Genomic DNA, 144,179 nt, shown 5'->3' on the forward strand with positions numbered 1-144,179 from the left:
CAAGGTGCTTGAGCAGCTGGTGGCTTTCAGCTCCAGGGGCTTTTGGAGGGATCTGATTTTCTGGACCCATTTCAATCTGGCTTCAGGCTGATATTTGGAACAGATGCTTCCTTGGTCACCTTGGTTGATGACCTCTACTGAAGACTAGACATGGGGAATGTGATTCTGCTAGTTCTGCTGAATCCCTCAGTGATCTTTGATACTATCAGCCATATTATCCTACTGAGCCACCACCTCTCAGCACTTGAACTGGGAGCTCCAAGTTACAATGGTTTGAGTCTTATCAGGAGGGAGGGCAGTCTCAGAAGATGGTGCTGGTGGATTGCTGCTCTGCAACCAACAAAAGAAAGGGAGCTATACTGGTTGACACATGAACACATGCTGGAAGTCGTCCAACCAATAGTAGCATGTTTGCATCATGTTTATTTGCATCATTGGTGGGCGCTCCATGACAATTTCAGGCCTGATTTTGCTTTTGTCTATCTGGGGAGCCCCAATAACGAACTGTTTCACATGCAACCTGCATTGACTGTCACCTGTGAGGAGGGGCAATGGCTCAGTGGTAAAGCATCTGCTGGCATGCAGAAGGTTTCAGGTTCAATCCTTGGCATCTCCAATTAAATGGATCAGACAAGTAGGTGATGTGAAAGACCTCTGCCTGAGACCCTGGAAAGGCGTTGTCGTTTTGAGTAGACGATACTGAGTGATAGACTAAGGGTCTGATTTAGTGTAAGGTAGCTTCATGTGTTCAGGTGTGTGACTGCAACAAAAATTACTTGTTTGATTGTAGACGTGTGTACTCTTTGTGACCTTTGAAGATGGCCCTATGGGCTGAAATCAGTGGTGGGATTCAGCAGGTTCATACCACTTCAGCAGAACCGGTTGTTAAAATGATGCTTGTAAACAACCAGTGGTTAAAATATTTGAATCTCACCACCGGAACCGGTTGTTAAATTATTTGAATCCTACCACTGGCTGAAATGTTTATGGTCTTGGCGGTTTTTGTAGTGCAACCAATTGACTTGTATGTGATTTCTTATATGGATGCAATTTACCTTTTGAGGCTTAAATCTTTAACTCTTTTAAAGCACGATTGCACTTAATAGTAAATATATATTTATAATATTATGTTTAATTACTGTGGCTCAACCTACTGGATTCCTGTTCTGAACCAGTGGGGTTTTGTATGATTTGATCTCATTCCACCATGCTACATGAACCCTCTGGGAGAGGTCATCAGAAAGTTTGGGCTAAGATGTCACCAATATGCAAATGACACCCAGCTCTACCTTTTTTTTCCACAGTGGACTCTAATCTGGAGAACAGGGTTTGATTCCCCACTACTCTACATGAATGGTGGTCTCTTGTCTGGTGAACTGGATTTGTTTCCCCACTCCTACACATGAAACTTGCTGAGTGACCTTAGGCTAGTCACAGTTCTCCAGAACTCCCTCAGTCCCACCTACCTTACGAGATGTCTATTGAGGGGAGATGAAGGGAAGGAGTTTGTAAGTCACTTTGAGGCTTCTTACAGGAAAGAAAACTCCACTTCTAACTCCAAGGATGCTGCTGATGTTTTGAACTGGTCCTTGGAGTCAGTAATAGAAGTCAGATGAGAATGAACAAGCTGAAACTTAATCCTAACAAGGCAGAGATTTCCAGGTTAATAGAAAGACCAGGGACTTGAGATATCTTCAATTACAAAAGCAATATTTCCCATAAGAACACAAGAACTGAATTGTCAATCAGACCTCAGGTATTTCTATATTGCCTCCAACAATGGCCGGACCAATACCTTATAGCAACTTACAAACAGAGAATGATGGAAATAACCATCCACTAGTCTTACTGTTAGTCCTATTACCTTGTCACCAGAGATCAGCTGCATCAGAGCATGGTAATTTCCATTTTAGTTACCTTGGCTAATAACATTTTTACTACTCGGTATCAAGAAAAGTAAAATTTGATAATGAAAACCCTATGACTGTAGTGATTCTGGCCACATGGGGTATTGGTGAAACTATTGCAAATCGCACTATTACTCCATGAACCAAGACTATGAAGTGAACATGTAAGTCAGGAAGTAAGTATCCCTAATGTTTTAATAGAAGGAAAAAATGTATTCTTGTGAGAAAAGGACATAGGGTTACATTCTATGATTAACAATGCATCACCCATGTTAAGTATAACATAAGAAGGTACCCTAAGCAAGAAAATGTTCATTGTCTTCCACATCATCTGTCAGGAAAGAACTACAGGTGATGCTCCACACAGGGTTACCACTAAAACAGCAGCAGCCCATTGCTCAGTTCTCTTTTATTTCCCTGGCAGGTTGCATTGGTGTGGGCCTATTATTTATACTGCTCAAGGTCCATAAAACAAAAAGAACTGAAAGATTTTTCAGACAAGCTATGAATTTAATGTAAAAGGACATAAAATGCACGCCTTGCTTGTGGACACCCAGAATTGATGGGAAGTTTAGTTTCCAGTGGCAAAAGTTACAAGATAGCCATGTCTTCTACTGGGATTCCTTATATAATGTCTGATGTTTGTTCTTCAGATTGAAGTCCTGTTAACCACTGAGGTCTTATGTGGATTCAGGAGTTCGCGATATGAAAATCGTCCCTGCTATTAATAGGTTTCAGGATAGAATTTTGAAAAGTCATGAACAAACAAGGAATATTAATGTTCCCAGTAATCCCTGCTGGCCACCTGCCTGGCCATTAATTTTGTTTATTTTCCAACACCATCACATTGTGCTGATGCTCGAAGCAAACATCAGTAGCAAATGATCCTCTTAAGCAAGTGCAAGTGGCTGGAGGCAGTGCTTGGGGCTAAAAACACGAAGTGGACTCTGACAAAAACAACTTCTGCTCTTAATGCCAATACTTCACTCGGGCATCTCCAGAAAGCTGAAACAAAGGGGTCCATTTTAGCTGACAACATTTAAAAAAATCTTTTCCATCTGAGGGTAAGGACCCTATGCTTTAGCATCAAAGAAAGATGCCTGAGAGAAGACAAAACATGTAATTTTAAAGAGTTAACAATTGCCAAATGTATTTAGATCCTACAGAAATACACCTGGACACCATTCTCAAGTGAGTCTAAGTCAATCAGATGACACAGTTTTGATAGGCAGCATTTTAAAAAGTGAGACTCAAAATTGGATGGTATTATCATACCTATTAGTGATGTGAGGAGGCTTGGAGGTGACTGTAATGTCTAGAAGTTCCCTGTAATGGAATATGGACTGGCCCAACAGTTCGGCCTCTTCATAGGTTGACTTGCTCAGGCATTCAAGCCAGATTCTGATATGCCTAATTCTGTACTTCCATTCAGGGTTGATTAGCTGAAATCATCCTTACTTGTGATTACTTTATATCATTCAGACTGCAATCCTAAGAACACTTACTAGGGAGTCATAGAATCATAGGCCCTTTCCGCACGGACCAAAAACAGTGCCCTAGGGACGGCAAAAACGCTGTCCCTAGGGAGCTGTTAACATGGGGGGCGCTGCTGCATTGCAGCAGCGCCGCCCTCGCACCACTGTTTTTAGCTTGAGACAGAAGAAGAGTTTCGATTTATACCCCGCCTTTCTCACCTGTCAGGAGACTCAAGTTGGTTTACAAACTTCTTTGCCTTCCTCTCCCCACAACAGACACCTTGTGAGGCAGGTGGGGCTGAGAGAATTCTGAAGAACTGTGGCTAGCCCAAGGTCACCCAGAAGGCTTCATGTGTAGGAGTAGGAAAACAAATCCAGTTAACCAGATTAGTGTCCACTGCTCATGCAGAGTAGTGGGAAATCAAATCCGGTTCTCCATATCAGAGTCCACTGTTCTTAGCCACAGCACCATGTTGACAAAAAGAAAAAAAGAAAAGAAAAAAGGACATTTACAATTAATATCCCTCCCCACCAAGGCATAGCATTAGCTTCTGGCCATCAATGCTACGAAATTAAAAGAAGTTGAATATTTCAGTTTATTTACAGAACCAATGTTGTAAAGTCAGCTGCTAGTTAAATCAGCAGAGTGCTAATTTGAGGTGCATTTATAATATACTTTTCTTGAGAGAGCCCAATAAAAGCAGAACGCCCCACGAGTTATTTGACTTGCATAGGCAATGGGAACAACTCGATGTTAGAAAAAGCATTTGTGGGAATGGTTTAAAAATCAAAGCAGATTTTTTTTTTCTGGTGGTGGATTCAAAGGCTGTGGGCACGGGTGCCAAATTACTTGGAAGCACTCCTGCTGGGGAGATCAGAGCCAAGTTTTTGGAGCACCTATCATAACTCTGGCTTTCATAGCACAACACAACTTGTGCCCTGTCTCCTCTCACTGATAGACAGACACCACTCAGCTTCACAGTCCCTGCTGAGAAACACTGCCAAGCATCTGCCCCTATAGCGGAAGCCAATTGGAATCCTGGCAAGGTGTCAGAGATGCCCGGGGAGGGGGAACTGGTGGCACATGGTATTTTCCATGCCTGTGTCCCTCAGAGTTGCAGGAAAGGAGAGGTGAGAAGGCGAGTGTGCTTGAATCAGGTGTGTGTGGAGGATTTGTTTTGTTTAATTTTTACTGAAGGTAGATGTTGAATGTTCTTAAGCTCCAAGGAGATTAATCATTTCGTTACCAAAAAGTTCAGTGTTCTGAACAGAACATGAACCTCTCCCTGAAGTAACAATAAAAGACAGCAAGACCGCTGGTGGCATGAATGGAACAAAGCAGAACTAGGACATGGGATGGTGCCATTTTCCCTGGGTCATTGTTCAAGCCAACAGAGAAAAAATCCTCAGAGTTTGACAGCATAAACCCAGCTCCTCTGCTTCTCTGTATCTGGCTTGAGGGCAAAGGCAAAGTTAAGTACTTTTAAGCCCCGTTGAGTCCAATGGGAGAAAATGAAGCATGTGTTTCATTCTTTTACTGGAATCAATGCGACTTAAAAATGGTTAAATTCAGTTGAGTTATGTGGCCAATCTGTTTGAAAAATAAAGTATCAGTGTGTATCATTTTTATAAGCAATTTTCTTTCTTGTTTTCTCTGTAATTATTTTTTGCTTAATTTTTAAAATTGACTTGGTTTATAGGTGCTACAATTTCCTCGCATGGAATATGAATGAAGATATGGAGCTCATATTTTCCTTTTTTTCTCACTATCATTGTACTTTTACTATTGGCTTGCAAATTATCAAAGTTAACTGGAAAAAATGGGTGAGATTTGACCAAATTGATGATAGACAGAACCAAGAAATCTAATAATTCCCATCTTCTAACAATGCATTCCATTTATCTAGTAAAAAGGGCATAAAACAGAATACAAATTTTAAACAATGGTGAGTGGAAATTGGGGGAAAAGATGAGAGAATAGAATCTCCAAATAATATAGCCTGCTGTGGTAATTCTTGCTGATCCTTCAGGCATCTTTCGTGCAGTGGCCAAAAATATGCATTTAATGGGATCAGGGGAAAAGGTGAGAAAAGGGAAATTCAGGTGGAAGTAGAAGGCAATGTATTCAAGGTTTGGGAAGATAAATGAGCAGGAAAGGGGAAAAAACATTTCCTCAATAACCATATAAGAGAGGATATTTTTCCTGAAGGCAGAAAACAAACCTCTTGGCTTTAGGCAAAGATGTCCTCTAAATGTCTATTCAGTTTTGAAATCTGTTTTCTGTAACTTAACCCCCCCCCCCCACGCCCCAAGAACTGGTGCTACCTTCTCCAGGCATTTTGTAACTGAATATGCTATGGACAGTACAAACTGATACAGGCCTTTTACATGTCTTTTACACACCAATAAGTAACTAAGCCCCAGGAGACCCAGGACTGCGGTCCCATCTAGTCCAACATTTGTCTGTCGTAACAGTCAATAAACGTGATAGACAGTTAAGACAAAAGTCTCTGGAAAGCTGACAGGTAGGCCATCCCTAATTGTTTGTCATCAGTGTCTAGAGCTGATATTGCCCCTGACCATGAAGGTTCCATTTGCTAATATATCCTAAAGGTTGGTTGGCTGGAGAAAAAGTTTCCCTGGGCATGTGCAAACAGCAAGAAGATACCTTCCCCCAACCTCATACATGCCATTAGGTGACTTTGCCTCACCTGGCAGAGCAGCCGGGGCTTTGTGCGCTCACCAGCTGAGCAGCCAGGCGTGCAGCAGGGCTGCAGATGGGCAAGCAGTGCTTGGCTGGTGCTTGGCTCCTGCCCGGCTCCTCCCTTTCTGCAGGAGCAGCAGCTCTTCAGAGCCCGCTGCTCCCCCTTTCTCTTGCACTGCATAGATCGCCACAATCAAAGGCTGCTGCTTGCTTTTGAAAGAAGGCATGCATGTTTAGATGTGGGCATATTTTGCTGCATGAACTGTCCTCCCTCTGAATGCACATTTCACTGTTGGGGGGTGTATGCAATTTCAGTGCTTGCCGAAAGTACTATTTTCTGTAGATATGCCCCTGGGAGCATGATAGAGGAATGGAATAGGATCTTTTCCAGGATTGTTTTGGCCTTCAAGCCACCACTGCTCCTTCTTCTCTAGGATTTGCTTTACAGAAACCAAAGGCTTGGAAGGCTCAGCATTAGTGTTGTGGTTGCCTAGCTAGGTCCAGTGGGCATTCTTTTCTTAAAACTATTAATGTCGTTCCTTGCATTTTGGAAATGAGGCCACCATGAGCTAGACGTGGGAATGGGTGGGACAGAAATTGAATAAAATAAATAAATAAATTTTAGATGTCAGATTTTTCTGCAGTCAGATTTGTAGAGAAACTCCCATATCTGTCCTAAGCTCCATTTTGCACATTTATTTATCCACAGTCTATGACAAATAGTTATGTTGATGATATTAGAAGCAGTCTCTTTGTTACTATAGCCAAAGTTTGATTCTACTGAATTAAAAATGTGCCTGACCCAGAACTACACTGCATCATTCCATTTTATCCTGTCTCTCTTTGTAGAGAGGTACAATGAGGGGCAAGGGAAGGCAGTGAGGAATAAATAAGAACAATTTACTTTTAAGAGCAGAGGCATACCACCTAGCTTTGTCAGATAGAAAATATGATAGAGATATTGTTTCTCATGATGTTTCATAAAACGTTGAGAGGAATGCAGCAAGAAAATGTCATGCTCTTAGATTACATATGCAGACTACAAAATTTAATTTGTTTAAACATGTTTAAACACCAAAAATACATTCTAGAATTCCTTTGAAGGAACTCGTACTTTCATAACACTAAAGTTTTATAAGTTTTTTGACAAAAGAGTTTGCAAACTGTCTTCACATTTTTGTAGAGGGGGTATGAACACTTTCATTTTATTATGACATTAGTGATCTAAATGCTATGTTTATTTTTTTAATGCAGGTAGAGCTATCAGGGATCGTTGGGTTTTTATATTTTGCATACTAGATGAGATTTTCAAGGAAGACACTAGGTATATGAGATTTTCATTGAAACAGCAACAATTAATTATTTATTTGGTTTTTAATAAACAAACAATATGTCCTCAACTGCACTGGAAACATGGGACTCCCCTCGCCTTTGCAACTTCCCTCAAATTTTGAAATTTGCTAAACACTTCTATGGGATAGCTCTTTCTTTTCATTTTGCCACAAGGCAGACTTTGCTGCACCCTGACCTGGATCTTAGAAGCTAAGCAGAGTTGACCCTGGTAAGTATTTGGATGGGAGACCTCCAAGGAATACCAGGACTGTGATACAGAGGCCTGAAGTAGGAAATCACCTCTGAATATCTCTTGCCTTGAAAAAAAATATGAAGGGTCAACATAAGTTAGATGGCAGCAAAAAAAAAAAGCACATACAGGAAAGAAGGAAGAAAAGGTGGTGGTGGTGGGGGGGAACCCTGGGGAACCCTGGCTCTACCCAAGAGAGCTTCACATTGGACAGTGAAAATTAGAAGTCCAGGCTAAAACCGACAGAAATGTGAATGGATTTTTTTCCTGTCTGCAAGACTGGACCAATTAGTATCTACTCAACAATGAAGTAAATATCTGTTTATTATAAAGATTAAATATGTAGGATTTAACTATAAATGGTTTTGCTTCAAGACACATAGAATCTTGCTCTTCTTCCTTAAATCTGAAACTAATCAATCCATCTCTGATTCTGACTGGATTTAAGCCCAAGTTACTTTATATTTGTGTGGAGATATTAGTACAACAGGTGGCTCAGAGAGTAGGCCCACGTTCTTGGTGAAACAGATATCCTTCTGGATGCAGAAGTTCATGGCATCCCCAGTTGCCTTCAAAGTAATAGCATTGTCTTTCTGGGCATGATGGGCAGGTTCGCACGTGTATGTTCTATCAGTTACCTTGACAGTGGGCTAACTTTTCCCCACTTTTTTTGCCACTGTAGCTCCTGATTTTAATTTGTGAATTTCATATGGCCGAAACCAGAATCTTTATTCTGGATGAACTGTACCATCAGAGCTAGCTGCTACTATTGATATGTCTTGGGAAAAAGTACTGATGGGGGCATTAAGTGTTAAAAGCAGTCAAAACAATTTGGAGAAACACACTTTAAGCAGGTTAAAAATATCACTTCCCCTCTTGGTATATAATATATATAATATAATATATAGTATAGTACATATAATATAGTATTCCACAGTACTCTGAAGCAGCTCAACAGCTGAACAATACAAACTGAGGGAAGGGCAACACTGTTATATGTTGTGTGAATAAGATGACTGGAATGAACGTATAGACTTGAATTTTGCTAAAGAACTGCACTTTACGAAGGGCAACTGAGAAGAAAAAGAATCTAAACAGAGGGCAGGCTCACACATTCATATAGATCACTCAGTGACTGGACAATCAATTGAACATGTAAAGTACCATCAGTGGAAAGTTTTGGAGGTGACATCAGGTGGTGAGATGAACATACTAGCTGTTGAGTTAGATCTACAATGACCAATGGCTTATTTATATATGTCAATCAACAGCTGAGATTACAGCATAAAGTACATATGTGAGCCAGCCCTAAGACTCTGAGACAGAGAGAGAGAGAGAGAGACCACAACTCCATGCTGGAATATTCCTGGATATTTAGGAATGGAAGCTGGGGAAAGCAGGACCTGGGGAGGGGAAGACTAGCGGTTTATAATGCCAGAAGGTCCATCTTCCCAAGCAACAATGCCCTTTGGGGGGAACTGTAGTCTGGAGATCAGTTGCAATTCCAGCAGATCTCCGGGTGCTACCTGGAGATCAGCAACCACTTTCCAGAAAAGATTAATAGGATTTGTCTTCCTTTAAAAAAATATAATCTTGGCTTCCTTGACATATATTCAGTTTAATGCTTCTTGCATTAAATAAACAAGGAATCGATAGGATGTTGTAAAAATCCTATATTCTGTATTCATTGAGATGCAAACCTGATTTCCCAGGCCGAAATGTATTGGGTTGCTAGTAGGTTCTCTTGATTTCAGTGGCAAATCCTTGCATTGATGCAGGCTTCAGATCACAGCCTAAGCTCAATTCCACCTTTGGTTCATAGACTCTGATGTCTTAATGCACACAAAGTTTGGGGAAGTTCTTGCTTATCATTCAAACACAAATCCAAGCTTTCTGGAATGGCCCTTTTTGCAGCTTCAACTAAGAGAGTGCTGGCCTTTCTGAGCACAAACAGCTATTATTGCTTTTTGAGATAATATAGCAGAATAGTGTGCAATTGAAAAGACTGGCGATAAAAATCTAAATGCGAGGGCAGGAAGAGAACATGCCCTTTCTTCCAGCTCTGTCTATTCTGTTGTGTGTGTTGTCTAGCTCTGTAATTAGTATGGCATTCAGAAAATGCGAACAAAGTTGGTATTCTTTTCATAACCCCCCCTCCCAAATCTTTGCATTGCTGCATGAAACTTTTGGCTCCAGCTTTTCCCTGTTCATTAACCATGCCAAAATTTTTAATCTAACACCACTGTTAAAGAGTGGCAGGCTTCCAGGGAAATATATCAGCCAGGCTTATTAATTTCATGCCAAGTGCTGGAGGCGTGAATGTAGAGAACGCTGTTTGACTTTGGATAATAGGAATCAGGCAGCTTAAAGGCAGGGGATAAAGATCAGGAGCCCTGGGTCTCTGGAGGAGGAGCAGGTGCGGGCTTCAAGCAAGGCCTTTAGGCCCAAAGGGGCAGCCTATGCTTAAAACAATCTGCAATGCCTTTTTTTTTTTAATTTGGCATGTGCCTCTCACAGCTTAACAGACCGCTGCTCCACAAAGAGTGGTAAACAGAGAAAGGGAAATTAAAAAGGGAAGTCCCTTGACAGACAAAAACAAATTAGGGCAAACAAATTACACAGAGTCAACAAATAAACAAGGGAACATCTGTGAATATATTTCTTGGATTTTCAGATTCTGAAAGCAACCTGAGCAATAGAGTCGGGATGCATGAAAACCACATTGAGAAAGACAGTTTGGAAGGTGGGAGGCCTCTCACAAAGAGGCCAGCACAATCCAGCTCCCCCATACCTACAACTGAGGTTTTGTCTCTACAGGCAGCAGAATTGTGCGCTTAGGCGATAGGAATGGGATATACCATGTCAGACTGCATATGTGTGTGTGTGTGTGAGTGGGGTGCATGTGGTCAGAGTTTTAATGCTCTCCCATTAGGGCTCCCTGCAAATAAAACAAAAATCATACCTCAGGGAGACAGGTTCTGGCCTTTTCCTTTGCATACATTAATAGATTCCCAATTGCATTATTAAAGTAGAGGAATTATTAAAGTAGAGGAATTTGAATGTAACCTGTTCCCTGCAGCCTGAAGTGGTATAGTCCATTCTGCTACCTCGGCACTCTAGTTCTGTTCACATGTTACAGTGAATTCATTCACATCCAGCTTGTATGTGTGTGCATCTGTTTGTAAGAAAGAGCCGACATGTCCACTTTGCAAAAGATACAGAGAACTGGCACCTGGAGATATGTGGGGTTTAAATTATATGTTGAGTTGACAGGCATTGAACATAGCATGAGGATTACTCATACATACATACACAAACAATCTGTGTACAATGTATACTTCATAGTTGTTTGTATTTGTGTTGATTAATTCTTGTGTTAAAGTCACCACATGTGACACAAACCCCACATTTATCCAGGTACTGGTCCCCAGTTTCATTCATATAGTGAATGTTTTTTTTACAAACAGATGTTTACACATACAGACAGGATGTACATGCATTCAGTGTAACATGTGAACAGAGCTATGTATGTATGTGTATGCATCCATTGAAACTTGTGAACATGGTGCCTGCCTACTAATTACTACTTTATTCAGTTGCATGTGCAGACAAGACTGTGGTCATCTCTTGGTTCCACTGAAAACATGGAATGGTTGTTATTCACAGTAAAGTTAAGCTTTATTTGTCTCAGTGGAAAACTGTATGTCCAACTACTGTGATGTTCTGCAAGATAGTTACTAGGATCCCTCCCAGCTACCTAGACAAGTGAAAGATCATTCTGAAAAACTTAGCATCCCTCTCCCTTACAAGCAAAGTGATATTACTGTGCAATCCTAAACAGAATTAAACCCATCTATATACACTGAAGTCCTCCTAATGCAGAAGTCCTTAATCCTTCTGACAGTGTAAGCTCAACACAGATCCAGGTCTAGAGTATTACCGGTTATATGATTCAGATGCAAATAGCACAGATCAATGGTGGGATCCAAATATTTTAATAACAGGTTCTGATGGTGGTGGGATTCAAACAGTGGCGCCACCGCACACATGCACCTCCAGTCCCTATTGGGCAGGGAGGTTGCTTTAGTAACTCCTTCTCGGCACTCAGAAAAAATTAGTGGTGAGAACTGGTTGGATTCCACCTCTGGTACAGATGCAAATGCAAGGAAATGTGATATAAATGTATACAAAAATGAAAACAGTGACATACTTCATACAAATAGATTTAAAACTAAACAGACTGACTTGTTTCTCATTAACATTTCAATGTTTACATTCTAAAGCAATGAGGACTATAATCTTTTTTAAAAATCACATCTCAAGAGGCAGAGAAAAACATGTGCCTAAGCAGCAATGGCAACATCCTTTGCAAAGCAAGTAGAATGTGTCCATCAGATTTTGCACAAATTGCCTCTTTAAACATTATTTTATACCATTAGGAGCCTAATTTTTGTTCAAGACATCTCAAATGCTATGGTAAATGGCAGCTACTGCGGCCCTTACAATGAGATGATAAGAGGCCCTACTTAGCATCTATATCCCTTATCTGAACCGAATGAGCTCATTGAGGAGCCCTCATGCAGAAGTTCTCCAATTCCATGGTACTTATACCCAGACATCTGGTATGGCCTTTATATGTGAATCTTGCTGTTGCATACCATTGGTAGAATGGCCCCATACTTTTATAGACAGCTGCAAGAAAAATAAATCAGCAATTATCTGAACGTGGTATTGTTCTCTAACAGACTATTGATGGGGCATATATGTTTGAATGCTTCTACCAAGCCTTCCCTCTTCCCTGCACGCATAAGACAAGCATCTCAAGGTGAAAGCTAGCCCAGAAACATTTTTGTAATAAGCCTGCTTTGCACAGGTCTACAATGTTTATGACTGGGAAAAAATGGGTCATACAATTCATAATTTGCATTTTGAAACTGTATAGGTCCAGGGAGGTTGCACTACATGCAGCCTTTCTGAACAGGTGCATTTTCTTTCAGACCAGTCAGTGCCTAATTACTGGGAGGTGATACAGGGCCAAATCATGTCCATATATCCTTCAAAACAAGTCATCAAAAAGGTCATCCCATTGTGAGTCAGGTGAGAATCAGCACTCTTGGCCCTCTGTCTAAAATCCTTGCGTGTGCAAGGAAACTGCCGCCCTCCTGTTTGTGGTGCCTACATACACCACTTTTCTGTCTGAAAACCAAGGTTTCTCCCTCTGTGTTTTTTTTCCACTGCAAGAGGAGGGCGATTCTCAGCCGTTGTTCATTGGTGGGGTGGGCCAGAGCAGCGAGGCGGGAAAAATGTCCTCGGTTCTGCTGCTGAGGAGTTTTTCATGGCAGCGGAAGCCACCGGAGCAACAAAGGGCCATTTAAAAAGAACCTAAACTTTGGCGGTTTCTGAAATTCGCAGAGCAAAGCAAATGCTGCGGGGCGGCACTGCGGCAACAACGTGGCAGACACGCTGCAGTACCGGGAGCTGTGAAAAACTGCCAGCTGCTCTGGACTATTCTCCGTGGTAACAACAGGGCATTTTTTACCATGAAAAACCAGCCACTAAGTCCTTCCTCTTTGCCTCAGCTTTTATTAGCAACCAGGTTTTATTGGCTTTGACTGCTTCTTATATATATTTTTATTTCAGCATAGTATGCCTCCAGGTGGATATACATGACTCTTCCCTTCTGCCATTTCATCCTGACAAAGACACTGTGAGATAGGTTTGGCTTAGTACATGTGACTGGCTCAAGATCACTCAGCAAGCTTCATGGCAGATTGGGGACTTGGGTCTCCCAGATCTGCATCAGCCCAATCACTAGACTGCACTTGATTTCTTCTCCTTTAACTAGCTTTAGATAGTTATCGAGTGTTTTGTGATATTGTATTTGTCAAACTGTCTTTAGGGCTTTCATGGTGGAAAGACATTAATGTGGAATTTAATTTTAGCTTTCAGTGCTAAGACTCTGCAATGGAATATAAAGAGTATGAATATGGAGTAGTAGCGGCTATTGCGCTGGTCTTGGAATATCTGCAGTTAGATTCCTGTCCCATCATGAAGCCATGAGGTAGTGTGTGTATGTGTGTGTGTGCGCGCGCGTGCATTTCTGTACTCTTAGTCTTACTGGATAAAATAGGATAACTCAGCTACTCTCAAATTCCTCTGAGGGTGAAAGTGGGATTAGCAAAGGACACAAGTAGAGTCCTTGAGCATGTGCAGAGTATATAACCACAAGCAGTCTAACCTTTGAGAAGCACTACATGGCTTCACGACAGCTGCGAAATCTCTCAATTTAGAAGTGGTGCTGATTTTGCTTTCATTTTACTATGTCAGGATGGGTGGGATGTTGACAGATTCCAGTGCTACCAGATTTTTAAAAATATCGATTATGACAGTTTGCATAGTAAACGTGCTCCAGAAATGGCAAATTGTGTTACAGTCCTTATCGCATTCATTTTCTTGGAAGGCTTACTTGTCAGTGTGTTAAGAGAGCCAGTGCTGTACCAATCTTTTTATTGCTCTTATCTTTCGGCCGCTTGAGTGGAAGTGAATAATTTGCCCATACTTACAGACATGTCTCTTTCAGAGCAGTCATTATTGGAGGCTAAAGGGTGACTAAATGAAAAATGGGACAATGTTTGGAGGCCTTTCAAGTGCCTCATCAATGCGACTCATTATTATGATATCTTTAGATGCATCACTGCTCAAGAGTTTGGTGCTGAGCACAGAATCTTTCCCCTTGCTGAATGCTGGATTGTTACCCACTGCTGTGAGGAGTATGCAATATAAAAATGATTCCTTTTCCCCCTTCATTTTCCCCCAACTCTGATTGATTTGAGGGACCTAAACAGTTCAAAAATTAAACTCTGGCTTCCCCCCACCAATTATGCAAGCAGGTCTGTGAGTTCTTGGAAGGCATTTCTCAAATCATTTGTTTAACTACTCAGCTACTTAAAACAGCATTTTTAGGCCTCCATTGAATTCTTCTTGATTTTATGTATAATCGAGTAGCCTTCCCTTCCCTTATAGCAATAGTGTCTTTGTCCTCACAACAAGGCACCATAATCTTCCAGGTTATATCCAAGTCTCATAGCACCTTAGAGACCAGTAAGATTATTAGAGTATAAGCTTTTGAGAATCAAAGCTCCCTTTGGCTCTGGAAAGCTTATACCCTGAAAATTTTGTTGGTCTCTTATTGGTCTCTTAGGAGCAATGGTACTCAGATTTAGCTATTCTACTGCAGACCAACATGGCTACCTTCCTGAAACCAGGGGCGTTTCCCCACTCACCCTGATCCCCCCTATGCCGCACGCCCGGGTGTCCCCATGACCCTGCGCTCTGTGCGAGGTCATCAAAAGGCGTCGTTTTCTCCAGCACCAGGGATGCCGCGCGCTGAGGGGGCATGACAGCGGCAGCTTCGGGGCGATTGTGCTGTCGCCGCTCCTGTCAGGGGAGTGTCCCAGGACCCCACGCTACTTGAGGAGAGTAGTGCGGGGCTTAAGGTAAATGGGGAAAGGCCCCAGGTTATATCCAATCTTCCAAGTCTTTCCCAACTGCCTGTGTGGCTTCATTGGCACAACATGGATCCTCATCCAAGAAACAAAGGTTCAAGTGAAGCTATGGTGCCAATAGTGCATAGGAGTGCCCTTGAGTAACTCATGTTTAATTAAGAGGGATATCAAAGAGATGTTGTTCCCAATTGAGAACTATAGGAGTTCACAGCTTTGACAGTGTGAACCCACCTTGTGACACTTAACATTCACAAAACAGTAAACAACTTCACATTTGTTATTTCTTCCCTTTTTCATAAGAAGTAATATATAGAACAACAATCAAATTTGTAAAGCAATAATGAACATTTAACAATTCAGGCCTGTTGTGCTCAGGCAGACCAGTAGGGTCTCAGTCTTTCTGGCTTCTGTCTAGCCAGGTCCCTTAGAGATGAATTAACTTGTAGCTCTGCTCTGCCTTGCTGAATTGTCTGTTCTTTCTCTTCAGGAGTTCCAGTGTAGCCTTAGAATATTAATATGCAGTTTATAACAAGTTGGAGTCCTTTGGAGGTGAACAACCCGCAGCTTCAGCCCTTTAGTCAGTCTGGGAAGATGATGCCTTTTCTTCCTGATAAGGAATATCCTAACTCTGTAGTTGCCCTAGTTGATTTAGGGTTACACTTGCACTATCAAGCTTACAGTGTGCAACACCTATCACAACCAGCTACATCCACCATATTGAGCCACAGTTTTATTTGCTCCTGGGAACTCAGTCAGATCCAACAAGCAGATCAAGCAAACCATGCTAGGAACCAAAAGGCCCTATGGTTCTCTATACTTCCTCCCACACTGGGCTGTAAAATACCTGGAAATTCTGGTGATGGAACCTGAGGAGGGTGGGATTTGGAGAAAGGAGGGACTTCTGTGGGGTATAATGCCGTACAATTCACCTTCCAAAGTGGCCATTTCTCTAAGTGAATTGATCTCTGTCAGCTGGAGATCAGTTTAAATCCCAGGAGGATCTCCAGCTGCTACCTGGAGGTTGGCAACACTATCCCATACTCTACATCCAAATTCTGACCCAAACCTTGTCTCTCATTGCTGCTAGTCTCAGGACATTCTCTCAAGGATCTATCTGTGCAATCCTAAACAGAGTTATACCCGTTTAAATCTAATGGATTTAGAAGGGAATATATTTCTTTAGGATTGCACTGTTTTTCGACCCACAATGCAGGTGGAAGTCTTATGTTGCAGAGCCATCCTAAGCAACTGGCATGAGGAAAAAGGAGAACAGATTTTCTATAGGGTGAGCCTGTGCAGGTACAGCCTATGGAGCTTAAAGTGCCTACCCCTTTGCTGGACTATACATAACATGTTAATCTTCATACAAACACATCTAATTTGTAACTAACTGGTATGATTGATTTTCCCCCAACAGTACCTAAGTGCAAATATTTCTTGAACAGAAGCAGATGTGTCTTTGTGTGCATATATGTGAATGGGGGTGGGGGAAATGTTAGAAAAAGGTGTTAACATTGCCGAACAATGGAGCTATAGTCTTGTAAAACCCATGTTTTACACGTACATGGTGTCAGTTTCAAAAAGTCTTTAGAAACAGAAATTTACAACTGTAAACATATGTCGGAATAATTATTCTGACTTCTTTCAGGAAAGCTGGGTTTTGATTTCTCATCTCCCCATCCCCCCTCCAGCTACACCAGGCAAGCTGGATGATGACTCCAAGGGCAGAACTTCAAGGGCTATCTTTATTTGCATGAATGAGCAACTGGAAAGCACAAAAAATATCTTTAAGTATATTCCGTCTGTCACTGACAGCAATCTAAATAGAATTACAGTTGTGCGAACTTCTCTGATTACACACACAAACACTTCTTCAGTGCATTTGGAATATACACACTATTAAAACAGGGGAAAGTTAGCTTTTTTTTAAAGTAAAGGAATGATAAAGGGTGCCACTACATCTGGGTCTACAAATTCTACTGGAAGACCTATCATTGTCCTAAATTCCTGTGATGATTCAATGAAAATTCCAGCAGAAGGCTGATCATCTACTGGAGAGCAATAGTACTGTTGCATCCAGTGCAGGGGGAGCTGCGCCCGAGGCACATGAGTCCCCTGCGCTGTTCCATACTTTGCCTGCCCCCACCCTGGGGCGCCCCAGAATGCCTTCATCACGCCCCCCCGGCACACACCCATGCCAAGACACCCCACCCCGCCCATCCCATCCCCTGGTTGATACGCCACTGTTATATGGTATCATCTCCCATAGCTACGTGAGGTAGGTTAGGGTTCAAGATTGAGGACTAGCCTATGGCTGGTTGGAACCCTGGCTTCCCTAGTTCTGTATCTTAATCAGTAAACTCCACAAATGCTGTTATTATATCTTTCTCTTCTGGGCTTAACTAGAGGCACACTAACTAGAGATTAACTAGACAAGTAGATATTACTATTTTTGTTTTGGAAAAACGCTGTTTGTAGACAAATGCATCCCATGGTTAGGGTTATTTTTTCACATGTATGATAAAGCGTAACAACTGGTTTGTTATGTACATGCAAGAGATTTCGTGTTTAGCTGTGCCATCTTAAGTAGAGATATACATTCTAAGTGAATTGAAGTCAATTGATTTAGAAGAGTACAACTCTGCTTAGGATGGTACTGCAATTCATTTCATGTGTGGTAACATTTTGGCAATGGCATTTTGTCTATTACAGTACGTATCGATTCACTCAGACCTCTCTGACTTGGAAAGATTCTTTGTTCTGTGCACACCATATGCTCATCACTAGTATGTGCTTAGATGCTTTACATCCTTTGCTTGTCTGAACACACTTCCATCTGGGACATTAACCCACCTGATACATCCTGATAAAAAGGCATTTTTCTGCGCATAGTTTCTAGAAATCAGCAGCCTGAAGCTACTGTGTTATCAAACATTTCTGAGGAATTGACTGGGGAAGTGTAACAAAACCTGAGCCAAATGAAGAGGGGGCAAATAGGATTTCAGCCAGTTTCCAAATATTCCTGCCTGTAAATAAGAGATGGGCAGTGGAAGAGATTTCAAGTTGTAGCATTCAACCTGCCAACCCTGTGCAGCCTCTGGTCTGTATTAATGGCACAGAATCATGCCTAAGAGGAATCAGAATCAGAAAAACTCAGGTTCCTTTTGCCTGGTTCATCAGAACAGACCTTAAGGTGCCTTTGAATATTTTATCCTATAGCTTTTGCTTTTTTTTTTTTTAATACTGATACTGTATTTTAGAACTGGCAACTGTATGAAGAGGGTAACAAGTCTTGGTAAGCTAATTCTGCCAGATAATGAGCACAGGTGTATCTTCAACTCAACAACAGTAATTACCTTTTATTTCTGACCTGGGACAGACTGAGTAAAAGAAATGCACACATACATTCCTGCCAACTTCCAATTTTCCTGGTAAATCACAGGGCCTCTATGGAAAGTAGATGACACGTTCATTACATCTCAGGGATCCAATTTTAGGATAGGTGAATTTGGCACAGAAGGGAGATGGGACCAATGAAATTCATGTCAGCCTAACACTATGGCTATTTTCTGAAAGCAAAACAATTGTTTTTGTTGTTCCAGCATTAACTGCCTATTGAAATACAACAGAGGACCCACACACTGAAATAATTCATCTCATGAATTGTTCAGGTGATTCTGTGCTGATTATGACTCTGTCACCTCCCACCATTCACCTTTGTGATTTAAATATATATATATATGAATCAATTTGTACTTTTTCTTCAGGGCAGAACACCAGTGCCCATCCCTGTCCCCATACTTTTTCCTTTTTCTTTTTAGAGACATATTTACTATTTTAATGTCTTAACCTTTTATTTTTATTTACCTTATATTGGTCTATGACTGCAATAAAGATTTATTGATTGATTGTGGTACATTAAATACATTAAAAACCCTGAATTCAAATCACAACAAAAACTAATGAATAAAACTATCATTTTGAATCCCCAGTGTGGAGAAAAGCAGTATATAAATAAGCCAATGTATACACAAAGCAGCTGATCTGCTAACTGCATCTAATTCCAAGGGAGTAACTCATGTTTCAGCTAATACTAGCTAGAAATTCCAGGTTTTCTCTCTCAAGATTTGCAAACCAAATGCTGAATGGTGTTAATTCTTAATGATATTATAGTGCCAGTATTTTTTTTAAAAAATGTGACTTGGTCTGTAAGCAGTTCATACTACATGGTATTTACAGGCAACAAGTACCAAGAGCATCCACATTCTACAGAGTTTGGACTGCTACACAAACAACAACAAAACTGGAGTGTAACAGGGAAAGACTGGAAGAACAGTAGAATGTCACAGATGTTATGTGAAACCACAATTACAACTGCTAGTATGATTGGTAGTGATTGTACCATTTTTAGTCAGTTGCTGTAGAACCCCCTTTGTTGAAAGCAGTTATTGTTTCCCTTGAGCTAGTCCTGGTGGTTTACCTGGAAGGGTGGCAGAAGCACCAAAGAAGCACCCCTACATTCATATTGGAGAAGTCACAGGACTTGAGTTTGCTAGTTCTAAACAAGCAATAGCCACTGTTTTCTTCTTCAATATCGAATCCTGTAAACACCATCAACATTTAATGTAATATATTTTTCTGTACCTGAAATCGTTCTATCTTGAAATTGATCTGTTATCATTTTTATTGAAACCCAATGACTTTTCTATTTTTTTTTAAAAAATCACATATATATTGTACTAAAATCTGATGCTGCTTCCAATGCATAGGCATTTCTTTAAGCTAGTGAGCTGTCTGTTCTGTCTTCTTTGCTTCTCCAAAGCCTGTCAGAACAATTTCTTCCAGCTTTATAAGTTCTTTTGAGACACCCACAGGACACATCTATTGCTGTCTTTCAATCATTGGCTTAAAAACAACAGCCCTATCATAGTGCAGTGGATGAGCTGAACAGATTGTTCAAAACTGAATGGCTTCATGAGTGTCAGGTTCAGGGGAGAGACTGTAGGATCACTGAGCAGCTGTCTTCATTGACTGGGGCCAAAATATTTAATTAGCAGCTTCATAAATTGATATGAACATAGCATCTACCAATCACTGCTGTGATTAAGTCCGTCCACCCCTGATGCTACTAGTCCTTCCACCTAGCTCCAGCTTTTCCATCGGCAAGATCTATAAGAATCCAGCCGCATTTAGTAAGGCTAGTTTGACCAGATTCTTACAATTTATAATTCACATTATAGACCGTTTCTCTCTAATTTTACGAGATTTAACACTTCTATAATTAAAAGACTTGGGTAATCACTTCAGATATGGAAAACCTTCAATGAAATTGACTTCATCTGTATCAGCCAGAAGTGAAGATCAGCAATGTGTTATGCAAGGGTCTACAGAAAGGCAGATGTTGGACCAGACCATTATCTAGTTGGAGTAGAAATCAAACTCAAGCTCCGAAATGTAAGAAAGACCATATCAAAGAAACCATTCGCAATAGTGAAACTGCCACTGCCACCACCTTCTCCTTGGAACTGCATAATAACTTCAACCTTCTCAAGGAAAGGGCAGACATAGAAGACCTCTGGAGTAGCCTTAGGAACACCATCATAGAATGTGCCCGAAACACTATTGAGAGATGCTGAGGGTGATGGAAAGATCAGTGGATCCAAGACTGAACATGGGTGCTGATTGATGAAAGAAAAACCATAGACCCGCAGTGATACACCTCTGAAGATGCCAGCCACAGATGCAGGCGAAACGTTAGGAACAAGATCCACCAGACCATGGCCACACAACCTGGAAAACCCACCACAACCAGTTGAATCCGGCTGTGAAAGCCTTCGACAAAAACCATAAAACTGAAATGGAGCAGGCTAAAGGTGCAGATGAAATAGAAGAAAGAAGTCAAAGGTCACAGAGCTTGACTGACTTGTTAAGAAAAGCTGCAGAAAAGACAAAAAGGATTGGTTGGAACAGAAAGGTGCAGAAGCACAAAAAGCAATGACCGAAATGATCCCCAAATCCTCTTCTGCATCATCTATGAACTGATTGGAACCAGGAACAGCTCTAATGTCCTGATTGGGGACAAGAATGGAAAGCTCCTAACCCCCCAAGATTAGCAGAACAAAAGGTGGATTGAGCTTTTGAGAAACCCTCAACCAACCAGGCCCAACCACTGCACATGACTTAGATTCAGAGGATGCTTCCGGTGAGGAGCCCCCAAGTGGAACTCCTGTGATGGCCAGGCTGGGTAGGGTTAAAGACTCTGTGGATTTCAAGACTCTCAAGAAACAATAAGGTAGCCATGGGTTGGATGGAAGAGCCAGGATTCTGAGCCATGTGTGGGTAGACAATGATAGCACTTTCGATGGCCATTGATCAAATAACTGCTGGCAAAGTGTATAAAAAATCCTGTAAAGATTTGGGTGAAAAGGTGCCATAGTCCAGCTCTGAATCCACCAATTGGTGGGGCATCACCTGGCTCAGTCCCTGGGAAAATCCATTCTGCATGATCCTCCTACTCTGGCGCATTGCAGAGTGCCCTCTTGACAAAACACCTGAGTGGAGAAGCAAGTCTGGACTCTCTGAGCAGTGGAAGGTCCTGCAGTGAATAAATCTTCACCTTCTGAAACATCATGGGATAAATGCTTTGAAATATCGATTAATCCCATCAATAATCAACTTCATCAACTTCAAGAAAGCTTTTGACAGAATTCACCAAGAGTCCCTCTGGTAGATCCTGCATTTGTATGGAGTACCAGCTGCCTTCATCACCATCTTCAAAGACTTGTACCTACGATCCAGCTGTTGCATCAAAACAGATAATGCCTACACAGACTTCCTTGAAATCACTACTGGGGTCAGACAAGGCTTCATTCTGTATCCACTTCTATTCCTTGTTGCCCTTGACTACATCTTGTGGAGAACTGGAACATGCTCTGGCAATGGCACACATTGGCCTAACCAAGACCACCTTGGCAACTTGAATTTTGCTGATGACATTGCTCTGCTTGAGGAAGATGAGCCAAAACTGCAGAGTGTGATGTCTGCCTTGGATAGGGAAGCGGGCAAAATTGGCCTCAGGACAAGCACTGATAAATCAAAGATCATGTATGTTAGGTCCACAGCCTGAACACAGGGAATCATCATTGGATCACAGCAGCTAGAGAAAGTGGAGAGATTCACCTACTTGGGCAGTGTGATTTCCCGGAAAGGAGATGCAGGTGTCACACTGGGAAGGCTGCATCCATTTTTCAGAGAATGAACAAGATCTGGTGCTCACCAACCATTGCCTTAAAGACTAAGCTCCGCCTATTCACCTCCGCTGTGATCCTAACAGCCATTTATGCTCACAAGACCTGGAAGGCATCAAGTATTAATAACAGGCTCGATGTCTTCCAACAGAAGTGCCTATGCCGAATCCTGAAGATCTGATATTATGACCACATTACTAATGAAGAGGTGCTCCAAAAGAGTGGCATGTACAAACTCCATTGCACACAGAAGAGAATGGTTGGATTCCAAAGATGGCAATGAGGTGGATACCTCCTGATGCCAAATGACAGCGAGGATGCCCCTGAAACACCTGAAGGAGAACATTCAAGCAAGACCTGAAGGCACAGAATATTGCATGGGAAGAGGCTGAAACACTTACCCAAGACCAGAAATGCTGGAGAGCACTTGTTGCCTGATGTGCTGTGATGGATTTGATGATGATGGTGCCCTTTTTTCACTTTCTGGAGATCCCCTTTTCCCCCTGTTGCCCCGCAAGGTGTGCAGATGATGTCAGCTTGTTAATCCAGGGGTACCCACTGCATATTGCATTTAATATTCAATATGTCTCTACACCTCCTACACCAAAGCCCCAGGGCGGTTTACATGCATTAATGTCTTTTTGATTGACTCCTAAGTAGACTTCCTCTTTAAGTCTATTGAATCTATTGTTTTAGAAGGAGGTACCTCTGTTTAGAATTACATTGTTAGCACTGCAGTAAAAAAAGTTCTTTCTAGCACTGACTTACTCTTATTGTAGATAATAAATCTTAACTATTAAATAATTTTCTATCGGTACACCAGTTCTCAATGGATGCTAAGTGGAGTTTGTGCACCATCACACATAACTGGCCAAGTAATGGATCCAAGAGAAACCTACCTACCTCGCAATGTTGTATGTGTATAAAGTGCAGTCAAGTCACAGCTGACTTATGGTGATCCCAGTAAAGGGCTTTCAAGGCAAGTGAGAAGCTTAGGCAGTTTGTCAAGTTCCTTCCTCTGCAGAGACTTCCTTGGGACTCTACCTTCCAAGTTCTGGCCCTGCTTAGCTTCAGAGATATGCCACAATGTCTTAGGCCACAGTATGTTATATGGTACCTAGGTATATCATGTGATATCAGGTCCTGAACTAGATGACCCAGGCTAGTCTGCTGTCTTCAAATCTTGGAAGCTAAGCTGGGTTGACTGTGGTTTATACATAGATGAGAGACAACCAAGGGAGTCCAGAGTTACAGAAGCAGGCAATGGCAACTCAACTGTGGTCTTATCTTGAAAACCCTAAGGGGTCACCATGAGCCCACAAGGGGAAGGGCAGTCTACAAACGTAATAATGTCAGCAGCAACTTGACTACACTTTCCACTAAGTTATGGATGACAGAATCCAGGTTAGGGCATGTATGACTTTCCCGATTTAAGATTCTTTTTGAAAGGTAGGCCTTTAGTGTATGATCTTACAGTTTTTATTTAAATGACTGCAACAGGTTCCCCTTCACCCACCTCTTTTTGGGGAAAGAAAGGACTCCTATAAAGCAATGTTTTACTTCCTGCTGTCTCCCTCAGTAGGGAAGTCAAAGCCCGTTTCTGAATGGTCAAAATACCCCGGGGTTAATGAGAAAAATATCCCAGTTCAGAGGTGAATTCTGCATGGCTCCCTGCGCTAATACGGACTTGCCCCGGGCTGTCCTGCAATATTTCTCTTAACCCATAATATTAAAAAATCATCAGTTTGGCAGTTCTTTTAAAAGATCTCAGGTGACCCCACTGCTGTGCATCACCATGGGAGCAGACACGGTATATTTTCCCTGCCTTGCCACTTTCCTGCAAGGGGGGGGTCGTCTTTGGAGCCGGTGAGGCATGGGTCATGTAGGAAGGGGAAAGCTGGGGGCGGGCGGGGGGAGAGCTGTTCCCTCTGTCTTTTGTCAACGGGGGTAAATATAAAAGACCCGGTATTATCTCCTGGTCCTGCCTTGGCTACTGGGAAGAAGCGGGGAGCTGTGTGGAGGCAGAAACCGGGATAAAGTAGTCTCAGTATGTATGATCCTGGGTCTACCCTGGTGTAATTGTGCTGCGCAGAAACGGCCAGAGGCAAATCTAAACCATTTAAATTTGGATGTTTATTTTCCAGTAAACTTTACTTTGTACCACAGGTTTTCATAAAGGCTACATTTAACACTAGAACAGTTCAAACATAAGTAACTATTTACAGAGCTGTTTTATTCACTTCGACTATTATGGTATATAGGATCACCATTTTTAACACTGAGAGAATGACCTCCCCTTTTTGGAATTACCACAAGCTAAAGGCTTTCCCTGAGGTCTGAAGTCCAATTCTGCTACAAAGCCCTTGCCTCTGCCCACCCAATGTTGGTCTTCTTTTCACCATTTCCTACTCCCGTAGGATCTCTAAAATCCCTGTGAATATACCTTCCTACCACAGTTCGTCCTTATCTCCCAGCCCCTGGCTGCACCTCTCAATTGAACTATCTGTATTTTAGCATCTGCATGTTTCCCTGTTTATTTAGATGTTTATGCTCCACTTTCTAATTATGAACTGCATCCTCCCTGGGCTTCCATTCTCACATCAGCTGTCATACAGTTGGTCATAAGGTTTTTCGAGGCAACAGTGACTGGACTAAGGTCATCCTGTGTGCTCCCATGACAAAGTGAGAACTCAAACCTTGGTCTTCCAGATTCCAGTCACACACTTGAATCACAACTACGCTGGGGATAGTAGTTCCATCTCTGATTAGGTTGGCCTTTTCCCTTAGTCAGCCATTTTGGCACTGATGAACAAAAAGTGGATAGAAATTTTGGGTAGGCAATCAAGCGCACTTTCAAACAGGTTTTTTGCCTCGGTGGTGCTGTTGAAAGACTATTGCAGGGGGGGGGGGGCGTTGTGTGCCTCTGGCATGTAAGTTGCCTAATCTGCTTCCCTTCTGCGTGTTCTCATTTCCCCATGATTTTTCAACCCACCCTTAATGTAATGCTTCTGTTCTATGCAATATATCTACTGGCTGACTGCCCAGATTGTTCTGTTACATGACAAAACCCACTACAAAGCAGAGCTCTCTTTGCAGACCTTTTCTCCTAGCAAAATGTGCTAGGTTCTGCTGCTTTTTCTCTGTCCTGCATCTCTGGCAGGCTAAGCTGGGACTTTTGCGGAATGTACTCTTTTACATTGACTCCGTCTTTCCCCCCTCCTTTAAAATGCTGTCTGAAATCGCTAACTTCTCTTCAGAGAAAAACCAATCGAGAAAAATTGTGGTAGGGTAGCAGCGTGAAAGAGTCCTAGGGCCAAAATTTTTAATGCTGTTGTGGAGAGTCAATCCTGTGGGACTCCAAGGCAGCATGAATTTAGTCTTTTTTATAGTGTACAAATTTTAGCCTGTTCCATGTAGGAGCAGCAGCCCTCTTATACTTCTTTCTACTTTTCTCTTCATCATGGAGAGATCATTTCCTGTTTCCTGAAGTTCCTGCTACCATTAGTGTGTGTCATGGCCCTGCAAGATGTCAGCCAAGGCCCTGCCATATTTCATTTGGGGTCACTGTTAGACGGCAGCCTTGGGAATTGTTTGCACTGACTCCAGCTTGTACCAGTCTGTCTCTTATCTCACTTTGTAATGGTTTCTGCAGCTGGGAGTGAAGGGCAAGTTTTGAATGTCTGTTTCTCACTGTCCAAGAAATGTGTGTGAGTGTGTCTTTCTGTCCAAAGGTGGTGGAGGATGTGTGTGGGAATGGCATTGCTACTGTGAGGGATATAATGCTTTGCCTGTTTTTTTGTATTCAGTTCTGACAATAAGAAGTCATCAGCTTTTCTATGCTTGTAATCCATAAATAAGAATTCTGGTTTCAAAGAACTGATTCATTTATTGGACAGGTCTTGAGTTGTGACTGATCTTCATGTACTTGATAAACAAGAGTCTTTGGGGAGCTTAAAGACTAATTTTTTTTATCCTGGCATAAATTACTGTGTAGAAGAGCCCAGTTTTTTAGATGCAATGAGTGGGTTCTATGTGGGCCAGTGTGGTGCAGTGGTTAGGAGCAGGTGAACTCTAATCTGGGGAACCGTGTGTGATTCCCCACTCCTTCCCATGAGCAGCAGAGTCTTATCTGGTGAACCAGATTTGTTTCCCCACTCTTACATTCCTGTTGGGTAACCTTGGGCTAGTCACAGTTCTTTCAGAACTCTCTCAGCCCCACCTACTTCATCAGGTTCTGTTGTGGGGAGAGGAAAGGAAAGGAGTTTGTAAGCTGCTTTGAAACTCCTTACAGGAGAGCAGGGGGGGGGGGTTATAAATCCAAAATCCTCCTCTTCTTCTTTGCAGACATTTTACATAGGAGGTATAGGGAGCAGGGAGATTAGATATGAATTTTACATGATTGGATTTCACTGACGGTTGCTAACTCCATCTTTTGAAATTCCTCGAGATTTAGGAGCAGTCCCTGGGAATGGTGGAATATAGGAAGCGGAAGATGTACAGAAGGGCTAGGAAGCCACAAGATTCCACCCTCTGAGTCTGCTGGCTGCTATTTCCTTCAGGAAAACTGATCTCTGTAGTCAGGAGATCACTCGTAACTTTGGGAAGCTTCTCCTGGACACTGGTAATCCCAATCGCACTCTTTGCTTTTTGAATGTCGGGGATAGGGCAGGACAAAAATAAAATAAAATAATGTCATGTCCCTTTAATCCTGGCAGTTTTTTTCATACCTTCTCCATAAAATATCTGCATAGTAAGTAATGTATGCACACACTGCATGTGAAAAAGTGAGATCTACTTCACGAAAATTTATACTTGAATAAAAGTTAGTTTTTTAGAGAGTCACAAGACTCTTGTTTATTTTTGCTGCAGCAGACAAAAATGGCTACTCTTCTGAAATTACTTTGGCCATTGATAAATACGCTCCTGACCTTGCAGATGTTTGCTTCACAGTGGGGTTTTCCCTTTTTTTGTTTAAACAAGGATTCTTCCACTGCAAAGTGTCCCTAGCCAAGCTGATCCACCATTTTGCCCACCCCATCATTTCCTCATTTTTTCTGTGCAACCTCCATTTGGGGTTGCCTGCCAACTTTTTTTTCCCTGTCATCTTTGGTCTAGCATTAGTTTTCTAGACCATGTCAATTTCTTGTCAGTTCCACTGAATCTATCATTATAGTGATAGACCTTCAATGTGAAAAAAGAAAGGTCTTCTGATCCTTCTGAAATGGTGGCCTGAAGTGAGGAAAGAACTGCTGTGGTGTGGGCAGGAAAAGGTTGGGAGGAGTGAGAAAACCTGAAGAAATGCTGGTCTCCTTCACTTTCTCTGTGAAAGGGAGAGAAAAAGTCACAGGCCCCTTCCGCACATGCAAAATAATGCGTTTTCAAACCACTTTCACAACTGTTTGCAAGTGGATTTTGCCATTCCGCACAGCTTCAAAGAGCACTGAAAGCAGTTTGAAAGTGCATTATTCTGCATTTGTGGAATGAGCCACACTTTTTCAGGTTTCAGAAAAGGCAGGGATTCTCTGATCTGACATGGGGAAAACATGTATATAACCAAGAATCAAACCCAAAGGAAATATATGCTCAATGCAAAGGAGACCACATGAGCATAAATAGCATTCATGTTCTCAGGAGGTCAAAATAAGGGCTAAAGTTTTAAAACCGAATTTATACCATTTTTTTAGGTTTCAGGAGTGAATGTGATTTGCTAAGACGTATTCTGTATGCCCTGGCGTTTTAAAGTAGACTATCTCCAAAGGAGTACTGAGAGCTTTAGGTCTCACTCAGTCCTTAGATGCTGCTATGACACCTGCTCTTTTGACTTGCCTGCTGTGGTAGAGGGCCTAGAGGGCCTCATTGGAGGTCCTTGCTATTAACTGGGAACATGCTGGGAGTTTCTTCATCCAGCACGGGAGCCAGTTGGGTTGTCATTTCTTCACCAACAGCATAAATAAGAGAAGTAAAAATGCCTTTTGTTCAAAGATGTATGTGTGAAGGGGGGAAATGTAGTAGATTAAAAAAATTGTCTAGTTTTTAGTTGATTTTTTTAGTGTAACAAGAAAAAAGTCAGATATTACCACATCCTGCTGTCAGCCACACTGAGTGCTCCTTTCTGTGTCTTTAAATAAATAATGACATTAAATGTTAATATTGCTGGTTGTTTCCTGAAAGATCTTGAGACCCACACATACGGGTCTTGGCAGGTAGAAAATGTTGAAGTTTAGTTATAAATGTGATACTTCAGAAGCTCTTTTTTTTGGCGGGGGATGGGGGAAGTTGCATTAAACTCAGAGACTTTTTGAACAGCTGTAAACAGCTTCAAGACAGCTGCAGTTTTTAAGAATATTCCCCTGAACGCTGCTGCTGTTTCTTTGAATCTGTTTTCTCTGCTGAATATAGGAATGTCTTCTCTCTCATATGTACACTGACGATGCTGGGTAAAGGACTTAACAGCCTCCTCCTCCTTAATGTTGCACTTTGAAAAATCTGGTGCAGTATTGGCTTACATACTGTAACCCCCATCCCTTCTGTTGAGGATCTTGCAGGGAGTCTAGTTGATCCCTCTCTGTGGTGTACAACCAAAAAACCCCATCTATAGTTAGTGAGGATGTTAGAAACAAAGTGCCACCCACCTTTTAAAGATTCTATTCCTAAGATCTATATGACGTATGTAGATCAGACAGAGCAATTGTAAATACTCTGTAATCTTTGGCAGAGAACAGCCTTTTGCAGGACAAATCTGTTCCCTTTCTTGCTGATATTTTGGAACTTAAGACTTTTATCTCAACCCAACTAATGTTTTGGTGATCAACTGCAATAAAAATTGGTGATCAACTGCCATAAAAAAAAACAAGGGATATCAGCCTTCAAGGAAGATATTTTTGGGGGAGGAGTGTAAACTAATAGATGAAAAATTCCATTGCACTCATTAGCTTCCTGGCACAATGTATGGGAAAATTAGCCACCCAATTAGAAAAGAATCAGAGAATTTACCATGTTTTGGGAGCTGGATGCTTGCTTACACAAGACCAAGAAAAGTTCAGAACCTCAAAATATGGTATGCAAAACACTGGGCAAAAGTCTGTGGAGATCTCAACACTACATAACATATGGAAAAAACCTTAAGTATAAAGCAGACGGTAGCAGGAGCTTTGGAAGTACATAATAACACAACAAATAAACTCACCCCATACTGTGACTATGGTTCCACCTAGCTCACTACTTTCTATTCTTACAGAGGCTCTCCAACAACTTTTTAAAAACTCTGGTACCTCAGATACATGTAAGCTGAGGTGTGAGAGACTGAACAGAGATTCTCTGTATGCAAAACAATGTGCTGCTGTTAATAAATAGCCTTCCCATTCAGTGTGGTGTAGCAGGTGGGAGCAGAGAACCAGTTTTGATTCCCCACTCGTCCACCTGAGCAGTGGAATCTTATCTGATAAACTGGATTTGTTTTCTTTTTAAAAATGATTTTATTGAATAAATTAAAATACTTAGTACATTACAGTAATAAATCGTATATGTTATACATAGTTGTCTCCTTTAGGTCTAGCATCATAGTTCTTATAGTAATATTTGGTTTATGTCTCCCAAATGGGACTGATTAATTGCCGAGAAGCTAAACAGGACTTCTCTTCCTGGTTTCGGTTTCTACGATATAAACAAAATTGCGAAAAGGATTAACAAACAGAGCTTCACTTATATGACACTATAATACTAGCTTTATAGCAATGGATACTAAATTTATCTATCTCAGATTCCTTTTTTTAAAAAAAATTATTTTTCTAGAGGTGTCCATATGTTTTCTCTCCTCTTCGTGACAAGATTTGTTTCCTCATTCCTATACACAAAACCTGCTGGATGCTCTTGGGCTAATCACAGTTCTTCAGAACTCTCTCAGCCCCACCCAGTTCAGAAAGTGTCTGCTGTGGGGAGAAGAAGGGAAAGTCCTTTTGAGTCTCCTTATAGGAGAGGAAGGGGGGGGGGGGTTGATAAAGCCAAACTCTTCTTTCAAAATGTGACTCAATGTGACTATACAAATCTTGCTGTTACAGGTGCTGCAGAAGTCAAATGGATCTGTCAGTTTTGCTTGCCCTCTCACAGGTGCCAGTTGCCAGCTTGCCTTGGACCTCGGGAATAAAAAATGCACAACAGTGAAAGGCGCCATGCTCTTGTTCACTGCAGTCGGATAGTGACGGCTTTATGGCTTCTTCTGTGCCTAGGATTTACTGCAGCTCGTATCTTACCAATAAAATAATATGTGCTGATTGTGCAGTTTGTCAGAATCTGGGTGCTGCCCACAAAATGGCAGCGTTGCTATGTCTTGCACACTGCGTGGCACTGTCAAGGAATTCAATCTGGCATGCTCAATGCGTTCAGTGGGGTGTGCAGAATACACCTGTATGTGAAAAACAGGTTGTCTTGAAGTGCCAAGGCTGTACTAACTCAAGTTCTGAGCTTTCGGCAATCACTTGCGTGAGATATAAAATTAAAATTCTGAAGGCCAGGTTTTATTTTTGTTAAGCATGTCCTTTCTGCTTATCGCTAAGTGCATTAAAAAAAATAAGCGCAAGTTTCTGTTGGACCTTCGGATGAACCAGAGCAAGCATATTTTTTCTGTCTCCTGAAGCATCATGCTCCACTTTGGGGAACTTCATTTATATGCACATCATATGCAATCTGACTGACTCCTACTGTACCTTTGAAGAGATCCAATCAGATGCCCATATGCATGTAAATGAGGCTCCTGGAGCCGTATTCTCAGCAGTGAGGAAGAAGAGCTAAAGAGCAGCATTTTTGCAGACTTGCTACTGTGACAATCTTGCACGCACATGCAAAATAAAAAAAAACCCACAAAAGACCCACAATAACCTCCCCTCCTAGGTTTTTTTTAATTTTAATTTTTAACTTTCCATTGTAAATGCCAAGAGAAAGCCCTGTAACTCTCTTTTTCAGACAGAAGCAATTTATTTGAACAAGGATTATTTGTAAAATGGGAAGGATACAGGACTTGGTTTTAAATCCTTTCTCACATAAAAGAGACAACAGTCTCCCCTTGCCTTAAAAAATGCTTGTGTCACAAGTCAGTGAGTGTAAAAATTAAAAAAGGCTGTGACTATTGTCTGAAAACAGGCAAAATGATTAAAATTATTATGGAATAATCACACATCACACAACAACCTCCCACTCTTTCGAGCAACAATCCAAAACAGCTCCTTCAAAGCAGGCCCAAGGGCAGAGGTTCTGTATATCATTCAAAGACCATCTGTCATTCAATGGCTGGAACCCCTTTCCATGATTCAGAGGGCAGGCATGAAATGGAGCCCTGGCATTTCTTTTTCCATTTGCTAACAAACAGCAGTGATGGCAGATAAATAGGGCAGACAATAGATGCTCCTAATGAACTGGAAAGGGATATGGATTTTTTGGAATCAGCACCAAGAAGTTCCTGGTCCTGTGTTAGACTCCAGGGATTCCCAAAGCCTGGTTCTGCCATGTGGCTGAACAGGCAGACATCTGCAGGCTGGGCCAGGCTTTCAAAAATGCAGCCAACCTGCTAAAGGGTTCATTTAAATAAGATCAAATTTAAACACACATACACAGGCTCATTTACACACACTCTCTCTCTCTCTCTCTCTCTCTCTCTCTCTCTCTCTCTCTCTCTCTCATTTTGGTCTGGGGAAAGGATAATAGCCACATGAAAAGAAAATGTACAGCAGTACAAAAGATTCAGTGAATTTAGGGTCAGACTCATTTGCATTACGTTTAATTCACCCATTTTTCTGTAGATCTCCCATGGCTGTAGATTGATGCTACAACATGGTGCATGTAGCAAAATATGTTCATTAAGCTCATGTCTTCATGTACTTCCTTAAGGATAACTTTGGGTTCGAAGTCCAGGGAGGGCAAAGTATTCCTTGTACTCAAGCTGTAATAAATATAGAATCAATTAACACGCTAAGAAAACCTAACATATTACTCAACCATTCTAAGTTGTTAGTGATTTAAAATCTTGTGATGTTGTTCCACACGGGGGGAAAACAGTCAGACGTAAAAATAGAGCCTTTCTTTTACATCAGTTCTATTTCTCTTGGGGTCCATGGGATCTTGGGAAGTAACTCTGCTCCTTCCTCAGGCTTTTGACTGTAGGTGTGATTAATTACTTTCAAAAGAGCTGAAATAAGTAAAGTGAGGCTGTCTTAGACCTGTGTGTGCGGCCACTGTTCTTCTATGAAAACTGGAAGTCCAGCCTATGATAAAATGAGATAAATATCTTGGATTGCAGTCTAGCTCTGACTTTAGGTGCTACAAATCCAAAGATTGGGAAACATTTCAACTTCTCAAAGTGTATTAGCAGTATGAGATGAACACAGGTATTTTTAGGCTGTGGAAACAATTTATAAGCACTCAGGTAACTGTTGATAGCCAATTTATCTTCTTTTTTTAAAGGCATGGAGACAGATAATTGCTTTTCTTCATTGCCATATCCTGGAGCCTCATGGTGCAGAGCGGTAAGTTTCAGTACTGCAGCCAAAGCTCTGCTCACAACTATGGGTGGGGATTTCGGTAAACCCAAATCACAAACAACAACAACAATGAATAAACCCTTTCAGGGTTTTTTTAACCCATAAAAAGCTCAGGCTGATTTGGCTTTTTCGGTGGGGGTGGGGGTAGAAAACTGAATGCTTCTCTCTGTACAGCTAAGGGCAGCATTCACTTATTCTCCTTACCACCACTGCTCCCCAAGCCCCAGAGGAATGTGGAAAAGGCAGGGTGGAGGGAAGAGACAACTGAGGTCGATTCCCCACCGGAAAAAATGAATGTAGATACTAACCGGTTTGGGAAAAAACGGGACTTTTTGAGCATAGTTTCAGCATCCCCACTGCAGCTTCTGCCCCACAAACGATCCTTGTTTCCCAGAAACGCAGAGCAACGAAGGATTCCCCACCTAGGTGGATTGAACATGCGATCCACTTAGGGGCTACCCTGATTGGCTGCTGTGTTGTGCTGGGAAGGAATTTTTAAATTTTTAACCTTGCGGATCCTCATCTACGCGAGCATGTGCAGAACGACTCTACACAGCGACGAAGAAATGGGTGATTAAAACAAAGCCCTGTTTCTGCGCACCTCCATGTAGTCGGAGCTACATGGATACGATGTTTAGCACTGCTTTGTATTGCCTTCTACTCAGTCAGTCAGTCAAAACTGGCCCCATGTTGCTTTGTATCCACGTGGATCTCCGGTCCACAAAATTAAAAAAAGGCTACGTGTGCATCGCGCACAGCCCACTGCGTTTTCATTAGATGGGAGGCTTCACGTCACTACCAGCGGTGGGAAAAATGAATCCGAATTCACCCCCACTACTTCCCCACCGCTCCAGATTGCCCACGCGTTTTTTGAAAAGGTCCACTTTCTTCCAGGTTCTAAAATAACACGTGCTGAGGGGTGGGGGGAGCGCCAGAAACGGGATGAAAATGTGTTCGGTGCTGGTGCAGTGGGGAGTTCTGCTGGAAACCTGGATATTTTGTGTGACAAGCACGCATTTAATCCTCAGTGGGGAATCGACCTGAGTGCTGCTCTTGGCATGGATGACGGCAGCATTCAGTTGTTCTCCCCACTGCTTGCCAAGCCCTAGAGGACTTGGGAAATGGGGTTAAGGCAGGGAAAGAGGCAACTGAATGCAGCTCTTGGTACTGCTGAGCCCAGCATTCAGTTGTTCTCCATGCCATTGCCGCTTCCCAGACCCTGGAGGATCTTGGGAAGTGGCAGCAGGATGGGGGCTTGACCAAGCACAGCTCTTCCTGGAAGAGTGTCTTCTATACAATAGAAAACTAAACACAGAAACAGAGCTCAGACTCAGTGTGAGCACAAAATGGAGTTTGAGCACAAAGTTGAGAAGCTATTTCAAATTTCTGCTATAGGATCAAAACGATAACAACAGAGAAAATAGTTACTTTCATTGGAGCTTAGGAAGAAGACAGGAATTCTGGTGAGCTCAGTAACTGGATCAACTGGGTGCAGGGTGAACTGATATTAACCAGCTTCCTCATAAGGGAAAAAGGGGTGGCTTGGGGCATGACAAATGTGGGTCAGAAATGTTCCCTTGCCCATGGATTTTCTCCAAATCAAGAAACAAGAAACCCCTCCCCTTCCCTCCCTTGCATGCCACACCTCACTCCCTCTCCTCTCTTGCATGCCACTCCTCCCTCACCTCCCCCTCCCTTTGTTAGGGTGGGCCAGGTCCAGATGCCAGGGCCCCTCCCCTCCCTTGCATGCCACCCCTCCTGCCCCTCCCTTGCATGCCACACCTCACTCCTTCTCCTCCCTTGCAGGCCACCCCTCTCTCTCCTTTCCCTCCCTCCGCTAGGGTGGGTGGGCCAGGTCCAGATGCTGGGCCCCCTCCCCTCCCTTGCAATGGGAGCTAATAGGAGATGGGGGCTACCTTCTTGAGAGTCTGTAAAAGAAGGCTTGGATGGAAAGGAGACATGTTAGACATAGACTTTGTATGAGTCATGTAAGAAGAGAACTCATGGTTACTTAGGGGCCAATGAAACCAGTCCTTTCCACTCAGGATCTTTGGTAATTATGAATCCATCACTCTTAGACAGAACATTGATTTCATTGGTACTGATTTTACTCTAGAGGCAGTGAATATTTGTATCCCAAAGTCTTACTTCAAGTCTCACTTTTTTGGGTGCTCTTTCAGTGGATCAGGCGAGATGCCCAAGTGACACCCCTGCGCTCACAGTGCCTCAGACTCCCAACATTCACCTCCACACTGGACTTGTGGGGACCCTTACAGTCTCATCACAGGCTCCCCACTCTAGTGCCTGTTCTTCTAGTTTGAGCTCACTTTCTCTCACCATCCTGTGAAGCCAGGGCTTCAGACAGGTGTGCCTTCCACTTCCATCATTCTCATGTCATTGATAAGTATTGCCACTTTCCCCGGATATCCGCTTGCCTGGCTGCAACTCCTTCTAGGGCCTTTCCTCTGCCACCCACTTCCCTCAGTGAGTTGGCATCCATGTGTCCTTCCCACTCCTGGCTTGGGGGCACACCTTCCTGCATGGGCCACGGGGATATGCCCTGTCCACTAGATGGTGCCATTGTGCCACTTCCAGCCAGGCCATGTTTGCATTTGGCCAAGCCAGTCATAATGCCTCACCTTCCAGCCTCACAAAAAGTAACAAAGAATTTCAAATGTCAGCTCGTGATTCTAATATACTGATTCCACACCAAATATTCCAGGGTTTTGATCCCTTAGTCATAATATCTTCATACTATTGTGTGGGATGTGACTGATGCTATTCAAGCACTATTAGGTGATTATGACAGATTCTCTCTGATTCTTCTTCCTTAATCATCTCCTACCTTGTCCTTTTTCAATTAAAATATATTTTTACACAAGTTCTCCTGCAGCCGTATTTTATATAGCTCTTTATGGAATGCTTCCATATTAACAATCTGTGGTAAACTGACCAGATGTCATCCCTTAATCCTTAATCCTCTCTGGTCTGTTCTGGGAACTGTGAAATCTTCCACTTTGGCTTGTGATGGAAGTATCGTTCTAGAATATTTTGGAACAAGAAAATTTAAAACAATGCATTTCATATATAAAAAATGAGAGGAAGGTCATTTCTTATAGTAGTCAATTTTTTACTGATTCCTCCCCTCTCATATAAGATACCACACTGTGTCTAGAGATATTCCTAACTCCAGTGGGGGGGAATGTTGTGAGCTGTAATGAGATGGGAGAAGAATGAAAGTGCTTTTCCACAAGAATGCCCTCTGAGTGCTCAGTTGGACAAAATCTCTCTGTCTTTTTTAATATCATATCAGACCATGATTTAAAATGATAGGAATATCTTAGCCCCAATGCCAGGGTTTGCAAGTTGCAGGTGGGGTCTGAGGATCTGGAATTAAGACTGGTCTCCAGACAAAGATCAGTTTCCCAGGAAAAAAGGGCAGTTTCAGAGAGAGGACTGTTTGGCATCTCATCCCTGCTGAGCTCCTCTTCTTCTCAAAGTCTACCTGCCCCACGCTCCACCTCCAAATCTCCAAATCATTCCCACCTGGAATTGAAAACCCTAGCCACCATCAGGACACAGAGGCTACAACCTCCCTTGATGTTGACTCCTAGCACTGGCATTCAGAGGTTGCCTTCTAGTCATTTTCTCTAGCTGCCATTGACATATTATTTTCCATAAATATATCTAATCTCTTTCTAGAGCAATCATTGGCAGGGGTCATCTCTATATCCACTGGCAATGAAATCCACAATTTTATTGCTCTTTGAGTGAAGTACTGCTTTCCTCTGATCCATGGGCTTGGTCTTGGGGGTCAGAGGTTGGAAGGCTGGTGCCGGGCAGAGTAGCATTTGCTCTGCCACCCAGCTTGTTTGGGGAGGCAGGAGGGCTTCTGGCGGCAAGGTGCTGTTGCTCTGTGGGTGCGGAATTGAATATGGGGTGACGAACTCTGACTACCTGTGTGAGTCATGCTCCCTCATTGATCAAGGGTTCATCATCACAACATTCAATTCCTTAGAGCTTTATTGTTTAGGATATCTGGTACTTTCTCTTGCTTCCATGCCTGTACTGTAAGACTCCTGGTTACCTCAAATAAATTTCCCGCAAAGAGCTTTCCCCTTGTAATCTATGTGGCATGATCCTTAATAAAGCTAATTTAGGGTCAGGTATGAAATCTAGTTGAAAGATTTTGTTTACTTCTATAAACACCTTGCCTCCAGATTTTCTAAATAACTAAGCAATACCACCAAACATGAATGAAAGCAACAGAATTTTTTTTAGATCTCCAGCATTTATTAGAAAACTAAGGAGACATTTTCCTTAATTCAGTGTGGTACAGAGGTTATCAGCAGCAGACTCTAATCTGGAGAACCTGGTTTGATCCCCCACTCCTCTCCATTAAGCCTGCTGGGTGATCTAGGGTTAGTAAAATGGTCTAATTTTGTTATTAGTATTCGATGTAACATGAAGTCATTGTTAGGTAATTAATCAAAACAAAGAGGCAAGAATTCTCTAGGTTTTATTGTTTAACGCTATATAGATTTTTCACTTTTTCATTTTATACTCTCTTTACTACCTTGAAGGAACAAAGTGTTTTTTGAGTGGGTTTTGTGTATGTCTGTGTGTGTGTGTGTGTGTGTGTGTGCGCGCGTGCGCGCACATAGGAAGCTGCCAGTTTTGCTTTGCAGGTCTGTCGAGGTCTAAAGATCATCTCCTTCACATACCTCCACCTCAGCTCTTAATATTTTTTACCTGTCTGTGGAACTTTGCTTTCAATTGTTCCTTTTTGACTGTCTGGAGTAATTCAGGCTGTTGCAGCAGCTCATTGCCATATAAATATTCAAATACTTGGCAGCATCTGTAGTCAATAGCTGAGAATGCACAACTGTCCTGCTGCCATTGATTATTCCTGGCCCTTTATTTCAAGTATTTATATGCTGCTTTTCCCATGGATCACTAGTCTTAAAGCAGCTTACAAAATCTGAAGTCATAAACAATCTGAAATTACAGTATCATCACCCTAAATCCCAATACCTCAAGACATCCATTAATCACATTCACCCCTACTATCAGAAAACTCAAACAGGAACCCAGACCCTTCCTGACATCTCTTTAGATTTGCCAATAATCTGGAGAAAAAAATGTCCTGCCCTGCTTGGCTTCTCAGATCTGATAAGATCAGGCTAGCCTGGGCCATCGAGGTCAGGGCCCTGCCGCTTTAGCAGAGGCTTAATGGGATGTTATTGATCAGGAGATATTATTTGCCTCTGTGCCATGAAAAGCTTCAGAGACACAGTTCCATATATTAAGCCTCTGTTGAAGGGGCAAGGCATTTCTTTGTCTTCAGGTCGTTGGCACTCCTGCATCTGTCACAGCTCAGAAAGTTCTTTCCACAATTGCAGAAAATCTCTCTGGTGGAAACTGAACTTGGGGGAAAATACTGCACCATCACAAATATGGAGACAAAAATGTAGAAAAGCTGGCCACCTGCAAGCCAAGGTGGTCTTTCCTTTCTAGGAGCTGGTCTTTCTTTTTTACCATCTTTCGATGGGGGGTGAGGTTGGAGGAGCTGGAGATTTGTAGATTGAATTAGGAGATGGTGTTCTTCAGGCTAAAGTGGTAAGTAGCCTTTAGAAATTTGAGAAAGCCATGAGTCCCTGGACTCTGGATTGGGTGTTCGATTGCTCAACAGTATTGTTGTATTGTGAGGCGTTGGAAATTTGCTGATGTTACTCTGGTGCAGTGTTTGGGACTTCTTACTTTTTTAGGAATTATGCTGGAATTCCTGCTGCTTCTGATAGAGTAGCTATAGTCTGCGTATGCTAGAATAAAACATTGTTAGTCTTTAAAGTACTACAAAAACTTCTGCTTGCTTTTCCCTCCTGCAATACACTACCTCTCTGGGATTTGTCCAGTTTCATTTCCCTTTCTTGTTGATACTTTTAATGTTATCAATGCAGGACTGCATTGGTCCCAAAAACACTTTTCCCTTTTATACTAGGTATCTGTGATATTATTACAAAAATGGCATTTCCATCAGTTGTGTGTTTCAGTAAAGTTTTGTTCATGATCAGAGATGAACACATTTTCTTTTCTCACAGAGCAGCGACAGCCTGCTTGCTCACTGGTGTATAATCATTATGCCAAATGCTACTTTGGTGTTGAGCTCCTGTGCATTGTACTTTGGAAAAATAAGAGATGCCAAAGGTTGAAGTTCAAAGAAACAATGGGTAAGTTTGACTTCTCCAGTTAGTCCCACACAGCATAATGCAAAAGGGTGGGTGGCTGGGGGGACAGATGTCATGCAGGTCATAGATAAGCCACTCAGTCACAGAAATGCTAGTCCCATCACGATTAAATTCACTTTCTGTGAAGGTTAGCCCATTTCTCATTTAGCATTATTAAGCCAACAATCATTGACACCAGTGGATGTGCTGTTGGTGTGCTAAAACTAGAGCTTACTGGGCATGTTAAGTGTGTTTAAATAGTACAGGGCACACTTGGAATAATTGTGCAGGTATGTCACATCTGTTTTGACCCTAGATTGTGCTTTAAAAAAGCATATTTGTGATCATGAATCTTTGGATTCAGAAGAACTTTAGATTAATTTAGATTCATACTGGAGCATATAGCCAAACCTAATTCAGAGAATGCCACAGCTGGAGCAGGGATGGGGGGCATAGTCAAGGTGTGTAGGTTTGTCTCACAACTGGAGGCTGTGAAAGATTCTCTGTTTAATCCTAAATCCTCTCAACCATGATCGAGTAGACTGGAAGATACTATTCCAAGCCTGAAGTCCTGGTTATAATTTCACTACAATCAGGAGATAAAACTTTTTCTGAACTGTACCTCTTTGAGCTGCAGCAGGGTATGTACATATGTGTGATGTATTAAATACTTCTTTTTACAAGAACAGTCAGCAGTGCAGAATATTTGGAGTTACTCCAGTCTAAGTTCTTTGAAATAAATGGTATTATATTGCAGTAACTCTGCATAGGATTGCATTGTATGTAATTTTTATTCTGCCTCTCCTCCATCAAGATCTTAAAGGAAACTGCAATGGAGGTCTCAGTAAAATACAAAATATAAAGAACAACAGTTGCAATGAACAGACAGCTGGCTGACCAAACTACTGCTACCCTGAACAACATAATACAAAATTAATCTAAAAGCTTGTCAAATTAAGTCAGCCTTATACAGGTTGAAGGAGCACAGTGTACTTATGGAAGTCAATCTACCAAAAAGGCACTGCCATCTAAAATGCTTCTGCATGACTGAGGGTGAGCTAATGAGCATGTATGAAGAAACAGAGAGCTTGTCTAGGGTAGTGATACCAACCTACAGGTGGAGCCTGAAGATCTCCCAGCATTATAACAGAGATCAGTTTCCTTGGACAAAATATTTGCTTTGGAAGGTGGACTCCGTGGCATCATACCCGGTTGAGGTTCTTCTCCTCCCCAATTCCCTCCTTCCCCAGGATATACCCCCAAATCGCTAGAAATTTCCTAGCCCTAGTTGAGGAAAAGGTTCAGTTCTGGGTGGCCTCCTGATATTTCCATTGTAAGGAGGACACTTCTCCCTCACAGAGCAGTATTCAAGCTTGAACCCTCCAAATGTTTTCAATATGAAATACCACATGCCAGGGAAGCTTTCCCATTACATGGCTTCATTTTCATCATGTCTCTTTGGTGAAGCATCAGGCCAGCGACATTCATATGCTATTGTCTGCAGGGCTCCCTAACTTCATCAGTTTTATTTTATTTTTACTAAAGTACCAACCGGATTTACACCTACTTATTACATAAAGCCCAAGTAATCTTTGAGAAAATAAAACTGTTGGCTCCTCAGATGGGTGGTTCCATGCTGAGGTTTGATGATTCACATGTTAGAAGTTGATAAGCAGTAAGATATTGTTTAGTGCTCCTCTGTCTTGGGGAGGTGGAAGTTTTTTTGTTCTGTGACTGAGACTCTGTGTGCTCCACAGTAAGTCAAAGAACAATCTCCTCTTATTATACCAATTGGGAACCTCAAACTATTTATGGCCACACACTTCCATGACACGAAAACTGCATTTATCACAAGAAACTGTAGGGATTTATTTGCACCCAGCACACCTCCTATGTGGGCTCTGTTCTCATTCAGTACAATCACACGTTGTTAACTCAATATGTACACTGAAAACAGCTTGAACAGAGGGAACCTTTAATCCTTGTTTTTCAAAATTATATTATGCCTTTCCCTTTATTTGCTTTTTTGATATGAAAACCCCCTTCCCAACAGCAAGGAGCACTGGTGCTGCCCCCACCCTCCTTCTAATCTTATTCAGTGGCATCTCACATCTTAGCTGGGTAGAAGAGGGCATCTATGTAAATCTTCTTCCTAGGAGATTATGTGGGTCACCTTCAATCACCTTTCTGGTGTCTCTTGAAGAATTCGCTTAATCATAACCGATAAAATAAATGCCACACAACCCAAAATTAAATTAAAATCTCTTTGCAACAAGGAAGATAGCACTAAGACATATCCATCATGGCTCTCTGTCTCTGTGTACACCGATAAACAAAGAGATTTATAAAGCTGGAATTATTGCCATGCTAAAACAGAAAACCAGCAATATTGAATTAAACTTTATATATTTGTCAAAGGCTTTGTGGAATGTAGTTAGAGACCATGCTGGGTAGACTTTACAAAGGCTCAACATGTATTACAGATAAAACACAAAATGTTGTACTAAGCCTTAAGTAACAGAGCAACGAAATCAGTATATTCTGTGGCTACTCAATTGGCTCCTGTTGTGACACTGTAGGTAACAAATTCCTAAAGATTCTGCAGTAAAATTAGGGCTGGTTTGTCTTGCATGAGCAAAAGGCCTCTGTTTGAGCTTTTCCAACCATCCCAGGGTACAGGAATTGTGTGGGAAGGTAGAGTATATGAACCGCAATCCGTGAATGTACTCCTGCAGAGGCTGCTGTGATCCTGGTAGCTCCTTCCATTAATTTTAAGTGAAAAAAAAAACCCTGGGCATTCTCACAAATGCAATTGATTTTTGCTGTAAAATGTTAGGGTACTTTCAGAAACTAGCTCTGAAACTAGCCTATAAGTACTTCCTTTATATTGCATTGTTGTGGTGAGCATGTATCATAAGTTCATAGTGCTATAGCTTGCCTCTGTGGAAAGAGGACCCAAGGACCAAAGGTTTTCACAGTGCTCGGTAATGTGGTGTAGATTCTGGTAGCATTGGTCGCACTGGCCATTGAAAGTGGTCTTATTGATGAGAATGCACATTCTGAAATTAGTTTATCAAAATCTGAACTGACTGCAGCTCTCTGTGTGTATTGTTGTGGAGTTAGTAAGTGAGGATACAAGGCTTATAATAAAGGACAAAGAAATTACAGGGAGCAAATTCTCAATCCTTACCAGGAACTGGGCAACCCAATCTATAAGGGGGTGGGGGAGTGGGCAGCTGGGCAGGAGGAAAACTGCAAAATCCTTTTGCCCCTGGAAAGCCCCATGTGGAAATGAACTTCCGTGACAAAAATTGTGGCACAAGTTCAGGGCTGGCCACATTGTCATCCAGGGGCTGAAAGCCTGGTGGAAGCCACCTGCAGTCAACTCCACCCTTGGCCCCACCCCCATTGGCATGAAATTCCATGCCAGATTCATGCTGTGGCTGCCTTGGAGGCATGGGTGCCCTCACTGCTGGTGGGGATGCCCCTTATAGCAGTGATGTGGGCACCCCCGTTGGCATGAGCCCACACAGCATCCAGTGGGGAATTCACTCCTTATTCACTCTGGATTGGGTTCTGATTCACTTTTCTTTTTCACTTGCATGATTTTGCATGATACAAACCAATCAGTTTTGGAAGCTTTAGAATGTTATGCAAAAATAATGGTCTGTCCTCGTTACAAATTGTGTGTGTGAATATGTATTTTTTCAAAAAGTATGCTTGTTACAGGTCAGCATCTGAACTGATTCCTGTTAAACTACTAGTGGAGATATAGACTAAACTTGTCCACCACATTCTGCCCCATGTAGGCCATGTTACATAGAAGAAATAAGGTTAGAGCAAGGTTAGTGGTGTGATGTTGTGTTAATCCATATTAAAAAGAGATTAGACAAATTTATGGAGGATGGGTCTATCAATGCTTACTAGCTATGGTGAATAAACAGAACCTCCATGATCAGAGGCAGTAAATTTCTGAATTCCAGTGCCAGGAGTCAACATCATGTGAGGACCTTGGCCTCCATGACCTATTGATGTACTCGCAGAGGAACTGGTTTGTCATTGTGTACCACAGGATGCTGGACTAGATGGACCACTGCTCTGATCCAGAAGGGCTCTTCTTATGTTCTTATCTAGTGGAGGAGGACAGTTTTCTTACTGTTAGGCCTTTCAATCAAGCTGCCCCATTTTGCAGAAAATCAACCCCAGCAGGTTTTTAAGTAGGTGCAAATGCAGTTACCACCATCAGGTAATGCTCCAAGTGTGTAGTTGCAAGCAGTTTGCTATTGACTTTATAAAGAAGTGGGAAATGGATCCACAATTGCACAGTTCTCTCCTTCATGCTTTAAAAGGGCAGGGAACAGGAATAGGAACTGGAACCTTGCCCAGTTGTCTCCCAAAACCTGCCCAGTTTCATTGCAGACACCAGTGATAATCTGAAGCTTTGAGATTCCTGCCACTGTGAATCAGCACAGCATCAGCAGAAATCTCAGTTCAGGCATCGCCCTCCTCACCTTGAGGCTTCTCTGGCTTAGATCCCAAAATGTCTGCTATTCATACTTAAGTGTTGTGTTCAGTGCTAAAATAAAACCATCTAAATGTTCTTCACCTGGTGTTATAGCAACTGTGTTGCTCACAGCTACAGTTGAGAGTATATAGTGTCACAATCTTAATGCTGTCTTGACTAACTCTCCTTTTTTGCATTTAAAATGCTAGCTGTAGGTTATCATGTCAATTCATTCGTACTTCCACCTGAATCGATTTCAGGTGACTCCGTAGGATATTTTGGGGGTGATTGTGAAAAGGCACTCTGGTACTGCTTGGTATGATAGTGTCTGAATTGAAGTACAATTGTGCGTTTTCTAAAGGAAAATAAAATCGTACAGAGACTTAAAGTTTTAAAGGTTTTTCCAAAGGGATCTTCTGAATTCCAAGCAAAGAAATGAGTTGCACAAAGAGCCAAATGACACACACATCTCACCTGCAGTTTGGGGCTATTTCCTATAATTTGTAGCCAGTAGGGGGAGGTCTGACACAGGTTTTCTTTTCTTTTTCCAGGCAGCAATTCTTAATCTCCAGTCACTTTTCTATCTTTCACACGAAGAAGAGCCATCTGAAGCAGGACAGATCTTGCTACCTTGATGAATCAGAGCTGCCACTCAAACCAGAGTGCTAAATTATATTAGCACAAAGGTAACCACTCAGCTATTTTAAATGGTGTCTTTTTAGCTGAAGATAAATGAAATGAAAAAAAAAAGCATTATATCTTAGTCACAGGTATCTTTATTCCTTGGCACTTTTACAGGGCTTCCTCCTTTTCTGGTTCTTTCAGTCATCTCAGTCATTTATAGATTTAAATGTTCTTTATGTTTTTATTTCAGCCTAATGGTAGTGATGGAATCAAACCCTTACCAGTTAAAATGTATAGGATTTGAGACAATTATTTTATGTTATTTTTAGCAATACAATTAATACCTTCGAATAAAAAAGTTGGCAATTTAATGGAACCAAGAATGCCAATTATTGTCACCCCAGGCTGCCTAATCCATGAGATTTCGAGTCCATCTTAAGTTGATATATTCACCAGACTGTGTCTTCAAACGCAGCTTCGTTTGCTTTTCAAAATTATATATTTTTCTTCTAACCTCTCATGGAGTCTCAGTATATGTTATAATGTATGTATTTATACATGCATTTCAAATATATACACAGTACCATAACAAAACAAGGACAACAAAAATACAACATCATTATAAATGCCAATAAGATTAAAATATCCATTTTATTCATACCAGAGTGAGAGTACTTTATCTACTCTGAGACCCAGTGTGGTGTAGCGCTTAATATCAGTACACTCTAATTTAGAGAACCAGGTTTGATTTCTCACTCTTCCACTTGAATTCTGGGCCAGTCACAGTTCTCAGAACTCTCTCAGTCCAACCTACCTCACAAGGTGTCTGCTATGGGGAGAGGAAAGGAAAGGAACACACTCTGAGACTTCTTAAAGAAGAGAAAACTGGGGTATAAAAACCTCTTGTTCTCCACCATCAACCTAGGGCGTTTTCGCACACACTGTTTGTTGCAGATCTGGCATGTGAGGTCGTTGCCGTTTCACACATTTGTTCACACACACTTAAGCCGAAATGTGTTCCGACTCCCTTTCTGTGCCACATTCCAGCCGTTGTTTCGCATTTTTCCTGTCGCTCGATACTTGTGCAACTTTCTTGGAAAACGCAGTTTCCCCCCACAATTTGGTGCCTAGTTGCGAAACAAAAGTGGAGCGAAAGTGGATCAAGCGGCAGCAAGGGTTTACGCCCACCATGTGACAAGGTTTGATCCATCCAATGGGAGTGCGACTGGGCGTTCTGGCTGCCCGCGCACATTCCTTTGTTCCTTTTGCGTCTCACTCAACTTCCCCCCCTTATCCCGTTCGGTCGTGTACGCCTTGTAGCTCGACCCACAGATGGCCTCTTGAAGGGTGCTTAAAAAACCGCCACCCCTTTCTGCTTTTCTCTTTGTCCCTCCCATTGTCCGGAACTGAATGGAGGGCAGCTGAAAGTGAAACCCTGCTTGCTTTGGCGGAGCCTAGGAGATGTTGCTTAAAGGATGCGGATTTTCAAGGAGGGCTGGAAAGAGGCCCGGCTTGCATCTTTGAGAGGAGCAGAGAATATTCTCTTGTGCTGTCATGCACAACGGGTGCCTTATTTGCCTGCAGACCTCCTTTGGGGGTGGGGTGGGATGCGTGTGGGTTTTTTCCCCCGTTTCCCTTCTCATCCTGCTAAAGTAGGGTAGAGAAGAGGGCATTCCACTGTTTTCGTCCCCCTCTCTTTCTCAAGGATCCAGTGCCGAAAAGTCCTCCTGGGAAACGGAACAAAGGTATTCCTGTGCCTTCTCCCGGAGCGGGAGAAGAGAACCACTGAGAAAACACCCCGGCCAGTGGCGTAGGGGGTTAAGAGCTCGTGTATCTAATCTGGAGAAACCGGGTTTGATTCCCAGCACTGCCGCCTGAGCTGTGGAGGCTTATCTGGGGAATTCAGATTAGCCTGGGCACTCCCACACATGCCAGCTGGGTGGCCTTGGGCTAGTCACAGCTTCTCGGAGCTCTCTCAGCCCCACCCGCCTCACAGGGTAACTTAGGCCCCACCCCCGGACTGCCCCAGGACTGCGCGCCAGCCAATCAGATTTGTCATTTGCGCCGCATTCCTGAGGGATGCAAAAACCCGGGAGTTGCGAAGCAAGCGGAAGATTCGTGACTACCGGGCCATGTGTGAATGCCATCGAGCGACGAAACTACATTAAAAAGGTAAGGAATCAATGCGGTTTGCTTTTATTCTGGAATAAAAAGTGTGTGCGAAAACGCCCCTAGAAATCTAACCCAGAAAGAAATTACTCCAGGTGTATGATTTTTGATGGTTTTTGAGGCATCTGTCAGTGCATCCAATGCCTATCAGACCCCTATAGACAGCTTATCTTGTTAACCTCAGTGGGTGCTGAGCCAACACTTTCTATTTGGCCAATTGGGAGGATAGCTGGGAGCCGAGTTTGAACAGCATAAGTCACATTTTCAGCTCACAAAACAAAGTATCTTTTTTTTGGTGAGGGGGTATCTGCTCCACTTCCTGAACATCTCAAATTCTACAGAAAGCCAAATATTTGAAGTATAGATGTAATCTCACAGCCCTTCTGGAAAGTTCTTACCTTCTGCAAGCAACTTTGCCATGATGCTCAGGTGACTGGGCTATTAATGCTTTCTTACTGTGTCCTGTCTTCCAAGTGTCTTACGAGGATCAAATGTAGGAAATAACTTTGTACACTGCCCTGATCTCCATGGAGGAAGGAATACATAACAATGCAACAGGGAGACATAAAACCATCTCATACTGTACACTGGGTCTACCAAAAGAAGCAACGCAAGTGATTTTTTTTGCTCCTTTTGTCTGTTCTTCTTGAAATGTCTAAACCTGCTGTGGTGGGATGGCACACTGTGCTGAAGGGTATCAAGTGATAGGAAAGACTTTATGAGCTTGTTTGGAGGTTCTAGCAGGGGAGCACAGATATCATATACCCTTGACCAAAGAATCCTACATTCCTTCTATCTGGGATGGTCATCCTCTTCCACCGAGCACACAACTTCGGGAAGGATGGGCATGGAGTGATGAGAGAGATAGGGGACACCTGCCTAGCCAGCCAGATCAGCTGAATCAACCCTGGAGTTCAATGGGGTGACAAATGTCACAGCCAGATTGCCCTCACATCTGTTGGAAAGACTTTCTGGATAGCCACAGTTAGTCAGAAGTAACCATAATGTGCTAGATAAAACAGAGGTCTCACTGTGTTCCTAAGTTTAAAAAGATGTTACAATATGAAGTTTAATGGTTTGGTGTCAAGTAAGGCTGTGCTGAAATGGCTGTAGATATTTTGAGAGATTTGCAAATTGATTCTTTAATTGTTCAGCAACAGGAAACTGACTGCTATGGATAGACTTGAAACTTAGTGGGGAATTCAATTTGCCACAGTCAGATAATAAAAAGACTTCTAGTACAGACTTCTAGTACAGAATATGGCACTGGGTAGCTGTGCTTGACTTTGCTGTAGCTTTGTCAGGAACCAAAGCTCAAGTGTGGAGTTCTGGAAAGAGCTGCATAAGCCTCTCTAGATGAAGGAGAGAGCCAGAGAAGTTGCAAGTACTCCTGAAGTGATCTCCTCTAGCCAGGATTGCATGGTATCTAGTGGTCCACTAGAGCTGAGAGGCAGAAGTTAGCAGTATTGCCCCTTTTTCTAACTTGAGCTGCTGACTCTCCTTGGGAAACATCCAATTCATGTATCCCTTATGAATGGAATAAAGATATAAAGTGATTGAAGGAGGAGTCCATATCTTGCTGCTGATAAGTCCAACAAAAACCAGGAGATCTTCCTAAGAGGTATGGAATGACAAGCAAATGCAGAATGCAGAATAAGTTTAAATAAGGCTATACTAACAGATATTCCCAGAGAAGAAAGCTTCAGAATGAGGCAGCTGCTTTAAGGGAAAAAAGATTCCAAAACTTATTGCCCTCTCAGTTGGTGGGTTGCCTAAACACAACAGGGTAAGAAACCATTTTTAAAATTCATCAGCAACCAGAGAGGGAGGAATTTGATCCCTGCATTAAACTACTGAAAACTTTGGGAAATTGTGGAAACAGGGACATCTAGTGAGCAATGGCAGCTACTCAGAAGGCAAGATGGACACAAATCCCTTGAAATAGGCAAGATGGACACAAATCTTAAGAGTATATCTGTGAGTATGCTGAGTATCAAGGCAGAAATAAACACTCTGAAAGACTCTGTTAATAACATTCCCAAGATGATGTCTGAACTCATGAAGGATTTTAAAGAAATGATAGTTGAATTTTAAAAAATAGCACAAGTAGAAGAGAATGTGGAAAAGACCAAAGGGGAAGTGAAAACCTTAAAACAAGATGTGGACTCTGTACAACCGGAGGATAAATACATGATCAAACTATTCTTCGATTGGAATATCAAATTAAAGATAAGGCCTTGAGATTTAGGAAGATACCAGAGGATCCAACTCCAGCAAAAGACGAGTCAAACAAGAAGATTGCCTCAGTCCTGGCCAATCTTTTGAAGATCAAAGAAGAAGAAATAGTGTCATAGATTCACATCAAGAACTCATGAAGTGAAAGGTCTGCATAGAGACATTGTGATCTATCTTCACTCTAAGGAAAAGCAGATCAGATATTGAAAATCAGATCAACCATCAAGATAGAGGACAAGGACACCATTGTGATGAGGGAGATTCCTTTAAGAGTCTTACAGGAAAGGAAAGATTATGCATCTTTGGTGAACGTTTTAAGAAGAAACCAGATAAGATTTCCATGGCTTAGATGGGAAGTTTTCTTCATTTACAAGGTACAACAAAGAATTACTTCAATAACAAGTGTCAAAGAGATTTTCAATAAGATAAAAAGAACCTTATATAAAATGTTCTGCTGGATTAATTAATAATTGAACAAAAATGGAAGTAAATGGGCTTATTAGAGATTAATGATGAAGTTGGGGTTGTAAATTTAGCTATAAGGTAAAGAGAAGGGGGATAAGGGAGGAAAGGAGGAATTTATGTTAAAAACATAGGATAAGATTTTTTTAAATTTTTGTTTCAAGTTGTCTCAAATTGCAAGTTGATATTAGAAAAGGTTTAGGAAAAAGAGGACCCTATGTTGGGCTTGAGGTAAAATAAACAATGAAATAATGCTATGAATAATATTGACAGCAGAGTTGGGACAGGAAGTCAACTAGTTATATTATTCTATATTGTTTATGTAATATAAGACTTTGTTGTGTAATTGGAATAGAGTGGTTGGATAACCTCTGTCTTTTCCTTTTTATGTTAGTTTTGTTATAGCTGTAAAAAAGTTAATAAAAAGATAAAGGCTGCAGTCTGGATTACTTTGGCTTTACTTAGGAGTAAACTTCATTGAACTCAATGAAACATGATTTTAGGTAAACATGCATCCAATCACAGAATGCAGTGCTGGGCATCAGGGACAGTTGGATTCAAATCTACGTGATACTCTGAAATGGCACGTGATACTCTGAAATGGCACCTCAGTCAAATAGAAATAAAAATTACCCATGTCACAAGACCAGTGTGAGGATGAGCAAGTTAAATATCCTGTACCAATAAGATTTCTGTTTATAGTTAGGATTTTTGGTATAAAATTTCTATTAAATGTATAAACAATAATTATCTGCCAACCATTGTATATGTTTATAGATTTACCAGCCAACTGTATTTAAATACATTTGCAAATTACTAGTACTAGGCTCTTATGAGACTAGAGGAGGATACATGAGATAGACTAATAACTAGAGGTTGCTATTCATTGTTCCAGAACGTTTTTGTGAGTATTTTGTTCCCAGTTGCAATAATACCCCAAAGCCAAAACAGTTTCCAAACAATATCAAGTGTGATATTTAATCCCCATGATTAAATTGCCTGAAGTTGATTAACCCAACTAACGTCGCTTGAACTAAAAGTGAGAGCAATTAAATCAGGGACTTCTACTGAAAGTATGATCTGCTGGAAGAATGAGTAGGCTGCACATAGAGATTACAATTTAACACAGAGCTGAGTGTGTTTAAGCCCATTGATTGAATGTATTTAAACACACTTATCTTTGCGCTGAATTGTTTCCAATGGGAAAAAAGACAGCAGAAATAGGATATACATCTTTGTAACTTCAAATGCGTCCCTCATGTGACCCTCATGTGATCAAATGCCTGGTGCCTGGGGAGCATACTTCTTCATGCCCCCAACCCCATTGTATGCCTCTGCAGAATTTGACAATGGAGAGAGAACAGAACACTGTATCTGAGCATGTGCAGATCATGTTTACTTGCAGTTGAGGGTCATCTTAGCTAGGAGTTAAGCAACAACATTAATGTAAGTGTAACTTTTGAGAAGGAGTTAGCACAATTTATAATTATTTTGTCACAAAGAAATGAAGGATCGGGTCTGTCTAATTTGACAAAAAGATCTTGATCACTAGGGAGCTGTTTTTACTGTACTTCTTTCCCCCCAAAATGAATGAAGCATGTCTGGGCAGAACAATGACAGACAGCACAAAAATCTCATTCCTTGCCCAGTCCTTTTATGAAGTGGAGTTAAGTTTGTTTTTGTCCTCCACTCCCACCCTTTCCCTTTCCCTCCCATTTATCTTTCTGGCCTCCTCTCCTCCTCTTCCCATTTCCCTTTGCGTCTCGCCTCTTTAAAAGTTTTATAATCATGTGCCACTCACATATTATTCATGCAGGCACTTTATAAGATTCTTTTAAAACAGGCTGTGAAGGATGGAGTTCACTCTTGGGCAAAGGTTTCTGAAGAAGGTGACTTTATTACTCAGAGAGCCACTCTGCAGAATACAGATAAACTTTTGTGCTGCTGGCTGACTCTTGGCTCCCTTCCTAGCATTACCCACACAGTCCTCAGTCTTTGCTAACAAGTTCAAATGACTGTATAATATTTATCCTACGTAAAACTCCTTGTTTGAGCCATCCCCCCCAAAAAACCCTTTCCCTCCCCCTTGTGGTGCAGCTCTGGTATTAAGGTGAGGTGAATCAGCTGACTGCTGTTGTCTAACTCTTTTACAGTTCACAGCTGTAAATCAGAATTCACCAGAGGTCAGACTCTGTAAAAAGGCACACAGGTTTCCTGGGGCCTTCCAGCTAGAACTTGGGAGCCTGAGGAAGAGCAGGAGAGAACCCCTGTAGTCTGAATTTCCTGAATAAAAACATATATGCTTCACATCAGCAGGGAGGGTAGTGTACCATATTATCCATCCAGATACAGAAATCTGCCAATTAAATGTCATGATATGATGTTATCCCATGGTTTCAATATTGGCCCAGTGATTGAACAGAGGGACTATCTTTACAATTTACAGAAATCTACACTGATTCAGGTGACTACCATCATGTGCTAACTGGATATGCGGGTAGTCAACAATCAGCGCTTGTGGTACACATTGACACCAGTGGCATTGGAGTGGTCCTGGAAGGCAAAAAAACAATTCAGAATGTTAAAGGTCAGGACCTCAAAAGTGGTGTTCTTAGAATTACTACTGGTTCCACTCATAGGGCCACCTAGACAGGCAAACATTATGGGTCGTGAGGAAGTAATTCTTGGTAGGAGGGAGTGTTTAGATTTTTTTAGGCATTGGGTGACTTTCTGGAACAAGCCAAACTTGAGCCATTTGGATTATTTTTAATATCAAAAAGGCATCACAGCAGTTTTCAAACTCATCCTATTGGGGAAACTGGCAGAAACTGTGGAGCCTCCAGTTTGGGATAGATCAGTTCAAAGGGCAGATGGTGTAAATAATCAGAGCAATATTGATAAGAGCACAATAGAACTTGGGACTGAGCGAAAGACAAAGAAGAATCATGTGAAGAGACCAAAAAGCCCATAAGATCAAGGGTTGTTGGAGAGAGAAACACTATGAATGTCTATATATAAGTGTGAGAAGCTGCCAAGACAGAGTGCTTGAGTGTTTGGTGCTCAATGACAACTTAGATATAGTGGGTGTCTTAGACACATGGTGGATGAGGAAAATCTACGGAATATGCATATCCCTGGGTATACACTCTATAGGCAGGACAGGGACGGGTGTGTTAGAGGAGGTGTTGCATTGTATATAAAAGGGAACATAGAGTTAAACAAGTTGTGATACTGTGTGACTTCAGCTACCCTAACACTGACTGAGCAAACATGCACTCAAGTCATGCTGTAGCAATGAGAGGCCAGACATCATGAATTACCCTGCACACAGAGCTGTCTAGGTGACCCTATGAGGGGAACCAGTAGTGATTTTTCACTTGATTCTGAATGAGTCCTGAAACCTGGGGCAAGACATAAATGTTGTTGTATCAACTGGGAGCAGTGACTACAATGCTATGCAAATGAAAAAGTCCAAAACATTTGAAGGCCTCAGTCAACACTTGACTGCAAAATGCTTGACCATCTGTCCCAGGCAAATTAGTAAAAACTGCAAAGATTGCTTTATTAACTACATGGCAAAATAACACATTTTGAATGAACATCAGCTTGGTTTCTGCAAAGGGAAATCTTTCCTCACTAATTTGTAATTCTTAGAGAAAGTGAACAAACATGTTACCTGGTAGGCATTATATATGCAGACTTTCAAAAGGCTTTTGGTAAGGTCCTAAAAGCAAAGACTCCCGAGTAAGCCTAGTCACTTAGAGTAAGCTAGAAGGACAGGTCTTCTTATGGATTAATAATTGGTTAAACAACAGGAAGCAGATAGTTCACTTGATGAAGGAAAGTAATCAGCAGTTCCCGCAAGGACTACTTTTGGGACCAATGCCATTTAATTTGTTCATGAATGATTTAGAACTGGGAGTAAAAAATAGTGGCCAAGTTGGCAAATGTCAAAAAAATTATTTAGCATGGTAAAAACCAAGGCCAAATGTGAGGAGGTCTGGAGGATCTCTTCAACCTGGGTGAGTGGGTGACCATGTGGCAAAGTTCATTGTAGGCAAGTGGAAAGTGAGGCATATTGAAATAAATAAAACCCCAGTTTTAAGTATCTGTTAATGGAGGCTGCACTTGGTGAGACTGATAGGGAAAGAGACCTCGTGGTCTTAGTGGATAGCTCAATGATGACGTCAACCTAAGGTGCCACAGCAGTGAAAAGCAAAGTTTATGCTGGAAAATTATTAGGAAAGCAATCAAAAATAAAACAACCAATATTATAATGAACTTGTAGAGATGAATGGTGGAGCCTAATTTGGAATACTGCGTGCAGTTCTGGTCACCATATCTTAAAAAGGATGCTGCAGAGTTGGAAAAAGTATAGAAGAGAGCAACCAAAAAAATACAGGATTGGAACTCCTTTACTGTGATGAAAAGTTGAGCAGTCTAGAATTTTTCAGTTTAGAGAAGAAACAGCTGGGAGACATGACAGAGCTTTATAAAATTATGTTCAGAGTACAGCCAGTGGAGGAGAACTTTCTCTCCCTCTCCTGAAATACTAGAACTGCTGCTTTATTTATTTTTATTCTGTAGGCTACTTCATGCACAGGAGCAGAGAGGCAAAAAGATTTTGAATAAAGAGGTATATTTTGAAAATGGATGGCTGTGCTCACGCTGTGTGAAACATTGAACCTGTTATTTGAAGAGCTCCAAAATAATGAACACATTGTGAGACTGTAAGAAAATGATGTTTTACATATGTTTGAACATTTCCGGTACTACATATAATCTTCTTTTAATGTACTAAAACTACAGGGGTTTTTTTTGTGGGGGGGGGGGTAGGGGGCTTTGTTGATATGATTCATCGTTTCCATGCATGTATCTGAAACATAGGCCCTTTATGCACAACTTAAATGAAATGTCTTGAGGACATCAAAAGAAGCATTTTGGGGAGGAGGAACTCCACCCAGCTTTTTCCTCAAAACATCCTCTGGGTGTTTTATTCAGCTCAACCAAGGTTTTTTTGAAACCGCTAAACTAGCAATCTTCTTTCTGAAGTCGGCTTAAAGTTGTCTCCTGTTTGCTGTGTGGAGCTTAGAAGACAACTGTATTTCTCCTGCCCAGAAAAGTTCCCACTTTCCATTTCACTGGCACCTGCTATTTTCTGCCACTTGAATTCTCTGCTCCACCTGCCATTTGCTGAACTTGCTGTGGGAGATTTATTTATATATTTAATCAAACATACATGCTGCTCTGCTCCATAAGGCTCAGAGCAGCTTACATTCAAGATTAAAATAAAATACATTAATAAAACACATTAAAGTACAGTTTAAAATAAATACATTACCATAGAATACATTAATAAAACACATTAAACAGCAGTCCACTAAACCCTATAGCTGCATTCCTCATAACACTCCACCCACTTTCCTGAGGAAAGACTGGCTGATGTTATGTAGGAGGCCAATTGATGCAACGGCCTCAACCAAATGCCTGGTGGAACAGGTCTTTTTTACAGGCCCTGCGGAACTTTTTCAAGTCCCGCAGGGCCCTGATGGAAGTAGGCAGAATGTTCTACCAGGCTGGGGCCAGAGTCGTAAGAGCCCTGGTCCTAGTCAAGGCCAGTTGCACCATGGGGGGCGGGCAGGGGTCGCCAGTAGATTTGCCTCTGCTGATTGGAGGACATGTGTGGGTCAATTTGATAGGATCTTTTAAAGTATTTGCTCTCTTCTTGTGAAACAGTCTCCCCAATGAAACCCACCAGGCCTATTTATCATTGATTTTTAGAAACCTGCTTAGAAATATCCTGCCTTTTCAGTGAGGTGTTTGCTACCTAAGTTTTGCTATCATGGGTGCAATGAAATGGTTTTCACCATGGAAAGCCAGCATGATAGTTAAGAGCAGGTTAAGATGAGGTTAACAGCAGTGGCCTCTAAACTGGAGAATGGAGTTTGATTCCCCACTCCTCCACATGAGTGGCAGTCTCTTATCGGGTGAAGCAGATTTGTTTCCTCATTCCTACATTCCTGCTGGGTGACCTTGGGCTCGTCACAGTTCATTCAGAACTCTCTCAGCCCCACCTACCTCACAAGGTGTTGGTTGTGGGGAAAGGGAAATTAGTTTGTAAGGTGCTTTGAATCTCCTTACAGAAGAGAAGGACAAGGTTCAAATCCAAACTCTTCTTATTTTTCTTCAGTGGGCATATATTGCATTGGGAATGATTGTTGGTTTTTATTGTAGGAATTTTTTTGTGGTTATATTAGTTTTATTTTATTTGCAAGCCACTTTGAGACTTTCATCCATGAAGCACAACTTTCTCACCCCCTCTCTTCTACAGCAGTCTGAAATGTCCCCTGAAATTCTTTTCATAGGGGACCCTTATGGCAAATATGGAGCTGGTAGCCTGGACCGACTCATAACAGTGTAATCCTATGCAAAGTTACACCCCATCTAAGTGTTGTAAACTCTGCTTAGGACTGCTTTCCAAAACATGTGTTGGGCTACAAAGCAGGTCAGAACTTTAAAAAACCATCAAACTAACATTAGATTTCAAGTGACCCATTAATGCATTAATTTCAAGGCTTGGTCCTTGTGTTTAATAGCCACATGGCTGGCACCATTGGGCAAGGGTAACCTCCTTCCATAGCACTAAAAGGAGATGCAGAACCCACTGAACTTCTCCCTATCTCAATCTTGTATCAGAGTGAGAGGACACTTTGAACAGATGCATGAAAGCAGGACTGTATTTGCCATTGGCATGTAATTTATTAAAACGATAGGCAGTGAACATTTTAATAATAACTCTTCCCGTGCGCAGTTGAAACTTTGAAATAAAGTCAGCAGCTCAAAACCTCGTCTGAGGCGTTGGTGTACTATCGTTTGCATTTTGATTTCTGTGATTGAATGGAAAGCACTGGCTGCCCCTACCTAATATCTGTAGCTGGTCAAAGGACTCCAAAAGGTAAAAGCTACCCAGCGCAGGCAGAACTGCCATAGCATTGGAACCAGTGCATCTTCATGTATTTAGTAATAAAAATAAAAGTAATAAAAAATCTGTTGTTCATTGGTCGCTAGGATTTAACAAGCCTAATCCCTGAGAGAGGTGATAAAAATTCATTAATCTAATTAAATACTTATTTCCAAAGTGACTTTGTGGAGTAGCTTTGCTGAAGGATAAGTGCAGAGTAAAATAGAGTCCCAGCAGAGAAACAAATGTTAGACTTGAGCAAGCTAGTACATGCTTCATTAAACTCATAATTATCCTTTGGTTCTAAGTAGCTGATAATATTTAATGAGTATCTGAGATAATTTAAAGAAAATGTTTACTAATGAGAAACAAACAGTGGTATGGAACAATGATATCTAGGGTACAATAATCATGTATCTTAGCTTATTATTGCATGCATATGCTTGTAGGATGGGGAAGGGGCAGATTTTAGCTCAGTAGATCGATTTTTGAAATCACATGTGTGTGTGTATCCCTATTTCATTGAAATGTCTTATTGGAACTTATATCTTTCATTTGGAACTTATATCTTTCAGTTCTCATGCAATTGTAGGGTATATCCTGAGGTGGGATCCAGCAGGTTCTCACAGATTCCCGAGAGTAGGTTACTAATTATTTGTGTGTGCCGAGAGGGGGTTACTAATTGGTGATTTTGCCATGTGATTTTTGCCTTAGTTATGCCCCTCCTCTCAGCCGTAGCACGCAGAACTTGAAGCAGTCAAGCAGGAGGTGCACCGGTGTGCGTGGCAGCCTGCGCCTGCGTGCATTCATTTCCCGCCCAAGGACCGGCGCAGTGGCTGCGTCCTTGCCACAGCCTCATCCAGGAATGCCCCACCCCTGGAATGACTGACCACACCCCCGGCATGCCCCGCCCAGTCCCATTGGCGCTACGCCACAGTTTGAATCCCACCACCATGGGAACCTGTTACTAAAATTTTTGGATTCCACCACTGGTTATATCTTTCATACAAATGGATGGTTTACCTGGTGAAGGTGCTGAGAGTTCTCTCAAGATTCTTCCCCTTCCCCCAAACTATAGGTCATGGTTCCTGGGGAAGAGGAAATGTCTATTAATTAGTGGAAGTCTATAGGGTAGATATAATGTAGTTGCTCACCTGGGTTTTAGTGCAGATGTTTGCCTGAATTATAATGTAAGAAGCGTGGTGGGTTAAGTGAGACAAGCTGGGCTTCAAGAGTCTCTTGCATTCCATATTGGCCAGAGATCCATTCTATGGCTTTCAGTTACATTAGGAATTTCCAGTTGGTGGTCCCAGAAATAACTTTCATCTGGCCTCCAGTGATTTTACCAAATTTTAATTACACAGGAGTGTTTTTTCTTCGTTAACATATCACTGTACTTACTTCATATACAATGCATTGTGTAGTTTATCTCAGAGTCATTGTACAAAGACAAAGGATCACTGCCAATTCAGCTCTGAGAAGCTCATTCCTGAAGTTTTAACCCAAACTGATGGCCTTATGACACTTGGATGCCTGTTCTGCATACGTATGAACCATCTACAACAACATGGTGTTGTCTTCATTATAGTTGAGTTATCCATGATCAGACTTGATTGTTGTTGATAACCGCTGGGAAATTTTTTTTATTATTATTGGATTTATATCCTTCTCTTTCCCAGCCAAGGCTAGGCTCAGGGCAACTTACGTAAGTTCAATAGACAACATACTATACAAAACAAATGGAATAAAAACATAGAAAATATAAATTACTGTCAGTATTTAAACTTCTGTAAAACTGAACTAAAATGCCTAGCTAAAAAGATAGTGCCCTATGTTTCACCTCATATATTATGTTTAAAACCAATATTAATACCAAAGGGGACCTACAACACCCTAATATGCAGTGATGCTGCTGGGATGAAATAATGAGGTGGTGACCAAAAGAAGAAGGGAGAGGGGAGCAGTTTGAAGGAAAGCCCAACAGGCCCAACAAGGAAAGAGGGCAGCCATTGTACAAATGGCCACTGCTGACAACCATAAGCTTAGAAGAAAAGCTCAGGGCCCTTCTGCACATGCAGAATAATGCACTTTCAATACACTTTTACAACTGTTTTCAAGTGGATTTTTCTATTCCGCACAGTAAAATCCAGCTGCAAAGTGAATTGAAAGTGGATTGAAACTACATTATTCTGCATGTGCAGGAGGGGCCTCTGTCTTGCAGGCCATGCGGAACTGAGCCCTGTTGTCTGGCTGAAGTTGTGCAATGAAGGTGCCTGACAAGGCACTATTTGTTGCTGAGGTGGCTGCTGGAGCAGATCCACCCTCACAGGACTCAGCAGGGGCTGTGCAGAGGCCTGATGCACAGGCTTCCCTTCCTCAGGCTGCTGATTTTGGTTCTACTTCCCAGAAGCAGGAGAAGGAGTTGCCAGAGCTGTTCTTGGTGGGGAACTCTGCAGAGTTTTTCATCCCAAGGACTCAGAGGATGCTAGAGGAACAAGTTGGGTAGCTGATGCAACACCATCTTTCTCTCTGGTTTCTTCAGATCCCAGCAGGCTATTCGAGGGGATGCAGGAGGGGAGAGGGAGGAAAAGATGGAGCTGAACCCTGAGGCACTGCCATCTCAACGGCCCCTTCCGCACGGGCGGAATATGGCGCTCTAGGGACGGCAAAAACGCCGTCCCCAGGGAGCCATTCGCACAGGGGGCGCAGCTGCTTCGCAGCTGTGCCGCCCTCGCTCCGCCCGACCGGCGCAAAGCTGCCGTTTTCCGACCTCGCTTGGGAAGCGAGATTTTCGGAAAACGGCGGCTTGGAGCTGCTGCCGTGTGAACAGCAGCGGCTCCAAGGCGCCCTCCCCCCCTCCGCCCTCTACCTACCTGTCCTGCGGCCCTCCGGCGCGTCGCCGAGGCCTGGGGACACGCCCCCTCTGCCCTGCGACTCCGGAGCGGTCACGCAGGGCAGGGAAACGTGTCCCCTGGCCTCGGCAACGCGCCGGAGGGCTGCAGGACAGGAGGGTCGCCCTGACGATGGCGCAGCTCTGCGCCATCGTCCCAGCCGGTTCTGGGACCGTTCATGCGAACGGTCCCAGAGGGGTCGGGTCGGCGTGGAATACGCCAACCCGACCCCTTCCGCCTCTGTGCGGAAACGGCCAACCTTTTCCCTTCTGTCACCTCTTCCTGAGCCCCCTAGATACAGCGTGTCTTTTCAAAGCTCCTCACAGGAGGTGGCTCCAGGTGTACCTGCAGTCTGTGGCCAACATGGGTGCACCTTCACATCTACGGTCTGGAAGTACTTCCATGTGACAGTGGATGATCCCCATGATGCATAATACCAGCTGTGTAGGACCCGGATCAGTCATGGGAGAAACACTTGAATTTTTTCAGCTTTTTCCAGGAAACCAAAATATTTTCGGGTTACCTGAATCAGGGGCCCCTTCCGCACACGCAAAATAATGCATTTTCAAACCACTTTCACAAGTGGATTTTGTCATTCTGCACAGCTTCAAAGAGCACTGAAAGCAGTTTGAAAGTGCATTATTCTGCATGTGTGGAATGAGCCTGATATTCAAGTTTTCCAAGTTTCACAATCATTTTAAAGCCAGAAAAACCTACATCTGAATTCTACCAATTCTACCTTTTAGGAAAATCTCCCAGTTTTTGTCAGACTCACCAGCAGCAGAATTAGGACTCCTCTCTCTGTTTCTTTAGATCTTCATTGCATGTGAAAGGGATACATGGTTTGGATATTTTCTCCCAAAGGGATTGATAGTTTAAGTTGGAAAAGATGGTGATTGCCTCCAGTTTCTCAACTCCACTGGATAACTACAGTGTTTCTGCACAATCTTGCTTGGGGGAAATTGCTTCAGGAGTACATGTGGCTTCTCTGGCTCTCCCCTTAGTCCGGGGAGGCTTTTGCAGCTCTTTTCACCACTGCACACTTGAGCTTTGATGCCTGGCACAGCCAGAGCCAAGCCAGGCACAACCACCCATCACTATATCTGTAAGGTCAAGCCTGTTGTCTTCAGGCACTTCAGGCACTTCAGGTCAATAGTCTCTATAGTCTTCCCGGAATTGCGATAAGCATAAGATGGAACTGAAAATCATCACTGAGGACAATGAAGCCCAAATCTCTGATGACCTCTACCAGCAGATTAATGTAGATGTTAAGCATGTGGGACAAAATGAAGACCTGCAGGAACTCATAGGCCACAAGGCAAGGAGCTGAACAGCTTCCCCCCAGCACCCCTTTCTGTAACATACCTTCTAGAGAGGACTGAAACCACCACAAGATATATAGAAGTTATCCCAAATAAGTTGTATATCACTCCTTCATGTTTCAAGGCAGTCAGGAAATCTGGCTTAGTTCTACAGTTTGCAGTGAAATGTTTCAGGAATTTTATTTACTCCAGTTTTTAGCCTTGCAGTTTTACTGTCATCAGCGAGCACAGACTTATTAGTAAGTTTGGATGAATCATTATTGTAGGTACACACTGATGGATTAAGGATATTTTCATCGGTACAATTATGCGTGTGAAAAACGGGGGTAGCAGGAGAAAGGAAATCTATATGATTCACTTTCCATTATTCAAATATGTAAAATAATCTTACATAGGTTGCCAAGGCCACAGCGATCACTAGGAATATCTCTTATGATCAGAAGTAATTTGTTTTATAACTCTCTACAATCAAATCAAATAATCCTTTTAAACCTGACTAAAATTACTTGGTGGAGTTGAAGTTGCATTGTTAATCATAGTTATCATCTATACTACATGCCGTTTGAATGGTCAGCTACCATGCTGTAGAGATTTTTAAGACGTTTGAACAAGAGATAGGTGCTATCACACTGAATACTGTAGGCAGAAGGAAAGATGAGTAAATGGATATTTAAAGTAGAATGACTTCAATTTAATATGGAAATGCCTTCAAATTTAGAATTAACGAAAAACCACAGCACCTTTGGGTTGAACTCAATCATATCAATACTTTCTAGCTTTGTTTAGGTTGCCAGACCCCCCCTGCCTGCCAGCAGGAGGTAGAGAAAAACTTTGCTAAATCCAGGTTAGAATACTCCTGGAGGTTTGAGGGGTGAAACCTGGGAAGGAATAGGACTTCAGTGGGGTACAACTTGGAGTCCATCTTCCAAAGCATCCATTTTCTCCAGGGGAAACAGATCTCCGTAGCCTGGAGACAAGTTGTAATTCTGGGAGATCTTCAGGTTTCACCTGGAGGCTATCATCCCTAGTTCTGCTGTTGGTAGGTTCTAATGAGTTTGTAAGCAACAGTTAATATTACATAATGTAGTTTCCCATAATTTTTCCTTATTTTTTTTGCAGACTAAAACAATGAAGGGGGAAATCTGATTTCATAAGAATAAACTATAATGTAAATAACTCCACTGGTGTCTGCTAGGTGTCTTACATGACTGCCTGATTAAATTCTCTTACAGAGAGAGAAAGCAAGACAGAGCACAAACTTCAAGCAAAATCTGCTTTGGAATTGTTCCATGATATTAGAACAAATAATAGAATTTCCCAACATTTCAACCAGTAATGATGCTTGCTTCACTATTTATTTGTATATTGCCTTTAATTAACCATAGTATATCATGTCTTGATATCCACACTAGCCTTTGCACATTCCTTGAATTTCAGTAACTTTGGAATCATGGACTAGCCCACCATGGTGCAGCCATTAGAATGTCAGACTAGCATCTGGAGAAATGGTGTTCAAATGTGACCTCTGCCACAAAACTCATAAGCTCATTCCGCACATGCAGAATAATGCACTTTCAAACTGCTTTCAGTTCTCTTTGAAGCTGTGCGGAATGGCAAAATCCACTTGCGAACAGTTGTGAAAGTGGTTTGAAAACACATTATTTTGCGTGTGCGGAAGGGGCCATAGAGAGACTTTGGGGTCCCTCTGCCTCCAAGACAACATAGGATTGTTGCAAGGATAAAATAAGGTTCTGAGTTCTTGGGCAAAAGTTAGGATGAAAATGCACTAAATATTTACTTAATTACTTATTTCATTTATATGCTCTTTCTCACTGAGTCTCAGTGGATTACAGAATACAGAAAATAATCCAATCAAATAGAATAAGACAGCCAATAAACTAAATTATAGAATTAGAAAATGTTGCAGTTTTTTTTACTAAGTTGTAACATGCCATAAATGTAGATGGAAATAGACAGAAAGCTGATCCAAATGTAACTTGCACCATTCTAGGACAAAAGCATTTGTAGTTGTATCATACTATGAAGTAAGAAGTGATACATAATAAAAAAAGCAGAAAGCAGGAGTCCAGTGTCACCTTAAAGACTACCAAACTGTCTGGATTTAAGGTGCAGGAAAAGAGATTCCTCCTAAACGTTAGGAAGAATTTCCTGACAGTAAGGGCTGTTCAGCAGTGGAATACACTGCCTCTGGGGGATAGGGGTGGAGTCTTCTTCTTTGGAGGTTTTTAAACAGAGGCTGGATAGCCATCTGTCAAGGGTGATTTGATTGTGTATTTCTGCATGGCAGGGAGTAGCCCTTGTGGTCTCTTTCAGCTTTATGATTCTATTATGCTCAGTCTCTGATAATGATTCACGCTGCTAGAAATTGATCCAATTTGATTTTGATATATTGTAAACTGGTGAGCTTAGTGCCTGAGTATTCTTAGCACTTACATTGTACTGTTTGAGTTTCCCATATGCTTCAAATACATTATCTCAGTAATTACTGCCAGATAAAATAGCATGAATCTAGTTGTCATATTTTCTTCAAAGTGCAGAAGTAATGACTGGGCAAAACATTGCATTAAGCACTCAAGAAAAGTCTTAATGCATCAGAACAATGGTCCTTCTAATCTAGCATCCTGTTTCTTCCAATGGTCAACCTGATGCTTTGGAAGATTCAGAAACATGTTGTGCAGGCTGGGCAGGGTTGATGTGTTCCTATGACAACACCTGCACTGAAGAGGCTCAGAGGTTGAGGGTAGCAACAGCTGCAACAGGACCTGTGGCAGAGAGTGACCTCTATGACAGTCCAAGCTGGTGAGCAGTAAGGAAAATTCAAACAGAGATGGGTCAGGTCAGTGAGAGAGTCCAGGAGCAGGGTCAAGCAAATCAGACAGTCGGACTCCAATAAACATACACCCCAGGGGGAGTAGCCAAAGTCAAGGTTGTCACAAACCAGTGCAAGGTCAAAGCAGAATCTGGAAATAGTAGTGGAGTGTAGGCAGTTTCAGGGAAAACAGCATGTTGCATCCACCTCTTCAGCTTTCACAGCAACTCATTAAATCCATCTGGGCTGCTTGCACAGGAGGGCTGCTGCAAACACTCAGCACGCTCTGCGGCACAGCACTGGCCTGGTAAATGCACTGAGCATCTTCTCTCCTTCTTGTCAATAATTTTTAGTTTTCCATATAAAAAAGGGATAATACAGAAAAAAAGGGGGAATGGGGGGGATACAATAAAAACAATAAGAGGATCTATGTTAATAGCTTGTTAAACTGAAACAACATAAATTACATTCAAAATAGAAAAGAACAGCTTAATACTTTAGTTTATCAACTTCTACATATTAACATACTCATGTGAATAATTTAAAGTTATTTAAATCTATATATAATAAAAAGCTATATATATATTAAAAACATTAATTTGTGTTCATATACTTCACAATTGTATTAGCAAAATATAACTTAATAATAATGTGCATAAAGAAGTGATTAATATAAGACTCCCATTCTACTTTTGGATTATATTTAGATGTTCTATTGATAAAATTAGTCAGTTTCAGCTGTTTATGAATATTCTCTCATATTATCTTTACATTTATTTTAAATGGAGTTCTTTCAGATTTTCAAGTAAAGATAGCAAAATTCTTTCTACAGTTAGTGAATATAAAATGGGTTCATATATTGTTCTACCGTATGTACCCGCAGATAAGTCGAGTTTTTCAGCACATTTTTTGTGCTGAAAAAGCCCTCCTCGACTTATAAGTGAGCCACTGGCAGCCCATGCCGCTTTCCTGCTGGTCCCCCTCACTTCACTAGCCATCTTTTTTCTTTTCCGGGCATGAGCTTACTACAGAAGCTTGGTTTCCGGGGAAGCTGCAGCTCTGGGCAGCCTGTCTCATATCTTTCTTAAGAAAGATAGGCAATGGAGCATATTCCTTTAAGAAAGAGGCTGCAGCACAAGATGAACAGAGCGGCAAGCTCTGGCAGAGCCCGTGGGCTCTTTCTAAGCTAGTGGGGAAACAGGCTTAGCCCGTGGGTGATGTAGCTTGTTGGCAGCTTTTTTCCATGTTGCCCACAGAGGACACTCTGATGTTTAAGCACTAACTTTCTGGTGATCCCTGGCCCCAAGGACATTTGGTTGACCTCAACAAGAGTCTGGACCTTCTCAGCCCTAACTCCAGCCTGATGAAACACAGTGTCAGCTGCAGGGGTGGAGCCAGGGTCTCTCTGCCACAGTGTTGCTCGACCTGCCCCCCACCCCTGGGGCAGCCCAGAGCGGCCCGCCATGCCTCCCCTCATACTGGCTCCTGGCCATGCTTTCGCCAGCTGCTCTGCCGGGGGCGTCGCACCCCCCCTGCCCTGTGAGCTCTAAGACACTGGTCAGCTGACACCAGGGTCCTGCAGGACCTTTATGAGTTCCACAGAGCCTGCAAGACAGAAATATTCCATGGGGCCTTTGGTTGAGGCCACCCATGAGTCTGTTTAACCCAAGTGATGCCAGTCTCCCTTACCTTGTGCTTTTCTAACTTGCACAGCCCTCCCCTCCCCTCCCCTCCCCTTCCATCTCCCCCTCCCCCTCCCCCTCCTGATATGTAGAGAATGAGTTATGTCAGGATGGGGGTGGTGGAATGAATTTTTAGGCTTTGATCTTTTATTGAATAGTGTGGCATCATAGATGTTAGTTTCTATTGTTAAATTTGTTTATGTTATTGATACTGTGTTTTTAACTTCACTATAAGTCACCTTGAGCCTGATCTTGGGTAGGGATGAACAAGGTATAAATATAATAAAATAAAAATGACATAAAAAATCGGTGGTGCCAACTGAGAAACACTGATTAGCTAGCTGTTGGCTTCAGTGGCAGAAAGAAAAAAATTCTTCAGAATGCCGCCGAGGAGGTGAAACTTAGGATACCTTTGCGTTACCAGCTTACCTTTGCTCTTTCCTCATTGGCTAGCATAGACACACACTTCTGCAAGTGCTCTAAGCCTCAATTTGGTTCAGTGTGAGTGAGTCAAAGATCCTTTGCAACACCTATCTGAGACAATCTTTTGCACATGAATCAGAAACGTTTGCTTCAGATATGGTTTGAAAAAGCTGAAAGCAAGTTTTACAATCTTAGCTTCTGTGTTGTTGCCAGACCAACCTGCCATGGCTTGGAGGGGGCCCTATTTTCCAGCTCTACCCTTCCTGCCAACATTTGCCATGATTTTATTTGTTTGTTTGTTTATTTGTTGCATTTTTGCGACACCAAATCTCCCAGAGGACTCAGGGTGGCTTACAATAAAAATGATGGGAACTTATTCTTTGTATGGGCTAGTGTACCCATAAGGACAGAAAATCGTTTCTGGTTTTGCCCTCACCCATATCTGCCTTGCATAATAGCCTGCTGCTCAATTTTGAAAGGAATAAAAGCAAAGACAATACTTCTGCTGTGGAAGTCTGATTTCACTTCCAGTCCTGGACTATCTGCCTCGCTAAGACAAAGAACTTGCTAATGCTCAGTGTTCCAACTGGTACAGTACTCATCTTAACTTCTTCCTCTTTTATTAAAAACCACCTAATTTACATTGACATTGTTTTACAGCTGCAATTTAATCAGCTTACTTCTCCCTTCTAAGCATTCCCAGGCTTAGATACTTTAGTCAAGTGCTCAACCCATTAAATTAATGTTGATCTTCACCTCTTGTCTTCTCCTCAGAAAGACAAGACTCTCCTTTGCCTTGAGTGATTATGGGTCTCTTTGTATTACCAGAGGGCCCGTTTCTTCCTATAAGTAGCCCCCTCTCCCAGTAGCCAGGTTTCAGTATCTCTGGACACCTTTCTATCTGTTGATATTGTCCCCAATACATTGTTTCTTCCTCTACCAGAGCTAGCGTGGGTTGCTTAGTTCTGTCCATTGGACCTAAAGCCACTTCAGGATTTGGTTACAGTATTACCCCCCAAATTCCCCCAATTCCCTCCATTTATCTCCAAACCTATCCCCTCAACACTACTTATATCCCAGGACTGTGTGGATATTCTGCTGCTTTGATAATTGTATGCTTGAACTTTTATTATTTTCCTTTAATAACATTGTTAAACTTTATTTACTCTCCTGCGGATTTCTTGCTTAAACAACTCCTTGTAAAAGTTGGCAACCAAGATTCTGAGCTTGTTGAACTGCTCGCTAAGCCAAAAAGTCTGCTCTTGCTAATTCTCCAATTCTATAAGGGACACATTTCCACCATTTCAGGTAACAGTGTGCCATTAGTATATCTCCTGTTCCTTTTTGTCTGTTCCTTAGCCAGGAGCGTTTTTGAATGGATCAATCAAATAATAGAAATCCCTCCAAGGTTCTAGACAGTTCACATAGAGAAACCTCCCAAGAATTTACTTCTGAATGTTGGTCAATTTAAACACAGTGCTGCTCCACAATAGTTGGAGCTGTAGTCATTTCAACTTGTAGACCTGATACCTCCTCTTGGTTCTGAGCCTTTGATTCCTTAGTCAAGGTTTGAAAGTGGGGATTGTTGGACTCTTGAATTGTGGGGCTCCACTGCCTCAACAGGAACTGTCAAAGGTACCTTTCTTCTGATTTAACCATAATGGCTGTCAATGTGCCCATATTTTATGAATTTGTTTAATCCCTGTTTAAAGTAATCTAAAATAGAGGCCATGACTACATCTTGTAGTGTGCAGTAAAGAAGGACTTGTTGCTGTACCCGACAACAGCTATTGTTGTGGTACATTGTGTTGTTTTTGTTTCCCAGTATGTTAATTCCAAAGACTGTCGGGGTAGGTACTGCCACCTTCTCTTCCATTTTGTGAAGTGGATGTATGTGCTATATAGAAAGCAGGTAGGAAATAATAGCTATTGTACAAGAATCAATCTAGCCCCAAGACAGAGTATCAACAGCTGTGTTTGGTGCCTGTTTTCACTCATGCTTTTGTAGAAAAACGTGCCACAGGGTGTCAGGATAAATTCTGTTTCTTGCATTCCTTGTCTCCCACCCTCCCCCCTTTTCTAGTCTGTCAATGTGTCATCTCTTCAGAGCGTGCTACCTGTAAAATATTGATTTGTAGCAGGCTGCTACTGCCAGGCTTAGATTCCTTCTTCACTGGCAGTAATAATAAACTACTACAGACAAGTGCCGGACTTCAGATTTATGTAATTTCTATCATCACACACCAGGAGCACATCGCTCTGTCTTCTGCGTGACTCAACATAATGAAACAGGGACCAGAATTTCTCGCAGAAGGGAAGGGTAACCAAGAAACAATCTTGAGAGACATCAAAGGAGCATAAGGAGGTTGTAAGTTGAGGAAGAAGCAGGTGTCATCCCTAAACAGCAGTAACAGTAGCTCTGCTTATTTAAAGTAACTTGTGAAAGAAATACCAGCATACCTATACACTAGGAAGACAGTCAAAACAGAGGTTCTTCTTTCCCCCCCCTAACTTCACACAGCAAATAACACACAGCCCTAAACATCTCAGTGGTTCTGAAAGAAAGTTGTTAAAGAAAAGAGTTTGGCAGTGATTCTGCAAGAAAGGAGGTAGTTATCTAAGTAGTCAACCTAGCAGTTAAGAAAACAGTGCCTCGGGGAATGACAGGAACATAGCGATGTGAGGCATAATCTATTCCTTTATTAACAGCTGAGTGTCGGCTTGCTTTATGGACCATAAAAGAGTTCCCAGTCTCAAGGTGGTCCTTTTTTGCTTTACTTTTAGTGGTCTGGGATTTCCATCATGGAAGGAAAGCATAGTATTTTGAATAAGCAGAGAGGGGTTTAAGGGGTGTGCTTTGGGGAAATGAGCTGAACATTCTCCTCTTTATAGCTTCCATCCATAGCAAGTATGATAGTTGGTGTTACTAAATATGTATTTTCAGCCCAACTGCCAACTGTACTTATTATAAATAGTACTTCTGTGGACACAAATGTTAAGAAGGTCTTGCTTTGCTGCAATTTGCTTCCACTTGCGTAATGTTCAAAGAATTGGAAAGGAAGGAGAGCAAACAACAGGCACCAATAAATCAATAGATAGAGATGATGTTTTAGCTTTAAATTTTTGTTTTATTGAAGCTTTCAGGATGTGAAGGTTGTTCTTGTTGTCGCATCCAGCTACAAATCTATGAGCTGCTAAGATCCCAAGCATATTTAGTAGCCCAAAGGATTCGGCTGCTCACAACACCTTCCAGAGGGCAAGTACACTTCTCGGTCATTTTACAAGGTGAATTAGATGGCACTGTTCGCTGAAATAGTACCTCCCTGACAAACAGCTAAAGTTGCTTAGAATCCTTTCCCCACATTCAAATGTGAGTCACCTTGTGATATATGCAATACCAATGGAAAAGTTTTTGCTGTATCACAGAATGGCAATGAGTTGGAGTGAGATGTATTTTGAAACCTTCACACTGAGTGTTTGATGGTATTTTCTTTTTATTTAGGTAGGAATCCCAAGTTTTCCGCCAGCCTTAGCAGCCTTATCAATTCTACCGCATGGGCCAATTGGCCATGCTGACAGAGGCTGATGGGAATTGTAGTTCCTGAACATCTGGAGAGCCGCAGGTTCCCTACCCCTGGCCTAGGGTTTACAGCTCCCACTGGACCTGGCATCCTCCATTCAGAGCCAAGGCCACATCTGGCCCCATTATCACTGCCTGAGAGTGGCTGGTTTTTCTATAGCTTGCTTGTAACTTAGGAGGATGGGCCAAACAGTGGTGTGAAAACAGTGTGAAAACGGTCTAAAATGGTTTTAAATGGTGTGCACTGTTTTCATACCGCTGTTTTTGGCCCATGCAGAATCTGCCTTAGTGAATTAGGCAAGTCTCCACTTTGTCTCCAGCTTCCTGGAGGAGGAGGGGTCCAGAGGGCCACATTCCCTAGCTGGGGTGGCTACCTCCTCGAGCGATGGTGGTTGGGTTCCTGCCCCAGTCTGGTCGGTGCCCGGCCTCCCTGCAGTGCAGGCACAATTCTAATTGACAGCACTGAGCATAGGCAGCACTGAGCATAGGCAGTCTCACGGGGCTCTTGGCATGCACGGGCCAGGCTGTAATTCCTCCACTGGTGACTCCTTAGGGGTCAGGCCGGGCTGGCTCTTGGCAAGTCCCCAACATTGCTTGGCCTGTTGAACTTCCCTCAGGCGGCCCTTGGCATCTCCTGCCAGGCAGATCCTGCCCATCAAAATTCCTTGCATAATTAGAATCTGTGATGGTGTTGGGGGAAGAATGTTGGGTCTGTCTTCCTATTTGTGGGTTTGAATTTCTGTGAGTAGAGGAAGATGTGTTCCTAGAGGGAAGTGGAACTGCAAATATGGTCATTCCAGGGTGAGGGAAAGGGAGGGCCGCAGGGTGATCTAGGTGGGATGATTGAATTGCCTGAGTGACAGACTGATTGGAGTCTGTTTAACAAAGGCTGAGCAGTGGCTTGGGCCTATTATTGATTTACTAGATAAGGCTATACTGTGAGGGAGACTCTTAAACCTTAGGATATTGTCCTGTAAACTTGAGTCATGCTAAAGAGGGCTCGAAGTCTTAAACAGAGGTCACTGACTAATGTGCTCTTGGGAGCACACAAACAGTTGAGCTACTCTCATCCAAGGAGGGTCAGAGAAATCATGCTAGTGTCAAGAGCTCTGTTTTGATATCAAACTAGTTATTTTATTCAGGCTGCTGGCATTTTAAAGCCAGAATATGGTGCATTCATATACAGGGTGCATTCATATACAGGGGGTTCCTGAGGAGAGAGCTCATAGGTAACAGTGCTGTGGACACAGGAAGAACCTTCCACTGATGTTCTATTGATTCCACCTTTATTACTGTGGTGGAGACTGTGGAATATACTTCTTGGGGGAAAATGGTAATAGATTTACATTCTTCTGTATTTCTGTCCTATGGAAATAGAACGAGGGAACAACCGGCATGTTCTAAGAAGTGAGAATTATGACATATTCTTGTAGAAGTATCAGGACAGAAACTGTGTCAAATTATTAATAGATTTAGCAACCATTCTCCATTATTACTTCATCCTGGTGTCAGATATCACCCTCCAAAGCTCATACCTGTTAAAAAGTGTGTCTTTCTCTGTATGACAAAAAACATGTAGCTTTGTTCTCAGTGTTACATTAGAACTTGCTCTATATTGTAGCATGACTTAATTTTAGACATTGAATCCATACCCCTTTATAATCTCGTGTGTGTGCGTGTGTGTTAAGTATTGTCAAGTAGCTTCCAACTCACGGTGATCATATGAATTAATTGCTGGTAATTCTCTCTGGTAAGGGATTTTTTTCCATTATAGTTGAGTGCATGGAGGCAAAACACAAGCAGAGCTTAACCAGGCATGCGTGTGTGCTGGTAAAAAAAAAGAATTTTGGAGCCAATTTGTAGTTTCTAACAAATAAGAGGAGTCTTAATTAGTGAACTCCATTCTGGATAGAAAAGTGAAGAGATAGGTTCTCTATTCCAATCTATCTGACTGAATGGTGAGGGATGCTACATCTACATGGGGTGGGGCTTTAGTTCAGTCTCTGGAACCAGCAGAGAGGAGTAGCAGCAGGAGAAGACTTGGCCAGGAAGAGCAAAGTGACCTGCTGGTGTTCATTTTGGATGGCTTTTCTCAAAGTCCACAGCTTTTAAAACAGTGTAATTTTAACAGGGGTTATCTCTTTTTTTCCTTGTAAGCGCTCCTGTGAGCTAAGGCTGCTGAATCTGGAAGGTGGGGCTTAAACAGGGTTAACAGAGTTCATCTCTCTTTGTTCCCTCTTTGTCCTGAGAGGTGGGGCTTTTGGTCCCTAGAGGTGGGGCGAAGTTCAGTCTCTGGAACCAGCAGAGAGGAGTGGAAGCAGCAGAAGAAGACTTGGCTATTGAAGAAGAGCAGAGAGTGACCTGCTGCTGGTGTTCATTTTGAGGGTTTTTCGCAAAGCCACAGCTTTTAAAACAAAGTGTATTTTTAACAGGGGTTATCTCTTTCTCCTTGCAAGGTTCCTGCAGAGCTAAGGCTGCTGAATCTGGAAGGTGGGGCTTAACAGGGGTTAACAGAGTCATCATCTCTTTGTTCCCTCTTTGTCCTGAGAGGTGGGTTACTTTGTCCTTGGTGAGGTGGGGCTTCTTAGTTCAGTTTCTGGAACCAGCTAGACACCGCTAGGGGCACGCCAAGCAATTTTAATTTGCACTAATTTTGTTTTTTTAAATTAATAAGAGACATATTTGGCCAGGAAGAGCATAGTGATCCTGCAAGATGTTCATCTTTGGGAGGACTAAAAGCTTAATATTTACATATCTAAACAAATCAGATATGAAGGCAGCAGAAAGCCAAAGCAGGGGGATGGGGCTTTCCAGCGTTTTGCACTGAGTGTCACGTATGGCTATGACACTGCCACTAGGACAGAAGTCAGCGGGTGTGCCCCGCTGTAATGAGTCTCCTGGCACTCAAGGAACGCAGCGCTCTCTTGAAGCCAAGGTAGCGGCAGACCTGGAGAGAAGCCGAAAGAGGCAGAGATCAGGTGACAGAAGAGGCTTCTTCAGGGACCTAACAGCCGGGTCCCACTTCCTTAAGGTGACATCTCTTCAGATGTCAAGTGGAGAATGGGAAGGTCTTGTGGACGCAAGAGAGGGTGCCAGTTTCGAGGTGGTGGAAGATGCTCCCTTAGATGGGATCCCTTCCTTAACTGGTGATCAGCTATCCTCTCGCGACTGGGAGTGATACCCCCCCGGGAGGTGGGGGCTCCTTGTAGTGGGTGATCTCGATCATTAGAAATGTAGCGTAGAGTTAGTTTGTCAGGAGAGGCGCGGATGACCGCTATGGTGACTTGGCTTGCCTGGTGCGGTATGGCCATGGATGTCACGCCTTCATCTAGATAGGCTTTTAGACAGTGCTGGGGTGGGAGTCAGCAGTTGTGGTCCACATTGGGCACCAACCCATTATTGGGAAATGTAGCTGGGAGGTTCTGGAAGCTAAATTTAGAAGCTGCTAGGAACAGGTTGAAGTCCAGGACCCTCCAAGGTGCAAGCATTCCCAGAAATGCTTCCGCATTTCTCATCGCCACGCAGGGCGAAGCTAGGCAAGCTGGAGATACAGGGTCTCAATGTGTGGATGAGAAGGTGGGTGTGTAAGGCAGAGGGTTCAGATTTGTCAGGGAACTGGGGAACCTTTTGGGACAAGCGCAGGCTCTGTACAAACGGGACGGGCTTCTCTTATCTTTAACCAAAGAGGAACCAGGCTGCTGGCGCCTCAACATTAAAAAAAAAAAAAAAGGTAGCAGAACAGCTTTTAAACTGATCACTGGGGAAAGCCACAGGAGCTGAGGTGACTTCGGTTCGAATACAGTATCTATGGGGATGCAGACAGAGAGGGAGGTTTTTCTAAATCAACCACATACAAGCAAGGAACATAGCAATGTGCATGTGACAAGGGATATGTCTACAAAATACTTGAGGGTAAAGCACATAAATCCTGGTTAAGGACAGAGACAGGGTATACAGGTGTCTCTATGCTAATAGTAGAAGCATCTGACCTAAAAAATGGGGAGAGCCAGGAAAGCACAGAGTTTTGAAGGAGGACTTTGATATAGTGGGCAATTACAGAGACATGGTGGAATGAGAAGAACCAGTGGGCTGCTGTTATACCAGGCTACAGGCTCTATAGGAAGGGATAGGACAGAGCGCATTGGGGGTGGAGTTGCCCTTTACATCAAAGAGAGCATAGTATCACATAAAAATAGACAATGCAAGGAGTTGGTTCCCACAGAATCAGCACTCGTGGATATCAATACCAGGTGTGAAGGACAGTTTAATATTAGGAATATATTATCGCCCCTGACCAAAGTGCACAAGAGGATTCTGAGATGGAAAAAAGAAATTAGAGAGGCCAACAAAAACAAAATGTATTAGTAATGGGTGATTTTAACTATTCCCATATAAACTGAAAATGCATGTTCAGGTCATAGTAAGGAGAGTAAGAGCATTCCTGGATATGCTAAATGACTGTGGCTTAGAGCAGATGGTTGTGGAAACCAACCAGGAGAGGTGTTCCTAGATCTAATTCTATGTGGGACCCAGGACCTGGTGCAGGAAGTCAGTGTTGTTGGAGCCAATAGGGAACAGCGACCACAATGCAGTCAGATTCAGTATCTCAACATGCGAAGTGGCAACTACTAATGTAGTTACATCTTCCTCTTCAGAAAGGGAAATTTCTCAAAGATGAGCGCGATAGTATGCAGGAAGCTGCCAGGGAAAATCAAGAGAGTCAAAACTGTCCAGGATGCTTTGGAGGTTATTTAAAAAAAACACAGTAATAAAAAGCTCAGCTGGAATGTGTTCCTATAGGTTAGAAAAGGCAAAAGCACCTAAAAGTCCGAAAAGAAAGCCAACTCATGGTTAACAAGGGAGGCTGGAGGAAATTATCAGAAAAAAAGAAAATGCTCCTTTAGAAAAATGGAAGTCCAGTTTGACTGATGAAGAATATGAGAGGGAACACAAATGGTGGCAAAAAGAGAAGCAAGATAGCTGTAAGGGAGGCAAAAAGGATTATGAGGAACGCATGGCCTTGAACATCGGGCTAAGACCAGCAACAAACAAAGTTCTTCAAGTACATCAAAAGCAGGAAGCCAGCAAGGGAAGCCGGTAGGTCTGCTAGTAGATGACAAAGAAACAAAGGGTGTGCTAAAAGATGGCAGGGAGATTGCAGAGAAAGCTGAATGAATTCTTTTGCATCTGTCTTCACCCAAGAGGAGGTGAGGAACATTCCTGCACCTGAACCAACTGGGCTTCTTAGGGAGGCAAATCCGAGGAACTAGCAAAGATAGTGTGGTAGACAAGGAAGAAGTTCCCAAGCAGCCATTGATAAAACTAAAATGTTACCAAATCCCCTGGCCCAGATTGCATTCACACCCAAGAGTTCTTAAAGAGCTCAAGCATGAAATTGCTGATCTTCTCACCCTTTAATATGCAACTTATCCCTGAAATCCGCTCCATCCTTGAAGACTGGAAGATGGCCAACGTCACACCAATCTTTAAGAAAGGATCTAGGGGGGACCCGGGAAATTACAGGCCAGTCAGTTTGACATCTGTTCCTGGTAAATTAGTAGACTCTAATCATTAAAGATAAAATTATAAAACATGTAGAAAAGCAAGACTCCGCTGGAGAAAGAGTCAGCATGGCTTTTGCAGAGGCAAATCCTGTCTTCTACAAACTTACTAGAGTTCTTCGAGGGTGTAAACAGGCATGTGTGGACAGGGGTGAACCGGGTGGACATTGTCTACTTGGATTTCCAAAAGAGCTTTTGACAAAGTTCTCACCATAGTGACTGCTGTTGAGAAAAACTCAGCAATGAAGGAATAAGAGGGGAAGTCCTCCGGTGGATTAAAACTGGTTGGAGAAACAGGAAACAAAGAAAGTGGGTGTAAATGGTAAGTTCTCACAATGGAGAGATGTGGGGAGTGGAAGGTCCCCCAAGGATCCGTTTTGGGACCAGTGCCTCTTTAACCTATTCATAAATGACCTGAAGTAGGGGTGGGTAGCATGGTGGCCAAGTTTTGCAGATGATAATCACCAAATTATGTAGGTGGTGAGAAACACAAAGGATTGCGTGTAAAGAGCTCCAAGCTGACCTTGATAAACCAGGAGAGCGGCTGAGAAATGGCAATGCATTCAAGCCCGCAAAATGTAAAGTGATGCAACATAGGGCAAAAAATCCAAACTTCACATACATCGCTTACAGGGGTCAGTGCTATCAGTCACAGACCAGGAAAGGGATTAGAGGTTGCCTTAGTTGATAGTTCCATGGAAATGTCAACTCAATGGCCGTAAGGTAGCCGTAAAAAAAGGCAAACCTCTGGCGCTGGGGATCATTAGAAAAGGAATTGATAATAAAACTCGCAAAGATTGTCATGCCCTTATATAAAAGCAGTGGTGCGATCGCGACTTGAGCATTGTGTCCAGTTCTTATCACGTGATCTCAAAAAAAAGGATATTGAGGAGACAGAAAAAGTGCAGAGAAGGGCAACAAGGATGATTGAGGGACTGGAGCACCTTCCCTATGAGGAGAGGCTGCAGCGCTTGCCAACTCTTGAAGGTTTGGAGAGGAGGCGGCTGAGGGGGGGATATGATTGAAGCTCCACAAAATTATGCATGGGGTAGAAAATGTTGACAGAGAGAAATTTTTCTCTCTTTCTCACAATACCAGAACCAGGGGTATTCCATTGAAAATGCTGGGGGGAAGAATTAGGACTAATAAAAGGAAACACTTCTTCACGCAACGTGTGATTGGTGTTTGGAATAAGCTGCCGCCGGTGAGGTGGTGATGTACACTCTAAACTTCGGATAGCTTTAAAAGGGGCTTGGACAGATTTATGGAGGAGTAGTCGATTTATGGCTACCAATCTTGGATCCTCCTTAATCTGAGAGATTGCAAATGCCTTTACCAGGAATCCAGGTGATCGGCAGTTTAACAGCCGCATAGAAGGCCATAATAAGGCTCACATCCTGCATGTAGCCCCCCAAGTAATCTGGTGAGCCACTCTCGCATAGCAGAGAGCTGGACTAGATGGACTTTGGTCTGATCCAGCTGGCTTGTTCTTATGTTCTTACATCTCCCTGCATACATGGTGCAAGATGGAGAAGCGTGTGCAGGATAGGTGGAGAGAAGGGGAGGAGAAGCAGTAAGGAAGTAAATTCCCTGAGAGTAGCAATGTACACAATGTACAATGTAAGGGATAATGTTAGAGCAATAAAGAAAAGATGTCCAGTGTCTCGGCCCACTCTAGCTATCTGACTAGCTGATAAGTCAACCTCTGTCATTGAGGCAGGAGACAGCTTAGTCCTTCACTTCCAACATTATTGACCTACAAAACATTATAACATTAACAGCCTTGCTAAGCTCTTGTAAATTGAGAGTTATGGCTTTTCTTTATAGAGTCAGCCCATCTCATGTTGGGTTTTCATCTTTTACTGCTGCCTTCAACTTTTCCTAGCATTATTGTCTTTTCCAGTGACTCTTGTTTGCTCATAATGTGATCAAAGTATAATAGCCTTCATTTAGTCATTTTAGAATCTAGGGAGAATTTAGGCTTGATTTGATCTACAACCCACTAATTTGTCTTTTTTCCAATCCATGTTATCCATAAAACCTTCCTCTAACACATAAAAATTACTTCCTGTCAGCTTCATGGTCCAACTTTCACACTCATACACAGTAATGGAGAATACTCTGGCATGAGTATTCTTGATACTGGTCACAGCAACACATCCTTACACATAAGAATATTTTCTAACTCCTTCATGGCTGCTCTTCCCAGTCTCAATCTCCTGATTTCTTTGTTGCAGAATTTCTTGGTTGTAGAATAGAGCCAAGGAATAGAAAATCTTTAACCAATTCAATTTCTTCTTTGTCAAAATTGCAATTATGTAATTTCCAATAAACCTTACTTTTGTCTACTGGATGTTCAGCTGTAGTCCAGCTTGGGTGCTTTCTGCTTTAACCTTCATCAGTAGTAATTTCAAGTGTTCACTATTTTCTGCTAGTGATGTAGTCATTTCTTAGTCATGTTTATATTGATACTTTTGCTTTATCTTGCCATGGACTAGTAATACATAGGGGGGAAAATAACTCTGGCAACTCTTGTGCATATATGGAGGCAATCATATTCTTACATAACACAGGAGTCATGCAATCTTTTTGCAAAGAGGATAATATTGCTGCCTCATCTTATAAAAAGGTGGATGGAATAAATTCCACACAGTCAAATTTTCAAGTGGAATTAATGGGATGGAGGTCATGTGTGCTCATATGTTGGAGACACAGATTACAAAGAACAAACATTTTAAAATAGAAAGAAAAATACATTGTTATAAATACAGGAACTTTACAATTGGAGGAAGCTGTTCTTCTATTAAGCAAATCTGGAGTTTGCGTTCACAGAGGTTCCTTAGCATTCCTTCTCCCTTTAAGAAACAGTGAGGGAGAATTCAGGCTCTTAATTAGCTAGGGTTGAACTGGGATAGTGATGAATGAAATGTAATGAGGGAAGTCCCTACTTCAGGTCACATCTCTGCTACAAAAGCATTAGGTGGCCTTAGGCAGGGTATTTGCTAAATGAATCAATATAAAATAACTTCAGTAAATGCTGAAAATGGCAATCACATGGCCAGCTTCTCCTTTCACTTCATAATGACCAGCACAACTCAGTTCATGATGTGACATTTTCCCACATCTAGTAGCAGTGTCACAATAGAAGATACGTTCTTCTGTATGTTATTGTGAAGTGTGGTGGAGCTAAGGGTACAGCTGTCACCGCTGAACATTTGATCTTGTTTAGCCACCAAAGGTTATGCAAATTTCACATAAGAAACATATTTTTAAGTAAACAATTGCTACAGCCTTTAAACAAGTTTGTTCTAGTGATGGCCTATTGACTTATTTGAGCCTACTCTGGACTAGGTTGTTTGATAACTGTAGAGTCAGTCAGAAATGCTTTCCTAATTCCTGAGGGTGTCCTATCTTTTATTAGTAAAACAGAACAGAAAGTAAGAATTATTCCGTTTCCATCTCTCTGGATATCTTGTCTCAATAACTTATGCCCTTAGCTTAAAAGATGGCTCCTCTTTATGTACCGTTCTTATTGGCATTCAGGTGCACATCACCACGGAGCACAGTATTTCACCCAGCTGGCTGGATTTTGTTGTCACTTCCCCCATGCTGCAAAACACAGAATATGGATTTTTAATGCCATACAGTTCTGTGCCACCTCTAGTATTCCTGTGCTGTATGGAAATATTTATTTACTTGTCTATATATTCCCTTTGCCTGTTTATCGCTTCAGTAGGAAAACATCCAATGAATTCATAAAGTTCTTATTTTAGAATTTATGTACACAATCTCCAATGTTTTCAAAATGTTTTGCAAAAGAGACCCATGAACAGTAATTCTCATGGGGAGATGCACGAGTTTCCATTTTATACCTGAAAGCCAGCAAAGGCAGTGAGTGAGGCCCCCCTTGGGCACAAAGCTCACTGGATGACTGACTTAAAACAACCACTACTTTTTCAGCTGTACTTGTCACACAGGTAAGAAAGAAAGGGGGAACATAAATAATTTTAGGATAGACTGATTGGTAAGTTAATACTAACTAGATCTGCTGCATGTTTTAGCTAAGGCTTACGTAACTGTAGTGCGCTTATATCCGTAAACAACTTTGAAGGCAAAAATGATGGTGGAAACTGCTGTCAAGTCTGGACTGACTTATGGTGACCCCTCGTGGGGATTTTAAGGCAAGAAAAAAGCAGAGGTGGGTTTTGCCATTGCCTGTCTCTGTGTAGTGGCTCTGGACTTATTTGGTAACCTGCCATCTAGATACTAACCAAAGGCTACCCTCATAGGCATTGGGGAAGTGCAGAGGGGACAAAAGCCTTGGGTACCATTCCCACAGGTCATGTGGGTGGTATGTTTAGCCATCTTTCCCCTACCCAGGAGCAAGAAGCTGGACAAGCAGTGTGCCACTTCCTCCTCCTGCTGCCCTGACAATCTTTCCCTCTTCCACTCAGCCCCTTCCCCCGACTCTACTATTGTCACCCCAGCACTGAGAAAGGGCTGTGGAGGCTGCACTGGGGCAGCAGAGTCAGGGCTCCTGGACTCTGGCACCACTCCACCCTCCAGCATGGCTTCCACTGTCAATTCCACTGACCCACTGTGGAGACTGTGCTTGGGCAATGGAGTCTGGGGAATAATTCAGTGTTTGCCCTGAGTTCCATCTGTAGCTACACTCCAGGCTACTCAGCTTAACTTCCCAGATCTGATAAGATCTGGCTAGCCTGGGCCATCCAGGTCAGGGTGAGGCCCAGAATACATGATGTGAAATCCACCAGACAGGACATGAGTTCCTGACCAAATTCAATCAGTGATTCACGTTTTAAAAGGATGCAAACAAGGGAGAGGCTTTGAATTTCCCTCCTGCATCATTTTCTCCACTGGAAAGATCACTGGGAGGGCGCCATTTGTCTGTTCATGTGCCCTGGGATGAGTCTGCAGCTTGCTGAGAAAGGCAGTCTAAATTGCTTAATAAATAAACTCAACATGCCACCCTGAGTTCTTTGGAGAAAACATGATAGATGCTAAAAAAAGTGAAAATCAGGCCTGAGTTACTGGAGAGCCAGATGCTAATTTTAATGTTTGATCTGTAAATATCTCTATGAATCAAGATTGGAGTTTGTGGAAGCGAAGATAGTGATATGTTGCATTTGGGAATGGAAGACGGCAGTTTTGATGCTTAGCTGCTCAGAGGAACTAAAGATTTATACTTGTTTCCTTTTCTCTTTATTACTAGATTCCAAATTTCACTGAAGGGAGAAATTCCAATGTTAAAGGCAGAACTGAAGCAATGGATCCAGAATTAAAATGCACTTGCATCAATTCAACTATTTCTTGTGGTCACAGAGGCTTGAATGATAGAACTGAGCTTCCTTCATGGTCAAAATTTCCTGTTCACTTCAGTGGAGAAATTAGTTCCATGCACAAAAATAGATCCATGTACCTGCCCAGTGCAGTAAATGGGATGTCTGTTAATCAGAAACTCCTTGTGAATAGTCAATCTCTTCCAGTCAGCCCACCTGATAGGGTTGTTGAAAAGATGGAAGAAGGGATAACTGTGCACTCCACATTTTGTCTATATGGGTGTGTATGTGAGTGAGAGAATTAGAATAGAAGAATTAAAATCATTACAATGTAGATGAAGTAGAAAATAAAATCAATACAAAAGCAAAATACCCTGCCAGATGCAAAAACAACACACACACATATTCACACATACACATTATCTTTTTTGCACACACATTCTGCCTTTTTCTAGGGTTGGATCTGGGATGTGTGTGAGGAGCGATAGATGCCCCAGACAGTGGGCAGAGAACAGGCAGTGGCAGGAAGTGGGGGAGACTTACTTTCCCCAAAGAGCTGGTGGTGTAGTAGCTAAGATCAGGTGGACTCTAATCTGGAGAACAGGGTTTGAATCCCCACTCCTCAGCACAAGTGGCTGACACTAATCTGGTGAATCAGGTTTGTTTCCCTATTGCTAAAAATGAAGCCAGCTGGGGGACCTTCATCTAGTCACAGTTCTCTGTGTTATGCTTGGTTTTGCCAAAGGTCATGAGTAGGCCTGCCCTCTCATCTTGTAGTCTAGGCTTCCCTCTAATGACCCGATTCCCCCTAATGACCTGACCTGACCTTGGGAAAGTGGAAGGGGGCTGGGACAAGAACTGAAGACTTGTTCACCTGCATTATGCGCTAACAACTCAATTGTCCTCTTGTCGACAGCCTTGCTCAGGTTATACAGATTAGGTCTTCTTTTCCTACTCTCTTCAACATTTCCTAATATTATTGTCTTTTCCAGTAGCTAAAGTACAGTAGCTTCAGTTTAGTCAAGTTAGCTTCTAGCAGCATAATTACTAGATAAAGCTGTACTTTATTAGGCTGAGAAGGAGCATAATGTTTGATTATTCTATGTCATGATTATGTGTGCTGTATTTTAAAAAATGTTCAGCAAAAGGCTAGGCTGAACAGCTTTTTCCTTGAGTTGAGTTTTTATGTGTGCAGAGATGCTGAGGGAACAAGCCATAGGCTGAAAGTATGTGGAGGCCAAAGGGAACCTCCATGGAAATGGAGTCCTATAACGTTGGTGCCATTGCTGAGAGGTCTATGGCCTGTGTAATGGTCTTCTGAACCTCAGACAGTAGAGGCAAACAGAACAAAGCCTCTGAGGAAGATTTTTTAAAAAGGTGGGTTCATAAAGCACAAGTGACCCATGATGTATCCTGCTCACAGAGATTTAAACAAGGAAACAACAGCACTTTGACTGAGATCAGGAAATTAATAGGGACAATGAAAATATTACAAATCTGTCATTATATAGTCCACAGGACATTTCTACCTGATGGTTCCATTTTGAATCAGCTGTTATCATTCAAAACGTTTCAAAGGCAGTCCCACACAGTCTACATGATGGCAATCTAATTTAGATACCTGTCTTTTTCTTCTACAAAAATTAATAGCATCTGGGATGATTTGGGTTGGGGAAATGGTAACACTTTTTTATATGAAATTAGAGATGTCAATTAAAAAAAAGATTTTAGTACCCCACTTTTATTTCAGTGGGGACTGAAAGCAGCTTGTAACAGCATTCTCCCCTTTTTTATTTTATCTGCACAACAACTCTGTGAATTTGGTTAGGCTGTAAGAAGAGTAATTGATCCAAAGTCACCAAGATGATTTCCTCACAGGCGATTAATCCTGGGATAGTCACCCGAAATATCCAGGTTCTCTCGAGATCTCCTCACAGCCGAACCGGGGAACACAGATCAGTCCCATTTCTGGCACTCCTCCCCCCTTTTATCACAGGATTTTCCTGGACTTGCTTGTATATGCACCTTTTGGGGGGGGGGGGAAACACTCCATTGGGAGCTAACAGGAGATGGGGGCTACACATTTGAGGGTCCATAACTTTGGCCCCCATGAACCAAAGTTCACCAAACCTGGGTGGTATCATCAGGAGGGGCTCCTAAATATGCTCTGAAATTTTGGTGCTGCTAGCTTAACAATTGCATCCCTGACAGCAGGCACCCCCCCCCCCAGGGGCAGGCCTAGATGTCTTCACTAGAAACATGCTGCAGTGAGGATGTTGGAACCTGGATGAAAAGGTGCCGATTCTTTTGAAACTTGGTTGTATCTAGATTAAATTTTCAGTGGGACTTTGGCCCAAATGAACTTCTATGGCAGAATAGCAATTTCAATCTGGGTCTCAAGTATTGTAGTCCAATGATCTAACTACTGGCTCAGATTCTCACCTGAGGTCTCAGATCCTAAATCAACAGTTCTGTCTCACATACAAAGACTGGTTCCTTCCCCATTACTGGTATGTCATGTCCTTTCTAGATTTATTGTTTGAAGGATGAAGTCTAACCTCTGCCATCGGCTCAGGTAGGAGACTGTTTGCAAGCAGGGAGATCAAGTTCTCTGTTCTCTTAAAATCCAATGCTTGAAAACTAGAACATAGACCATAGCAAGCCCTCACCTTTGAATCCACATTGCTGCTGACCCAAGAATCCAGGCAGAAACAGTTAAGATAAATTTACCCACTTTGTCTGCTTTGATCTTGATGATATAATCCTGGTCAGCCAATTTATCAGCATTAAATCCTAGATGATGAAAGTGTTTGGTTCAATCAGCAGCAGTTTTAGATCCAACAGGTTCATGACTTTGCATACCAGCTATCCTTGAACAGAAGAGGAGCCATAAAATGGAACAGCACAATGATGCCTAGTCTTTTTCCCATATAGTAGCATATCCTTTTCACATTACCATGCCTCCCCCTTCCCCATATGTACTGTGGCACGCATACTCAGGCATCCTGATTATTACCCATTTAAAACATATGTGCATCTTAAAAAAATTCCACAGATAAGACAACAAAGACCTTTGCAAACTAAATCAATTTTATTTTTAAAAGATGCTTCCTCCAGCTTGCTTCTCCTCAGAGAACAATGAAGATTCACAAGCTCATGCTGTAATTCCTGGCAGCATTGTTTCTGATTAACTCTTTACTTTTGAAAGAAAAAAAGTATTTTATTACCAGGACTGACTTGGCTTTTCACTGTCTTCATTTCTGCTCCTTGAAAAGCAGCTTGATCCACAACAAACTTGAAGCAGAACTTTTCTAATCATGAGATAATGCTGCAAACTGAACAGCTTCATTTGTTAAATGTCTGTTGATGCCCCTTTTAGCTGGAGGAAAGCATCTGAGGCTGGAGGAAGGCTTCAAACTTGTTCAGCGTGGAGGCCAAAATTTCATGTGATGTTTCTGAAATGACATAAATAAACCCTTTCACAACAATGGTAAGTAGATAAAATTTACTGAGTAAGGCCAGAGGCAATAATAATATAAAGAAAACAGGCAATAATAAATATAATAATAAAAGTAAGCACAGCAAGCTTAAAACCAGTTTTTAAAATAGCCAGGACCAGGACATAACATAGATTGCAGCATGTGCATCAAAATGAAAGTTTAGCGTGCATCTTCTTGGCTGTCAATACACACAGTGACATCATATAGGGGACACAGTGATCCTAATCAAATAACAGATACGTTTACCACTAAATACAGGGTTAGCCCAGCTAAAATGGCTTCAAGACACTTCACCCTGGGAATCAAACAAAGGTCACAAGACAGGTCATAATGAGGAAGGTCCTCCAGTTCCAAGGCACAATGGATAGATACTCTCATGACAATGGGCTTAAAACCCAAGATGAGGCCCACTAGACCCCTGGTAAAATGTAGCCATTTCCTGCCTTCCCCCATGCTCAGGTTGTCTATTATGCTGCTATGAAAGTCACAGGAAGAAGTTAAAATGATGATAACTTTGTGTATCCTTCCTTCCTGGTTTATAAACCAAAGCATGTTTTTGGTAAAACCATTCCTCTGCTTCAGATTCTGGTCTGATAGGCATGCATTGCTGACCAAGACTAGGCTCCACCACTGCATAATTCAATGAAATATTTGTGCATTTCATAGCTGGAACCTCTGATTATAACTCCATAGATATTTTCATAGGGAACCTCAAGAGAATAGCTGTTATCTTCAGACAATTGGAAGAACCATTACTCAGAGATCTCTTGTTTACAGTGATCACCGATATATCACATGATCTTTCTCGTATCAAAAGGGCTCCATGCAGTTTCAGTCCTGTGGGCCAATTGGGGCATCTGGGCTTTCTGTTAAGTGCCAGAGTCTGCTGAGTTATCCTTTGTGGGCATGAATGTGGAAAAGATCAATGCAACCTCTACATGAGAAGCTGTGACAAATTCCGCCCAAGTACTCATGCAGGTGGGAATTTATTATTCTTTTCTTTGCTCTTGACACCACTTTCACAGAAATTAAACCACACGAATTGATGCTGGAACAGGCTGTGAAGCAGTGGGAAGCACCCTGGGACAACCAACTCTCTTACTTAAGAAGTCTTCACACCATTTTACAGCAAAAGTACACAGAACAGCTTGTGCCATTATAGCTGCTTTCTGAGGAGAATCAAAACTGTAATGTATTATAACATATAAAAACCTATATTTAGACACATTAAAATCTTTACTCCCAGTTGTTTCCAGCTGTCTAAGGGACAACTGTCCACTAGCTGCCTCAAGGGCTCTTTCTGAAGGAAATGGCAAGACAGATTATTGAAATAAATAACAGCCACCATTCCTAAATAGAACTGGAACAATGCTATAGCCCTCTAGCCAGGGGTCAAATGCCTCTTAGGGACTGACTGCCTCTTGCATATAGATATACACAACTGACTCCATACTCTGTTTCTTAAAATGAGAGCTACTTGGAAGATTTAGAATGGAGAAGACCAGGGAGTAAGGAGCGGGGGGAGGAAGGGCAGCAACCCTTTCTTCTTATCTTAACTGCCCTCATGTGAATTTCTCCGTGTGTGGTATTTCAAATTTGTGTTTGCCTTCCCAAGCAACTACTTGATAAGGAGGGGTGTGTGTGTGTGGGGGGGTAGGTTTTGTCTTACAAGAAGCTATTTAGCATGATTTGAAAGGTAGGGAAAACAGAGGGGTAGGGAAGACATTACAGGCTCTTTTACCATTAAATCTCCTTCACTGGAGGTATTTGCACATTTATATGGTTTGGACTCAGAGGCGAAGCTACCAGGGGACCGGGGGTGCACATTGCACCAGGCGCCCCCTTGAGGGAACACAAAAATTGCAGGTTCGTTGGTTTTTTCGGTATTTTTATTTTTTTTTCAGTTTTTGGCCTGCAGGGGGTGCAATTTTTAGGTTAGCAGCACCAAAATTTCAGAGATTTGTCAGGAGACTCTTCTGATGATACCACTCAAGTTAGGTGAGGTTTGGTTCAGGGAATCCAAAGTTATGGACTCCCAAAGGGGGTGCCCCATCCCCCATTGTTTCTAATGGGTGCTAATAGGAGATGGGGACTACACCTTTGAGGGTCCATAACTTTCGACCCCCTGAATCCAGACAAGGTTGCCAAATGCTGGGTTCCTTACCAGTTATGTACCAAAACCTGGGTTCTTTATCCAGATACTCTCAAACAGCTGAGATTTTAAATTTTTATTAAAAAGAAAGGAAAAGAAATGAGAGAAAATCTTAAGCAGAATTCTTTCTGAAACTCTATCTGAAATGGTGTCAGGGGTTTTATAGAATTGGCTCATCTAGACCATTTGATCACTAATTAACTAATTGGGTGTCGAATAGAGTAGATGCTTCTAGATGATGAGGGAGATGACCCCCACCTGAACATTCTTGGAAATTAGTCCCTATCTGTCCAGTTTCGAATGTGGCCTTGTAAAAGTCAGTTCTGTTATCTAAAATATAACACCACTTAAACTAAGCACAAACACAGGTTACAGCTTGTTGCCATCATACAGAGTCAATTTTTTTTGAAGAATAGGGTTTGGAAAATAAGGGAATACGTTCGGGGGATCAAGAAGCGAAGAGAATGCACCACCAGTGCACACCGACTTGGACAGAAAGAACAAACAATGCATCAGATGTATGGATGAGAGAGCACACATGGATGTGCTGGGTGCTTCCTACTTTATAGGGAAAATGTATCTAAGGCAATGTTGATGAGCTGAGTTCTCATGAGAACAATGGGTACATATGATTAAGTAAGAAGTGCTGCATGTTCTCAGGAAATCTGTCCTTCGGCTTGATAAAAAGACACATTAAGCAGCTGTATGAATCTTTTTCTCAGAAAGTTTTTTTAGGTGTAGAAAAATACTGATGGTCTTCTTTATTGAGGGATCAGTGTTAGTAATTCCATTCAAGGGAAACATTTTTATTGGAGAAAAATGTCATCAATACTGATGGGATTAGTAGTGTGTAGTAGGATATCCATTGATTTATAGTTTGTATACCATTAAGGGGGGTCGGTAGGGATGATGAGGTTAGTGTTTGTGTCAGTCCTCCTCAGCCTCTAGTAGGTGTCTTTTGTCTGGATTCTATTTTCCTCTCTGCTGCTGCTGTGTAGGACCAAACATATCCCTGGAAAGGAGCGTTATCACACTTATACAGTGCCTTAGGATCATGGGAATTGTCTGACCACTAACAAGTCCTCATCGTAGCCTTTTACTTCAGCAATGTTAACTTAACACTCATCCATTTGCAGCAATGGTCTATCAATAGTCTTACTTAAATATTTTTTTAAAAAAACTGGCGGAAACTAGAGGGAGGGAAATGGAGGAAGGGAAGGGAGGAGGAATGACTGACCAATGGAAAGGGGAAATGTTTGGAAGGGAGGATGGGCTACCACAAGGAGAACAGCTGCTCTGATCTATCCAAGTCTTTCTGCTTCTCTGCCTGAATGTTAACTTCAGGAGTTTTGTGTGAAATTGACAAAGCTGGTCTGATCCACCCTGAAAATGCAGGAGAAGAATGAGGAAGAAGTGGCTAAAGGGGAGTTGGGTATGGGAAAGGACCAGGGGTTTGGCAGGACAGGGCAGAGAAAGATTGATATCATTACGATTGTATACTTAAGGGAAGGTAGCTCAAAAACAAATTGGACAAAACACTATAGTAAAACACAGTAAAAGTGTTTGTGAAAACAATAGAGAAAAGGTTGACTAGAAATATTTCTAGAACCAAACAGAGGAAAAAACATGCAGAAGTCCACACAAAAAATGCAGCATTTGCCAGCAGAATCCAAAGTAAATAACTTGTGTGGAAAAGCTCACAGTTTGATGTGGGGAGAAGATCAATTTGCAAACAGCCTGAGGGGCATTTGTAATGGAAAATTGGTTGGTATATGTGAGAATAATCTAGCATTCTCCTACCATCCACCAAATCTTTTCTTCAGATCCCCCTCTGCACTTCATTAACATCAAAACTTCAGGCAAACATAGGTCTAGGAACCTCATATTTGCCTCCTTATGTACATATCTGTTTTAAGATTCAGTGTGATGTTCTTAAGAGTATTACACTATGACTGGGCTGGCCTGGGCTCAAATCCCCTTCTGCCGTTATGTTTACTGGTAATCCTGTGACAGTTCCACTTTCTTTTAACCTAACCAATCTCTCAGGGCACTTTCACATATGCAGAACAATACACACACTTTCAATCCACTTTCAATGCACTTTGCAGCTGGATTTTACTGTGCGAAATAGCAAAATCCACTTGCAAACAATTGCAAAAGTGGATGGAGAGTGCATTATTCTACTTGTGTGAAAGTGCCCTCAGAGTTATTGTGAGGATGGCAGAAGATGGGATAACCATGTATGATTCTCTTGGATTCTTAGAGGAAAGCAATGTGATAGATTGAGTGTGCCTGGTCGTTCCTGGGTCTTTGAAATACCTTTATTTTTATTTCTGCCTCTTAAAAGAGATATATTAAACTTAACTAATTAGCACTAGTGGTATACTATAGTTCTTTTTTAAAAAATCAAGATAGTTAAAGAATAAATCTATCAATGTATAAACTATTGTAATGTTTTCAATAATTGTATGTGTCAGCAAAATATATGTTAAAATTTCATTGTAATGATCCTTGGCTTACCTGTATGATAGTACTGAAACATTTTGAAATATTTTACAATGTGTAACTGATGAGAATAGGCCCCACCTCTGGATCTTGGAAACTGATGGCAATTTTCTAATGAGAAAGGCACTGAAACTTAGCACCAATGTTGAGGTGAAGCCCCTGCTGAGAAAATGACACCAAAGAAGAATAAAGCTCCACTTCATGTAAAAGTGCATGAATATAAAAAGAGTTATAATTGGATTCCATAAAGTCTTGGAAAACTAACACCCTTACAGCTCCTCACATTGAAGAAAAGTCCTTTTAAATTCTATTAGTTTTCCAGCCTACATTTTTGAGAAAGTGAGATGTACAACTTCTGAAGAATCCTCAGAACAATGTGGTGAACGGTATTTGCATTCACAAATTATTCCAAAGTGGCACATTGTCATCTTTTGTTGAAATATCACAACTTTTCAAAGTGAAGGCTTTGATTCCAGAGAATTGTATTTCATCTCATACTTTGAAAAATGTTACTCTGAATAACAATGGAAGTCATGGGAATTGCAATTGCCCTGTCATGTAACGTGTCCCTCTTCAAATCAAGGCAATTTTAGCCTACTGTAGTCCCTCACACCATCATGTTCTCCTGTAGTCTACAGTTCTCCATGGTTCTCAATGGTTCTTCTTCTTCCAGCACATTCAGATCACAAACTGTTTACATATTCTGCTGGCAACATAAACTAGAGTGGACATACAAACTACAGTCGGAGCACTGGAGACAACATTTGGTGACACTGGCCGAATCTCCACTGGGAAATTGAATCTAGATCAAACCAAGTTTGAAAATAAACTGCACCTTTTCATTGAGGTTTCAACCTCCCCACCACAGCATGATTCCAGTGAAGATATTTAGGTGTATCTTGGATTCAAGAAATGTAACAATCCCCATGACCACGTGATTGGTTTGGCTGTCTTGATTGGCTGTTGTGCTGTGTTGGGGTGGGACCTTTTTTTTCTCCTGCAAAAACGTGCTCATTTTATGACATCAGCATGTCAGCACATCTCCCCCACCCTAGTTTCTGGTTGGTTATCGTTCTCTTGTGCTCTCGCAAGATTGGTTGATGCAAGATTGGCATTTGCATCATGCTCCACAGCGGGAAAGTTGAACCAGGATTAGACTCCCGATCCTCCCCTCCAAACTGGATCAAAGATGTATTTTTTGAAAAAGTGTACTTTCAAGCAGGTTCGGCAAAGACGCGGGATAAGGAGGAGAATGAACACCAGAACCGGGATGAATCCTTGTTCATCTATCAGGCAGTGGGGAGTTTTTCCTGAATCATTGATATTTCACGTGAGTATCATGCGATTAATTGACCGTGTGGAATTGGCCACTGTCTTATGGAGATCACTGGAACTTAAAGTTACAAATTTCAGTGGGGCTTGCCCATCTACTGGGTTTAATGCATGTTTCTATATTCTTCAGAATCAGTTTAAGTCTGTTATTCCAATTGTAAGGAGGTACATCAGGTGTGTACTTGACACACAGACTATCCTGCTTGTGGAAAACCAACCCTAGCCACTTGGTCTTATATCCATTCTCAAGCCTATATGTAAGACATGCAGGTGTGATATCCCTACCAGCATAGAAGTAAGCACTGTCTCAGCCAAAGTAAAGCTATACCATTATGAATCACCCTGTACTTCCCTAAGAGGAGAGAATTTCCAAGGGCAGTGGTTCTAGATTCAGCTTCCTTTGGGTGAGAAGACACAATAGGTGTTGAGTGTTGTATGTTTTCCAAGCTGTGTGGCTGTGGTCTGGTAGTTTTTTTTTCATAAAGTTTCACCCGCATCTATGGCTGGCTCCTTCAGAGGTATGTCTTGGTAAGATGCGCTTCTCTCCTTGACACAGTGATAGGCATCTTACTGTGTAACATATCTTACCATGGCATGTTTCTGAAGATGCCAATCATATATGTGGGTAAATGTTAGGACAAAACCTATCAGACAACAGCCTGGAAAACCCACAACAGCCAGTTGATTTCTGCCATGAAAGCCTTAAACAATACAATAGGGTATTCATAATATTTTTGAATTTACACAAGTTTGTTGCCTGGTCATATTCTGCATCTTAGTGGGCAATTAATTCATCCCTAGTGTAGCTCAGTCAATAGAATAGCAACTTGACTTTTTATAGTTTTAGCATAGCTCCACAGGTACAAAACTATCTGAAGTTGCACAATATCCAAGAAGACATTTAGTTTCCTCAAGATGCACGTTAGGACAAAATGCCTTATTTTTCACTTGCATCAAGACAATGCCAAACAAACATTTCATGATGTTATTGGCTTCTATTCCACCTTTAGACTTATTTCACTAGCAGGATTCCTAAGAGAAAGATAGAATTCTGATGTCTATACTTACATTTAGTAGTTCATGCGTCTGAAATGGCAAGGTATGAAACATTCCCATATGCACTGAAAAAAAATCACTGATAGTATTCCATGCTAACCCAGCATTTGCTTACTAGAAATGGCTTTCGTAAATGCATATTACTATGGGGGGGGGGAGGGGAGCTGAATTATGGCTGAGATATTAGAAACAGAATTAAACTGAGCGATAGAATGAATACATACGATCCCCTCCTGTCATTGTCATATGAATCAGCAGTGAAAACAGATGGCCTGAAAAAAAACCTGGCTATTTTTTTTTACTTTTCTGGATAGAACCTAAATATCGCAAGTCAATCTTAAAATGAGGGGAATAAAACATATGAATATTCTAATCTGAGATCACAGCTTGTTAGTCTTCCATTGGGGGGGGGGGGCGTTTCTGTACAAGGTATTACTAATTGAAGTCATATCAATTAATGAACCTACTTTCCACAATCTCACATTGCACACTTCTCCCTCATGGGGAAGTGGCAGAGCTTGTATACTTTGGATGCTGGTTCTGTCACATCTGATCTTTTGGGTATTGATGGTTGAGAGAAATTGCAAACTTTTTAAAATTTGCTATTTATGTCAGACAGGGCTACCTCTTGTCAGGCTGCAATACAACCCTGCTTCATGACATTACTAGGTCCTACACGCACATAGTAAATAAAATACAGCACTGGCTCTCCCCTCATCCCTTGCTTTCCTGTTTTTTATAGCAGTCTTGTGGCCTTTTCTGGTTCAATTTCCAGAGCTTGGTCAAAGTATTAAACATGGAAACCACAAATGTTAGAGAGAATACCGAAGCAAGGCAGAGTTCCTAATTTCATGCCAGAAATAAATGAACCTATAGAAGTGTTTGAGAACTGCAGATTTTTTCCTTTATTGTTGCTTATGCAATTTTTATGCCAGTTGCAAGAAGCATCATGATTTTCTCTTTCTTCTCCCTTCATTCATGCAAGAGATATTTTTTTCTATAATATGTTTTAAGGTTAAACCGGAAAATAGGCTCCATTCACACAGTCCATGGTACATGTGTCTCCTGACTTCACATAAGAAAAGATGTAATGAGGTGGTACAAACTTAGAATAGACCCACTGCTCATTTTGTGGTACAGTGATTCAGAGCGGTGGACTGTAATATGGAGAACCAGGTTTGATTCCCCATTCTTCCATATGAGCAGTGAACTCTTATCTGGTGAACCAGGTTTGTTTTCCCCGTTACTCCACATGAAGCCTATTGGGTGACCTTGAGTTAGTCACAGTTCGCTTAGAACTCTCTCAATTCCACTTATGTCACAAAAGTGTCTGTTGTGGGGAGAGAAAAGAAGGCAATTGCAAGTCACTTTGTGTCAAGTCCCCATCCTCCCTCTTGGGACTTACTATATACACCCAGGGTAGTCCGGGTGATGCTTATGTTTGCTTTGTTTAGAGAATGGTAGTAATGGTGGTTTTTCCCAGCCAGACAGCACCTGACCCACTACCTAGGAGATTCACACCTTGGAGAGGCTGCATGGCTTGAGAACACTTTTGCTTTTGAGACATTAGAGGGAGGGGGTGCCTAGTAGTGTACATAGGCTGCTGCTTTGTGTGACAATGTTAGTTCCAGCAAAAACTCTGGAGCATACCTGTTCATTTACTCTGATGCAATAAAACGATTTCAGTGAACCTGAGCCTGATTATTGGGAGGAGGTCAATGAGTACCACACTTTGGGACTCTTTAAAGGTAGAGAAAAGCAGGGTATAAAACCAACTTTTCTTCTTATTCAGCATTTCCATTTGGAATGTAAAATTAAGACACTGGGAATTCCTTATGGATGTATGAATGATAGTTAAAACTGTCTCACCTAAACACAAGAAATGTAATATTAAGCTAAGTCAGACAAGATGGACTTTTCAAGGTTGCTATGTTGCAGCAACAGAAAAACTTAAAAGTATGGATGGAATTAACAACTCCATCAAAACAGTGAGATATTAGAATGACACATATGGACCATGACAAGTTTCAGAAGAACATGGTGAGAACTTGGTGTGTGTTTCAGTCTTGCCATCTTATGCTCCATCAATACATGTCATCTTATACTCCACTTGTTTTTTAAAAGCAATAGATAAAATACTTGCTACATGAAAATATATGAAGATTTATGGGGGAAAACAGCAAACAGTGACTGAAGTCCAATAGAGTCAATCTGAGTTAAAAAAAAAGTTTTCCAATTGTGGAAAGTGAGTCTTCTTCTGTGTTCACTGACCTCCTGCCATGTTTTTGGCTAGCAGCGGGATTACATGTGCATAGGAGAGCACCTTATCATGGGCAATATCTCCACAGCAGTTTTTATTGGTGAATATTTTAAGATCAGATTGCTTCAATCAAAAGTTTCAGGAAGGAAGACTGCAGTATCTCAGTTCATTTTCTTCAGCATTTTAAGGAGGAAAACCAACCCTGTGTACCTATTGGAGATGCATAGAGGATATTATCTAAACTTCCAGTGAATCACAGCTGACAGTGTTGCTATTTCTAGGCCAAAGAAGCGCTCTTTGAACAAAATGCAATCGCTGTGTCTTTTCAACCTGCACTTCTGCAGAGTGAAACAGCAGGATTCCTGTTCTGTATAATAACTGTCAGAAACAATTTCTGCTCTGTAAGTGAGGTGAAGCAAAATGTCAAAATATTTGAATACATTTCATTGAGGATATCTTCTTTTAAATTAGTGAAGGCTGGAGGAAAAGAATCCTATTCTCTCACATAATAAATATGCATAGAGCAGTGAGGGCAAAGTGAATTCTAATAAAGCAGAGTCCTAGCTTGTTAATGGTGTAAGCGAAACCACAACAATAAAACACAATAATTATCAGTTAAAGAAATGCCAGCCTTGGCCTTTTACGAGGATTCCTGAACATATTATTCACGAAGAATTCAGTAGTCTAAAGTCAGAGTGTTAATTACCATATTTTATAAAATCCCTTGTATAGAAAGGAGCAATCAGGAGAGGCAGCCCACAAGGATTCCAACCTGAATGTGTATATCTCATTATTACTACAACTGTACTCTTTGGAACTCATTAGCCTTGCTACCTTAACCTTGTTCATTCCAACGTGTCCATGAAACACCAGGAAAATAATGGTGAGGAGACCTCTCTAGCAACAATAGACCTACTGGAGGTCTGTCATCTGGTTGGAAATCAAAGCACATTGCATTCTGTCTAATGGACTGAACCAGGTTAATAGAAATTACAATTTTCTTCCTTTCAAGATTTCATTCAACAGCTGAGGATTCCTTTATCATACCTCTGTCACTGATTCAAAATTCCCCATATAAAAGTTAATTAAGAAATATCCCATACTTGCTGTGCACTGGATTTATTACTAGGGGTCTTCCATTAATAAGAGGGAAGGGGGAAGGGAATGCTTTATAGATTATTACGAAAACACTGTGGATGTAGGAAGAATGTCGGTACAGCATGGACAGAGTTTTTTTCCTCATTTATTTATTGTATCCCATCTCTTTAGAGATCGAGGTGGTTTACAAACATCCATTCCAAAATGAACTGTTCAGATTCCTTTATTCAGAAGTTCAAGTGGTTTTAATTCAAAGTATTAATTATTGGTATGCACCATGGCTAGGATCCAAACAATAATGAGCTGGATCCTGAAAATCTGTTAATGGTAGTATTTCCCCCCAGTGCAAAGTAACTTACCCTGTGTCATGGGCCTGCCCCCAGGAGATTCTGCACCAGACATAGAGCCTGTGGAAGCTGTAAATCAGGAGCTGGCTCCTTGGGAGGAGAGTCAAGTGACAGAAACAGCCCCAGGACTCTTCCCTCCAGCCAAGGAGTTGTCAACAACTGAGCCAGGTACCTCACAGCTGGAGGAGGCAGGTGGGCTGATTCATGAGCCAGCTGAATATCAGAGGCAAAAATGTAGGCTTGAGTGGACATGGTGTAGTGGTCAAGAGTGGTGGACTCTAATCTAGAGAAATGGGTTTGATTCCGCACTTGTCCTCATGAAGCATGCTGGATGACTTTGGACTAGTCATCAGAACTCTCTCAGCCCCACCTACCTTACAAGGTGTCTGTTGTGGGGAGAGGAAGGGAAAGGAGTTTGTAAGCTACCTTGAGTCTCCTTACAGAAGAGAAAGGTGGGGTATAAATCCACACTCTTCTTTTTTCTTCTTCAAAAAGGTGAAGTGCCAGAATAATCTCGCACTGTGGCAAGAGTTTCGAATCAGATATGGTGGCAGTGAACCCTTGCAGGGGTTCACTTCCTTCATAGTCAACATCCTATTTATGCCTGGGCAGGAGATCTGTCAGGTTTGGGTGCAACAAACATGCTCCACGTGGAAGCGCCATGCCCCTGGTTTCTTTTGGTTTCTCTGAATTCTGGTTCTCAGCCTGCTTATCTGAACCTATGCTCTGTCTTGACTCCTGGACTGTCTGACTACACCTATATCTTGTCGCCTGCCTTGAACTTTGGACTGTCTGACTACACCTTTGCTTTTCACCTACCCGAACCCCAGGACTGCTAGCCTATGACCCCACTTCAGTCAATTACCTGTCTGGGTGCCCAGGTCATTTGGGCCTTAGCCACCTTGCCCCATCCCCTGTCAGCAGCCTACCCCGATGATGAAGTCTCTTAAGCCCGTGGGTTAAGCTCTAGTATGGAAGAAAGTGTTAACATTATCAGGGTGGATGCTTAGGAGCCAGCCATATGAAAATTAGCCAACTGCAGTCCTGTATTCTAATTTATGACATTTTCAAAAAGTACTATGTGCTGTGTCAAGAGGACATTCACACAAAGTAAGAAAAATAAAATTTGTTGGAGCTTTCATGAATGTAAACAGCATTTTAGATATGTCCTGCATTTTTGCCTCACTCTCTGTCTCTCACACAGAGACACACAGAGGGAGAGAGAACAGGGCTGCCAAGCCCTTCACCATAGGTCCTGTTATCTTTTCTATAAAGAACTGTTGTTTACAGTTTTTCTATACACTTGATACTCAGCACATGGTTTTAGATTGCTTCTCTGTTAGGATGACCAGGCAGGTAAAACCATAAGTTCTTGCCATACACTTTCTAGTGATTCCTAAATGCATTTTTTACTTCTGGGCTAGGAAATCTATGGTAACAACTTACTCCAAGTAGATGAGGTCTTGTTTTTCTTAGTAATTTTTCTCTCATTGCCATGTCTGTACCATTTTCCATCAAGAGATCCAAGTGCGGGCAGTCATATTGCTGCAGAAGTGAAAGTACTGTGTTTCCACAAATGTAAATAGTCCCAAATGTCTTTGAGCATTAAATAATCAATTTGAAGTGTATACTTTGTCAAAACCATCATTCTGTGCACTACTAAACATTGTAGTTTGATAAAAGAGCATTTATAGTGCTCTGAGTGACTATCGGTGAAACTTCTCTCCCCCCTCCCCCTTGGAGCTCATACTTTCCTTTTTCAAACCAATTTTATTCATCTACTTTTTACTTTGGATGAGTTCCACCAGTGGTCGGATCCAAAAATGTTAGTAACAGGTTCCCATGGTGGTGAGATTCAAACTGTGGTGTAGCGCCAATGGGGCTGGGCGGGGCACGATGGGGGCGTGGCCTGGCATTCCAGGGGCAGGGCATTCCTGGGCAGGGCTATGGCAAGGACACAGCCGCTGCGCCGGTCCTTGGATGGGAAACGAATGCACGCAGGCGCAGGCTGCCACGCACGCCGGTGCACCTCCTGCTAGACTGATTCAAATTCTGTGCGCTACTGCTGAGAGGAGGGGCGTAACTAAGGCAAAAATCACGTGGTAAAATCACCAATTAGTAACCCCCTCTCGGCACACACAAATAATTAGTAACCTACTCTCAGGAACCTGTGAGAACCTGCTGGATCCCATCTCTGAGTTCCACGCAGAGGAAACTCCTGGGAACATTCTGCAAATGGTGGCAGCTGCACTGAGGCTTCTGAAGCTGAAACAAAATGGCAGATGCTAGAACAGAAAAAGGCAGGCACTAGGATCCCCATGGAGCATTCTACTACAAATAAGGTCCAGGAAGAAGTGGCAGATAAATTTACAATACTACTTAGATCTTTTGATTTTAAAAAGTTATCAAATTAGTAACATTTTGAGGTAAATATGAAGTAATTTTACTTCTAAGATGGTTTTATAAGCCTACAAAGATGTAGGCCTCTGGGCAGACAGCCAAGTATGAGAGCTGCTTCATTACTGTTACCAAGGGAATGCTACTTTTCAGAGAGTCTTCCTTATAAAAAGGAATCCAAATGTGTCAGGTATAGTTGCTCATTTCATAATTGGTCAGTAACAGACAGTCTATCCATTCTCATTAATCTTTAGCTAAGAACCAATAAAACGGGGTCTTGAAGCATACTGATCTGTAACTGGCTGAAGGAGCCTGTCCTGACAGTGAGTGACAGAGTTGGTATGTCAGCAGTTACTGGTAATGGTAGCAAAAATTGCTGAAAGAGAAAGCAGAGAAAAGCACAAAGAAGGCTCCAAAGCAAAGCAATTATATTGGTTCTGGTGGGTTTTCCAGGCTGTGTGGCTGTAGTCTGCTGAATCTTGTTCCTAATGTTTTGCCTGCATCGGTGGCTGGCATCTCAGAGGTGTATCACAGAGAAAAGTCTGAGAGTGCGAAGTAGGAGGAGAGGGAAGGAAGCAAAGATAGAGGGAAAGGGATAGCTGCTCCTGCAAGATACTTGTGGATTCCCATTTGTATAGGCTAATTTTCATTGTACTTGGCAAGTTCTGTGGTCAGTGGCTATCCATGGAAAGACAGGCACACCATAAATCTTAGAGGAAAAAAAGTACTTTACTAATGTGATGAGTGTGTTTTGATAATGTGAAGTGATCTGCAAATGTGGACAGTATATTAAATGTGCAGAATGGTGAAAATCAAAACAAAAGAGTAGATTGTGTCTTGTGGAGTTTCGGGGCTCTATGGCCATGGTCTGGCGGTTTTACCTCCTAATGTTTCATCTGCATTTGTTGCTGGCATCTTTAGGGGAATGTCATGATGATAAGATGTGTTTCTCTCTGTGGTACAGTGTGGATTGATTTTGTGTTGGATATCCTTTCAAGTAGGAAGGGCTGAGGCACATTTGCAAGGGTCTGGATGGAAAAATATATTTTAGACTGGGGAATATACATTTCCCTACGACAAAAAGAGATAACATTTCCTCTGAAGTAGAAGAAATCTTGGCTTTAATACAATATAAGCAAAATTCTCACTGACATTTGCAAACATGTGTTTTCACTCCCACTATATTTAATGTTTATCTATCTAATCCATTTGCTATGGTACCCATGTGTTTGAACATTTCTGGCCTAAAACAGGACTGCATACACATTTTGGTCTGAGATACCTGCTTTCAGATTTAAACTAACCAATGCAATATGCCCAAGATACGATAAGTTCTTACTGAGGTAGTATATCTGTGACAGAACTGTACCAGTAAGTGGAAGCTCTCATGATTAAGTGCTCTTCCATTAAAAAAAAACACACCAGCATACAGAAACTTAGAATTTCATCAAAGTAAAATAAATATTCTTGCTAGTATTCTATGTGGAACAGACAGTAATGTATGTAACTAGTATGCTCAGCATTTTTGACACCTTAATCTTGCCTTATGAAGAAAATAATTGGATCCAAGATGTAAATTGAATTTGTTTCAATCTGTTAATTAGGGTTGCCAAATCTGGCTTTGGAAATTCCTAGAGATTTGGGAAGTGCAACCTAGGGAGAGAGGGAAAGACCTTGTGGGGCAGGTATAATGCCTTACAATTCACCATACAAAACAGCCATTTTCCTCAAGAGGTTCCCCATAGTCTGAAGATCTCCAGGCCCCACCTGCAGAAGTAACTACCATATATACTCCCAGTGGATCATGATGGCCTGGGCTACTTGAGGGAGGGACCGGAGTGTACTGGCACTAAATGCAGTAGACCAACCCACTGATTTTTGTCAATGTCTACATCCCTCCTGGTTTGCTAAAGAATCCCCTAGACAACATATGGGATAAACTATCCATTTTCCTTGAAGGTCTTGAATCTGACTATCCCTCAAGCAAAATCCTATTGTTTGGAGATTTCAACGCCAGAGTGGGCACTGACCTACTAACTCTTTTAACACACGAGGGGCTCGACGATGCCTACTCCACCTCCCTCCTACTTCCTGCTGCTCGCAAGTCAAAGGACTCTTGCATAAATTCAGCTGGCAAGAAACTAACAGAACTGGCAATCAACCACAACAAATTGTGGTTAAACGGCTTGACCACATACGAACATTCTCAGGACTTTACTTTTGTTTCCTCTATAGGCCGTAGTGTGGTTGACTACTGTCTGATCTCTCCATACATGCAATCCAAGGTGTATTCTTTTCAAATCGGAGATCTTCTGCTAGGCGACCATCTCCCAATCCATCTTATTTTATCGCGAAACCAGGAGATCTGCGGAGAGGAAATGCCATCAAACGAGTATCTACCCCGGCTGACTTGGTCCCCCAAGCTGGCGTCTTCTCTTGAGGACCTGCTTGGCTCCCTCAACCAATCTAGACTTGTTTCCCTTGTTACCAATGCTGACTCCCCAGCTGAGATGATCACCAACTTTGAACAACTAATCAAGCATGTAGTTAACTCCTTACTAAAATACGATATAAAGAAATTTAAGCTAGCCAGCTATAGGGCTTCCTGGTTTGACAAAGATTGTGAGCAATTTAATACAAAAATTCGCCAATTGTACCGATGCTATAAAAATTCCCAATCTCCCATGATCTGGAATCAGATCTCCCAATGCAAAATCGACCTCCGCCAATTAATGGCCATGAAACGGCTTGAACATGCTAAATCTCAATGGGAGCAGTTATATTCTGCCGTTATCTCCAACAATACCAAAAAATTCTGGGCCATGGTAAACAACTTGGACTATAAAAAGTCTCCTACGTCCAGCCGTATCTCCCCAGATGTTTGGTACCAACATTTCTGCCAACTTTTTCAGGAAGAGGGGCAGTATAAAATAAGCCCCATTCCAGCCGACATTTGTTCCCCGGAATGGCCCTCAGTGTCACCTTATGAAGTGGCGGAACTACTTGGAGGATTAAAACGGGGGAAAGCCCCCGGGCCAGATATCATCACCCCCAAGGTCCTGAAATCGCATGTCGATTGGTGGGCCCCTCTCCTAGCCACTGTGTTCACACAAATTAACAACTCTGGTATAATTCCCAAATCCTGGTTATCGGCGATAGTGGTACCCATCTACAAAAAGGGAGCTACTCTCTGACCCCTCCAACTTCTCTGGCCCCTATCAGTCTCCTATCTGTTATTGGGAAGATCTATGCGACGCTCCTTTTACGAAACTCCAGAAATGGGTTCAACAAGAACACCTCAACCATTGGGTTTGAACAACATTGGTTTTTACCAAAAGGGAAATCCCTGCTTGATCATGCGATAGTTCTAGCCCACCTAGCAGCCAAATATGCAAGCAGGCCACATTGCAAACTCTATGCTGCCTTCATTGATTTGAAGGCAGCTTTTGACACAGTTCCCAGAGGACTTCTCTGGGCCAAGCTTGCTGCTCTTGGTATTGAGGACAGACTGCTCTTCCTCATAAGGCAAATCTATTCGGGCACCAGTTGTCATATCAAGTGCTCTCAGGAAGGCCTTCTTACTGACCCCATAGAGAGAGGCTAATAAAGGAGTTAAAACAGGGATGCATGTTTGGCCCCTCTACACTTTCATCTTTATTTGAGTGACCTTCCCTCACTCCCCTGACAGGTCCCAACTTCCACGCCCCAAGCTTTTCCTCTCACATTTTTTATCAACCCTGCTTTACGCAGATGACTCTGTTCTGCTATCACGTTCCAGGGTGGGTCTAAAGCGGCTCATGAAACAATTCTCTGAGTACTGCAACACCAACAAATTAACAATTAACTATCAGAAAACCAAAATCATGGTTTTTGCTAGATCCCGCAAAAAATATTTCTGGGAAATCCAAACAATGTGTTCTTCTTCTCTCTGAGCAAGTTTCTATTGTTTTAAATACCTTGGCATCACCTTTTCACACAATCTTTTCCTGGTCCTTTTGTACCAAAAAGGCAGCTGGCCACTCTGTCCTCCCCTAGTATCTCTGGAATCCTTTGATTCTTTCATAGCAGAGGGCACTCTATTTGTTCCGCCTGCATTAAGCAAGGATCTTCAATGCAAAGGTTGGAATCCCAATCCACTCTATGGGGTCCTCCCATCTGGATCCAAGCAGTGGAACCAAGCTCTGGAATGTCCCCCAATCCTAAAAGTTTTTTTTTTCCACCAAATAATGGGAGTTCCAAACATGCGCCCCTTTACGCAGCTCCCCTGGTGTACTGGGGCAAAACACCTGGAACATAGAGCTTGGCTTAGAGCCTTTAGATTTTGGTTCCACTCTTTCACTACCTGACCATCCGAACGCCTCCCTTCTGTCTCATATATTGACTTACAGGACAACTTAGGCTAACTCCCTGGTTTTCTCTAATCAGAGAAAAAGATTATTTCCATCGGCCTGCCTATTGGAAACACTTCTCTTACCTAATGTCCTATTCAGAAGTCTGCATAATAGGCTCCATAGAGATCGGCTTTTAGATCTAGAATTTGGTAAATTTGCATCTAGCAGCCAAACGAACCTGGCTCCCCAACACACCTCCTCTAATTCCTGATTTGAAACAGAGATCGATGGCCTTATTAATTCTCCATACCTTAACCTAACCCACGCCGCTAAGGAGAGCCCTCTTACCTATTGCGCTAAGAAGTTTTAATCGTTATGCCCTCTGCCCTCATTAAAGGGTAGGTTCAGTAATTTAGATAACCGTTAGTTATGCAGTTGCAAACTTCTTAATGGTTAGAAACCCTGACTCCACCAACTCTTGTGAATTGCACCAGGATTTTGATAACATCAGATCTAAATATACCAACCTACATTTTTTCTTCCACTCTGGGCTGCCTGATCTGACTAGGTTATCTCTATTGTTAAACAACTCGGACCCCGGTCTTTGTGAAGAGATTGCCAATTTCATTGCGGAGATAGCTGAAAGTTCCCAGTAGAACGTATTTGTTGTGCTCCCCGTGGGGCCTTTTATCTATCATGTATCCATGCAATTGTTCCCGATTTATGTAACTTTTTCTGTTTATGCCAATAAAGGCTTATGTATGTATGTATATATACTCAAGTATAAGCTGACCCGAATATAAGCTGAGGCACCTAATTTTACCACAAAAAACTGGGAAACTTATTGACTCGAGTAAAAGCCTTCAAACTTGACTCAGTAGCAGCTAAAAATAGAAGATTTGGGAGCAAGATAAGATAGAGTTGCTTAACAGAATTTGCATTAGGGATGAGCAGCTTTCCAGCACTCTAGGAACACAAATGGACCACTGTTTTCCTCCAAATGTAGAATAATTCTGGGATTCATAGCCATGCCAGCCTAAACTTTTCTCCAAAGAAAGTCTTTGTCTTCAGCAATATCAGTATTTGGCAGTAAACTACTGTATGAAGAATGGTATTCATCTAGAATGCAACATACCAATAACCCTTAGGAGAGAAATGCCTTCGTTTCTTTTAACACACACACACAACCTAGTTGTAATGTTATGCAGGCTGTCCTTACAGCTTGTTTTTACGGCCCTCTGGTGAGTTATAAAAAAACAGCAACATGCTTACCGGATCCCCACAGCAGCCCCAGCTCCGGGTGCCATCTTGTAATTACGTATATACTCGAGTGTAAGCCGAGGGGGGATTTTTCAGCATAAAAATGTGCTGAAAAAGTCAGCTTATGCTCGAGTATATACGGTACTATTGTTTTGAACAGGGCTTTTGTCAGAAGAAATGTTGAGGAATTTGGATTTATACCTTGCTTTTCTCAAAAATAAGTCTCAAAAGTCTCAAAGCAGCTTATAAACTTTTTCTTTTCATCTCCCCACAATAGACACCTTGGGAGATAGATGAGATTACCTATTCTGAGAGAACTGTGACTAGTCCAAGGTCACCAAGCAAGCTTCATGTGAAGGAGTGGGTCAGCAAACCTGGTTCACCAGATTAGAGTCTGCTGCTCATGTGAAGGAGTGAGGAATCAAGCCCAGTTCTCCAGATTAGAACTACCACTTTTAACCACTACACCACACTGGCTCCCAGAATTAACATGCACAGGATTTCTCCACTAGGTTTTTAATTCTGGGATTTTGATTTTTCTCCTTGGCTCACTTCAGTTTTCCTGTTTATACACTGACAGGAGGAAAAGTCACTGATACATCTGGTGGTCACCTTAGCTCTGCTATAACTCCATCGGTTACTGGAAGGTTTGGGGAGGAAGGCTTGCCAGCTGACTTTAAAATATCCAATTCAGATATGCTTGCTTCCTAGTTAATTCTTTGTAGCTCAACCTCAGCACTTGGCAATGCAAATGTTTAAATTTGCATGCATTTCAGTGAATTAACATATGATTCTGAGCAAAGGGATCTCAGTGGGAAATCAGCAAAGTAGAACAAGTAAGCAAATCCCTACCATGCATGGACCTTGGCATGTCATCATAGAGACAAACATTTTCATATGACCAAATGGCAATTTTTCAGAAAAAAGAAATACAAATTGATTAAGGATACAGAACAATAAATCCTGAAGAAAAAAAGTGTTTACCCATGGTTATAAAAACTCACACCATGTTAACAGTGTGGTTCTGTACCCTAACTATTAGCTTACAAGCAGGGATAAGATCACTCTGAACCCCTCCTACACTGGTTGAAGGCTAAAGAACATACCTCGTGGATTCCATCTAATACTAGTGGAATCCTCTGTGCCAATAGAACAGTGCAAGGACAATGAGCAAAAAACAGGAAGATCCCCTAGTCAGGTCAGGAGTCAAGCCCTGTGCTGACTCAAGATTTGTTCTTAATCCTTGGGATACTGTAATTTTGTGCTAGAAGAAAAGGTGGTGTATGCTAAAATGCTCCCTGTCACAGTTGGCTTCAACTTCATGTCCTTCCTTCCCATCCCCATAGCTGCAATGCAAGATAGGATTCCAACTGTACTTTGTTCAATAAATGCAATAATGCTGTGAAGGGAAGTATCTACAGGCTAAATCCATTAAAGCCTTCAAAGGCCGAATCATGAATTTGTTTTCTGTCTGCTCCTGTGATGGAGTGGGTAGGAAATTGCTCAGGAAATAGATGAGAGGTTGGAAATCCTGCTGCCTGCCCTCCTTGCAACTGCATTCTTTGCTGGTGGTAGAAAACCCCCAAAGATCAACTGTGCTGTAGGTATCGCTGTGACATCTCCCCATAACTAGGCCCAAACCCACACCTTCAGTTTTACATAGTTGCAGTAGTGTATCTGAAGAAAATGGTGCTCAGGGCTGTTACTGAATTTGCACCACCAGCCCCCCCCCCCCCATTGCACTCCTACCTGTCCAAAGTGGGTGGACTGGGTGGGAGAGCAAATGAGCAAACATGTGGGTGAGCTGGGTGGATTGCCACTGTGAAGGTGATGGTAGTGCTTCTGGTAATGCCTGATGGCTCAACACCATCTGGAAATGGGCTGGGTCATAGTGGGAAATATATGTATAGACCAGCAGATGCCCAGCAGGATGACCATCTTTACCATGAACATTCTAAGTAATGGCCAAGACTCCCCCTCAGCACCATGCTCAGAACATTTCACATGATTACATGAAAAGGACTCAGTCTTGAGAGCATCACTGCTCCAGATGACCAAAGAGAACAACACGCTCGCACTGTCCATGAAGGATAGACAGTTCTTGAGGTTTATGGAAAGCAAACGTGACAGAGATGATTCTGGCAGTTGGGTCACAACATTCCCTTTCCACACCCCTAAGCAGCAGCTACCCAATAACCACAAACTAACTCAGCCTCACCTCAACACCTTGTGCAGGACAATGAAGCCAGAGATGAAGGCCCATTTTGTGAAGTTTGTGGACAAGAAGCTAATGAACAAGCATACAGAACTCGCACTATCCTTGAGAGAGCATGAAGAATGCTGATACCTCCCATTCTTTGGTGTGTATCACCCATGAAAACCCGAACAAATTAAAGTTTTCTTCAATTCCAGCATAGAGATCCAAGGTTTCTCACTGAATAAAGTCCTTCTCACTGGGCCAGATCTCACAAACAACCTCCTCAGCATTCTCATTTGCTTTAGGAAAGAAAGCATAGTTTTCATGCAGATATCCAGCAGATGTTCTACTCTTTCCTTGTCAGAAAAGACCATCACAACTACCTACACTTCTTGTGGTACAGGGACAAGAAGCACAGTCAATGCATCCAGGAGTATCACATGAGGGTCCACTTCTTCAGGAATGGATCATCCCCCATGATAGCCAAGTATGGGCTACACCTGATTGCCAAGACATGAGAAAAGTCATTTGGCCCAGATGCAAGGTGGTTTGTGGAAAGAGACTTTGACATAGACAACAGGCTAAAGTCTGTGTCTACTTTGGAAGAGGCCATCAACCTACTAAAAAGGGCACAGCAGATGCTAGCAGTGGCCAAACTCAAGTTGCACAAGATAATATCCAACAGTAGATGAGTACTGGAGGCATTTGATCTGGAAGACTGTACCAAAAGTATGAAGGACCTGGACCTGGGTGTCAGCATGCCTTTCATCTAATGCAGCCTTGGGTTGAATTGGGATGTCACAAGGATCCCTTTCAGGTACCAACCCAGGGAAAGGAATGTCAGGATATTGAAAATTGCAAGGTGGTCATATGCTGGTCTAGAATGACTGGAATGTAAAAGTCAGCAGAATTGTAAAGGTCGGAGCCTCTCTGTCTGGGTCTGCAGTGATTGGCATGTAACAATTGAAGTCAAAGCAGACCATTGTAAAATTCGAAGACCTCTCTGTCTGGGTCAATTACAGTGATTAAGTATGTAACAGTCAGCAGAAGTGAAAGTAGGTCACAGGCCAGGATAGTTAGATCATCTAGGCTAATGATTTTAACGGACAAAACTATATAAGAAGACTGCATGCACCCACTCGAAGGTACCTCTCCGCTACCTTCAGGTTCGGGCTCAGATTGTTGTCAGAGTAGAGAGTGGATAGTTATTGTTATTTTTGTTCCTTTGAGAAACAAGAGATAAAGTATTCCTGTTGGAACTAAATCTACTGGTCTGAGTGTTTTTTTTTCTTATACTACCTCGCAAGCAGTTACCTCCCTGTTCTAGCAAAAGGGTGAGTTGGCACCTGAAGATCCTTCCAGCTGTGCACTTCAGGCCAACAATTCTGGTTATGGGCCCAGTATCCACAACCACTCGAAGCTAGAGAGAGTGTCGAGGCAGTGTGGACACCGATGACATCCACCATGTGCAGGCTTCAGCTGCCTTTGGAACGGGCTGACTGACCAGCAGGAACTACTCAGCATGGAGTGTGAAAATGCAGAGCTTTCTTACATAATGCATTGAAGATTTCTATGGAGCTTGTAGCTCGAGACCCACCAACGGAACTCCAGGCGCACAGCAGCAGAGCAGAGGGCAGATGCCAGAGCCATGCCAGCCAAGGTCCATAATGTTAAACGTGGAAAACTCCCCAGCTCATCTATCTAACGGGCTGCTGAGCTGAGGCTTCTGGACTGCTGGAAGGTGTTAGAATGACCCTGTAACCAGACGCGGGCTACTTTGGTTCCAAGGTAATCTTGACCAGAAGCGCTTATACAATTTGAAGCTGAAAGGAGAATTGAAAATGTGGCTAACCATGTCCAACAGCTGCGGCGTATTACACTCATTACGTCGAAAGCTGGAAGACAGAGGCATGACTTTCGCACTGGGAACAGCATAGGGGACCTTATATTGTACTATCTTCTCCTAGATGACAGCTGGGACAATTTTTGTCTATAGTATGCAGAGCATAAAAGGAAGACGATTTTGACCTCTAGACTATGTAGACTGGCAACGGCTTCTGGAGCCCATCCAGGAAACAAAGAGAAGCTCTTTTGCCTTGAAGCCACAGCCAGAGAGAAGCCTGCTGTTTCCAGAGGCAAAGTGGAGAGCAGCTTCTCCCTGAACTGTCCAAGGTGCATATGCAGTTACGCTTGTTTTCCAAGTTGTGGCTCTACTAATCATCTTCTCCGAGGAATGCCCACAGAAGCGTAGAGAAGAAGGGGCCAGCTAAAGGGGCCAGCCAGCGTAGGAAGAGGAAAGAAGGAGGCTTACCACTTGACGGCATTGCTGGAGAACTCGATGTCCAGAGAAACCAACCCATCTGGCTCTTGGACTCTGGCGCTGCTCAGAGCATGTAAGTGAAATGCTTCATCACCTATTGACTGAGTGAGTCCAAGGCAAGTGGGAAGCATGGCAGCTTGGCCGAGGGATCACCAGCTGCTGTTACGGCCTTGCAAGGAACTGCCTACATACCTCATGCCTAGGTAAAAAAAGTTGCAAAAAATGTAAGTTGTGTGTCTCCTTGGACACGGATTTTTTTTGTTTGTTGAGTCAGTCCCAAGTTTAGCTGGAACAAGGGTGCTGACAAAACTATATTTGGATAGACAGGGATTTGTACAGTATGGCAGAATGACACATAGAGTGTGCAAAAGGTACAATCTCTAGAATAAAATGTATGCTTTTCATGAAGCTGATAAAGGGGCAAAATGAAAATGTAATGAATGTTTCAAGTCTGTAGCTAATAAAGCCTTCATGCGCTTGATGATTTCAGTGTACACTATCTTCACATAGTCCCTAGGGACATGCAAGTTTTGCCACCATCAAAAAAACAGTTGAAGCGAAAGTATGTACGATTTGAGTGTAAAGCAACACAAAGCATTCCTAGACTGTTCAGTCTGTAGTGGGGTTAAGGTGAAAATCCTATCCAACTCCCCAAAAGAGCTACAGACAAATGGAAGAAGACCATTTGAACTAGTCCATGCAGATCTTTAGCTGGTCCTTTCCAATCAAGCCAGGCAAGTAACGATATATATTTCTGCTGATTGATGATTATAGCAGATATTCTTACTTGCTTGTTGTTGAAATCTAAGGGATGAAGCCTTTTACAAGGTTTAAGGAATGGAGTCTCCAATGATTGAACGGAGGTTCCCTCACAAGGTGAAAGCTTTGGCCTGCAATCTGACAGAGAAGCGGTGAGTTCCATGGGGAACAAATTCCAAACATGGCTGACACAGAAAGGTAATAGCCACAGGAGAACAAACTGCCTGTTCAACCCGGCTGAAAATGCCAGTGGCTGAGAGGAGACTAGGCATTCTTCCCAAACAATGCGGGATTGCAATGATAAATGATGCCAAGGTTCCATTCCATTTCTGGGAGAGGCTGTCTTAGCTGCCACACATGTACAAGCAGGTTGTGGAGTTCGAAGTATCCAATGAAACACCCCATTTTTTCAGAATGTTTGGCAAAGAGGCCTCTCCTACCAAAACAACCTTAGAATATTTGGGAGTTTTGCTAGACGCCCCTCATTCCCGGAACAGCAACGAAAAAAAAAAGGACAAAAGAAATGGCAGAGAACTAGCGTTTTGTAAGGATATGTGCAGAATGTACCAAAGGCTATAGATTTTCATTGGGTCATGGAAGGAATTGCTTATCTCAATGCATGAGGCCAACTTTGAAAAAGCATATTGCCAGGTTGGGGAACATGTGCTATCAAAAAACTCTGAAGTGTTCTTACCACTCAGTAAGCCATGACACAGTACCTAGTGACAACACACAACCCCCCACTCCCTGTTCAAGGTCACACATCTGCTCCGAGGCAGCAAGCAACAACAAGAGACAGTGATAGTGATCAGGAAAAGGAAGCTTCAGGGGAGTGAGGAGGGCTTGGAGCAAACTGGAGAAATAAGCTATGTACCCAATGCAGATCAGAAAGAGCAAATAAAAGGCATACCCACCAAAAGGTTTATGGTACAAGAAGTGAGAGTGTGGCTAATTAGAGGACGGGGAATACAAGGTTTCCATGATATATGTTGAAATGTCCACCTGAGGGAACAGGAAAAAATGGGAATCAGGACTATGGACAATGAGTTTGAATCCTTGGTGAACTTTAAAAGTGTTTAACATTAACATTGGTTGGATAAAACCTACTGCGATAAGCTTCCGCATCATAGGTGCAAGATGGGTATACTGAAGAAGTGAGAACCTATGCCCGATGGGGACTCTTGGTAAATATAAAGCAAGATTAGTTAAGCGACATAAGGCTTCTCTCAAACAAAGTTTGGACAGTTATAGATCAGGACTTTTAACGCACCCAACTGCAAAGGCAGAATCCATGAGGAATTAGTGGGATTGCTCTGGCTGAGCAAAGAGACTTTAAAATGAGAGGCACTTTGATTTTGAAACAGCTTTCTATTTAAAATGCAGATTGGTACAGAGACCATATACATGAAGCTAAAGCACCAGGTTATGAGCATGAACAAAGTTGATAAAGTTTATAAGCTCAACAAAGCTTTATGCAATGGCTGGAAACAGTCAGCCAGATGTTTGGGAATTCGAGGTGCATAACACAGCATTATGTGAAATGAAATTTGACCAAAGTGTAGCGAGTGCCTGTATATATACTCAGAGGTACTGGTGATGAATGTATCACATTTTGATGATTTCATGTTGATGATCTCTGTGTGGTTGCAAAACAGACAACCAAATCAAACAACTCTTACACTACAAGTTGAGTAAACACTTTAAGCTGAAAGACTTGGGGTATCTAAAGCAATAACCTGGAGTATTCAAGTCAGTAAAATCTGAAGTTAGTTAGATGTGTTTCTGACACAAAACAAAAGATAGATAGGTAAGTCATACAAAAGCTGGTCTGCAAGCATGCCAAAGTGGGCACAAACCCCAATGGTGGCTGATTTTTTGTAAGCAAGATAACAGCAAAGCATTTGAAAGGCAAGACCTATATCGCGTTCCTCTAATTGGCAGCCTGCTGCACATTGCTAACTGGACAAGATCCAGACATAGCTTTTGGCTGTAGAGTTTATTAAGTAGAACAGTTGCTAAAACCTACTGAGAAAGATCGACTGGCAGGGGCTAAAAAAGAGTAATTAAGCTACTTGAAGGGAACTGCTAACTATGGTTTTACGACTTTTCTAACCAAAACAATAAAGGGACTTAGTGGTGTGTATCACGGACGAAGCTCATTTATGCCAGAGGGACTCCAGGATGTAAGTCAGTGGAGTGGTTATTATATGCAATATGGCAGCCATCCGATTTGTTGGAGATCTCGGGAAACAAAAAAACAACGGTTGCCACTTCAACTGCTGAGAGGCAGAGTATCGGCTCTTAATGAGGGCATGCAATGAGCTACAATGGGTTATGCAGTTGCTAAAAGACCCAGTGGGTAGTAGCTAGACAACTCTATAACGGTTTTTGAAGACCTCACAGACATGTATAATACCATGGCAGAGAGGCAGAAAACCTTAAAATTAGAGTACTAAATGTAGCTGTGAAATTCCAAAATGTAAAACAACTGGATACAGTCAAATATGATTAAGTTGCAGTGCTGTGAATCATCTGCAAACATAAATGCAGACATCTTAACAAAGCCATTACCAATACAAAAACATAATGACTTGGTGTTTGGGTTTTGGGGTTTTAGCAGATGCAAACAATTTGGCAAGGACTCTGTACAAAGTGAGTGAAATAAATTAACTCTCATTACTTACTTATTTAATAATATACTAACTATGTAATGAGTGTAAATAATGTGAATGGGACTTTTGTTTTGTAATTATTTTGTTTTGTAAATATTATGTAATGAGAAGCAAACATTCCAACCAGATATGAGAAGGGGTGTCTAGGATGTTAAGAAATTGCAAGGTGATGGTCATGCTTTGGTCTAGAAATGACTGGAATGTAACCAGTCAGCAGAATTGTGCTAAGTCGAGCCTCTTATTCAATTGCAGGATTAAGTACGTAACAGTCAGCAGAATTAAGAAGGTCGGAGCCTCTCTGTCTGGGTCTGCAGTGATTGGCACAAATTGTAACAGTCAACCGAATTGTAAAGGTCAAGACCTCTCTGTCTGGAGTCTGCAGTGATTGGCATGCTTAACAGTCAGCAGAAGTGAAAAGGTCACAGGGCCAGGGATGATTAGATCATCTAGCTTCAATGATTTGCTGGACAAAAAACTATATAAAGAAGACTGCAGCCAATTCAATTAGGCACCTCTCCTTCAACCTTCAGGTTCAAGGCTCAGGATTGTTGTCAGAGTAGAGAGTGGATAGTTATTGTTATTTTTGTTCCTTTGAGAAACAAGAGATAAAGTATTCCTGTTGGAACTAAATCTACTGTCTGAGTGTTTCTTTTTCTTATACTGCAAGCAGTTACCTCCTGTTCTAGCAAGGGTGAGTTGGCACCTAGTCCTTCCGCTGTGCACTAGGCCAACAAGGAATTCACAAGACAAGGTATCTTGTCCATGGTCAACAGCCTGTTCGATCCCTTAGGGTTCTCTCTTCCAGATGACATATCAGCTCACATTGCCAATTGCCTATGTTCTCCTCAGATAGACAATCTCTACTAAGACTTGCAGATCACTTTCACACACACTGTTGTCAAGCCAGGTGTCCCCCATCATATATCTGTGCATTTCATTTTTTTTCTGCTGAAGTGTCTCTGTTGAAGTTCATTTTGTTAGTTTTGACCAAGCTCTCTAATAAGCCAGGTCATTTAAAATTCTGACTCTGTTCTCTGGGGTATTAGCTACCCCTCCTAATTTGGTGTCATCTGTAAATTTGATTAGCTTGCCCTCTATTCCATCATCCAAGTCATTGATAAAAATATTGAATAGCACTGGGCTCAGGGCAGTACCCTGCAGCACTCCACTCGCCCCTTCTCTCCAAGATGAAGATGAGCCATTGGTGAGCACCCAATGGGGTGCTTGGTCAGTCAACCAATTTTGGCTTTGGGATTGTTAAGTCAACCAATTACATATCCACCTAACAGTAGCATTGTGTAACCCACATTTTATTAGCTTGCTTGTAAGAATGTCATGGGGGACCTTGTCAAATAACTTACTGAAATCAGTAAGTCAGTTTCTTCCACCTCTACTACTCAGAATCATGTTATAAAATGTAGAAAATGTCCACCTTTAAAATGCTACTGGACTTGTTCTTTTCTACTGCTGTTTGTAAGAACCTCAAACAAGAAATGCTTTATTTCTTCATATGTCCCTGTAAAAGCCTTTTACTAAAAGGCATAAGAATCTTGGAAGAAAAAAGCTGGCAATTCGAGGTGGAATATATCGTAAATTGATATGGATATAGTGGTTTGTTATGATTGACCTTCAAAATTCACAGTGCAAGAGGAACTACTTTTGAAATTACAGAGAAGGGTAACTTCTGAATGAGATGAATAATCTTATTTTAATGACTAAATGATGTGCCCATTCATTATTTTTCTGCTTCCAAGTCTTAATAAACAGTCCCAGTGATAATTAACTACATTTCTGGATTTATAGGAAAGTGGCACTTCATAAATATCAAATTGTGCTGTTATCACACATGTAGCCATGGTTTTCTATGAATGCATAACTGGTAATTACCATCTGATCTATTTGTTAAAATGGGAAAACAGATAAATAAAAAGAAGAAGAATGTTAAGTAATCATTACAATTCTTGAAGCAATAAAGAAAACAGAGAAAGCCCTCTTCCCTGAATAGCCATTTCTTAACTTCAGCTGATGGTAAATAAGGTGGTATCCTCCAGGGAGAACCCAATGTGCAGAGGTAATTTTTCACTTCATATAAGAACAATTTAAATGAAAAACATGAGCCTATTTTCAATCAGTGTGTTAATTTTGTGTGAGGCCACATTAAGACATAGGACAATACAGGGTCCTGTGATTACACCAGTCTCATCTTTTATTTAAAACACACAGAAGTATATTTCTTTCGTTCATGGTCAAACAGACCTGAGAAAAAATTGAGATAATTTAGCCAGAGACAGTATCATGTGATAGTATTGGAGCAGAGCCTTGGAAAACTGGGTTCAAGTCTTCACTTAGCCATGACGTTCACTGGTTGACCTTGAGTCAGTCTCTCTTAGTCAAATCTAACTTCCAGCATTTGCTGTGAGGACAAAATGGGGTGGGGGGTGGGGAGATTCTTGGATACTGTTCTGAACCCTGACAGTAAAAGGAAGAAATATATATGCCCTCAACTCTGAAAGTGAAAGGGGGAAATATATATAAAAAGGTAGAAGTTAAGTTCTAAAAAAGTGTATGGGCGAAAGCAAGTTTGCTTGATTCTGTGGCACTGTGGCATGGCTAACTTCTTGAAAATGGCACAGTAAAAATAAAGATCTGAAGTCGGTAATGATAAAATGGGCCAGAAATATTGGCAGAAATATAAACACAGAGCAGTGAGTGAGACCATGGAAAAGTGATCTGAAGTTTACAGCATGCTATAATCTAAAAGAAAATTATTATAAAATGATGTATACATGGTAACTGATGCCAAAAAAACTGGCAAAAATGTATAAAGTATATCAAATAGATATTGAAAATGCCAAAAAACATGAAGGATACTTTTTTCATATGTGGTGGTTATGTACAGAGGCTAAATCTTTTTAGGACAAGATACTCAAAGACATACACCATTGAAAATAACAATGGTGAAAAAACATGAAGTTTTTCTATTGGGACGAATGCAAAATTAACAACTTTATTAAAGGACAGTAATGCAGAGAAGTTTGCAAAAAACTGGAAACCTTTTACAGACTATCTATTGAAAAAATATGGCAGAAGAGAAATAACTGCAGGATTTGAGATTTAAAAGAAAACAGCAAATTGAAATAGAATATTATTTATTTATTTATTACATTACACTTATACCCTGCCTTTTTCTGGAAGACTCAAGGCAGCTTTTATTAGAAATGATATAGTGTGTAACTGATAAATTCTTTCATTTTAAATAGATGCATGAACCTAAATGAATTAGAATTCAATAATGACATAGCGGGAAGTTATTATTTGGTGTTATGGTATGTAGTTTAGTTGGTTATAACAGGTTGAGTAGTTATTGTATGATACTTTATTTTTGTGTGTTTTTTCCACATTTCATATTTTTGTTTTGTATTGATGAAGTGGTGGTGTGAAATTATATATTTTTTGTATGCTGAGAAAATAAGAAAAAGAGGAAATAGCTTGGGGAAGGTAATACAAGGGAAAATGAGGTGCCCGGGCATGTCCTTGTAAGTTTCTTACTGTCAACTGGGCATGGCCCAGCAACTAGCACATGAACGTGGCCAGAGTTTACCTGGATAGAGGCTGCCAGGAGGATTGAAAAAGGAAAAGCTGAAGACCTGAGGCGAGGGGCAGATAAAGACAGGTTGGCTGGGGGGGGGGGTGAGAGTGACGGAAGAAAGCAGAAAAGGGGAAGAAGCTAGGAGAACTTTCAGGGAAGGAAAAGAGGAAATAATGGGGGAAGGGGAAATGAGGGGAGTCCTTGCAGGATCCCTGCTTGTCAGTATACCTAATTCTCAGCATGGCAAAAGTTGTGGATACTTAAATTTGAAGACTGGGGCTATGAAAGCATAAGACAGCTCTTTCTGCAAACTTGAAAAAAGGTCATATTTGCACAAAAATCTGAAATATAAAACAAACATTAGGGTTTAAACCTCTCAATAATATAGCAGTGCCTGTAGTTTTAAGAAATGAATGCCCTCTCAGTGACCACTGTAGGGATAGCTAAGCAATCCCAGAAGTACTACCAGCTTTCAGCCCTTAATTCCTGTGAGTAAAAGGCAAAGGGAGGGGGGCTTTCTTGGTACTTTGATAGAAGACTCATAGGGCAACCTAAGAACATAAGAATAGCTCCACTGTATCAGACTAATCAGTTCCATCTAGTCCAGCATTCTCACGCAGTGGCCAACCAGTTACTCTGGAGAGCTTGCAACAGGGCATAGATGCTGAGGCCTTCCTCTGATGTTGCCTCCTTGCAATGGGATTCAGAGATTTGCTGACTCTGCATGTGGAGGTTCCCTTTAGGCTACATGGCTAGTGGTCACTGATAGACCTATCCTCCATGAACCTCTCTTAAAGCTGTCTATGCCTGTGGCCATAACTAAATCTTCTGACAGTGAATTCCATATTTAATCAGTCATATAAAGAAGCATTTCTGTTGGTTTATCCTGAATCTACTGCCTATCAGTTTCATTGGATGCCCTTGAGTTCTAGTATTTTTTGAAAGAAGGAGAAAAAGGTTTTCATCAACTGTCTCCATCCCATGCATAGTTTTATAAACCTCTATCAAATCTCCGTTTAGTTGTGTCTTTTCTAAACTGAAAAGTCCCAGACTCTCCAGCCTTTCCTCACAGAGAAGGTCCTCCATCCTCCTAACTTTTCTGGAATTTTTCCAGATCTTCAATGCCCTTTTTGAGTTACAGGAACCAGAACTTCATACAGTGGTCCAATTGACAGCACCCAGTAGATCTACTCAGGTGCATTATAATATCAAACATTTTATTTTCTAACCTTCACTAATAATCCCAAACCTAGAGGTGTTTCATGTTTTTTTAGCAGAATGTTCTGCTTTTAGTCAGGAAAATCAGTAGACACTTTTAGTGAGATGATAACTGCCAATCTTTATAATGCAAAGGAAACAGGTTCAAATCTCACTTAAGGTGACAGGGCCATTCTGGGCTAGTCACTTCCAATATAAACAATCATGCAGGCTTAATGTGAGGATAAAACAGAAAGGATGGCCACATATATCACCTTGGGCAGAAGAAATATCAAATAAATAAGTGGATTAAGTCAATGGTGCTTATTGATCCGATGAGCTGTGAGTAGTGGTGTATGTAAGTTTTCTACATATGCGATCATTTCATTTTCTGAGCACATATATACATGGTTGATCATCTATATGTGCGATAAACAAACAAGACCCCAAACAGAACAAGGTCTACATCTGATAAATCCCCACAGAAACAAGTTGAAAAGATTTAGTGCTACCAGTAATCACATTTTGCTGGCAATTTGACAGTTCTTACCGAAGCCAAGTGACAACTTTAGGTGATACACAGTATTCTGACAACTTCTTACATAAAGTATCATACTTGGCTGTCAAAAGCTTTCTTGGAAACCAGAAATATAACCCTAGCCAATTTTATGGTAGTGAAAACATGTTCAGTAATTTTGAGCGAAGTTGTTGGTGAGTGATTGAGAGTTATTTGATAACAAAGTTGTACACTGACTAGTAAGCAGGTTTAGCCATATTCTTCTGTAACCCTAACACTGATGCAAACATTATGATGCATCCTGGATGGTTCTTTGTTCCTGTGGGAGAGGGGGACATAACTGAAATAATATGCCATTTTATGACCCAATCCAAAGGAGGGGTGGAATCGCTGCTCGGATGTGGTGCAGGCTTACAGCAGTATCTTTGCCTACTCTACTGGTGTAAGGAGCACCCCCGCAAGAGGAGAGGGCAAGGATGCCATCATCCCGCCACCACTTCAGGCTTTGGATACGGCTGTAAAACATTTAAAAGTTTACTAGCCATTTGTAACAGAAGCATATTATTCACATTGCACTTAGATACACAACACACTTCATAAGAATACTGTGGGGAAGTTAATGGAACATATAATTCAGTATGTACCTACATTTTGTTCCAGGACATATCACAAGCAATGTATTTGCTTCCTAATAGCTGACTTTCAAAATGAAAAAGTCAAATGTCAGTGGGGAATAAATGTTTCAGTCCTTTAAAAACCTTCAGGTGAAAGTGACATCATCAAGTCACCAGTGTCAGAAACTAAACCTCAGTTTGCTGCTGGTAAGTCCCCCAACCAGCTGGCTAAATGGCACTAGAGGAGGTCCTCAAAACAGAATCCTCCACCCCTGACGGGCAGCCTGATCCATGAGCAGGGGTCCCGGTCACGACGCAGTGGCTGCACTTGGTTGCCACCCCCAAAGAGGCTTCCTGGCAGTGTGGGGAGGCTTGAAAAGTCAAAAAGCCTCCCCACTGCCAAGAAACTTCTGTGCATCCCAACAGACTGACATACAGGCTGCTGGTGAAATGGTGAAATGTCAGCAAAACCTGGACGGGATCTGACGAAAGTCCCCCAGTCATGCCCTGGAACACTGGTGCAGTATTCAGTGTGGCATTCCAGCATGCTCCAATGCCAAGCAGCGGGGAGGCATTTTGACTTTTCAAGCCTCCCCAAAGGGATCAAATCCACAAGTGCAGTGGCACGCTGCTCCCAATGGTGGATTTGCTCCTCCCCCTTGGGATGTGGTTCAAAGTATGGGAACCCTAGTCCCTACAGAAGGCACATGAACAATGGTTGGACCATTGGTTCACCTACCTTTGGGCCTGTTTAGAATGCAATAGAAAGTCCTTATGACCACAATGAGGAATTTATATCACACATGTATATAATGAGTTCCATCTCTCCCAGTTGCACAGGGGAAATGGCTGAAGACCCTTTTCCACATGTGTTATGATCATGATTTCCCCAGAAAATTCTGTTAACAGTCAATTATGGTGAGTTTATCTATACATTATACAGTGAATCTATTTTTAAGTTTTTAGAGAGCTTCCTTTGAGTTTCCAGGATGAAGAAAGGCCTACAAGAACACATTTATAAAGACAATTACATACACCTTCAATTAACACTTCATTTCCTTTCAAACTAATTTATATTTACAACATAGGTATGAGTCAGTGAAAGCTGACAGTTTTGCCTGTGTGCCAAGATTGCAAGATATACTTCTTGGTGATATCATCCCAAAAAGGGCGTATACCATATTGCCAAGTTCATGGATTTAGGGAGATGGGAAAGCAAATCTAAAGTGATTTCATAGTGGATAGAGCTGCAATGAACACTGTCAGAGATCAGAACTAAGAAGTGAGCAAGATTTGCTCAAATTAGGTCATCCTTTCTTGATGAAATAGGAAGCTTGATTAAAGTGGGATAAAAGCAAAAAGTGCAACCAGATGCTGACAAGTCCAAGAGGCAAATTACTTGTAGGGTCTCTGACTTTGACATCCAAGGCCACGGAACATTTTTCAGATTTTAAATGGAGCATAATGTAAGCAAAATGCTGCACATGAAAACAAAAGGTTGATCACATAACACTTCAGAATGTAGAAGTTGGATGAGAGAAAGAGAACAAGCCCTGAGACAGTGCTGAAATGGTCATCTGACTAGTGGGCAGATCAGTGAGGGGGGGTAGTTGCAGTGCAGTTGGGGAGGTTGCAGCTGCACAGCTTCTAATCAGGCTTGCTGCACTGTGACCTTTTTAGTTCTGATCTCTGACAGTGTTCATTGCAGCTCTATCCACTATGAAATCACTTTAGATTTGCTTTCCCATCTCCCTAAATCCATGAACTTGTCAATATTGTGTATGCCCTTTTTGGGATGATATCACCAATAAGTATATCTTGCAATCTTAGCACACAGGCAAAAGTGATGCTCCCCCACCCTCTGTAAAATCTCCCGGTGCAGCACAATGGGCTACACTTACCTTTTTGCTGGCATGAGTCTGCGCCAGCAAATTGGGGCATCCCTGGGCCAAAAGGGCTCAGGAAGCCAACTAAAGTCAGCTTCACCTCAAGGAACAACCCCATTTATCTGACTTGCTTTCAAATCCCTATTCACATCTGTTTTGTATCTATAGTCCACTAAGCCCAGTGCAGATGAAAATTAAACCATCTTATCCCTGGTGGTTTACTTTGCCCAAATGGTGGCTGGAGATCTTCCAGATTTGCAATTTGTCTCCAGATGACAGAGATCCTCTGGAGAAAATGGCTGCTTTGAAAGGTAGACTGTATGGCATTACACCTTGCTGAGGTCTCTCTTTGTCAGGAGCTGAAGGTATAACAGCTGCATGGCAAAACCCTTGATTGCCTTAATGGACTGCTGAAGGACTAACAGCATTCACCTGTTAGCAGTCAGCCAAAGGGAATGACTAAGCATGATTGCATCAGCTATATATAAGAGTCATGTGACCTTTGACTGTACTAGCCATAGGCTAATTAATGTATTATAGTGTATATAAGTAAGCTAACTCAGTTAAGCGTGTTCCTTGCTGGGGACAGGACCTAAGCCGAAGGCTCTGTCCGTTTAAACTGTATATATTGTATCAATGCCAATACATTCTTTCTTTGCGTGAACTCCCTGGCTCCAGTGGTTATTGCCGCATTCTGTATATGCTCAGTTGCGCCTACGCTGTCAACTCGTGTCACTCTTATCCTCAGACCTCACCATCCCCCTGCTTGACCTCCCAAAATCTCCAGGTATTTCCCAGCCCAAAGCTGGCAACCCTAACAATTGATGTAGGCTTGTTTTATGTGTAAGTCCAGATTCTATCACCAGAACGCTTTTTTCAAAACCTTGCTTAAATTCACCAGTGGAGTGGGGAATGCAAAGAATTGTGATAGAAAGTCCTTTAGGATGGCATCTTGTCCCAGGAAACCACCACAGGTATCTATGACTACCCCATGACTAATATTAGAAGAAGAGTTGGTTTTTTCATACCCAGCTTTTTTTAACCAAAGGGAGTTTCCAAGCATCTTACAATCACCTTCCCCCTCACAATAGGCACCTTGTGAGATAGATGGGGCTGAGAGAGTTCCAAGAAAGCTGTGATTAGCCCAAGGTCACCCAGCAGACTTTGTGTGGAAGAGTGAGGAATAAAACCTGATTCTCCAAATTAGAGTCTACACCAGGGGTAGGGAACCTGCGCCTCTCCAGATGTTCAGGAACTACAAGGGAACTACATGGCCAATTGGCCATGCTGACAGAGGCTGATGGGAATTGTAGTTCCTGAACATCTGGAGAGCCGCAGGTTCCCTACCCCTGGTCTACACCATGCTGGCTCTTAAGGAACAATTTACATGGGAAGGGGGCTGAGAGGGTCCTCCAGTATCTCAACAGTTGTGCTCCAGCAAGAAAGGGAGTACAAGCTTATACTGCCCCTGCTGGTTTACAGTTCCATTTATCTTTGCTGGTGTATAGTAAAACATTCAAGCTATATGGACAGTAAGATAAGATAAAGAACAAAGGTTGCTGAAATGAATAGCAGTAGTAAATGCCTCTATGACTCCAGCAAAAGGATAGCCTTGGGGAATGGTGCTAAGCCAAATGATTGAAGTCTGGAGCATCCAGTCAGCATGAGTGGCCTACCTCTAGTGACTGAATGTGACAGAACTAAATCTCATCTGTGTTTGGAGTCCCTTCCAACAATTTCTTTTAGTTAGCCCATGCAGGGCTTGAATCCAGGACCTCATGCAAACTAAGCTTATATTGTTCATAGAAACCAAATTATTTTACATCGTATTACTTAATGCACAGTTGGCTTATCCACTGAGAACCTATTTTTCTGCAGTCAGAATGTGTTAAAGTACAGGGCTGGTTTTTTTCCTCCTGTTCTTAAACATATGCAAAGGTTATTGGGGTTTTTTTTTTAAAACCACCATAATAAAAGGACTTTTTGCTGCACTGGGAAAAATTGCTTCATGAAGTAAAACTTCTTAGTGTATCAAAATGTACCCTTTGGTTAAATGATTCTCTTTCTTTCTTTCTTTCTTTCTTTCTTTCTTTCTTTCTTTCTTTCTTTCTTTCTTTCTTTCTTTCTTTCTTTCTTTCCTTTTCATATCCTTTCATTTTCATATATATATTATTTTAAGAATTTCACCTGCAGAATGTTCTGTTCCAAAATTCTGCATGCTTTAATTAATTAAGAACAAGGAGGGATTTGGCTCACATAAATGAAAACTGAACCAAAGATGTAGCTTTAATGACCTGGACAATATCCAGGAAGTCTGCAAGAGGCTAGCAAGCAACTCTGACAGTGAGTATATTTGATAGGAAAGAGCACTCTGGCCAATTAGAGAACTGGGCCAGGAATAATGGTTTGTCACTGAATGTGTAACTGAGGCCAATTGGCCCAAATTAGCCAATGGGTTCTAATTTGTAAGTGAATTTAAAGGTCACTATAAGCTTCCTTTAATGGGTAAAAGATAATGTTAAATTAATATGGAAGCAAATGATTTTTCAAATGCTAGACATGGAGATAAAAATTAGATTTGCAAATCACACAAAATCATATGGAATGAACTAAGTAAATTGCTCTTATAGCTGAAGGTCATAACTTTAAAATGTCTGGGTAAAGGTATGAATTTCAATCCAGGAGAGATGAAGTATTCACAGCCAAATGGCCTCCTAAAGGACTTCATAATTAAGGAGTCATGGGAAATGTACATCATAGTATACTTGGTCAGGCTGGGTTTATATTATCTAAGAAGAAAGTAGGGAAAAAAGTTAGCTACTTTGCAAGAGAACATGGGTACAATAACCAATGGATATAAATTCTCAATTAATAAATGTTAAGGTGCTTTTCAGAAGACTATTTTGAACCACTAGATGAGTGGTGTTCTCAGATACGCTGTGATAGCAAAGCTTCATCAATTTTTAAAGCCAGTTCAATCAATTCAAGAAGAATCCTGAAAACTTTTCATCTGGTGCTTCAGCAATGATGAGAAGCGCCCTGTTGGATCAATCCAAGATTTCAGCTCATCCAGTGCCTTGTTTTCAACTGTGATCAGCCAGATATTTCTGAACTTGAACAATTAGGGCATGAAGTCAGCAACCTCCACAGGGCACAAAAATCATTTCATTGGGCTGCATATAAACTTGTAATATTGCCCTTACTCTACCATGCAAATCCAGCTCATAAACAGAATTTCATGACTCGTAAAAGAAAAAAAACCTAAATTATTTCTGAAATGACATAAGCGAATCATGTCATGGTAATGGGCTTGCAGTCTCATTAAAGCATGCTATTCCTTGCCCCTCTGCTGGGATCCTACCACTTCCCTACTGTGTGTATACTGCATCTGGTTTTCAAAGGTGTGTTGCATCTGAACTGTCTCTTCCAGTGACATCAGTGATTGGCCTTTTCTCACAGGCACAACTTACTACAGAGTTTCCCAGTGGTCAGACCTTGTGCCTTGGAAACGTTTTCTGTGAAATCACTCTGCACACCAACTTCCCCCTCATTTTGGTTTTTTTTCACCCTTGTCTCGTCTGTTTCATTTAATCCATGTGCTGCTGCTGCAAATGTATTATTCCTGATGGTGGTGGGATGTTATTTGTGACTCAGAAGAACAACCCTCCCACATTTTTTGTCTTTTTCACAGAGACTTTAACATTACAGCACAATTACATTTTGAAGTGGCGATTCAAAAATGCCTCAGTCTTCCTTTTTACTATTGAGAACTACCAACCCAAAATGATAGCCAAAACAATTCCTGGAGCAGGCAACATTACCTGAAGGAACAGAAACATGTACCCCCCCCCCCCGCACAAACAACTACGTTTTCAAACCAAACCTGATCTGCAGAAACACACCAGTCTCATATAAGCAATAATTACTCCTAGTGCTCTTTTCAATTGCCCCAGCATATGAGCATACTATTGCTGCAATCGTCCCTACTTCAAAATCACTCTATGCTCTAAGGTCACATTGCAAGTTTTATGTGAAATTGACAAAGCTGATCCAATTGCTCCTGGTTCTTTATATCTCTGCCTTAATGTTACATCACTAACTCAATATGACAAAAATAAAAAAAATTAGATCCATTTGAAAAGGAGAATGGGGAGGAGAAAATGGCTGAAGTGGAGGTTGGGAAAATACATGGGATATGGATAAGGTTCAGATGTCTGGTGAGACAGAGAACTAAAGACTGTTTAAACATGATGGCACACTCAAGAGAAGCTGGCTCAGAAACGGATAAAAAAAAACTATGGCTAAAGTCCTTGGGAAAGCAATAGCAGAAAAATGAATGGAAAGTATTTCTAGAACCAGAGAGAAAAATATGTGAAATTTAAAGGGGAAAACATAGCATTTGGCAGCAAGATACTTTGTGGAATTCATGATTTGGCTAAGTCTTACTGTCTGTTTACATGCTAATTGGAGCTGTGTGTTTTGGTGCTACTGCAGTTTTTCCTGCTCTGCTCCCAGTAATACATGTGTATACCTTCTACCCTGGTAAGTAAGACACAATATGGTTCCATATATAGCTAGAAATTACTGGGAGGCAACCACACTCACATCATTGGATATTGTGATATAACAATTATTTGCAACTGGATTGTCTTGTCCATGTGAAAAAATCCAGTTGCATATCATCGCTATAGCTCAATGGTAGTGCAACATCCTGTGTGAGCAGTGTTACTAGCTAACCATATGGAAGGAACATAAAGACATTGCTGGAAGCAATATAGCAGCAACCGAGGTGTCAACAACAATATAGCTCCATGTAATATAAGAAGAGAGGCAGAAACAAATAAATCCTCTTGATCCTTTGCACTTTTGTCGAGAAAAATGGGTGAAGGCTGTTGAAGATGTTCCTATTCATCTCCACAACACATCTTTGGCATAATAATTTTCACCATGAATGTTGCTTCTGAACAACCTCTAGCCATCTATCTCCTCTAATACTGCTGAGGCCGATAACATCTCTTTGGTCTTCTGTGACTCCTTTATTTATTGACCTTTCTTGCCCACGTGTTCCTCTACAGGTCCCAAAAGAGTAATCTTCTTTTTACCATCCTTCAGACATGACCAGAGCTAAAGCTAGTGTAATTTGTTTTCAGATTTTGTTTTCTATTCTGTGCAGTTTCAGACCAAGCATTCCTCCATTTATCTCACCCTGTTCTTATGTATCCAGAAAATGTTCAAATGGTCAACACTGAGAAAGGGGGAAGAAAAATAATGTCAGGGTGTGAAAAGAACACATTTATTAAACTTTTATTTAAAACCCAACATATAACCTCAGATTCCAGTACATTACAAAACCCAAAGAGCTGTTCTTTTGTGGTTTATTAATTTTGTTTATAAAAACTTTTCAAATCTGCTTAGTCAAATTGATATGGGCACAATCCATCTAAAGCTGAACTATTTGATTTGGGGAGGGGGGCATTACCAGAACTGATTTTGTCTGTTCCCCTTCAGTTTGGGGAGTTAGTATGAACAGACCTTGCAAGATGAAAGGCTGGGCTGGGATTTCTCCACCTACGTTTTACAGAGGTCTTTTCCCTCAGAAATCCACAAGGAACCAGCATTTAAGGAAAAGGTTTTACAATGTTATTAAAAAGCCAAAAATAATAAAGATACACATGTGATTCAGCAGAACAAACACACATAGAGTTTCAAGGAACCTGAGATTTAGAGAGAGGTGAAAGATAGTTGGCAATAGAAGGGGGTGTTAAGGGAAGGGCGATATTTACCAGTCTGGAAGAAGGTCCAAGGAAATGAAATCCAGTACCAGAGCTGTTTTCTAGGGGAAGGATGATGTTGGACACAACAGACCTAGAACTAAAGGCGACACCAAATCCAAAGGATAAGGGGCCATCGTTTATCTAGTTACAGGAAAAGTTAGCACTCTGACAATGATAAGAGGGGCTACTTTCCAGAAATAAAGCAAAGTTCTGTTCCCTGGCAGGAACAATGCTGTGGAAAAAGAAATGATTGGGTTAAAACCTTGAGCACCCAACTCCCGAAGAGATTGGTGCTGTATTGAGGAAATTAATGTCTGGGCATTCTAAGTCAGGATGAGCTTGGACTGACATAATAAAAGAATGCTGGAAGGTTGGATGATTCTCTCATAATTGGATAGGAGGCTTAGAATAAAATTAGTGTTAGGAAGAAAAAGGAATTAGGTGAACTGATTGAGTCAGGGTGTGGACCATTTATGTGTTCTCTGTGGGATCAAGAACAGATGTGCCTACTCAAGACTGCATTGTTGTTATTGAGTTTGGGGCTGCTAAGCCTTCAGGAAAGGCACTGTCTACTGCTATGCATACTTGATTGGGAGGAAGAAAGCATGTATCAGGTAAACCTGTCTAATTATCAAAGTCCCAGAATTACAATGGCATCCATCTTAGTCTGAACTGTCTATGATACCAAGATATGACTGGTAGGGCTTTGTAGAAACTGCCCCCCTTTCTTGCTATGGGTCTACATACCAACAGTGCGTGGTGGGGAGACAGCACATATCTGTCATTCAGTTATTTTTCTATAGAAAAAGCAGCATTCATCTGTTCCATTAACTCTTGAATCTCTTGCATATAACCTGTGAAGAATTTTTGTCTCAAATTCACAAAGTCTGTTAAATTCTAACAGTGTCAATTGCAAACTGGATACTCATTTTACTGACCTAGGAAGGATGGGAGGCTAAGTTAATCTTGAACTGGCTACCTGAAACTGACTTCCGTCATGATCAAACGCAGGTTGTAAGCAGAACTTTGCAATACTGCAGTTTTTCACCCTGCACCATGGGACTCCTCAAATGGTAATAGATCAAAGTTATTTCAGATATGATATAGTTTAATGGACTTGAGATAAATTAAAATCAGCTGAATTCTTTTTAAGTACAAGATGGAGGAAAGTTCTGTCAAGATGCAGTTGACTTATGGCAATCCCTCATGGAGTTTCAAGGAAGAGACACTTAGGAAGTGGTTTGCCATTGTCTGCCTCTGCATAGTGTCCCCGGTCTTCCTTGGTGGCCTCCCATCCAGCTACTAGTGAAGGCCAACCCTGCATAGCTTATAAGATATGATTAGATTGGGCTACCTAAGCCATACATGTCAGGGCATTACTCTCTCTCTCTCTCTCTCTCTCTCTCTCTCTCTCTCTCTCTCTCTCTCTCTCTCTCTCACACACACACACACACACACACACACACACACACACACACACACACACACACACGTTGCACCTTCTGAACTGTGCTGATCCCCCCCCCCTTTTTTGGTACTTTACTTGCCAGTGTATTTCTACTCCAGTAAGAAACTTGGTCTCATTAAAAGCCACACAGTGAAACTAGCTACATTAACTCAGACTGATAGTGGTGATAGCCAAAACTTACGCTGTCTGTAATAAGTGACACATAGGATTTCCAGACCCCAACTGACACAATGGCGGGTTTCTGTATATATGCCTGTGTGTGTACCTCTCTCTTACTTTTGAAATTTACATGTCTTCTGAACAACTAAAATTCACAAGAACAAACTAATTAATGGATTGCAGTTTTGACAGCTACAAGGAGACAGATGAGAAAGTAACATGCTTCTGGCAGTGTGTTATCATTTGGGAGGCAACAGTGCATTCCTTCTATGTGGTACAGTGAGCTGGAACAGACACTGACAGATGACACAGCCCTTGACAGTGAAGCCTGTACAAGCTGACAGCTCCACTAGCAGTCAGTCAAGACCAAATTTTGCACTGGAAGTGAACCAACTTGATTTGCAGAATATACTTTTCTTTATCTGATTCTTTCAAGGCCCACTTTAAGGGAGAGTAATGCCATTTTAAGGTGTTTGCGTTCAGATCCTGGGATGCACTAAATAAACCCATTCAGCACTATTCAGCACTATATAATAATAGAGCTGCTGGAAGACATTTTATAATGGAATGTAATTAATAAGCACTCCAAATGGAAGCCTCTGTTCTCTCTTTTTAAATGTTTTGAGTTGTGTTTTTGAAAATGGCCTTAGTTAGAACTGAACCAAAATGGAAAGGAGGAGGGAACTGTTTTGTAACAGTACTTCACTTTCCTGTGAAGCATAGCTTCAGGAAGGTTATGAAATTGCCCATTCAGAGTGAGGGCAGGAACCATTGTTTCAGTTTTGATTGGGCTCCCTGGTGTTATCATTGAGCCAGATCTGATTAGCTATATGGTAACAGGGTATCATTACATTGGGTATTTGATTCCTGGATCACATTGCCAGTAAGAAGAGTCTCTTTTTATTTTTGAAGTAGCTACTTGGAAGACCCCTGGATAGGCACAAAACAGAATATGATTTCAAGAGCATCCAGATTCTTTGCTGCCCTGGTAGGGTCTTCATAGTTCTGATAAAGAAGACAGAGGCTGCTTTTACATAATATGTTAGATCCTAAGAGGCAGGTTCACAGAATAGACCTTCTGGTTTCCCCTCAGTGTCTGCAGTCTCCGTATTTCACCTGAAGAACTGGTCCTGATGCCCAAGGGTCCTTCATGGATAGCATGGGATGCAGTATGGAATCTGCACCTTGAGTGAGAACTCTGAGGTAATTATGGACTTGTCTTCTTCCCCTACTCATGCAAGGGCTGCTTTGGATTTAACCTACTAGGTATATAGAAAATGTCTTGGCTCTTAGTAATTGCACAAGTATCCTGCAAACAATTTACAGTTTGAGAAAAAATATCTCTGCTGATTTAAAACAAAATAAAATAGGTCTGCACATACATGGAATAGGGCACTTTGGTCATTTTTTCATGGTGAAATTGCACCAGTGTGAGTACAGGGAATATACCTGTGCATTCGAGGATTCCTCATGGCTCCCGGAGCTGCAGTGTGTCTGCCCCTGTGTGGATCTGGCACTGCCCCACGGTATTGCCTTTGTACCTCGAATTTCAGATATTGCTAGCAAGGTGGTTGTGGGGCAGAACTTTTGTATTTTTCCCACCTTGCAGTTTTGGCCCGCCCAACGCTTTCCACACCAAAAGTGTGAGCCAGAAATGCAAATGGCAAAGATGGGGGTCGGATCACCCCCATTGGATCACATTAAATAGAGGTTTGTGTGCAGCCCAAAGAGGGAGGGGGACACCCTCTGCTAAGCCTCAATGACAAAAATCCATCTGCTGGAGGAGAGGGGGGAGATTTATGGGTGGGGGGGCAGAGAGGAGAAGAGGTGAGCATGAAAGAATCGCAATTTCCCAACCACCTGTGTAAAAGGGCTCCCTCCTCCTCTCCTAAATGGATTCTTTCACTGCAGCTGTTGCAGAAGGGCTGCTGCCCCCCACTCACACGCTTTCCTCCTGTCCTGCCTGGGAAAGGCAGACTGCTCTTAGTTCCCCTTCCCCCCTTTCTCTTTCTAAATCCGTGGTTTCTCCCTCTGTGAAAGTGAATGCGGGAATGTGGGAGAATGACGCCATTTGAGTGACACAACCAGTGGCCAATCAGAATTCAGGAAATGGAGGTTATCCACGCATATGTGGAATAGATCACGAGGCAAATGAAAAAAGCCCTGTGCCTGTGCAGAAACAGCTGGAGAAGCATAGGGGCAGAAAACGGGATCTGTGAAGAATCCCATACTGGGGCAAAATTGACCTGGTACGTGAGATCCTGGGTCTACCCAGGTGCAATTTTGCCTTGAGAAAATGGCCTTTGGCTACTCAAAAAATGTGATATCGAAGCAGCAAAAGTATTACCAGGAAGGAAAATATGAGGACTGATTACTGTAATAAGAAACAAGTGAGCATTTGTAGATCCAAAAACAGATAATTCAGGAAGGCCTTTTTAATATTTAAACAAAATTGTAGTATAGAATAAATTCTAGATGGCTTTTACAAGTTATGCAGGATTACATTTATGGCTTATCCTTGTAAAAGTGAAGGATCTACTGTCTAATTTTGTCTGCCTTTAATAATAAAGCCTCCCTATTTTGTGAACAGGAAAGAACTATTCCACCACATAGGTTTATGGCGTATAAATGTGTGTGAACTAGTCACAGCAGATAGCACTGTACCTGGTATGTGCATATAGATTGACTCTATCAATGCCATGTGTTTAGGATCAGAGAGGGAAGCACAGCAGAGCTTGGGTTTACTTGCTTCAGGACACTTGTTGAAATTACTCCATGTCCACATTTTATTTATAAATCATAGCTACATACACTCCTTCAGTGTCAGGGTGTTCCTGCATTATTTTGCTTTCATTCAAGATGACCTTCTGAAACTAAGACTTACCATGACAGCAAGAGCTTTATTTAATTTTCACAAAAATGGACTTCATGTATAAACTCAGTATAATTCCTGGTGAATGTCTCTTATAACACAAATGGGATGTTAAAAGTTCTACTTAGAAAAGCCAGGAAAATGGTTAAATAGCCTGTATTTTTAATAAATAAAAAAAATGAAAGCTGTGTTTTTATATAAGTAGTGCAAGTCACTTACCTGCATACACACACAAAATTGATCAAAGTCGCTCAGTGAGCAAACCGTTTGTGAACTCTGCCATGTAAATAAGAAGCTGAATCCAAATTTCTCTGTGAGCCCAATGAAATATTTATGAGATTGAGCAGACAGATATTCATGCAGGGAGCACTTGGCTATTGGCTGATGCTGATGTTCAGATTGTGTGTGCGTTTTGCTTATGGTCAGGCTCCACTTGGGTTTCCTCACTTGGACATATTTTAAATGGCTTATATTTACACTTGGAGCTTTATGTTTATGTTGCTCTGGATTGTGAAAGATTTTGAAATGTCATTTTGAATTTCAACACATACTGATCAAGCCAGGTAGCAAACTTTCCACAACAAAATCCATTCTGAGTCACACTGGGTAAGGCTACGGAGCATGCTGTCTCAACTTTTTAATTTATAACACTGTGCACAGTGTTGTTTTCTTTGGTGGGGTGCACCAAAATATATTTCAATAACTCACTGGTAACATGGTTTGTTAAGAGAATTTCAATGAATATCCTGCCCAGATTTTCTGCGGGTATAATGTGTGATGCTTCAGTAACTTTAATAGAGTTATGCTTTTTCACCAATACTACAGCTCTGGCCCTATTTGCTTCCTGATCTTTTAGATTACAGGGACTGAAATAAATCTGGTATCCCTACCACCATGTATCATGAAGAAAAGTAAAGCATACAGCAAAAAAGTGGGGGCATAAATGTTCCCCAATCCTTTTTTTTAAAATGTCAGGCAGAATTGGTGGTAAACAAAAATATAGATAGGCTGCCTTATATAGAGGTTTGTGCTGCAGGGACATTTTATAGGGTGAAAGGAGCCAGATTGTTCACACTTCTGTGCCACCCCTATAATAGTACCTTTTTCTTACACAAGTTTGCACTTGTGCTAGCTTCATGGAGTGCTAAGGCTGTAGCTTACTGGTAGATGTGCGTTTCTATATTTAAAAGGTGACAAGTTCAATCCTCTTTAAAGGATCTCATCTAGCAGGTATAGGAAAGACCTTTGTGTGAGACCTTGGAGGGCTGCTGATGCTGTCATATAATTTCCAGGAATGGGACAGATAACCCACTGGCCTGCAAAGCAGTATCCTCCCCCATGCCACGTCCAGCTTTAGTTGAGAATTCCCTCCTTCCAGTTCCCAACTGCCATTCCAGAAACCCACAAAGGAAACGAAGATGGTAAGGAATTCTTCCACTATGCCTGATCCCATATTTCACTGGAACTGTTTCCTCAGACACCTTTGATTGTACGCTATCTTCATGTATTTTAAATGGGAGTCAGTTGCTGGCTGAAAAGCAAAGTGAGATAAATTAAGTAGCGGTACATAATATTCTTGTGCATAGTGGTTCTACAAAAATGATATTAGCAGTAAGAGACAAAAGATTGTAAACTTATTACGGGAAGTAATTTCGTGGCCTTGGGGTTTCTGTAGTGGCATTAAAAAAACACATGCTCTCCTACTTGCATTCTGAAGTGATACAGTCCACTTTAACATCTGAACAGTATCCTGACACTCTATTCCCTTATTTCTGCTGCATGTCTCCTAATTTAGGACAGCTTTCAGTGTGGTGCAGGTAAGGTTGAAAAACTGAACTGAATGACTTTGTATGCATCACAACTGGGCTGTACTAGTTGTACCAGTTGGGCTTACTAGTACCAAAAATGGTCCTCATAATGTTATCAGTTATTCAAGAACAACATGATTCCAACTGACTTTGGCGATGAAGAGTTCATAGGAAACATGTGCATGAAATCATGAGGTCTTTTGTTCCAGTCCAAAAAGTTGGCCTGTCTCCATATCTGCGCCAGACAGTGAGATCATAAGGTTTATTGTCTGAATATGCTGTTACATTAATATTATGTTCTCAGTTCAAACTAGATTTACTGTGATTTTAAGTGTTCTATGCATTACACGTGACAGAGTTTGTATATTATATGCTGTAAATAACACATTGATAAATGAGCATAAGCAAGTAAAACTGAATGTAGCTTATCTGAAAAAAGGGTGAGGGAAGAAGATGTAACATGTTGATTTAGACTCCCTGGCAAATGTACTGGATTACTTGGTAGGTGGTAATGGTTGCTTTTCCCAAATTGTATTAAAGATCATCTTTCAGATAAAGATTAGCAAGATGGATTTTTTTTAGTCATATAGCATTCTATTTGCACATGCATATTGTTAAAGTGGAAAACTTTTTTCTTACTGTTTCAGACAACATACTAAATAGAGATGCATTCAAAATCCAGAATTCACTTAGAAGCTCTTGAAGCGAACAAGTGGAGCTTAATATATTGTGACAGAATTGAACTGTATATCTATGAGGCAATAAATTGCCTATAGTGGAGCATAAATAAATAAAGCACCAACATAAGGCTTATGTTGGTTCTCTTTTTAAGGATGGCTTTCACTGTGAGTAAGCATTAAATACTAGCAAAGATATAGGCAGTTAAACATACTTAGCACTGTACACTCTGTCACAGTTTAATGATGCCACCCAAGTGCCCTCAAAATTACTGGGAAAGAGTGGAGGACGTACTGGGGTAGCTGGGGAAGAATGAAGGGGACTGTGAGGCCTGCTTGTACCCTGTGGTTTCTGGCAGCAGGTCCAATTGATGGCCAAAGTGTGCTATTGGCTGCTGGACAAATGGTCTTTGTTCACTTTTGGACACCTGGCTTGCCTTCTAATCCAGGCTGCTATCTGCTTGGCTGCTGAGTGTCAGATTAGGCTAACTGCCCTCTATCAGCTCTGGGCAGGCTTGACCTCTGTCGGGTCAGAGAGACCTTGGGTGACACTCGATGGATTTTAGTATGTCTCAGAGGTCCTTGGATGCCATCAGGCATTTTCAGGGACTCCTACAAACATCAGTTGGCAGCAACCTGGCTTGGATTGGGAATCCAGCAAGCTACTGCAATCCTGGAGGTCAACTCAGAGGCAATTCAGAGGTAGTGGTGGTTAGCTCTGAGGATTGTAGGGTTGGTAGACTGGTGGTTCTGAGGTCATCTTAAACCCCCAGAACATCTAATGGACCAGATGATAATAGAAGACCTGTATATGGCTTCCCTGCAACTCTTAAGACAATTAGTATTTTATTGCTGAGGGTAGATTTATGAAAAATGTACTGTCCACTCCAGGATAGTTTAATAATTTTAATGCTTATTCTTCTACAGTATAAGAACTGTCTGGCTTGTCCACACTTTGTGAAGGACACCTTCTTTCTTTATATTACCCAAGATAAGGGGGGATGTACTACTGTATATATACTCTTCATGTTACAGAAGGCAAGGATTCATCCCCGGGTTCACCTAGGTCTCGGGGGGGGGGGGGTGGTTCCTGATAGTGTAGGGAATCCCACTGAGACATCCCCAATCCTCCTTCCTCTTTGTTTGTTTGTTTGTGAAAACCCTTGCACTCCGCTCCACGGTTTTCAAGGGGGGGACTGTAATGACCCAAAGGACCCCCAGAATATTATTTATATATATTTCTGCTTTAAAATCATATTGGCAAAAGCCAGTTGCCAAAAGCACTCCTATGGGTGTAGGTAGCAGCATGTCAAAAGGTCAAAACTACTTTAACAAAAGCTAAGATAATGAGTTACCCCAGCATAACCTGGAGGTCTCATTTGAGTCACGAGAATGCTTGATTACCACACCTTGAATAGAAACTGTTAAAGACAAAGAATATGGAAAGCCAACTTGCTATCAGATACTGTCATTTCCCTATCTCTTCTGGAAACCAAGTTAGCAACAAAGGGTTGCTTCTCTGCATCTCCTCTTCCCATTGTTATGAATTTTCCTAAAGCACCCACCTTTCCCCGGTCTAATGTCTCAGCCCAAAATCAGAGTTACTTTGCATAAAGCCATTCTGTGCTTCCTGACTTAATCTAGGACCAATTGACTCCCATTGTCCCAAGGTGTAGAACAATAGAAGAGTCGCTAATTAGCTCACCCAGCAAGCCCAGCATGGGAAATTCCAGAGAATTTAGAAAAAGGAAACTTAAAACTCACTTGTTCCCGCCTCTTCCTGGGCAAAAGGGTATAAAAGTTCAGTTCACCCCAACACATGTGCTCTTACTAGCCTGTACCTCCCTTGGTCTGGTCAGTTTGAGACACGATATCGTCCTTCGCCTGGATTCAGATGCTGGTCATTTGAAATCCTTGCCTTCTACAAGATCTTCTTCAGCAGAATTTAGGTAACGTATTACCCCCCAAAAACCCCTCCCTCTCTATCTCCAATCTATATTTTTAACACCTTTCTATATCTCAGGAACTTGAATGTATGTGCCCTTGTGTCTTACTGTGTGTGTGTATTTTTAAACAAATTTATATAAAGCATTTAAATTCAATTTGGACTCTTGCATTTCTCTGTGGAATATCCATTGCTAGAATTCCTTCTCCGTATTACACAGTCTAAAAGATCTCCTCTCGGCCCCTCTCGCTGCCAACGTGAGAGCTCATTCCCCTTTGCTACTTTTAAAATCCTATGTGTGCTGTTATATGTTTAGCAGCTGGTGGAGAATCCCTTTAATAAAATCCTTACCCCTGTTAAGGCCGTAACAGGAAGAATAGCAGGAAGGGGCCTAGATTTATTGTTAGTTGTGCCTGGGAGATGTTGGCATATATGCTGTTTGTAATGGTGGCAGTTTGCTGTGGGTGGGAAATGGATATCATTTGCACAATTTTTAGGAATTGTGTTGTAATTATATAGTTTTCAGGAATGTTATAGTTTTCAGGAATTATACAGTTTTCAAGAATTGTGTTGTAATTATATAGTTCAATTTCATTAATTTCAGTGGTGTAGTGGGCACTGTGATGGAGTGTTTGAGAGAGGTGGACTCTAATCTGAAGAACCTGGTTTGATTCCCCATTCCTACACATAAAGCCTGCTGTGTGACCTTGGGCTCGTCACAGCTCTGTCAAAATTCTTGTAGCCCCATCTACCTCACAAGGTATTTGTTGTGGGGAGAGGAAGGGAAGGAATTTGTAAGCTGTTTTGAGATTCCTTAATGTTAAGAATCCAAACTCCTCCTCCTCCTCCTCCTCCTCCTCCTCCTCCTCCTCCTCCTCCTTTTGCCTGCTTCTGCTTCTTCTCTGTTGTTGTGAGCTGCCCTGAATCCATCTTGATGGTAATATGTGGGCTACACATTCAATTCATACATACGTACATCTGCCAAGTCTTTCAATGAAGTTACCCCATGTCCCTATAGGCAGTACGCCACTGCACACACCCCTATTACTGCATTATTCACTTCTACCACCTCCCTGCTTGCTTCTCCACTTCTCCTCCCTATTGTCCTGGGGCAGCTTCAGCCCTGAGGCTGAAATCCTCTTTTCCCTACTGCCCCTTTCCCTAATAATCCATGCTGTATTGCTACAGCACTTCTCAGTAGGGTCAATCTCTTTAAAGAGCTAAACAACTAAGGTTGTGTGGTGGTGGGTCATAGCTTCCAATCCATTTTGGAAATGGAACTCAGTTCTGTAGTAGGGACCAAGGGAATGATCACATGGACACTCCCTCACAAAGACCTGGAAATGCCAAGAATTGTTTTCAAAAGAAGGATAACGTCATACAGACACTCCCTTATTATGTAGGAGCTTTCTGATTTACTTGTGGTGACAGGAAACAATGTAATATTCTATTATTAATACAAATTTATATTACTTACTAGTAACTTTCAGAGTGATATAGTTAAACCCCTATGCATGTAAACATATCATCACTGGGTACAAGAAAAAAGTCATTTGTGTTCCTTGAATATACATGGTCCCTCAGTTTTAGATAACTTGCACAGCTGTGTAATTTCCAATACTTATTTTGTTGAAACTGTTATCTGTACTATCTTTGTAGACTTTAAAATTCCCAAAAGAATCTCTTTTATAATGAAAAATAACCAAAAGGGCTTTCATTCATGAAAATATGAGAAGCATCTGAAAGTTTGGAATATGTAGGAGTGAGGTTCTTTTGTTCTACTGCTCTTTGAAAAATCTCATTTAACCCACTTATTAAGTTGAAGGAAGCATATATGAAAAACTGTAAAAAAAAAAGTGGGGCCATTAATTTGGATTTTTAAAAGAATTATGCCCTAGATTGTAAAACATTAAGTGACAGCCTTAGAGGAATGTGTGCAGGTTATCACATGCTTGCATTTTAATAATTTCATATGCCACAGAGTATAGAAACACTTTGGACTGATTTGGGCTGATTTTGCAATGTCAGTATTAATAGACTGGAACAAGATGGTAGTAAGATGATAGGAAGGTTATTGGGTGTGGTCCAGAAATCCAGTTCAGTCAGGTTACATTCTTTAACTTGTAGATAACTTGGAATTGTTTAGATTGTTTTGCAGCTGTGTCTCTATTGATGAGGTTTGTAGATGGGGATCTATGATCAAACTTTGATCACAACTAACCTCAGCTGTCTTTAATGTGGGTTTCACACAAGGAGGGGGATATAGTTTATTAATATTGATAGATGAACTTCACTTTATATTTGAATGTGAGACTGTTTGTGGGATAATAGCCCAATAAGTGGGATATGCTATAAATCAATCAATCAATCAATCAATCAATCAATCAATCAATCAATCAATCAATTGTCGAAGGCTTTCACGGCCGGAATCACTTGGGTGCTGTGTGGTTTCCGGGCTGTATGGCCATGTTCTAGCAGCATTCTCTCCTGACGTTTCGCCTGCATCTGTGGCTGGCATCTTCAGAGGATCTGAAGATCCTCAGAGGATCTGAAGATCCTCAGATCCTCTGAAGATGCCAGCCACAGATGCAGGCGAAACGTCAGGAGAGAATGCTGCTAGAACACGGCCATACAGCCCAGAAACCACACAGCACCCAATCAATCAATCAATCAATCAATCAATCAATCAATCAATCAATCAATCAATCAATCAATCAATCAATCAATCAATCAATCAATCTGGCTGTCTTTTCAAAGTCGCTCCAAACTTCTGTAGTTTGTCATGATAAACTACAGCATTCCATTATAGAAGCTGTACATGGGGCTTCTGTTGTGAGTAATGGTTGGCAAGGTGGCAGTTTGCTCCACTCACCCTTTGTCATCTCTAATTCGCTATCAGTGTCATCCTAAACGGAATTTTAAATCTACTGACGTCAAAGAGCTTAAAGATTATATCAGAAGAGTCACTCATTGGGATCAATGTAACATGCTTCCCTTCTGCAGGCACAGGTATAGATACAGGAGGGATGGATCAGAACTAGGTCCATTACATCCCACTGAGTTAATAAAGTTAATAAAGAAGAGAAATAACTATATTGTCTAGCACATATTACACAGTGACATGAAAGCCAGTGTTTTTATCCCTTCCTCTGATTAATATTATACCAAGTAAGAAGTAAAAGGCTAACAATAACCAGATATAAAATGGCCGTCAATTTGTACAAGTTATTTTCAGGAAATAAATAGCTAACATTTTGTACAACTTGAAACATTTTCCTAAAAGAACTATTGTTAATGTTTTAGAAAGAGTATTTTTTGTTTTATAAGAAGGCTGTGTACCCATCTCAGCCCTTGATAGTAGGGCAGTAATAAATCTAAATAAATAAATATGTAATTAAAACATTAAATATTAAAACTAGTCATGTTTATTAATCTCCAGCTGGGAGGATTTCATAATCCAAAGAAGTCATTTAAGTAAGGGAATCACATTTAAAGTTTTCTTGGCAATATCTCCTGTAATAAAATGCATTTCTTTATTTTTTTCAACTGTCAGCAAATAAAAGTATCTCATTATTTCATTCCTCTTTAAGAGTTCCTCAGTGTTGCTTCCTCAACAGCTTTCTTTAATTGGCATAGTAAAAAAAGCAAAAAAGGGGCATGGTGTCAAAAGAGGTTTAGGTTATGGGAATACTTTGATTCTTTATTCTAACCATAGAGGATTCTTCACAGCACAAATATAATATCTTTAGGATGTTATAAACAGTGTTTGGGAGAAGAACTTCGCACAGCTGTCTTCCGCAAAATGACTTAAGCCCATTTTATTCCTCTCAACTTGGTTTTTTCAAAAATTGCTAAACTAGCAATCTTTTCCCCACCCCCAACCTGTGTTGAAGACATTACCAGCCTGCTGAGTGAATGCAAAGCAGGCAGGAAACGCTTTATTTCTCCTGCCCAACCCTCTTGCTTTTGTTTCCACTACTCACGCCCACTATTTTGTGTGCTGTGGCAGATTCTTTGTAAAGATTCCCCATGGAGTTTCCTGTGCTTGCAGTTCATCTGTTTGCTACTTAGCTGTAAAAACTAGATGAATACAGTTTGTTTTGCCTAGCGATCCTGTGCACGTCATTTTTTCATTTTTTGTTGGGGGGGATGTCTGCGAAGCTATGGAAATTAGAAAAGCTGCAATATGTACATATTTGTATCACCATAGCTTCACAGACATCCCCCTCAAAACAAAAAATGACACAGTATCGCTAGGCTAAACAAACTTTACACACCTACTTTTGACAGCAAAATCAAGCATGGGAAACCTTCACCAAATGGTGGAGACATGGAGAACGTCTGCAAAGCACACAAAATGGAAGGTGCAACAGTGAAACTGACAAGAACTCAGTGCAGCCGTAATGGGAAAAGATCTGTTTTTGCTCGCAGTGCTTATACTGTGGGAACACAAAATGCCAAACCGGATCTTTTTATAAGGTCCTCAAGATGTTATATTTGTGCTGTATGGCATCCACCCATGCTAACAAAACACTGCTTGTGTTTAAAGTGAAACGTGTGTGCTTGATTCTTATATGCAGGCATTGCACATTCTTTGATAGAATGGCACACTCTAGCCACTCCATCCTTGTCAGGAGGATTTGCCTTCTTGCAAGTAAAATCTTCTTGGTTGAGAGGTAATTGTTGGAAACAAGAGGGTGAAAGTCAGCTGTAGGTAATTCAGTCAGTAAAATGAGTTAATTGTTTGCAGCTCTCAGGAGTGCTGACTCATATATCATAGAACTGAGTCCGTCAAAACACCTGTGAAGGAGGGTTGTGATTGATTTGTGCTCTAATAAGAAAGTAATTGCTGAACAGGGTGTTTTGAATGGGAGGCAGGGATGCTGCAGACTGGGGAGTGGTCTGCAGATGCAGTTAGATATCTGGACCAGAGAAGTTGATAGCCATCCACATGGAAATTGTATGCCTGAGCTGAGTATGCAGTTAGCACTCAAGTGGGGACCAATTTTATTAGATTTATTAACTGTATTTCCTGTTCCTGTATTGCACTTTCTTCTAAGTAAAGTCAATCTTAAGAAACAGTTTGGGGTCTCTAGTGATCACTAACTTGCATGAACCCAGTATCACACTACTTACACTGATACAAAGCCTACCTTACAGAACTGATGTATTTATAAGTTGAGTCCCAACTTTGGAACAAACCTGAAGTTTGGAAAGCTGAAGTTCTGCCAGCTTTTTTTTTGGGGTGGGGGGGGGTACTTCATGACAATCTTCAGCCAAGAAGTTCATGATTTCAAAACTTAGGATGAAGCCCTACAATACAGATTTATCCAGCCCCTTGAAAGTACAAGGATCATTAACCCTACCAGAATCTCCATAAGCAGTGAAACATACATGTAGGATGGTTGACCAAGTCAGATGACCTCAGACCCTGACTATATGGTATGATCTCTTTCTTTGTTGGGCACAGTTCCATATCTGATATATTCATATGCAAGAGTGTTGGGAGGCTGCCTCCATGCACTTCTGTTATGATGCATGTACACATGGCAGACATACTGTGTACTTAGATGCTGAATCTGTTTGAATGGATGAAGACCTTCATCCCCTGCCAGCACTTATGGATTACAGAGACTAAGCCATGCCCAGTGTGGTGCCTGTGGGTGTCATGATGCCTGCCTTGCACCTGCCAAGTGTTTCTAGACCATGGGCAGGTGGGACTTTTGCCCAACCAAGATACCGATTCCTCACTAGATATTTAATTGGCTGTGCAGATTTTGAAAATGATGTTTTTAGCAGCAGCTGCCCCAACAGCACAAGAATTTTCACTGTGTGGCTGAAACAAACCCATGGCAACCATTTGTGCTTGGGACACCACACTGTGTCAAAATTCCAATGGTGCCCACAGGTTCAAAAATGTGTGGATCCCTCCATCAGAGCAAGTATGATGTACGGGTTAGACCATCAGACTACAACTATAGAAATGAAGGGTCAGATCTCTATCCTTTAGGAGGGACACTAGGTGATCTTGAGATACCCATTATAGCTCAGTCTAACTCACTTTATGAGCTTTTTGCAAAGGTAAAAAGGTAGGGAACTGTGCATGCTGTCCTGAGTGCCACAAAAGAAGAATGAGATTGAAGGCCTATAAACCATATTATTATGATTTGTCTCACCAGACAGGCCATCAGCGACGGACTCCCACTGCAGAAGATCTTGTGTTGGACCCATTGTCTAATGCTGTCTGGCCTCATTAGGTTTTCAAAGCCTTACCTGTTCTCACAGTGTGTTCCTTGGCTATGGAATTGCTTGTGTGAAAATCTTGCTGATTTTGAGGCTCACTGCCCTCCATTTCATAGTCTGAGAACGGAGAGACATTGCAGCCAGTTCTATTTGTCATATAATTTTATAAACACCAAATTGGATGAGACATTTAAAGTATATATCTGCCAAATCTAAACTATTAATGGGATTTTTTCATCTCCTCTTGATGTTGGGCTTGACAAGCCAAAAAATTACATGAAAAATAGACTTGGCAGTTGTAAAGATTTAGAAAATACAGGGTTTTTTTAAAAAAAAAAGTGGAGAGAGAGTCAAGAGGAAAACATTACATTGAGTTTTACCTCCTTAACACTGGGAAACTCTGTAAGAAACAAACACTGTCAGTATGTTTTCCCACCTTTAACTACTACTGTCTTCTGGTCTTACTATGATATCATTCCACCATAGTGTTAATAACAATGACTATGAGATTACCGTAAATTTCCAACATCCAGCCAATCGCTGCAGGTGCTTCAAATGGATTTCCACAACATAGTACTTCTATTGATGGACAATCACATTTTCCTCGCATTTAACTTCAAGACTATTATTATTATTATTATTATCATCATCGTCGTTGTCGTCGTCGTCGTCGTCGTCGTCGTCGTCGTCGTCGTCGTCGTCGTCGTCGTCATCATCATCATCAATGCGATTTAATAGACCGCCCTACCCCCGAAGGGCTCAGGGCGGTTCACACACCAATCAAACATAATACAATACAATTAAAAATTGAATAATCCCAATTAAAACAATAAATATGATAAAACAGTAGCAGTAGCATCAGTAACCTGTCCATAGTTAAACAATTAAAACAGATGACGTCTGGTACTAAACCCAAGGAGAGGACCGATGGCAAATAAGCTGGGCACATAGGGCAACAAAGAGGGTGGAGTCAGCCGCCAGCCTCCCCAAAAGCCCGGCAGAACAGCTCAGTTTTACAGGCCCTGCGGAACTCCCTAAGGTCCCGCAGGGCTCTGACAGCTGGTGGAAGAGCGTTCCACCAAGCAGGGGCCAGGGCTGTAAAGGCCCTGGCCCGGGTAGAGGCTAGCCGCATCATAGAGGGACAAGGGACCACCAGTAAATTAGCCTCTGCAGAGCAGAGAGGCCGACTCGGGACATTAGGGGTAAGGCGGTCTCGCAGGTATGGGGGCCTTTATTACTACATATATATAGAATGTTGTCAGATTCCAGTTCAGTGCAGCCAGGTGAAAAGATGAGAAAAGGCAAACAGAAGGAAGTGAAACTGCAAAGAGAGGAAGACAATGGCAAAACAGGCAAGTCCACATACCATGGAAGAAGTCTTTACAGACATTTACTCTGGTCTATTGGTGTTAGGAGGTTTTCATTGCTGCTTCAGCTACTCTTGTTGCAGTTCCCCCTTTGACCAGAATTGGATTATGGTGGATTGGCTAAACCCCTGCTTGATGTTGGTCCACTCCCACATTTGGGCTCAAAGTGTGGCAGCAGAACTGAGTGCTTACTGGCTACTATGCATTGTGATTGATGTATTCATCCCTGCCTTACCTTAGCAAGAACATTTTTTAAAAAATTAAAATGTATTTTAATGTTTTTTTAAATGCTACAGTACTTTCAAAGTGGGGGTGCTCATGACTTTTTTTAAAGAAAAAACCTAGAGAACAACTAGGCTATCCTTTTTTTATGATGCTGATTCAGTGACTTAGCATAAAATTCTGTTACAAAAATATAGGGGAAGATATAACCTTTTTGCAAGGGAGAGAGTTGGTGACATGGGCATTATTGATATCCCATACTTGATATGCTACTTAGCATGGGAGGATCTATGTAAGTAAGTCAATAAGTCAGTCAGTCAGTCAGTCATGTCCTGCCTCTTAGGTTATCTACAAGAATGGGGGACCAAATGAATAAAGGGGGTTCTATAGACTTCCTCCTTTTTTCTTCCAGTTATCCACTCCCAGCTTAGTAAATGTAGCTCCCAAAGGCACCTGGTGGGCCACTGCGAGTAGCAGAAAGCTGGACTAGATGGACTCTGATCTGATCCAGCTGGCTTGTTCTTATGTTCTTATGTTCTTAATGTAGAAAACTTGGTGATTGCAACAGGATTCAGTTGAACCACCTTAATTTGTTTTCGCTTTTTGATGGGAGCTGTGTGGAAGGCACCCCTTTCCTGATCCATGCAGTTATACAATGGCAATGGGTCACCTTACAGTGGGATATTGGTTCAGGCAGCACATCCCTGTGTGAACATGAGATTTGGTTGTTTGCATAGCAGCCCTTGTCTTCCACTTACATATATGTAAGTCAATCTGTTGGTTGCTTCTGCCATAGTACATTGCTTGATTTCATAATGGAAGCATAGCTTTATAAAATTCACTGTAAGAAACAAAGCCATCCTCATCCTTTCTTTGTTTAATGTCTTTCCCTCCAGCCGTAGAAGTTGCGTGTTGACATGTCACTGTTTTACCTCAGTTAAGCAATACTCATTACACATTTCAGGTACTTCTACACCTAAATTTACAAGTAAGTACAAAGGCAAACACAGTTCCCTGTATGCTTCTCTAAAGAAGGCTGAACTTAATAACACTTTCAAAATTATGTGGCAGACTGGATATTTAAAAAGTATAACAGGAATGGCTGCTTTCCAGGTGCTAGGTAGCACAAGGCTATTTTCTTCACTAGCAAAGTTGATAACAAGATATAATTGTTACTTGCTCATTTGTTTGAACTTCCAAACTATATCAAATAGCACCTAATTATATGCATGGAATACCATTACAGAAGGGAGCAGACGCAGTGGTAGCTCAGTAAACAAGGGCCCATATTCTATTACCATGGTAGGTGTAAACAGACAAGAAGCTGTTGCTGCTGCTAATTAGCCTGGCATTTTTGTGCTTGCAACATCAGAAGTAAATTGCATGAAAATTTGCTTGGAGTCTGAGTACACAGTCTACTGCGGCTCCATCTGGTGCTTGCCCTCCGATTACCCAGAATGTTTGGCCGGTGGGCTGAAGGACACCATTTGATCGCAGGCCAAGTTGAAAGGTCTACTGGCGGTAAAACAATGGCCACCCTTTTACAAGTGGACTATTGTTGCCGAACAATCAAGCTTTCTGGCTTATTTGAATGTCAACAATTCAGAAAAGTTGATGTTTTGGAGCCATCAAATAAAATGTTTTTTGTGAAACAGTTTATTATTTCAGTGGTAATTATTTGAATCATTCATGGTAAAGGATGTTTACTAATGAGAGTTTGGCGGCTGTAAATTCCAGGGAGACTGAATGCTCTTTGTGCTGACAAAAAGGCCTAAATCACAAGAGAGCAACTGACTGGACAAATCATTCATCTATGCAAATGCCAGCTGAAATGGTCAGATGCATTTATTACCTCCTCATTATAGTAAACAAGGCAGGAATCGTGACTGGCAGTTATCAACTTGCCCTGAAGTATGATTTGTTCTTCTACTACTATTTAAATGAGAGAGAAAAAAGGCATGCCACTAGGGACTTTGTCGGTATATAAAAGAGTAAATGTCACATAGTCTAGTGCTTAAAGACTCTTGATTGACACATGTTTTATTTGACATATCAAACAATGATGGTTTTCATATCAAATAGCCCACATTTGTGAACCAAAGCTTAACCCCTTCAAGAGAAGGACTTCCCAAGCAGGACCAGAAAAGAAGTTGTTCTCAAAATAGGACCAAGCAATTCTGCTCTGTAACAACTAAAATATATCCTGCAGCAGGTGAATGGCAAAATGTTTTTAAATCACACCACACACACCTGAAATCACACACACCATGTTCTCACTGGTGGCTCCACATGAATTATTGACCTACTTGCATTCTATAGCCAGGATATTGTGGATGACTGAGGGAAAACAGCAAAACTAATACAGTAAGCATTGGAATAAAATGTGAACTAATGTGGTTCTGTCTTATCAATTACAATATAATATAGTCTTTTATCATTCCAAAGATAGGAATGCTTTGTAAAGCAGGGCCCAAAGTCTTGAGCCCACTTTTTATGCCAGATCTCCATTAATGGAGCATTAATGGAGCATAGAGGATTAGGTGTGGGAGCCCTTTTGCTGGTGCTGTCCTATAACTTTTAGAGACCTTGGCTAGTAGATATTCTATCCCAGTTACTTGCAGAACAGCTTCCATGCAGACCTGTCCCCAGTGTGTGCTCATAGCTCTTGCACAGTATAATTGTAGTACTGCTCAAAGTCCATGGCACTGTTCCAGTGAAAGGAATATGGCTGGGTCTCCTCTTGTCACTGCTTCCTATTAGAAATACTAGCCATTTCTAAAATATGAAACAATTCAAATGAAATATTAAACAGACTCAGGGTATAAACAAAAAGCACTAATTCAGCCAGTTGAAAAACATTCCTGTAAAAGAAAAGAATTGTGCTTGATCAAGAATGCCTTTAGGGTTAGCACCCACCTTTGTTTCTGCTGATGGGATGTTCACAGTTTGAAAGCAGCAGCCAAGAAAGCCTCCTATGGGTTCCAGCCCATCTAACCTCTGCTAAGGATGGTTCCCACAGGAAAACACCATAAATGGAATGGAAGCAATGTAGCTGCAGTAGCACCAGCTTGGTATGGTCATATCGGCATATTCCAATCAAAATGCTTGAGTTTCCGAATTCTCTTCAGGGGAAGCCCCATGTAGGGCGTATTTTACCAGGACATGTGTAACTGTGGCAAGATTGGCTTTTTGCAAGAATGAACATAGCTAGTGTTATACTACCCTTCCCTGATAAATGGCAGTTGGGTAATGTCAGGTACCTGTTTGTTCAAAGAAAATGTGGCATCTAGAATTACCGCAAGCTACAAGTGTGGTAATTTCAGTGGCATTTAACTCCATTTGTTCCTGGTTTAACTTGATTCCCCACTGTAGTAGTCATGAAATTGGGGGGGGGGGGGGGCTCTGAAGCAACAGCCATCTTGACTGAAGAATATACAGTTCCCCACTCTAGCTTCTCCTACATTCGTTACTCCCCAACCGCCTACAATCAAATAAAAAGGGAGACATAAGCGTTAAAAATCGATAGTGTGTCACCTATGTGCTCCCTAAAGATTTCTTATTTGGAAACCTGCCAGACCAAGGCTGTACTTATTTTTCTTAGATATTTGATTTGACAAACAAGGCACGGGTGGAAATAAACAACAAATGTTTATTTAACGGAAAATAAAATACTTAATAAGGTAAATGCAATGTATGGATGACTTAAATATATATAGTAAAGCTGATTCTCCAATAAAGTAAATAAATACTGAAGGGAGATTTGATACCCCTTTCTCTGGAAAGGATACCTCAGAAGGTTCAAAGTTGCTTTCTCCACACACAGAGCACCTTTGCACAGAACCTACACATATCAGTTGGAATGAAGGGATGTTAACAGGATGTTTATTCATCACACTCAAACAAACATTCTCCCCTAACGTGATCCCCAAACCAGA

This window comes from Sphaerodactylus townsendi, linkage group LG01 (genome assembly GCF_021028975.2).
Source record: "Sphaerodactylus townsendi isolate TG3544 linkage group LG01, MPM_Stown_v2.3, whole genome shotgun sequence".
NCBI classification, from domain to species: Eukaryota; Metazoa; Chordata; class Lepidosauria; order Squamata; family Sphaerodactylidae; genus Sphaerodactylus; species Sphaerodactylus townsendi.